Source organism: Amblyomma mixtum, chromosome 9, assembly GCF_055824585.1.
Source record: "Amblyomma mixtum isolate Tamu chromosome 9, ASM5582458v1, whole genome shotgun sequence".
NCBI lineage: Eukaryota > Metazoa > Arthropoda > Arachnida > Ixodida > Ixodidae > Amblyomma > Amblyomma mixtum.
The window spans coordinates 3,181,885-3,326,063 of record NC_143020.1 but is presented as its reverse complement, the minus strand read 5'-3'; the positions used below and the strand labels follow the sequence as shown (position 1 = coordinate 3,326,063).

The following is a 144,179-nucleotide window of genomic DNA, read 5'->3' as shown; positions in this document are numbered from 1 at the left end:
GTGGAGTACGCCTCCTTGACGCCTCATCCGTTCCAGACTATCTTGCCGCGCTCATACCGTGGGGGTGGTCATCGTTGGTTTTCCCTACCTCTTCAGCCATCGTTCACACTTGCCTCCGCGGCGGTAGCGCACAGTTTGTAGAAACTGCAGAATCCATTGGCGCGGAAGAAGCTGTATATCAGGAATATCGAGATAAGCGTCTAGAGAAAAATTGGTTGTGGTTTAGCTCTGGTTAACCCTAGTTGAATTGCGAAAGCAATTGAGCGCGTTCTCCCTTCCTCGCTTCGTTCTTTCGTTGTTGCCTCTCTTTCCTGCTCCCCATAACGATTAGAATCCAGTACGGCGAACAGCATATATATATGTATATATATATATATATATATATATATACCAACCGCGAGGCGACACCTCCTCTCCCTCTACCCGAGCCGAGCACATCTGGTGGATCGAGCGGCGACGGCAGCAGCGTCGACGGCGGCGCCATCTCTTGGAGCGCGGCTGCGGCGTTGCTAGGCAACGGCGGCTCAAGGTCGTTCATGGGCCACGGCATACGGCTGAAGTGCGACCACGCGACGAGCCCAGCTGGCTGGCGAAGTGTTGCTTTCGCAACAATAGAAAAAGCGAAATATTTACAACCCGTACATAAGTAACGTCCTTTCATATTGTTACTTGACATCAGGCAGATGAAAACAGAACATGACCGATGGTAATAGCATTGTTTAAGGTTGCAGGCCTAGCGCAGGTGCAAATGCCCACGGTATTGCCCGCTGCGCCAGTTATAAAGCGCGTAACATGACCCCTGGCCGTCCTCCATCGAGCGATTGCCCTTACTGCGAACTATAAGGGCGTTGATGATGTGAAGCACGACATAACAATTAGACTGAAGTAATGCTTGACCGGAGAAAGAAAGAACGTAAAGAGCTTGCCGCTGTGGTGGATTACAAGATGACTAGAAGACGTCAGGGACTAGAAGATGAAGCGGGCAAGGCTCGCGCCAATTAAATCACGCTATCAGCATCCGTCAAATTATTCTGTTTTCATTGGCTTGCTTTGTCGTAGCATTTGGTGTGAGGTACGGGTATCCTCACCATCCTGGTCCTGGAGCTTCGGCGTCCTTCGTCCACCGTGTCTGTCGGCCGTGTGCTTCTGCCCACGCCTGCACCCATTTCGTCTTCGAGTCCATGACAGTATTCTTTGTTATGAAGGAACTTGAAGTTTGTGTCATCTACTGGCCATAAGCGATATGTCGGATAATCCTTTTTCTTCCTAGAAACTCGTAGGGCTGTGTGAAACTGACACCGAGCTTTTCAAAACGTCGGAATTGCTTTCAGATGCCCACGCAGGGGGCATAGGCTAAACAATTGGCTTAGACGTGAAAGTGTTTTAATTGTATTTTATTGCCTTAAATTTAGTATTGATGCGGACGGATGGACGGACCAAAAATCAGGGAGACACTAGAACCGAAATATAGGCCATCGAATTATTTCTTGAACAAAATGCGACATAATTTATGAATGATCACGCCCAACTGCATGTCCGCCATGCCAATACTTGATTGTCTTGGCCAGTGCCGACGTCAATTTATTAGTTTATGAAAGATATTACGTGAATACTAAAATCTTAAGCGCAAAACGTTTGACACTGAGGGCACTGTTTTCTCGGGCTAAATGAAAACAAAGTAATATTGCGCGTGTAAGGTGCTCCATTTTCTATGAGTGTCGACGTTTCAGTGAGATTGCAGCAATAATTTCGAGAAAAATGCATAACGCGTACACTGAGCCGCATATAGACGCATTGGTCACACTTTCCTTCAGTTAACACTACATGGAACAAATATGTTCAGAGCCTAGATGAAATAACCCGGCGGAGGAGAGAACAAAGACAGGAACTCTTTGATAGACTTAAACGGAGCTAGGTACAAATTGGGTGGCCAGGACCCGCCAAATGCAGCGGTGATTGTTGAGAGCAATTTCCCCTGCATTTTGCATTATGAATCTAAGAATAAGTTAACTGATGTTGAAACCAGGATCTAAATCGTAGCCTTTTTCAATGTCGCACATCCCTATAGCGGATTGCCTGACACACATTACGGCTGAGGCATGATCTTAAGGAGCAAAATAACTTTCACTTCCTTTGGTAGTACAATCCACAGTCCCACATTGCTAATAGAGCGCTAAGGACTCCGTGTCGCTGAAAAGTCGGCGCCATTAGCATTGAGCGAAAAATCGACCAAAAGTCCCCTTAGGAGAAACCTAGAAGACAGGCGTACCACATATGTTCTGTAACGTTGTGACTTCATCAAAACGTGCCCATCAAATTGTCAGAAAACTGCCCACCACGGCAGGGGGGAGTTAAACAACTGTTCGACGCGGGAGATTGGTCGGAAAGAGCAACCTGAGTCTCGTAAGCTGCAGTGATGGCAGCACCTGCTATAGCAGGGCTGGGATGCATTACTTAACCTCCGCATCAGTTCGCCAGGAGTAGTATGAGGTTTTCCATGGATTTTTGAATCAAAGCAGAAAATGACCACTGCCGCATATGTGGGCATTTATCCATTAACCCTCTCTCGCCATGACCTGAAGGCGCAGCTTATGCGTGCCCTCCAGCTTTCGCGTTTCCGGCATGATTGCGGACGAAGGGACGCGCTAAAAGGGTGGTAGGATTTTAACGTAGTTATACCGAGTAGACGTACGAAAGCAGAATTTAGCCTCGTTGGATGAACTACTGCTTGGAACTGCTTGAAAGTTGTTGAAGACAACGATGTACAATGCACAGCGCGAGTGTGTGTTGCGGTTTAACACAAAGCGTAATCGCCTGCGTCCATGGTAAAGTGCTCTCATGCAGTGACCAGCAAAGCTCATCTGCTAGCCACGCCAGGGCTTGGCCAATGTCATTCTCACGTCACCTAGGCTTAGCCAACCTCACCCTCAAGGTCACTATCCCGTTTGCTACAGCGGGTGCAACATTCCTCCGAACTAACACTACCCGAGCTTCACACAAGGTTCTTAGTTTTCATCGTTAGTTGGAATGTCTAACTATTATTCTGGAAATCACAAAATGAACAAGGGAGGGGAAAACCTCAGGTTGCTAGAGCCAACGTTTCGACAAGGGGACTTGTCTTCGTCTGGGCAAAGCGTTCATCATCGGCAGGGATTATATAGGGCCTTCGCTCCGAGGAGGAAGGCCCCGGGGGTGGGGAAAGAAAAAGGTGTGAGAGGGAATGCATGTCAGGAAGGGGAGGGAGGTGAATCATCATTCGCTAGGCTGCAATAGTGGAACAATCTATATCCGGGGGGTGTGCAATGAACAAAAGGCTTTGAAGGGGCTGCGACGGGGGGGGGGGGGGGGGAGACGCGGGGTGAACCTGCAAAACTCAGATAAAAGGATTAGTCAGCGTGGTACAGGGAAATGAGAACAAGGGGAAAAAAAAGGGGGGGGCGGGCACTGGAAGGAGAAAGGAAGGGGGGCATTTCCAAGGAAGGGCAAGGCAGGGGGGGGGGGGAAATGGCTCGTGTTCAGAGAAAGCCAAAAAGTGGGGGCGGAGGGGGTAACAGGAGTGTCATGGTTTCCGAGAACTGGTAGCAGGGGATTAGGAGAAAAAAAAAGGTGAACAAAGGGAGAGGGTGACAAGGCCGGAAATGGGGTGGAAGATATGACGTGGGAAGGGTGCAAGGAGCGACAATATACTTATGTGAGGTTCTAGGAAATAGTCTGACCACGTGCAAGACATTTGTTAATTTAAAATTATGCTGACCCTGGAATGTACCTGAGAGATTCCAGGTTTCCTCTGGACATGTTGATCCCTGTTGGTTGCAGTGTTTTAAATTTGTGGATTAGGAAGTTACAGCAAAGTAATCCAGTGCGTGGACAGGATATGACTAGAGAAATTCAGCAGACGAACAGCCGCTTCGTTCAAGATGATGCAATCAAGTTCAACTGCGGCACATTTATGGTTGCAAACATTCCTAAAGTTAACAACTTTCCACTACGCATAAGCGCGCAGTAAGTGCACATGCAAATTAGTCGGGCCATAAGTTTATAGCTCAGGTTCATAGTCAACCTATGACCTGATTTAGAAAGAGAAAATTTCCGCACCATACCTGTTGCCACATGTACAGTTCTGCAAGATTGCAAGCTGTAACCAACATTATCACTTCGCGATGCGTTGTTGAAAACGGAAATGCGTGTTCTTTCCACAGCTGCGAAAGCCACTAAAATTTGACCCCTTCGTCAAACCGATATGCCTTCCTACTGACGAGATTCCAATGGAGGGCAAGAAGCTGACGGCCGCTGGCTGGGGAATCACATATGCCGGTAAGAGACTGCTAACCTAAAAAGCAAATCATTGACGTACAGATGCGGCCAAAAGTAAACGGAGCGGGCTTTTACATTCTAAGTGCAATTTCGCCTTCCCTGCCGGAGATAAAGAAACATGGTTTGCCCATGACGGAACACACTAGCGTCCACTACTAGCATGCACACACCACAGCTTGCATTTTAAATTAGGCAACGCGTGAAATATATTAGAAGCCAATAGCGAGCTCCGTTTACTTTTGTCCGCGCCTGTACATGCAGTGTACTTCGTTGTGAAACTAAGTATCATTTTTTTCTGTGTGTCTTTTACATTTTGCATTAAATGTGTTTCCATCCTGTTCGTTAAAAGGACCGTCTGAATTTTTTTCTTTTGTTTCTGTACTCTTTTTATGCTTCCGTTTTCTGCTATGCTTTTTGTTATCTTTGTTTGGAATCAACTCCCCTACGATAATACCCAGTTGGTGCTGTAGGTAACTGTAATACATAAATAAATAAATAAATAAATAAATAAATAAATAAATAAACAAATAAATAAATAAATAAATAAACACTGCTTAAGTTTATAACAGCCTTACCGTGCGTAGAAATTCTCGAAGATGGCTTTTGTAATTAAGAATTTTTTACCGTTTAGTTGCATAAAACTGCTGTCAATGCGTTTAACTTGCCTTTCTACGTGTAGAATTACACTTGAATGGTACTGTTCAGCAATACTCTGAAAATGAAAACTCATTTAAAGATAGGTTATTCCCCTTAGCATATTGGGGTATTCCTGCTTTCAATCATAGTGTTAGCAATCACAAGAACTGCGGTTAACGCTATAATGTCTCGAGGGAACACAAACTGTCTGCGTTTCACGCGTCGGTGGGGAACATAAAAAAATGGCTGGGGTTCAACTTGGCTTGAGCCTAGTTACACGAGCGAAAGCTCTCTTGCGTACGGTCTCTACTGTGTCAAATCTATTGTGAAGGTAAAGGTCAAGGGTCAATGTCAAAGTCAGGTACCGAGTGGTCATAGTGGTCATATTACCATAGCTTGGGCCATACCAACACGCAGTTTGGTTCGACCTTGCGAGGCACTCAAGGTCATTGTCTCATCAATATCGAAATCAGAAATTACACCGCCAGGAGTAGACCTTACGCTCCAAAAGACGAACGAACACGGCACGTCAGCCGCTGGGTAATGGCCACCTCAGACCCCCGATCTTTCCGTAAGACACCTCCTGCAATCTCGACATGTCACAAGGGAGGAGAAGCCAGAGTGGGAATTCAGGGGAAGCGGAGCGAAGATCAAAAGGGAGGCCGATTGGCGTCACATTTCTATTTGGGTTTGGCGTCACTGGGCGTCTGCTCTCTCCTGCTAAAGATTCTGAACACCGTATAGTAACCATTGATTTTAGATGCATTTCGTTATTTTCTGAGTTTTCCGCATCTTCTGAGCTGTGCATAGGGGCTTTGTAGCTGTTTTGTTGATCTTTTGAATTGTTTAATCTCCCTAAGAAATCCGTGTAAATAAAAGCTTTCCTTATACACAAATTTTTATTTGTACCTGTCATGCCGTCACATATAGCATAAAGCTCCATCACAAGCGGGTTCGGGGGTTCTACGTGGTGTGCATAAACCAATATGTGCAGCAGACCTAGTTGCCATTCCTCCAATATTATCAATTGCCAACGTGTCCATATAAGCTACATATGTCCATTTATTTACATAAACCACAGTTGCAGTTTTAAGCTTGCCTTTGCGGCAAACTTCTGTAGTCTTGTTTATAGCCGTCCTCCTGCATTGTCATTAAAGGGGGGGGTCTGTTCTTTTTCAGTGTTGTGCTCTCACCTCGCCGCATACGGCTGCAAGCGCCACAACGTACAATTCCTTTAGATCTGCCTTCGCAACGAACATTTTTTTGCTTAGTATGGCTCGTCTCGAAACTCAGGCGACTCAGAACGAGCGCAAAGTGCCTGCTGAAATTCATTTGCTGTCTGCTGCAGTCATAAGTCGGCTGTCTACTAATGAAACACATGTGTTCAAGTATTGGCCCTCCCTGAAGCTTATTTGCAGGCTTGTTCTTTTCATGCATATGTAGCCTATCAAACTTGGAGCGTAAATTCTTTCTCCGACGAAAGTGCAGCGCTATACATGCGGCGGGTAATACTGCATGTGCTGTTGAACATCACCTATCTTTGCTCGTAGGTAAAAGAAATAGCCGCTGCGACGAGACAGAACTCGTTCACGAACTCCTTCTGTTTATTTTGCGTACGTGTTTCTGCGGATGAAGTTAGCACTGCATTATTTTCTACAGACGCATTGTGACCGCGCTCAGCTCCTAGAATCATATGCGGTGATTTCAACGACTAACAGTCTGTCTTAGAAGACAGGAATGCGGATTCCCGCGGACGAGAACTTGTAGCCATCATTGGCAATTTTTGTCTGTGTGCTAAAAATGATGAAAGCTACGCATTCTTTTCGCTACTATCCTAAGCCACCGCTGTAGACTTTAGATTGCATTCAACTGACATGTGGATGAAGTGGACAGCGTCGCCTGAATAGTGGAGATCATTCAATTTGTGTGTTTTCTGCCAACTTCCACCTGCGTGGATCGAAATTCAGCCACGTGTCAACTGGGACAAGTGCAGAGAGCACCTAATATACGCGGCTGGAGTTATTATCGGCAAAATGCTCTCAAGGAAGGTGGCCGCAACTACAGTGGTCAAGTTATCCGACATTCTGTTGGCCCCAGACATGTGCAGGAACATTTGCGTATCGCCGATGAGGCCAGGTGGAAATTGATGAGGTAGAAGAACGACTGAGCCCAAAGACTGCATCAAACTCTGCAGGTCGCAATTTGCTTGCTAACACACCAGATTAACTGCATTCTTTCCAGTGGCGAAAATGTGGCCATTCATTAGGACTCTTGGTGGTGAATATTGTCCATCGAAGCCTCGTATAAGCAGGTTCCTTTACCGAGATAGTATTTAGGCTGTCGCGACGCAATTTTCACCATCTCCGTACGAAGATTTTCTGATAGGTCCGTTTATAATGACGTCACCAGAGTCACGTGATTCCAACTGGCCAGTCAGAGACAGCAGCGGAATTTGAAGTTTCCCACGAAATCACCAGACTGGTCCAGAGAGGTTTGTGACCTTATAACGTCTTCACAACGCGCCCAGGTTGCAACGTGCCCACCGAACAGTGACAAAACTTCCCACCGTTGTCAAATTCAATGTAGTTGCCACCTGCTCACCGCGGCGCAGCGCTTGATCCTTACGGGAGCACGGGAAAAGCAACCTCGGTATCGCAAGGCCCACCGTTGGCTGTGTTTTAAACGGTCACCTACAAGGGCAGTGGCGAATCGCTTGGTCGGTGTACAACTGCGCATGTAGCAGTATGCGGACTCCCCGTCATCTATGAATGCGATTGAGAGGATCGTGACGTCATTAACACCGCGCGACTGCCGGTGTACCATTCATAACGCACAGCCAAAGTATAATATTTGAGGACCCTCAGATTTTGAAGTGGCCCACTGCCAAACATTTCTTAAGGCCCCCACTATTTTAGGAGCAGGCCTACTCCAGAAAATGGACAAAAGTGGTTTAGTGCGTCGGAATACATCAATCCGATATCATAACCTAAAGGAAGGTACTCCAATACTGTAATGGGTTTGGTTTATTGGTTTACTAGGGTTTAACGTCCCAAAGCAACGCAGGCTATGAGGCACGCCGTAGTGAATGGCTCCGGAAATTTCGATCACCTGGGGTTCTTTAACGTGCACTGACATCGCACAGTACACGGGCCTCCAGAATTTCGCCTCCATCGAAATTCGGATGCCGCGGCCGGGATCGAACCAGCGTCTTCCGGGTCAGCAGCCGAGTGCCGTAACCGCTGAGCCACCGCGGTGGGTCGCCAATATTGTAATAGGTGATGACTCTCGCACACACCTTATAGGAAACAACGGAACGTGGTCAGGCAGGAGTTCTGGCGCAAAAATTTCAGAGAACATCAGACACTCATTCTGCATCGCAAACCATTAAAATAAATTGTATCGCTGTTTTTTATTGATGAGGTAAAGAAGGCACCAAGTTTTTACTTGTTTAAATTTGATTCACTTTTCAGGGTCTCGTTTAAGTCACGACCTTCTCTACGTTGAACTCGTTGCCATGGCGGACGCGCGTTGCGGAAAAATAATCGAGGCAAGCACAATGCACGGAGGGCAACGCGAGTTTGGTCCAGCAATTTGTACTCTTCATCGAGCGAAGGGCACTTGCGAGGTGAGCAAGATGTGAAGAAAACGATTGCATATTGTTTTCAAAGACGTGGCTGGCAGCGCTTTGATAAGACACACAATAGGTTATCAATTCATAATAAGTCTGAAAAAAGCTTCGATGTCTTGAAGACGGAACTCTCCGAGCACCGCTAAAAGTTCGATTTCAAAACATTTCACAGACGATACTTTCTAGTCTTGAGGATTCCTGCAGTGATCACTTGCAGGGATGAGAATAGCAATAACGATGCAAGACCCGTCATAACGCGTCTATTAGAGTGTAGTATGAAGAGTAACTTTCATTTCCACCCGCTAGACTGCAAGAATTGTAAACACACCTAACAAATAGTCTTTCATAACCTTTTACCAGTAATAAGGACAGTGATAAGTGTCAGGAATGCCATGCATACGTAATAAATTGGTGCAATATCTATCGCTAAGAGCGAAAAAGGTAAAGATATCTTTGCCTGTAGTGGCGCACGCTCAGGTGATGGAGGAGATTTTAATTTTTGCTCTGATCTTTTGTACGTGCCTGTGTATTCACTTATTCACTTCATTGTATGAGCTTAAAGACAAGATACTACCAACAGACATTACCTTAAAGATAAGTCACCACCAAAAGACACTTCTTTTTTTTACACTGCTGTTCTAATGCTACGCATTAAAAGCGACGGTGAATACAAATTAGACTCGGGGTGTAGAGGGCGAGTGTTCTGCCCTTCAGAAGTACTGTCCACTAGCCACAACACCCCCCCCCCCCTCCCCTTCGAGCTGAGGCATTGCCCACCCTCCCACCATCAATGTCTACCAACCTCTCGAGCTCAACTCCACACTACTAAAACTTCAGTCACGTGAGTGAAGCCTCTGCTTAGAGTGAAAGCATCAGTCATCATCGAGCGCAAATCAAGCTCCTTTCTGAGATTAAACCTAATGGCGCAAACCAAAACACATAAAGGTTGTCTGCATACCTTTATTTGCCGTGTGTCGGTTCCACTGTGTCGGGCTCTGAAGTCGAGACAACTAGGGCCAAAGAAAGCGTTGCTTACAAAAGAACTGTCGAGTCAGATGTCTGACCGTTCCCTTTTTTTTCGTGAAGTTCCTCAGCTTTGCTAATATTTTTTCATTTGTGTATCTTCCGCTTTTTTATTGTAATAACCATTTTCTTGTCTTGAAGCGCTTAACTTCCTTTGTGAAAAAGAGATTGAATTTTCGACTTGCTGATAATCAAACAACTAACCTTTTTCCTATCTTTTGTGCTTCTTTAAAGGGTGACTCTGGTGGACCGGTGTCATTCCTGAGTCGCAGAGGAAAGGCATTGCAAGTCGGTGTGGTGGGAGCTGGTACTAACTGCACAAAAGGCGAAATGTCATTCAAAGTATTTGCTCGGGTGTCGGCGTATACGTCTTGGATCAAGGAAGCACTCACTGATGCAAAAGGATGGAAGAAGCTTCCTAAAGGTCACCACATATACTTGAGCTAAACTCTTGTGCGAATACTAATGCGCTACACAGGAGTATTTCTTCGGAGAAGTAGCCCTGGTTCACAGAACTACAACCTACCAATTCCCAAACTGCTGCATTATGATTATGACAAATAAACTAGCGTTGGAACAACAAACATCAACGACTGCTGCAAAAATAAAAGGGTCATGTAACTTGAGAGTATGCCACACGTGACATCAATAAAACCGTTTTAACAATGCTTTGCAATGTTTATTGGAAAATATGAAAGAAGCATGTGGGGTTCGATGTCTTGCAGCTTTACAACATGTCGTAGTACGGACCTGCGGGCTAATTTACCAGTCTGAAGTTCAATAAAAACTATGAGTGGTGAAGTCACATCCGCTTTCCGTTCAGTAAGCATCAAGACGCAGCTGCTGGGGCAAAAACTTTCACACCATGCCTCAAAGTTACAAAATACGGTACAAAAAAGACTAATACAAAAAGTTTCGTGTAATTTTGCCAATAAAGGAAGTTATTAATAACGTGAAAAATTGCACTTGGCTGCACCTAGGGCGAATAAGACGAAAGCACCCCCTGCCTTAGGCATTTATTGTACAATAATAGCAAATAGAGGTCGAAAGGCCTTGCTCATGTTTGAAAGATCGCTTTCGATTGTTCACATCACAAATTTTGATTAAGGCACATTGAGTCTGTTTCATATTACATCTCGAATTAGCCTGCCGGTATGCCGGCTTCGCGAGACGCACGAAAGTCTGCGGTCTGTCGGGAGTCATTTTCTTGTTCTCATGCTCTGAAGTAACAATATATGTGCAGCCTTCTATTCATTGTGAGACTATTTTGCTCCCAGTGTTTACAGCCGTATTTAATGGAGGAAGCTTTTCATTTGTGTATGCTCGCAGCTGCGCTGCGCTTTAAGCGTGAAGTGACAGTTAGGCAGATCGGCTACGGAGGTAAATCATGTTTAAAACAGGGCAGAGTGCACATTTATCTTATGTTTTGCTCTAAAGTGAGCACTTTTTGCTTTGATCGTTATTTTTTCTGGAGTCTTTTTCGTTAACTGGCCCACTGGTGTCATCTAATAAAGTCATCAGGCGTTTAAGGTGTTTGACGAAGGTTTTAGGAAACACGGCTACGTGATCGAAACAGGCTTGACATTTAAGGCCAGTGAGGACAGTATACATCATTCGCTGGAACATCATCGGCACTGAATAGAGACCGAAGGACAACACCTTAAACTCATATCTCGTGCAGGCCGCCAGGTGTGATGAAGTAAATAGGTAAATTGGTAAAGTAGTTTTGGAAGAAAGGAAATGGCGCAGAATCTGTCTCACATATCTCGACGGACACCTGAACCGCGCCGTAAGGGAAGGGAGGAAGGTTGGAGTGAAAGGAGAAAGAGAGAAAGAAGTGTCGTAGTGGAGGTCTCGGGAATAATTTCGACCACCTGGTGATATTTAACGTGCACTGACATCGCACAGTACGCGGGTACATTTCCTCGAGTGATTTAAAGAGTGGATACTGGCAGATTGAGGATGATAAATGGGACCAGATAAAAAAAAATCTGCCTTCATCACATGAGCTGGCATGTGAAGAAGGCAGATTTTTTTTTCTGGCGAGTTGGTATATTTTGCTGACGGGAATGAATGGAGCACGAGAGAACAGACGACGAACAGATGAGCGAAACAAGCGATACTCTCAACCGGTCAACACAGCTGATTGCAAGAAAACTTGTTTGAAAATCTTTTTACTGCTGAGACACGCAAACAAGATCTGCCTTTCCGAAGTACTGTGATCGAGCGAGACACCTGGCGACAAATGCTGTGCCGGTATAACTTAACAAACCAGAATACCGTTTGCGTCAAAGACCCGTTCGAGACTCGGCATTCGGACGACATAGTAAGGCTTTTACGAAATAACAGTTTCAATGGACATATATTTTCAATTCACATTGAAGACCTGTACTATTCTATCTACCACAAAGAACTTTTCGGTCTGTTCTTCAGTGCATTGAAAAGAATAGGGTCGTATCTTTTAAAAATGTGGCATTATTGCAGAAAGCTTCCTCACTCTTCTTGAACTTTATTTTATCGCCAGGGTTGTTACTTTTAAGGCAGATTATTTGTGTGAAACAGTCGCATATGTATTCGATCTTCTGTGGGGCCGATTTTCCGCGAAAGTTTTCCTTCTTTCACTGACCGAAATGTAGACTATGTTATATATAAGGACAAATTAAGCTTGTTTTCAGGTACCATGTTGACTTTTTTAGTAATTAAAAAAAAAAAACCTCTGACCTAACACTACAATGTCGTGGAAGTGTTAACAATATTTAAAGAGTTTGCAAGGGGGGTAAACTTCGCGTATGAGGTTCCAGACGATAACAAGTTGCAGCTTTTGAACATTCAAATTTCCGGTTTAGAGGAGCATGTTTTCTAAGCCTACAAGCCTCGTGCCTAGAAAGAAATAATGCCGTATGATTCAGCCCCGTCTAGCACGGTAGAAATGGCTGTTGAAACCATGTGCATGGAAGCTGTAAAAAATCATAATGTCATGGCCTTAAGCAAAATTTTCACTATAAAATTTCTAGACTGCTATAGGCTGGTTTCCCCTTATCGCTTATAGATGTTGCTGCAGAAACGTTGCTGCAAAAAAAATAAGCAATAAAGGTTTGGCAAATGAGTGTGGTAAGAAAAGAAGGACAGAGAGAAATCAACAGAAGACCGCGAGTACTACCCTACCCCGGATCATGTGGCTCACAACATGACAAATGTCCTCAATAAGTACACGCCGCCAGATGTCTTTTCGACAGCCTGCATGCTTAAACCCCTTCGTCCGAATGTAAATAAGGTAAAACAAAGAACAAATATGAAACAAAGCATGAGCACAGATGTATTGCGCTCAAAGTAAGTAATACCGCTCCCATGTTGGAAAGCCTACATTGGTCTGTTCGGACGCTGCCACAATCAGCGCTTTCGTGCGCATGAAAGATGCTTTGAAAATGTGACCGGAATGACCTTCGTAGTTCATTGCAAGCTTTGCGAGTGGCCCAAAAATACTCTCTAGTATTTCTAAAAATACGCAGGTAATTCGAAGGAGCAACAATGGTGCTGTGTCGCGTGAGTTGATACAGGCGTTTCACATTCGAAGAAAGGAGTCGGATTGACTGAGTACTCCCCTGGTTAAGCTTTACTATAATGAGTACCATTCTTGGACTTTTTGAGGCGGATGCCTGGTGTCTATTTATTTTCCCGAGTGGCTGCCGTGTTTTGTTGACGAAAAAAACTCTATAATGTTTCGCCTTCATCCACCACTAAAACCAGTTGAGAGTAGCGCTTGGCCTGCTCATCTGCTTTTGCTTGTGTGTTCTGTCTTGCTACATATATTGCCAATATCAATTACCGGTATAACAAAACAGAACAAAGCAATATAGAAATAGGTGTTTCCCCTAAAAGCTGCATGCTTAGAAGCATGTGTAGTTGATATAGCCTTTCAATGAAGCACAATTCCCCTGAAATGGCATATAAGAAGCCTCAAACAAACAATAAAATATAGATCTACCGGAATAACACAGGACAGGAGACATAGAAATAAAGAGGGCACTACGGGCACAGACATCGAACTATTTTTTCATATCCAGTGAAAACGCTTCCCATATATATGCGCGGAATCGGAGCGCGCAACCATCTTTCTCATTCGCACAAGAAGTGATAAAAGATAGCACAAAGTGATTATATTTTCCCTTTCTCGGGTAAACAAAAAAACACGTGAAAACAAAGTCGCATCATTGCTGGTGGCTAAAATAAACTCGTCAACAATCAGGTAGCAACACGATAGGAGCTACATCCCAAAAGCAAAAAGAAGCACAAGGATAAAAGCAATTAGCCAGGTTAAGCGCAAGGAAAGAAAATTAAACACGGAGCGACAACGTAAGTGGCAGAATGAACAGTGCAGATGGCAGGTCTTGTGCGATGCACAAAGGTGGTTTCGCGCTTCGGTTGCGCGCTTACAAATTAAGTGCTTTCACTCGTGAGTAAACAGAAGCCTGCGCCCACACTGCCATTTTAAAGTGAAAGCCTTACTATTTGCACTTTCAGCCTTTGCCGTGGCGCGGCGGTGCCACCATTGACCTTTAGTTGACCTCTGTGTGACGTCATGTGTGACATCGCGCCGAAGAGAAGGGCGACCGACTCGCGCCGTCGCAAGCCGCGGCGGTGCCACCACCGGCGCCTAATGCCTGCGCTCTCCGCTAGGAGCGCGATTGTGGCGTTACGCTGAAGAGATTAGGCTCGACTCACGTCGCTAGAAAGCAGTAGCTGTGCCAACCACCAGCGGCTTAACATTGCTTCGCGATCTCGCGCCGTCCGTGTGCGACGGCGGTGCACATGAACGGCGGTCTGACTGGACTGGATTGTACTGGACTGGATTGGATTGGATTGGATTAGAATAGATTAGATTAGATTACATTAGATTACATTGGATTGCATTGCATTGGATTTGATTGGACTGGATTGTATAACTGATGCATCGCCACAAGTCTAACGACAAGCACCACCGCCAGCTACACTACCAGCTGAACCATGGCGTAGGTGCGGATATTGCTTTCGCAATTACCGGGCTTAACCAAGCTAAGCCACAGCGAATTTTTTATTTCTGTTTTCTGCCCCATCTTATTCGCGCAGACCTATCATTTTAAGGCGAAAGTTTTAAATGGCTCATACTCGCGGCCATGACTCCGTCCGTGCGTTACACCTGAAGCGAAAGTCATAAGTAGTCATTACTGGTCACAAGCCACGACTAACTAGTCATTAACCAGAAAACAAATCCTGAAATCTAATGTACGGCGAGAATCTAACCACCATCCGTCCGTTCCATAGCCGAGCGTGCGAACCACAATGCTACGCCGACTTCCTTCCAGCGCACATGCAGTTCTTGACTAGCGTAAGGACGCTGGAGAGCGTTGCTGGAAAGGAGTTCGCTTCATCGCGCATTAGATAACCAAAGTCCCCATCGAAATATTTTACTGAAATGAACCAACTAGCGCCAAAGGAGCGTTCGACCACCTCAGATACACACCACGGGTCAATTCAGGCTCGGCATGTCGATTTGTAACAGCGCTGAACACTTCGTAGTCGTCCGGATCAAAAGCAGAAATTGGCGCGCACGACCAGCTCTGTAGAGCACAGCACTAAACATGAGGGAAACGTTTCTTTCCTCAAGCGGGACGAATTGGAACCGTTGTTCTACCATTCGTCACCGTCGGCGCTTTCATCTTGATGTGAAATGGGATGCGCAGCCAGCTGAAGATATTGAGCTGCTCGCTGTCCACAGTGCGCTCGCTGTGCTATGCAGCGCTAAGGTTTTCGTGCGCAATAGTGTGCCTTGTTCGAACGGTCATTAGAGTTCTTTACATTTTTCATCCCGCTCATCGCGTAGTGCTTACCATGACTGCACCCGTGTGCCATGTTCTGTTTTTTTTTCGTTTTCGCAGTTTGTTCGCATTGGTAAACCATTTTAATTTGTGCTTAGTGTGCTTGATAGTATCGATGTTATGTTGATTTCACAAGGCCTACTAGTGGAAAATACAACTGCAAGACGGTTACAAAAACGCGACCATAAACAAAGGTGTCATCGGTAGCGAGGAGTATCCTATGTTGTATCGCATTTCATGCGCTTCCGATAGCACGCAGGACGCACCTAAAACTTTAAGTCCACCTTGAGTGAGTTGGACGCCGTGCTGACCAAATCAAGCCAAGAGGACCAAAGACAGATGGTTCACCGGGTACAGCAAACAGCTACAGCCGTAGGAGCACTGGACTAAGAGCGCCAACCAGTTCCGGGGTCGCGAAACACTTTCCTGAATAAAATGTTTATTACCACAATTTCCACCATCAATATGGCATATGCAGTATCCGCAAAGTATATTGCCCTATTGGGCGGAGAGGTGTCACAGCCCACGTGCTTGTCGATTATGTGTGGACGTCAACAATGAAGAGACTTTGCTAAACATTCTTCCTCGCGCGCTAACGCTTATCGCGACAGATATCGTCTTTAGCGCTCAGAAAACGGAGCTAAATATTTATACTGAATCTTTGGACAAAATTTCTCTAATACACGTTTTCTAGGTGCTGACTCCTCTGCGGACCTGAAGAAAACAGGCAGCAGTTCACAAGCGTCATATACTCATTTGGTGACCACATACTACGCCATGGCGAGCGTTTTGGACTCCATGTAGCACAACCTAGTGGTTGATTAAGCACCAGATATGTATTCGGTAGTTTACAGACTGGAAGATGGCCCACTATCATGCGACAATTGCCGTCAAGATCGTGTACGGCGGCAATAAAGCAACGCCTGTTATGAAAAAATCTCAGCGCCCCTTCGATTTTGTTGTTACGATGTTAAGGAGTATATCGCGCTTTGCTGAACTGTTTCTACTTTCTACGCACGAAATTTCAATCTTTTTTGAAACATTCTACAGCTTTGTTCACGACAGCATTCGATTGTCATAATGGACAGACCGATAGGGTCATTTTGTTGCTGAAAAATATGATTACTTCTCTGAAACAAGAAGAAGCAAAGACTGATTGCCCAGAGATTCACAGTACGCTTAGAGATTCGCTGTCACGTCGTGCAGCTTTTTTGTTCTCTCAAGTGGTGGAAGGATTGACTAGAGGACACTGCAGCTGCATTTTCGTTGTGGAAACCGCTTCAGATAATAAAGAAAATAATGATTTTGGCAAAGGTGCGTTTTTTCCTTAAGAATCAGTCTCTAATTCCTTGAGCGGGGTAGTGTACGGTGTTCCTGAGTTCATAAAGCTTTTGAGCTTTATATTGTATACGATCCTCTTGGAATAGAGCTAACGAAACTAGTTCAACTTAGGTTAAGGACACGCAGCGAGCTATGGAAAGAAAAGTGTTAGGTGCAACGTTAAGAGACCGGAAGCGGGAAGAGTTGGTGATCGAACAAACGCGGGTTAATGATATCCTAGTCGAAATCAAAACAAAAAATTAGGTTTGTGCAAGGCATGTAACCATCGGAATAAGATAACTGCTCGTCCTTAAGGGTGACGCAGTGGATTCCAAGGGAAGGCAAGTCTAGCACGGCGCAGCAGAAAGTTAGGTGGGCGGATTAGATGAAGAAATTTGCGGGGACGCACTGGGCGCATCTGACCAAGGACAGGGTTAATTGGAGGGACCTGGGAGAGGCCTTTGCCCTGCATGCAGTGGGCGTAGTTCGGCTGATGATGACGATGATGATGCAAACACCGTTTACACTGGCACGCAAAAATGTGAAGTAAAGAACCTGACATATCTCATGTAATGTTCCTGAGAAGTACCGATGAGATTTGTTTCCAGAAGAACGCGTTACAGTGTATGAAAGAGTACCAGTAATCTGGCAAATGTGACTCTTTACTTTATTTTGACCCATACTGCCCTCTACTTTGGAAATGTAGAGACCGCTGATTCGGACTACGAGAGGGAAATAAATGGAAGAATAAGAATTAAATGGAGTGCATTCTGTAGAGGCACTCGTATCATGAATGGAACTTTACCAGTGTCCCTGACAAAAAAGTGTATAAGAGCTGCGTTTCACCCGCGTTCGCTTAACGAGAAACCTCGGCGCTAACGAAACTCCTTCCATTTAAATTGAGGACAAAGCTATTGAAAATAACATGAGAGCTGTGATCATAACACCCAAGAAGAAAGCGGATAGGGTCAGGTAATAAACCGAGTTACTGAATGCTATTGGAAATCAAGGAGATATGGGCATGCGCAGACCATGCATTGCAAAGGCAAGATAACCCATGGTCTTTAAGGGCAACAGACTGGATTAGAACAGTGGGGAGGCATAGTAGTGGCTATCAGAAAGTTAGCTGTGCGCATGAGATTGGAAAGTTTGCTGGAATAAGCTGGACGCTGCTGGCACAAGAAAAGCTTAATTGGAGGAATATGGAATAACCCTTTGCTATGCAGTGGGCATATAGTTAGTCTAATCATAGTGATAATGATGAAGCTGCCCTGAGTGTTTGCTCTTTCATTTCGAGGGGGCTTCGGTGCTCTTGGAACACAAAGACTTGACGACCTGAAATAATAGTCACCAACCAAAGAAAGAGCCGTGAAAATCGCTCAGCTATGTTCTCGTCGCGCTACATCATAATCAGCTTTTAGATTAGTAAGACACCTTGTGGAAAGGTGCTATTTTCTACCTGGAGCACTATTGTTGTCTGAAAAAAAAAATAATTTATACATGCACGCTTTATTTATGCAGCCCTTAATTACGTTTTGGAAAAACTTTTGTTAAAACAGAACAGTCGTGTCGCCACTTTTATCTCCTTTACCCTGCGCTTACCGTATAGCAGTAATAATGACTTACACCCCACAATTCCTTTAGTGCACTGCACTCGATCCCGTAGGCTTCTACTGAGGCAGCCGCGTATGGTGCATATTAAAGGATTAAAACCTTCAAAGAATAAAACGAGCTTGCTAATATCACTGTGCATGAAAAATATTACACAAAAAGAGAGCGACATCTACAATTTTCAGAAAGCGATCAATGCAAAAGAATGAAGAGAGAACTAAGCATTTTTTTCTGACGTGAACCTTCAGGGTCACGCATTTATGTTACAAATATACACAAAATCCTCCGAAAATCAGAACTGGTTTTGAAAGAAAGAGGCTGCGGCATGCCAGCATACTGCTTGCACTTTCCTTTTTCTTTGAGCAGAGCGAGGGGGGGGGGGGGGGGGGGGGGGGGGGGGGGGGGGGGGGGGGGGCTTGAATAGTATTCAGATGTGTTGGACTACTACAATAGTGTAATGGTCTCAATGACTATTAGAACAGTTAGGAGCAGTTATTCGCATAGTACGTGGATAAAATATGCGTGGTAAAAGTTAGTACAAAGTTTTAGCGCAAGCAGACGCTGACAAAGAAGGGCGGCACACACATAAGCATTAACGGACAACCGGTTTTATTGGCGAAACATCGCACGTTATATAGGTGGAATTGTTTCTTGCAAAAGATGAAAACGATGTGACTTTTTGTGAATAAAATTAGTGTTCATTTAGTGCTTTTGTTTTTCGTCTTGCGGTCTGTTTGCGTTTGTGCTAAAACGTTTTACGAGCTCAGTATGCACAAACCCTTCGCAAAAAAAGTTTTGCGCAAAAAATATTCTTTGAAATCATTCTGCGAATACTCTGGCCTGAAAACGGCTATGTCATCGAAATATAGTGTCACGAGTTGTGCTTTCAGTGTCTGAAGCGATCGCATGAAACAAGGAGGTGAGATGTCGCCTCTACTCGTTGGATCTTTTTCTCGAAAGGGAAGGAATGCTGCTCTTATTTGTGTTTTTATATGTGGTCCAAAATAGCCGGAAATATTTTCCTGCGCAAAAATAGCCTCCCGAGGAACGTTTTCAAAAGGTGCTGCTTTATTTCATCTCCTTACAGGGAGACGCTTCAATTGTACCATTTTTTCTCACGTTCTTGTTAGAGAGAGCCTAAATTCCTTCAAGAGGCCATTACTTGGATGACATTATGGCTCTACTTGGAAATGCACTCGTCAACTATGTGTCATGGCGGACAAAAAGTGCTTTTTCCTCATTCAGGCACGCACGATGAAATTGCGGAAACGCGGTAACTGCGCTGATTGTCGGTAAAAAGTATACGGTTGTTCGAGGCAGAAGTACGGATGACTTACTTTCGTTATGCAGTCAAGCCCGCTTATAACGGCTGCAGACTTAACGATCCCATGCTTATTACAAACGAGTTTGGTGCTACCGCAAAATATGTATTAAGGCTATGGCAACTTGTCTCGTTAACTCGCTCCAGTAATTGAAAAACTCGCGCTTCAAGCTTAACGCAGAAGCTGAAAAGCTTCCCTCAGCTATCGCAAAACCGCCCAGAAAGAACATGTCTGCCCAGCAACAGAAGAAAAATGTGGTAGTGTTTTAACGTAGGTAAACAGAGTAGACGTGCAAAGGCATGTGATTAGCCTACTGTGCTCGTGGTTTTGCTTTGATTGTGTCATCGGCACGTCTGGGGACGATATTAGACTAAAGATAAACTCTGATCGAGGCTAAGCTGACCTCGGAGATCGGAAGAGGGCGGAATGGGTGAGGGAACAAACGCGGGTTAATGATATCCTAGTTGAAATCAAGAGGAAGAAATGGGCTTGGGCAGGGCATATAATGCCAAGGCAAGATAACCGCTGGTCCTTAGGGGTAACGCAGAGGATGCCAAGAGAAGGCAAGCGTAGCAGGGGGCGGCAGGACGTTAGGTGGGCGGAAGAGATTAAGAAGTTTGCGGGGATACAGTGGCCGCAACTGGCAAAGGGCAGGGTTAATTGGAGAGACATGGGAGAGGCCTTTGCCCTGCAGTGGGTGTAGTTAGACTGATGATGATGATGATGAAGTTCACCTAATCTGTTCATACCGCAGATGAAAGTTGACGAAAACGACGATGCGCAATGTACACAGCGAGAATGTGTTCCAGTTTAACACGAGGCGTGATCGCCTGCAACGATAGCAGAGTGCTCTCGTGCAGCGCCCAGTGAAGCTGGTCTGTTCGCGCCGCCGTAGGTTCGACACCCGCTTGCAGCATTCTTTATTTTAATTCCGCATGGGCTGTTCCTATGCTAGGTTTAGCCAAGGTCACCCTCAAGGTCACCTCCTATTGGCTACCGCTGGCCCGACGCTCCTCCGAACTTACCCGAGCTTCCTCCTAATAGCTGCAGCTTGCGTCATGCTCCTCCGAAGTGACCCGAAGTGACCAGAGGTTACCCGAGTTACTCCGAACCTTCACGCAAGATTCTTGCTTGGGACCGTATTAAGTAGTGCTTTTGCCCTAAAAGGCGTCAGTGAAACTGCAGGTAATAGCCAGCAAAGAGCGCGCCCATGGCCTGCCTTTAAGGACAATCATTGTCTGCATGTGCGCAGGCTGGGAACAACCCTTAATAGAAGTAGAAACGCTTCTGGCGGAACACAGTGGCAGCATCGAAAGTGAAGGTAACGCGCATGTTCGTGAACCAACTAGGGGCAGCGATTTTAAAAGTTTGAATGCCTTGCTGTTTATGCTGGTCACGTGGAGTGCGTTGCCTTCCCAGCCGACTTCACTTTTTATGCTGATACTTCGTCGAGTCAGAGAGCAGGTAGTGCAGCTGATGCATTCTATGCGCACGTGCGCTACGCTACTTTCACCGCTGCATTGGCCCAGAAACTATCGATGACTACGTCGAAGGCACAATCAACAGACGCATGTTGATTTGTGGCAACCCTACGTTGGTGCATAGTTGGCAGGATGTCGCCTCAGATGTTTACGTTGACGCGTGCAACATCGGTGAGCAGTGCTCAGACAAACCCGTCGCACCCAAGGGAAAAGCCCTGCCCCACCGTTAGGTATCTTTTTTATGTGGTCGACCTTCTACCAGCTGCCATGGACGCTTACACCACGATTATTTTTATCTCGTCCCTAAAGCACACTTTTGGCGCAAGGATTTTGGTTAGGAGATCATGACCACACGGGAAAAGCTGAAAAGCGCCGTGTAGGCTATCCTTTAAATAAATAGACGAGCTTCATGCAGTTCCTAGGAAGGGAACGCTGCTTTCTGGCGGACAGTTTTTAGTTCGAAAAAACTAATCCGGAGGTTCACAGCCTAACAAAATCGTTCCCTTCTTGTCCGGCCGGGAGCACGAGCCTACCACTTAGCCTGGCCTAGCACGAGCACTACGTCCCGCTGCACTCAACGTGACACTCAACATGACACAAATCGGCGATTATGACCCTAATGCGCCATTCTTCGGCACTATACAATAATGGTGTAACCATTCTCTGTAATTTTTTGGCTGTAATGTAAGGAGTCCACTTGCTGCGAACATCTTATACAATAAATGCTGCCCGAATGACTATCATGTTCGTTTTAAGTGTACTGGACTCTCGTGTACAGAAAGAATGCAATGGAAACCGCATTTTCAGCGGAGTGAACTGGCACGGGGACGCCATTGTCAGAGCTAATCATACTAGCCTCCGAAAACATGAACTGATTTTTAAAACCTAAGTCTGAGCCGCACGCCACGCCAGACAAAGAAGTGTGTGTTTCTTCCTAGTTCAGAGGACGCCCGTTGAAAAACTATGACGCGGAAACTCGTCGATGGTTTGTGATGAGTATTCAGCTTATTGAGGCAAGAGTAGCAACGACTGATTGTCGCGAAATTTCTTCGCTGGAAAATAGCTCCCAATTCTTTCCTTTCATGAGCGTATCTGTTGCGAGCTACTAAATATTTTCTCAGGTGACGCGATGGCATTTTATAGAACACGCCTTTAAAATTATGACTCTTTTCAGTAACAGGTCTTCTTTAGAAACAATGCTCTTTGTCCATTGACGAGCAGAACTTGTCCTTTCCTGAATCGATAGTGTGCATTAAACATTTCAAGTCTGACATTCTCCTTTCCGTAAATGCAGATAAAAGCTGTTCGATGGTACTTTCGCCGACGGCGTCTCTTACACCTGCACCGCTGGAAGAGCTTATGCAAGGAATATGCAAGGCATGCGTCGTATTCCGGGTGATTCCGAACAGCAGCACCGAACCACTTTTTGGCTAAGTCTCGCTCCTGGCGTATTTTTCGGGCTGCTCTGGCTTATTTTAATGGTGAGTCCTCCAAGCAAAATATAATACTTCTAGGAATGAATATTTCTCTAGTTCACAACGAGACGACATTAACGCAGAAAACAGCCAAATAGACAGTAATTCTCGGCTCCTATTCGCGAGATTTAATCACAATGTTTTACTTGCGGTCTTCAAGGGAAAAAAAAGGGGAACAATATTATCATTATATAGTTTATGATCATTTAGGAGCCGCATTAAGAGACATTTCAAGCGCAAATCAGTGATGCCTATAGAAATAATTAGACGTCTTTTACATCAATAAAATTGACCTTTTGTTTTTTGGGTTCGAAACTTTCATCAGTGTAGTTCTGTTATCACTTTAGAATTTTATTGTATCGCGTTGTAACGTGGCCACAGTTAGGAGGCCCCCAAGGCAGCTTTACTTTTGGGTCCTTCGAATACATTTTATTTAGCCCATGGCACCCTATGTATTGTGCTAAATAAATTTGAATCATGAAAAAGCGGTGTACTCTAGAGTTTTCGGCGATGGCGTTCAACATCTTAACCAGCATCTGCAGATATCCTCAATTAAAGGCATGTCTACAATATTGTCTCCACAGAAAGCCCCTGCACCCGTTGCCTCCCTTGAGGTAGTCATCAATTTGACACCGAACCCAAGCGACACAGCGCCAGACGCTCCTAACGGCCACAAAAAGGTGAGCACAATATAAGTTAGGTGTATTATTTCCTCGGTGACATATTTCCTTTTTGCTGAGGAAATACGCTCAGAAAAGTAAAACGAAATGAAAGAGTTCTCAATAATTCAGTTTAACTTCTTGGTCGTTCTTTGCAGGGACCGGATACTAAAATTAACCGAGCGGGTGAGTAAAGGCTGTAGTATATCACTACAACAGTCTGCTCCGAAATTCTATTTGTTTTGAAGACTGGGCAGGTAATAACTAGCTTAATGCGTTTGCGAATAGTGATCAGTAGGATATGAAGGCAACAAATCCAGGATTTGTATTCAATACTAGGTAAACATAGCTCCATCGTTGAACTAGCAACAGCGAGCCTAGATGTGGGGCTACTGAGAGAAACGGCAAGGAAAGAGAGACGCGGGCAAATATAGAAAGAATCGAAAGGACCAGCAATTACGCGAATATACGTGTTGGGTGAAAGTTCCTACAACCATATATCTTCTTTTGATCACTTTTAATTCAAAACATTGAAGCCTACGACGTCTGGGAATAGTAGGTGTTGCTTCTCAGATTATGAACTTCTGATGTCTTTAAAACCTCAAAATACAAGGCACAACACGCAATGCACTGGTGAATATACACAGAATATCTAGATATGGAATCTTTTTAAATGAGCGTCTTTTTTTTCTCTGCAAGTGAACACGGAAATCTTTGTGTCTGGCTCTGAGGACTAATGTTGAATTTGTATCAGGTGGAACGCACAGGTGCTTGAGCGGCGCTAAATACTGCGCAAATGATCTTAAATACAGGTACGAATGCATTCGCGCCAGTATACTGCAAAAATCTTATTAATGTCATAAACTGAGACTTTGAAAACCTTTACTTTTGATAACTCCCACAGTGGCTTAACTTCGGCAAAATTCGTTATGCCACAATGACTGTACTAAATTCAGCATTTTTACAAATGACCACCAGGTTCACGCTTGAGTTGATGTGCTAAAATTATGACATTTAACTACGGTAACTTTAAGGCTTCCGTTGCTGCCGTTAAGTTTTTGCCTCGGACGGAATGGCACATACATGCGGGAGGTTTGTCCAGAGTTTGGTGCAGGACCAAGCACGAGCGAAATTCCCCAGAATTAACTCAAACTGTGCACAAATAAATATTAGGAATCATGGAAGGTGAGTAATGAACTTGGAAGCATTTTGACATAATAACAATTAAATTGAGAAAACAAAGCTATGAGAAAACAAAACTAATTTTAAGAGCACAGTGAAGAAAAAATTAGTAGCCTAAGCGTAAAGGCCTCGCAGCTTAAACCGCGAAAGCTGAATGGCATTAGCGGCTGAAAGGTCTGCATCGGCAGCCAGACAATAAACTTGATTAGCAGAGTTGGGGAGGGGGGGGGGGGAAGCAGAGCCCCTCATAACGCAGGACTTCAAACATGCCGGATGGCCATTGGCGACCCATTCAGGCCGTTCAAGACGGGCCTAAGCCTCGGCTCTGAGGTGCACAGCGCGGTCTCCCCTGCCCTTCGGTGGGGCTAATAAGACGGGGGTGATAGGGCAGGCCCACATGAGGCGCGCTAGGGTATAGTGCCTACTGCAGAGCCCGCAGTTTTGAGACTAGGGGACAGGGTAGATATGGGAGAGTACGACAGTACTTGGAAAGACACCCGTTCGAAGCTGGAGCCTGGTGATTTGATGCGTGCGGGTAGGTACCTATCGTCCGGTGGGTAAAGCTGTTGGTCAAGTCAGTTATTTAAGGTGTTTTCCTGGTAAATGGTCAAGCAGTTCTTCATTTACCTCGCTTCTTGGCGGGGACAGGGGCCGGGCCCACCCGGATAGTAATGCATGGGCCACGTGAGTGCGCCGCCTCGTTCCCTGGAGGGAGGAGTGTACAGGGGTCCAGATTAGCTTGATGGTGCGGGTGGGGGTTTAGACTGTAGGAGGCGGAGGGTGATGGGAGAGACCCGGCGCTTAAAGAATTTATTGAGTGCAAAGGCGTTTTGGTGGCGATACTTTGGGTCTTTACGTTTTGACAGCCGAGCAGGTCCGCCTCCCAGTCCTTATTGGTGGGCCTGAGTGGGGCGGATAGATGGGTTTGATTGGCATGCCCAAAGCATGTGAAAGATGTCAGTTACCTGCCCACCGAACTCGCACGCGCCATCAAAGCATGTGTTTAAAAGCTTGAGCACTGCCGGCACGGTACCAAATTTGTGAGAACCTTGATGAGGAGGTGCTCGTTTGCGCGATCCAGTCCCTTACAAACGGCCGGGTAGCGACGGTGCTCCTCTTTGTAGTAATCGATGATGTGTTTAAATGTAAGGGTCAGATTCTCTGATTGGGAGTAGGCTTCCAAGGACAGTGAGATAGCCCGGGGAGAGAGTTCGCGGGCGGCCTGATGGGCCTATTCGTTTCCCTGGAGTCCCTGGTGAAGGGGGCCCCCAATAAGGTTACGTAGAGTCGCATCTTCGTATCAGGAGCTCAGATTGCAGTATGCGCTAGGCAAGCGGGGGAGCTCATCCCAGCAAATAGTTCCGACAGGCCCCTCGCGAGTCGGTGATGTGTTTCGACTTAGAATTAGTGAAAGCCAGAGCAATGGCAATCTCCTGCGCGTGTGTTGCGCTATAGGCTTTCAAAGTTAGCCCTTTAACTGTGTTTGTGTTAGTACAACTGCGGCCATGTACCACCACCCGAAGTGTGGGTCGGCAACGGCCACGTAATACACATGTTGTTGCTGACCATAGTACCGCGCCAATGCTTCCGCGCGCGCCTGCGGACGACCGCTATGGTCTTCTCCGGACATGTTGCGGGGAGGGGTCGGGCCAGGAGGGTGCGTCTCCATGGTTCTGGCATTCTATCCCTTTCCTCAATGTGGTAGTCGTGTTTCATGTGCAGCCGGCCCAAGAGGCGGCGACCGGACGTGGTCTGTGCGCGATGCGTGTATTGGTTAAGTGGGCTTCTCGAAGCTCCCGGAAGGTGTTCACCACGCCCAAGGCCACAAGTCTCTTGGCGGACGTGGCGACCGGGAGGTCGACAGCTCGCTTGATAGCATTCCGGTGGATGACCTCCAGCTGATCATCATCGTGTTTGCACAGGTGTAAGTAAAGGATTGAGTAGAGGATTTCACTCGTTACGAAAGCATGGGCAAGTCACAGTGGATCCTTACTTCGTTATTCGCCCCATTGTTGGAGACCCGGCGGACCATGTGGCCCACCTGGTCTCCCACCATGCGAAGTTTGGCCAGGGTGGTGTCGGCCCTGCATCGGTGGTGTATGAAGATACGAAGAACGCGGATCTTCTTGGCTTCCCGGATCGGTCCCGAGAGGACAGTACGGCGCAGCGTACTTGTGTCCCGGGGAAGGAGGGGGGGGGGGGATGTACGTGCACAAATTCTGATTTAGCCGGGGTGCATTAGAGTCCGCAATAGCCTCCGTAGTCGTCGACTAGGGTCGCCGCTGCTTGCAGGCAGGATTCCATCTGGCCCCGGTTACCTTGCGTGGCCCAGACTGTAATATCATCCACATAAAGACCACGATGCAAGCCGGGCAGAGAAGACAATTTGGAGGGAAGATGAAGCATTGCCAAATTGAAGAGGAGGAAAGACACGACCACGCCTTGACGAGTTCCCCGCGGGCCGATTGTGTATGGCCCGTGTTCCGCATCTTGTATGCGTATATAGGCTTGCCGGTCTGTAAGAAATTGTCTTAGGTAATAGAATGTTTCGGCATAAAAGCTGCAGCCAGCACCCGCCGAAGCAGGCGTACGACTGCCACTTGCCTGTGGCAAGGAGGGGATGTCCCACTTGCGAGAGGCACCGTGCATTGGTGATATTCGGTGCCAAGTCCTCTCGCTGTTCGAACGGAGTTGCTCCTCCAAACCAAGTGCAAGAGCAAAACCTTCTTGTCCGATGACTTGTAGCGCCAGCAGTCACTTTCTATTTTTGGTGGAAAGTCATTGATCTTGGGGGTTGTCATCAAGAAAATGAGATCCTTCATTTTTGCTGACGCCTAAATCCCGCTTTCAGCCATCAAAAAAAGTTTCTAGAAGGTCCGAGGTTCTACCGGCTCTTTTTTTAACCGTTTAAACTACGTCCACTCTCACAAGTCACCGACGCGGTTGTAGGTACAGCGCAAATGCGCATGACTGAACAGTGGCTCACAAGATGTGGCGGGTGATTCCTGGGGCGATGACGTGTTAAGAGCGTAGAATACAGCATGTGGAGGAATCTGGCGGGGGCTCTGCTGGGCGCGGTCACACAATCGGCGGCTAGCACGAGCCGTCGGGATATACACGGACGAAGGGACGCCACTTTACCAGGATGAAGGCTAAAGATGGAAGTGTAATCCCTAAAGATGGAATAGCTGTTTGGAGTCAGTCGCTGCTGCGCGAACGGTCTGGTCTCTTGTGCCACTTCGAGCCCTTTGCTGTGTCAGTTCGTCCCATTCGCGTCTGTGTGCTCTTGTTCTGCTCTTCTCTGGTGTTAGCACCCGTTCTGTAGTAGCCATAGCATTCCGCTCTGGCTGTTACAGAGAACCTTGACCGTATGCTCCGCCGATACCTTCCAATGCGCGCCCCTGCGAAACCGTTGGCTAGGTCCGGAATAAAGCGTTGTCTTTTATATTGCCTGTGTATATGTTGCTCGTCGTGTGGGGCCTTAGTTAGCAGACTCCGTTCTCTGAAAGGCGAGGACTTCTACTCTTAATGGAACCAACGTATTTTTGCTTCTGTTTCGTTCTGCTACCTGTACGGAATTAAAAAGTTTGACAAATGTTTGAATGAAAGTGAGACTTTTCGTCCTTTTGGAGAGAACTTGGACAGACACGTTGCTTGCTTTGCAGTGATTTTTGAAGGTCACACCAAATCTGATATATAACGGCACGAGAGCGCTGAGATAGCATGAGGCAGTTCCTGGGCAGAACCGGCCGCAGAGAGAGAAAAAAAAATTTATTCAGAACAAATTAATTCGGAAGAGCTCGGTGTACGGGGTCCCAAATCCAGGGCTCTGCTGGCGGCAGCTGTCTTCTGAACTTGCTCGACGATCCAGGCTTCCTGGTCCAGGTTTTCGCTAGTCAGGGCCTCTTGCCACTGCTTGTGTGTTGGGCGTGGCACTATTAACTTTTTGTCCGGTTTGTTCGGGCATTCCTAAGATGTATGGTAGAGCGTGGGGCTTGCTCCCCACCAAGGACTATAACTTGGGTATTGTGTACGTCTGATCTTGTGTAAAAGGTGAAGACTTGGATGTATGTTCGTTTGCATTCTCCTCCCATCAGTGGCACCAGAGGTGGACACCTGTTTGTGTGGCGATGAGAAATCTCTTCTGTCCAGCCTAAGGTGTTCTAGCTTGTTATCATGCTGTACTAGGAGCGGGTGGGGTAGGGATGATGATTCGCCTGGTTTTTGAGAGCTTTGGCACGATCATTCGCTACCTCGTTTCCGGCTAGGCCTTCATGACCAGGTGTCCATGTTATTCTGTCTGAGAGTGTACTTAATGTCTGCTCGCCCTTCCGTGAAGTTTTTCATGAAGGCAGTCTCAGCAGGCTTGTTGGGAGCCCGTCACTACCTGCGATGGCTTCCTCTGTAGGCCTTTAGTCTTGATGGTGATGGCTAGGGCCAATGATTCTGCTTCAGCAGGATCCTTGGCACAGATCGAAGCTCTAAAGAATGACTTCTTCTGGTTATCGACCACAGCAATTGCGAACCTGCCTGGCTGTGCATACGCCCCATCGTCAACGTACCCCGCTTCCGGTTCTTTTAATAGTTTTCTAGTGTTTTGTTTCTGGCTCTCCTACCCTTCTGCACCTGTGGTGGATGTGTCTGGGTATCGGGTTTATATAATCCTTCTCTCCCACAAGTGTAAGAGTTCGAGGCTCGCTATCACTAGTTCGCAGTGCCTGCCATGGCCCCACCCACTTGTGTTCTCTTTAGGCGTTTTATTTTTCCCTCCAGAACCACCTCCCTGAGCTCCTCAAAGCTCCTCCTCCGACTGCGCAAAGACGTTTCGTTGATGTTGTTGGTTCCGTGCTTAGGGCAGTTTTATATCCCTCTTATAATGTAATCAATGGCATTTCTATCAGTGATCCTATTCTCTTGATAGAGGAGCCTGTAGGTAATCCTGCTTAGGACTATGGCTTGGACTATGTGGAACGTGTCTTCCTCCCCTTCCCTTTCAGATTCAAGGTTACCCTTCTAATCATTCTTGATATTTGGTTGACCGTAGTCTTCATAGTTTTGATTGTATAATCCGCCCTCAGGTTGCTTCTTCACAGCACTCCCAAAAATCTAATCATCTCTTTTTCTTGAACTTTTTCGTATCCTATGTAGAGCTCAAGTTCTCCCAGGGACTTGTAAATTTTTCTGTGTAGCCTGATAAGTTCGAATTTCTTCGGGAGGGGATTGATAACCGCTCTGTGCGGCAAATTTTTTGACCGTACCTGTAGCTGCTTGCAGAGATTCTTCCTTCTGCACCAAGGATCACCGTGTAGCGCATATGGTGATGTCGTTCGCATAGAAGGTGACGCCGATACCTTGGTGGTTTAAGAGTTTTTTGGCTAAATTGAGCATTCCTATGCTGAACAGCATTGAAGAGACTAGAGAGCTCTGTGGCATGCCTTTGTTGGGCATGGGTGCCGTCAGTTACCGGATCTCTTCAATTCTCAAGGTGGCTGTGCGATCCGAGAGGACGTTCTTCACGTAGTAAAGATTTCCGCCTCGCATTTAAGATTAATTCTTCTCATATGATGTGGTGGGCGACATTGTCGAATGCTCTCTTCAAGCCTGGTGTGAGAAGGAGGTTTTCGCCGTGTTTGGGGATGGTATTTATGACTGCTCCTTTAATGTGGAGGAAGGCATCTTGCGGGCAGAGTCCCTTGCGGAAGCCCAGCATGCAGGAAGGAAATGGGCTGTATTCGTCTATGTAATTTTGAAGCCTCAGGTGGATTACTCGTTCATACAGCTTTCACAGGAAAGAAGGGAGAGAAACTAAAAGGAGACTTCTATAGCAGGTGGCTTTCCTGCCTTATGTATAGTGATGATGTGCGCGTGTTTTCAAGCCGGCGGGAGCTGGCCCTTCACCCACAGTTCTTCATTGATGTAGTTGGTTACGTCCGTCAGATGGCTAGTGCTGAGGTTTCAGATTATGCCTTTTCTAGCTCTGTCACGTCCCAGGGCAGTGCTTCTTGTGGACATGTGGGCTGTTGCGAAGACTTCTTCCAGCGTTATGGGGGAGTGAAGGGATGGGTGTGGCTGGACCTCATATGGAGTTTGGCAAGCCAGAGAGGAGCCCTTATGTATTTTTGAGCATGGCTGTTATTAAATCTCCGTTCATGCCTAGGTATTTAGAGGCTACGGAATGAGGTAATCTGCTTCGAGCCCGATTTGACTTTGGGTGGGCCTATTAGGCATCGTAAGATCGGCCATGTTTTGGCCGTACTTTGGATACCTTTCAGCTAGTCACAAAACTCTACGAAGTTTCCACCTAAACAAGCATCGGACTAGTGGACGCCACTCTAGTATATGAAGCTATCCGTGAAACTTTCCGCCGCTTCCTAAGTTGAATAGCCTATGCGAGATCGTCTTCGATTTCTCCAACAGACTGCCGGGCCACTGAGAACCATAAAGCAGGATACTAAGTGGATCCTTCGAACACTTCCCGTCTTTTCTCTTCTTCGACGCCTTCTATTTATGTATCGCCTCCGTAGTAGCAGGTATGCGCCTGCTATTACGCAGGCAAACTGTTTTTGAGAATTGTGTTTTTTCCAGTTGTGTCCCAGCGACTTCTTGGGTAACCAAGGTTCCATGTTGGGTCCATTTCTGTTCTCATTATATAGTAAGGACACTGCGTCTGTCATATGTTCGTCGTTTCGCGTGTTTTGCGCATGATTGCATTCTGTATGGAGTTATAACAAATGTAAATGGTCTCGATGCCAGGCAGAGTAACGTGCATTATAAAGCAGCTGGTGTAAAAAGTATAAAATGTAACTCAGCAGATAAAAGTCTATGCATTTCAGGTTTACTAGAAAAAGAGATCATCCGCATGAATACACAGAAAATTATGCGACAATGAACACAGCCCGGGAAATAAGGTGGTGGGCATATTTCTTAGCTCAGATTTGTGATGAAATACAGATGCTAATCATGTTCTAAATAAATCCTCGTCCGTTATAGGCTTCAACGGAAAATTTTTAACAGACAAGCAGTATCAAGCAGGAGTTACTATTAACACAGGTCCCCTCAGTTCTCCTACAGAGCTGCGTATCCTGGAGTATTCCAGTAGAGCTGCGTATTCTTGGACGCTTAAAAAAGCAAAATTAACGAAGAAATTTCGCGAATTGCAAATCAGGCCATTGTGATTAGTCTTTGCAAACTACGACGAACTATGAACTACGCGTGAGCAGCAGCAAACACAGCCTTCGGTGGACTGAATTGAAAAAGCGCTGGGAGAGCCTTCGCGTTCGGGACCACTGTCAAAAAAGAAAATTTCTTTCTGACAGCACCCTTTTCGCTAAGCCTTTTTAGCATTGACGGCCATCAAATAGAATTGTTTTCTGCCTAATGTTATATATGTGCAGTGCGTTGAATTCCTTTTTATGCTTTGTGCACCCCCATTGTTCAATACATTCAATAAATAAGTACATAAGATTACTGTGAGTGTCGCGCTCTTTCCTTTCTGCGGAAAGGGCAACGGGACAGGACAGCAGGGAAAACCCAACATCTTGGAATCGTTCTCAACAGGTTGCGGCACGGCGGAGCCGTTGGGGCGCATAGTCAACGGAGAGCCAGTAAAAAGGAAGCAGCAAATACCATGGATTGTAAGTGGATTGCCCTCGACCTTTGATATATACAGCAGAACAAATAATTTTCTTACTGAATTACATACTTATTTCAACTATGAATGGTAGCCAAATACTGATCTTATTTGCTTTCAGGACCCTTCATAATGACTGAGATTATTGTGAGCCTTCGAATAGGGTGTTTGTCATAGAAAATGTGCCACTTTGGGGGGTTAAGCCTCACTAAACACCACCACATAACCCATTCAAGACATCCTTCGATCATATTGTTCTCCATTGCTTGCAGAGGGGCTAGGGCGTAATATGTCTGCTGCCAATATCCGTTCTACCTTCTATGTGAAAAGTTTCCAATTTGCTATTACCCGTAAGGCTGCATCTGGGACTGCTATTTTCATGTCGTTCAGCGGCAAATAAACTGCACAATAAAACGGGGGCCAAAGAGATTCAAAATACAGGATTGCGAGATGAATAGTTTGTCTTACAGGCCCGCTTTTTTTGTTAATTTACCAATGAATAACATGAACTACTGGACCAGCCAGTTCTAAGTATAATCATAATCCGTTGAAGCATTTCACTTGCTTGTATTTTATTTTTATTTATTTGTACCTCAAAGGCCCCATTGAAGTTGTATTACATGAGGGGGTGGAATATTCAGCAGCACATTTCTTCGATGGACGATTTGAATGAAGATGAGTCGGTCTGATCGACGATGGCGTTTGGCAGGTCATTCCAGTCCTTTGCTGTATGAACGAAAACTGATGACAGATCCGCAGAATTGCGGACAGGGGGAGGATAGACGGCCTTCCCGTGGTTTGTGCGATTGGAGATGCGATGTGCGGGGCTGATAATGGAGTTAAGCAATGGATGATAATAGAACTTATGAAACAGACACAGTCTGAAAATTTTTCGGCGGTTCGCTAAGGTTGTGAGGTGAGCATTGCGTTTTAGTTCAGTTACACTTACATGTTAAGAAAAGGCTGAGAATAGAATTTGTCCCAAAGGACAAAAGAAGCCCTGCGTGATGCCAGCCCGCAGTCTAGCGTGCGATAGAAAGAGAAGCTCCGTTTCGATTAGAGATATTGTTGGGCGTTGGGGATTGACACTGATCTCACAGTCCACGCCCGGTAGGTTACCCGCGCGTCTGGCCGATATGGCCTCGAATTGCTGAATTAAAGCTTGATCGCTGAATTCGACCAGTATTTGATAGCCCTTGTGTCGTTTCAAATAAGTATCGCAAAGATTCCCGCATAGACAACAGTAATTTTATTGAGCGTTACTTAAACATTGTTGAAGATAAGTAAAACAACTGCAATATTGATTCTCTCGAATTCAAACTTGGGCGCTGAAAGCTAGTACTTAAAGCGCTCTAACTAATAAATTAGGCGAAATGAGAAGAACATCAACCGATATTTAAGGGCATATTCTAAATATTTATTTATTTTAGCGGGAATACTGTGTATAAAAACACAAATATCCGCTGGGCTTCGCAAAGAATAAGCTGCTACTTTAAGCTACTGCGCTATTGTTTGACTTGTAGTGTAGCAGCCGCGCTTGCTCACTGTGGTGAACTGTGGTAGTGAAACAAGACGACGATCCTGAGGTGTGACGCTCGCTCGCAGCCCGAACGCTTGGCCTGCACCTTGGCTGAACGTCGCAAAGCGACCTAGGTTCTACTCGGCCACAACCCCCTCCTACATTTGGTGGAGGCTGCTGTAAGTTCCCCCTCTCGTCCTCATCCTGGAGCTCCGTAGCCGCACCTTACCGTTGCCGCCCGTTATGCCTGAAGTCACCAGCCAGACAGCCCCCATCCAGTCGCCTACCATCCTCTGTTCTGGCGGGCTCCGGCAGCGAGATCCCAGTGTCTTCAGCGGTGCCGACGATCACGATGTCGACGACTGGTTGTCGTCGTACGAGCGCGTCAGCGCCTACAACAAGTGGGACGATGCCACCAAGCTCGGTAACGTGCTTTTCTACCTCAGCGATGTTGCAAACTTGTGGTTTCGCAATCATGAGGCCGACCTGCCTACCTGGTCGTCCTTTAAGACCAGTTTCTCGGAGGTGTTCGGCCGCCCAGCTGTGCACAAACTGCGCGCCGAACAACGCCTCCGCGCTCGCTCTCAGCACGCCACCGAAACCTTCACCAGTTATATCGAAGATGTTCTAGATTTATGCAAGCGCATCAATCCATCCATGCCGGAGGCCGATAAAATTAATAACATCCTGAAGGGCATCTCCGACGACGCGTTCCAAATGTTGCTCGCCAGGAATCCGCAAACAGTGGTCGATGTCATACAGCTTTGCCAGAGCTACGACGTCCTCAGGAAGCAGAGGAATTCTACTCGCCGTTCCGGAGTCCTCGACGAGTCCCTTCCTGCGCCGCCGGTCTGCAGTCTGGTCTCTGACCCGGCCTCACTACTTCCCGAGATCAAGGCCTTTATACGGGAAGAGGTGGCCCGCCAAATGTCCCTCCTGCCTGTCTCTGGCGACCCTGCGCCACCCCTAGATCCCACACTTCGACGCACCATTCAAGAGCAGGTCGCCGACGCTTTGCCCTTTAGCCCTCGGCCTCCGCCTGTGACGGCTCCTCTCACATAAGCTGAGGTTGTCGCCAGACCCCGACGCCCCGACGCGGCGTCATCCAGCCTTCTCAAAGCCCCTGGGCCTCTCCCGTTGTTCTCGTGCGGAAGAAGGACGGATCCATCCGCTTTTGCGTTGATTACCGTCGCCTCAACAAGATTACGCGCAAGGATGTGTATCCACTTACACGTATTGACGATGCCCTCGACTGCTTACAAGGCGCAGAATTCTTTTCCTCATTGAACCTCCGCTCCGGTTACTGGCAGGTGCCCATGGCTGCTGCTGATCGGTCCAAGACGGCCTTTATTACGCCCGACGGCCTCTACGAATTTAACGTCATGCCGTTCGGCTTGTGCAATGCGCCGGCCACATTCGAGCGCATGATGGACACAGTTCTCAGCGGACTCAAGTGGCACACGTGTCTCTGCTATCTCGACGATATTGTCGTCTTTTCTCGAGACTTTTCGTCCCACCTGGCCCGCCTTGAGCGTGTCCTGCAATGTTTTACCGACGCCGGCTTGCAACTGAATTTAAAGAAGTGCTGCAGCCCGGCGGCTTACCATCTTGGGCCACGTCGTCTCCAACGAAGGCGTCCTTCCCGATCCTGCAAAACTGCGCGCAGTCGCCGAGTTCCCCCGACCCACCTCCCTGAAAGAGCTGCGTAGCTTCATCGGGCTGTGCTCTTATTTTCGCCGCTTCGTACGCAATTTCGCTTCCATCCTGTCTCTCCTGACTGATCTGCTTGCCGGCGACACCAGCCTCTCGTCTTGGACACCAGACTGTGACGCGGCATTCACAACGCTTGGGCGCCTGCTTGTGTCTCCGCCGATCCTCCGCCATTTCGACCCCAGCCTGCACACTGAAATTCACACTGACGCCAGCGGCGTGGGCCTCGGCGCCGTGCTGGCTCAGCGCAAGCCCGGCAGCGCCGACCATGTTGTTGCGTATGCCAGCCGCACTTTGACAAAGGCCGAGCGCAATTATTCCGTGACAGAGAAGGAGTGCTTGGCAATAATTTGGGCTATTGGAAAGTTCCGACCTTACCTATATGGTCGCCCGTTCTCTGTCGTTACCGACCACCATGCCCTCTGCTGGCTGTCGTCCCTCAAAGACCCCTCAGGCCGTCTTGCTCGTTGCGCGTTGCGCTTACAAGAATACGACATTAAAGTAGTCTATCGATCTGGCCGTAAGCATTGTGATGCCGACGCACTATCGCGGTCCCCGCTACCTTGTGACTTAGACTCCACATCTTTCGCCACCACTGATGCCTCCTCCCTTGATATTGCCGATATGCCATTTGAACAACAACGGGACCCCTGGATCGCTTCCCTCCTCGCTCTCCTGTCTACACCATCTCAGCGACCTGCGACCCGCACTCTCCGTCGTCAAACCCGCCACTTCGCAATACGGGAGGGCCTCCTTTACCGCCGCAACTACCTTCCCGACGGCCGCCAATGGCTCCTTGTCATTCCTCGCCACCTGCGTTCCGACATATGCGCCTCTTTTCACGCCGACCCTCAGTGTGCACACGCCGGTGTGGTGAAGACCTACACGCGCCTTCGACTCCGCTTCTACTGGAGGGGAATGTACCGTTTCATCCGACAGTACGTTCGCTCCTGCCCGGAATGCCAACGCCACAAAACCCCTTCTCGCCGTTCCATTGCTCCGATGCAGCCCTTGCCTTGCCCCATGCGCCCATTCGACGCGTTGGCATCGATCTCTACGGACCCCTTCCCATAACTCCGGCTGGACACCGCTGGGTCATAGTGGCAGTCGACCACCTTACCCGCTACGTCGAAATGTCATCCTTGCCATCCGCGTCTGCGCCCGACGTTGCGTCTTTCATCCTGCATCATCTCGTTCTACGCCATGGTTTTCCTAAGGAGCTTCTGAGTGACCGCGACCGTGTCTTCCTCTCAGACACCGTCGAAGCTCTACTTCGCCAATGCCGCATTGTTAACCGCTCTACTACGGCCTACCACCCTCAAACTAACGGCATTACTGAACGTTTCAATCGCACATTGACCGACATGATCGCCAAGTATGTTGCCTCGGACCACTCAAACTGGGACCGCATTCTCCCATTTGTGACATATGCGTACAACACTGCCACACAGAGCACAACTGGCTTCTCTCCGTTCTTTCTTCTTTACGGCCGCGAGCCTTCCTGTACCATGGATACCGTGCTTCCGTATCGCCCTGATATCTCCGAGTCTCTTACCCTTTCTCAAGCAGACACCTATGCTGAAGAATGCCGCCAGCTTGCCCGCTCTTTTACAACGCAAGATCAGAATCGCCAGAAGCACCTTCGTGCCCCTACCAATCCGCTTCCGTCCTATACCCCAGACTCGCTCGTGTGGCTTTGGGTTCCCTCAACCAGTCCCGGTCTCTCCACAAAACTCATTTCAAAGTACCACGGCCCGTACCGTGTCATCTGCCAGACCTGTCCAGTCAACTACATTATTGAACCGCTTTCGCCGCCGCAAGATGCGCGCCGTCGTGGCCGTGAAACAGCGCACGTCGACCGTCTCAAGCCGTACTACGATCCGCCTACCATCTCTGCGCCCTAAGTCGGCAGGATGCCTCCTTTTTCGCCGGGGGGTAATTGTAGTGTAGCAGCCGCGCTTGCTCACTGTGGTGAACTGTGGTAGTGAAAGAAGACGACGATCCTGAGGTGTGACGCTCGCTCGCAGCCCGAACTCTTGGCCTGCACCTTGGCTAAACGTCGCAAAGCGACCTAGGTTCTACTCGGCCACAACCCCCTCCTACAGACTGGATTTTTAAGTGGGTTGCTTAGGTGCGTAACTGCCAAAAGAAATGAAAACAAATATGTCCGAAAGGTACATAAACATTGTAAAATATAGTATCTATTAAGTTCATTTTCATTATTGGCATTCGGAGATCGCTAGAAGGCATCGCTAGAGCCGCAAGGCCACACAACGACCCCTTGATGTAGGTACCGGTGCGTAGCTCTGACCTGGCTATCGGGAACCACAGGTTGCTGGAAACGGAGAGCGACATATGGCGTTTAAATGCAGGTTGTTCATTTCCCATGGCATGGGGATATTTATTTATTTATTTATTTATTTATTTATTTATTTATTTATTTATTTATTTATTTATTTAACAATACTGTCAACCGTCGTGCGAGGGTCCTTAGAGAGAGGGTATAAAAATTTCATAGAAAAACAGCACTGTTCACAAGCATTGAATACATCAGCACGAAACGGTACATCATTCAGCTAAGCATCAAATGGCACTTTCAAGCAGGTGGTGATCCAGAGATCGTTCGAATTCATGCAGGTCACTCTGTTCCACAACACTCATTGGCAAGCCATTCCACATTTCAACTGCATGGGGGAAGAAGAAATGTTTGAAAGTTTCACTACGGGAGTTGTAAGGCTGAATTATCCCACTATGAATTGCTCTAGAACTCCGTTTGCTTGGTGCTTGTATGTATGTTTCCCTCTGAATATTTATCTGTCCTTGGAGCATCTGGAATAATAGCTTCAGCCGATTTTTTTGTCTTCGTGTTTCTAATAAATCCAGGTTACAGGAACAGACCGTATCTGCAACTGAGTCTGTCCTTCGATATCGGCAGCAAATAAAGCGTACTGCGTACCTCTGAACTCTTTCTAATTGTTTCTTTAAATAATTCTGTTTAGGACTCTATACTACTGACGCATACTCAATGACTGGCCTCACAAAAGCTTTATATGCAATTAATCTTGCATCCCGTGTAGCATACTCCAATTTTTTTCTCAAAATCATAACCTCTGGTATGCTTTAGAACACACCTTTGAAGGTGTGTTATGAAGGCACTGTTAACTCACGATCTGTTTAAAAAATGACAGGTCATGCTCTGCAGAAGCAAGGTTGGAATGCCCTAGCAAGCTTCTGACCACACTGACGACTCTCTGGCTATTTTTCAAACCACTGCAAACACCTTTTGTTGGGCATGGCAAAAACCTTTTATTCACCCATGACTTCTGCTGAACCACTACCACCACTGCCATTGCCGTCTTGTTCGCACATCATCAGTCTTCGTTTCTAGCTTGTATTCGCAACAGTGGCGTGTTTAAGACACGCCAAGGCATTTCCCATTTTGCCTGTTTGGCGCCAGGGTGATGAAATTCGGCAATGCGCGGTGGTTTTATGACCTTCCATGACGTGAGCGGAGGCGGAATTTTTGTACGCTAACCCTCTACTGTTCGCTCGCGCCACCTAGAATAACGTGACGTAAAGTGTCGGCACTACTGCTGCTGCCTTGCCGTGCGCATTTTTTTTTTCACCATTAACAAACAATTAACACGGTACTCGCCGGGGCTATGAGCTTCCCCACTCGCTTCCCACGAAACGTTGTTGGGTTTGAATCCGACGCGTGGAACTTTTTTCTTTGGAAATTTCTTCTGTCTCTGTGACACAGAAGGACCACGCACAGATCGCTCAAATGGCTCACCGCGGCCTGTAATGCTTGCCGCAATAAAAGTAAAGAACGGAATATAAAGGAAAAGTTGGCCGAAAAGCGGTAGAAGTTTGTGTGCAAAATATTCTGTTTTATATAATATCAGCATCTTCACAGCATCACTTGCTGCCATTCAGAAAGGGCACTCAGTGAATGTAAAAAGGACGGCGCAGCCGCAACACAGAAAAACTATGTAAAGAAACTTTCGCACGAAAGTTCGCACGAAAACCGAAGTTTTCGTAATAAAGTATTAAAGTCTTAGCGTCAAATGTCTTGCTCACCAGAAAACCTGGTGTCGTCGTTGACGGCGTTCTGAGTGAAAAATCACGGGCATAGTTTTGGCGGGTGGTCCCCAGAGAGCAATCAACGAGGCAGGTAACCCACCTAGGTGACCTGACCTTGTGGCGTCATCACAACTTGCGCATTCACAACCTGCATCATACAACCTGCGTCATCGCAACCTGCTCATTAATATAACCACGGCAGGTTAAATTAATGATTGGTCGTTCAGGAAGAGCAACCTGGATAGCACAAGGCCCACCGCACGGACCGACTACCATCGCAGGGCAGTGGCGCATCGCTTAACCGCTCCACCGTTCCGCCAGAAAGGGTATGAGGACTCCCAGGGATCTATGAATGTAAAATAGAGATTGACTTTCTCCATATATGACCGCTATCACGTCATATCCTTATGGCGAAGCCTAAATGTCCCTTCCAATTTTTCTCTTGGTTACAGGTCCAGCTCACGGTAATCACGAGAACGCTCCAAGGGACTCTCTGCGGCGGAAGCATCATATCAAGCAATGTAATACTGACTGCCGCTCATTGCCTAATTGGTCTGTAAGTATTAAAATGCCTATTTACGCAACCCTTTTTGTTGTTTTCTCCCAAATAACCGCTTCGTACAGAATACGCGGCTTCTAGCCCACCTGCCCGGACTTCATAAAAAGTAACCAGCGCAATTATCCGAGAAAAAGCAAGAAAATGAATAAAAACCACCCACAATGTCAACTACAAACAACTATTTATGTGTAATTAAAGAAGTAAAAAATAGTAGGCTCAAGAACGAATACTAATGTAAGAGGCAGTACTGAAACCTCCTGTACACATTAGCTGCAAACTCTGCGTGCATATTTTCCATCGGGAGCCCATGCAGTACATACTTAATTCTGGAAGAACGCATCATCTTAATTCATAATAACGGAGACGTCAAGGACTCGCAAATTATAAATCTATCAGCTTACTTTCCATTGGCTATATGCTATTTACTAAGGTAATCGTTAATAGAGACGGTGCAAACTTTGACTTCAATCGACTATATGATCAGACAGGCTTTCGTAAAGGGTACTCGACAGTACAACGTGGTCACGCTATCAGTGAATTGAGAGAAATGCGCAGAATGTAACCAGCCCCTATAGCTAGGCTTCATATATTAAAAGAAAACATTTGACTCGGTCTAAAAGCCAGCACTAATTGTGGACTCAGGATGTACAAGAGTCTTTTGTAAAAGTACTGGAAGATACCTACAACGGCTCAGCAATAAAATTCGAAAAAGGAAGGGTGTCATGTCAAGCAGGGAGAGCCAATCTGTCCAATGTTCGTCCCATGTTTACAGGAGGCAATTAGATGCATAGATAGGAAAAAGTTGGGGATAAGAGTTAATAGAGAATAACGACTTATTTTTCTGTGCATCGCGGATTACGATTCATTCCTAGGTCCCTCAGGAGATGCACTGCAAAGCATGATCAGTGATTTAGAAAGACAGGGCAGACCTGGTTCGTGTAAAACTTAATAAGCAAAAAGCTAATTTATTGCTCAACTAGCGAGATGCTAGAAGTAATAAGTGAATACGTCTCATTAGGGCACTCAGTGACCGCAGATCCGGATCATGAGTGAAATTACTAGAACAATAAGATAGGGTGGAGCGCATACAGCAGGTTTTTTCACATTACCAATGGCAGTTTTCTACTATCCCTCATGAGAGAAGTGTATAACAACTTATCCCACCGGTACTTATCTATTGGGCAGAAACGTGGCGGCTAACGAAAAGCATTCAACTTAAGGACAGCGCAGCGAGCTATGGAAAGGAAAATCATTCCTGTAACGTAAAGAGACAGCAAGAGGGCAGAGTGGGTCAGGGAACAAACGTGGGTTAATGACATTCAAGTCGCGATCAAGAAGAAATGGGCATTGCGCAGGGCAGGCAATTCCTAGGAAAGATAACCGATGGTCCTTAAGGGTAACGGACTAGATTACAAGAGAAGGCAAGCTCAGTAAGTGGCAGCAAAAAGTTATGTGCGCGGATAAGATTAAGAAGTCTGCGGGCACAGGCTGGGCTAAGCTGAAGCATGGCAGCGCAAACTGAAGAGATGTCGGAAAGGCTGTGACCTTGCAGTGAATGTAATATGAGCATGAACTAGCCACGGCAATCGCTGCATCTCTTTAGAAATTGAGGGCGGTGTTCCGTACGGTATGATTATGCTCTTGAGCAACCACAGCTTGTGGAGTACAAGAAGAATGACCTTCAATCATTCAGGTGATTCGTGAATTATTAACCTTTTAACCGCCGCAATATGAAGGAATGTCTGCACGACGAAATTTGGTATTGATAATTCACAAAATCATATTATAGTATACGAAAAGATAAGTCACATTTTAATGAGTAAGCATGTTTTTATTTACATGGTGTGGAACATTAGCTGCCCCCATATAAATAATGCTTAAGGCGTCTGAAACAGCTTTTACGGTCTGTGCAAAGCGGATTTCTTCTTCCTATCTAAAAACAATGTTATGAGTTGCCTCAATGTCATCGCGCCGCCGCGGTGGCTCAGTGGCTATGGTGCTCGGCTGCTGTCCCGAAAGACGCGGGTTCGACCCCGGCCGTGGCGGTTGAATTTCTTTGGAGGAGAAATTCGAGGCCCGTATACTGTGCGATGTCAGTGCACGTTAAAGAACCCCAGGTGGTCGAAATTTCCGGAGCCCTCCACTCCGGCGTCTCTCATAGCCTTAGTCGTTTTGGGACGTTAAACCCCATAAACTAACTAACAATGTCATCGCAATTTATCAAGAACAAATTAGTACGAAAGCCATTATCCTTAAATATTGTTCTCTTTTACCGTGCGAGCTGCATAACATGAAGCGCCGGGAGAGTGAGAGACCTATTTCATACTGGACGCTAAGTGTGTGCGCGCGCTTCCCTTAGAGCCAAGAAACAAACTGACGCGGCGCACTCAATATATGGAGCATGTTTAGCGCCGCCGGTCAACCCCGTGCCGGAGTTCCAGATTATGCGAAGCCCTACCGCATGACCCCCAGATCAACGCCACTGACACCCAGCCACAGGCCACTGACTGGCGAGGGATCGCGCGTCTTCTGGACGGCCACATCGTGATCCTCAGTCCATCGCACTAACGCAGAGCGTGCTGAACAAATGGCGTTTATGTGTGTGCCTCTCTCGTGGCAAGTGTACTTTGTTACAAGATTTGTCGTTGTACTGCAGCCTCTTTTGTGATACTTTGCGTGTGTTGCATTGTTTTGCCGAACACTGTGCACGTGTTCCCATTAGTACTGCATAAATCCTCTCTATCGTCTCTTTTCTACATAAATTTCCCTCGTTCATGAACCTTAAACGCCACCGAATTCCCTGGCTCGCGGCCGGCGAAATCTCGGCACCAAACGACCAACTCTCTTTCTCACTTGGTGGCTGGTACGTGGCTGAGCTTGTCATATTGAGTAGAAGACATCTCCTCAGATACCAGAAAAGCTGCCCCCAAGCGCTCTAAGGGTGTCCTGGAGAGCACAGAACAAGTGCGCAGTGGTGACATCCGATTTCGAGCTTACTTACATGTCTGGAGCATGGTTTGTAGCAGCGGTCCACCTGCTCACCAGACTGTGGACAATCTACTAGATATGTATGTGGCAGGTCTTCGCCTGTGTGAAGCTCTGCAAGGTGAATGCTGTTATGGCAAACGTCTTTAGGTCAAAGGCATTTGCAATAAATGCCTTTAGCACAACTTCATTCAGATCAAAGGCCTGGTTACAAGAATTGTCCTTATGGTTGAATATAAATAAACTAGAATTAAATGTTAATAAACAAAGTTTATTTTATTTAAGGCACGTAACAAGCCTGATAACAGTGAAATTAAGCTTACATTCAAAAATAGCGTAATTGAGCGTGTTTCTTCCTACAAATTTTTAGGCATAATCTTTGAAGAACACTTGAGTTGGACCCTGCATATTAATAAGATTCATGCCAGCATATCAAGGTCATTATGTGTATTATATAAACTTCGAGACCTTGTTCCGAAATGGCTGAAGTGGCAATTATAATGCCACGTATCATTGCAGTGTTCGTTCGTTCACGCTCAAGACAGCAGGAAAGGGTCGTTATCACTTTTGTTCGTGGCGCGAGAGGCGACCAGACTAATCTCGATTGTTCGCAGCCTTGAAAGGCTGCATCTAGGTTTTTCCAGATTACCGTAGATGATCTTGACCTGTTATCTGGAAGTTTCCTTGCCGGCTTTAAATTGAGCGATGCCGCGAGCGGCGGACATTCGTAGATCGACGATTGACGAGCACGCTTGTTGCTTACGCCGCCACCGAGTGATTCAGTTCTTTTGCGGGCGCAAGTCAGCCCAAATAAAGAGCTTCGTTTGCAAGTATTTCTGGTGTCTTCCTGACCGCTGGACTGCCGTCACTACAACGTGACATCTGGTGGAGGTGCGGGGTAGCCTTTCATGTTCCGGACACCCCCTACAAGCCGTGACGCCAGCCCTCTGAGTCATCAACCGCAGGACCTGAGTCCAGTCCACCGCGCTAGCCGACGCCTGCAAGGGGACGCACCAGAGTTCGGGAATCTGCCGGACCCTACCCGGAAGCGAAAGCCAGCAGCAACGTCCACCATGAGCTTGCCCCAGACGACGACTCCAATCATTCTGCAGCAGCCCCGGGTGCCACCAACCTTCGACGCTTCGCCTGGCGCCGACCCCGAAGAATGGCTGGAGCAGTTCGACCGAGTGGCTGTCTTTAACAACTGGGACGATGCCATGAAATTTAGGTACGTCTTCTTTGCCCTGGAGGGACCAGCAAGAGTCTGGTTTGAGAATGAGGAAGCCAGCCTCGCGAATTGGGCAACCTTCAAAGAGCAGCTTCTCAAGACTTTCACAAACGTCGTGAGAAAGGAGAGAGCCCAGCAGCTGCTACAGTCTCGCATACAACACCCAAACGAGACCGTTGCAGTGTACACTGAGGAGATGAAGCGTGCCGACTCGAACATGAAGGAAGAAGAAAAGGTCAAGCTGCTTATGCGAGGAGTTAAAGAACAACTCTTTGCCGGCCTCGTACGGAACCCACCGAAAACCGTGGCGGAATTCATAGAAGAGGCCTTCACGATGGAAAAAACACTTGACGCCCGAGCCCGCCAATATGAGCGCCAGCAGCGCGTTTTTTCAGCAAACTGCCTGGACGCCGCTAACAACGATAACCTGCGGGAGGTTATACGCCAAGTAGTACGAGAAGAGCTCCGACGATTGCTGCCAAATGGAACGCAGCCGCAGGATTCACCACTTACTGACGTAATCTGGGACGAAGTTCAACAGGCCTTGGGTGTGACGCCGACACCCACGCAGCCTCTGCAGCCCCCAGCCATGACTTACGCCGCAGCTGTGCGCCGTCCTGCACCTCGACGACGGGACCCAAGCCCCTATCGCCCTCAACCAGCTGCGTTGGACCGCCGCCCACTCGCCCCAACCCGCCCATCCTACGAGCGACGCGCGCAGCCGAGGAAATGCGACGAGTGGAGAACTCCCGACCAGCGCCGCCCACTATGCTTCCACTGTGGCGAAGCCGGTCACGTCCTCCGGCACTGCCCATACAGGAGACTGGGCATCCGAGGGTTCTCTTACGACGCTCCACGACCCCGACCCGGCCAGCGACCAGCCGAAATCGAGGAGTTTTTGCGTCGGGAAGAATACTCATCGCCGAGCCGCCTATCACGTTCCCCGTCGCCATCGTCCCCGCGCTTTGTTTCTCCTAGCCGAGGCTACGCCGTGCGTGGACGCTCCCCCAGCCCCCGAAGGTTAAACTAAATAAAGCAGCCTCTGGAGGTGAGGTTGCTTCTAAGCGCAATGACAAAGATCCTCCATCGACGAGTACTCAAGACCATGCCGCCACTACGACGACAACACCGACGACGACAACACCGACGACGACAACACCGACGACGACAACACCGACGACGACAACACCGACGACGACGACACCGACGACGACGCGGCCAGACTTGAAGCTTTTACCGCTGCCCAGTGAAGTAACGTCGCAGTACGCCCACCGCAGCCTCACTACTCGACGAAGCCGAGATCGGACACCGAAGACAACGTACAATACCAGAACGCGAACAAGTGACCTTGAAGTTACGGTCGACGGTCACGCGGTTACTGCCTTGGTGGACACGGGAGCTGACTACTCTGTCATGAGTGGCCCACTCGCTGTCCGACTCAGGAAGGTAACAACAACCTGGGATGGCCCTTTGATCCGCACTGCAGGTGGCAACCTGATTACGCCGTCAGGACGCTGCACCGCAAGAGTTACTGTAAACGGGAGAACCTATGCGACAACCTTCCTGATCCTACAGCAATGCTCGAGAGATGTGATTTTGGGAATGGACTTCCTGAACGAACATCGCGCGATCATCGACCTTCGATCTAAGTCGATCAAGCTTTCCACGGAAAAAGCCATACCTGCTGCGACGAGCGCGACTCATCACGTTGCCTTAAACGTCCTCGATGAAGCATTGAGCGTGCCGCCCCGATCGAGTGTTCTCGTCGGCATAGGTACTGGAGACATCGAAAATGCCGAAGGCGTTATCGAGGGGAACACCCAGTTACTCCTGGATCGAGGATTGGGCGTCGCGAGGGGAGTCGCCGAAATCCGAAATGGCCAAGCCCAGGTGTTGCTAACCAACTTCACGGAAGAATACCGGCATCTAAACAAAGGTACGACGATCGCTTTCCTCGACGAGCTGGCAGACATCAGAGGCGTATTTGCCCTACCCGACCAACCCGCAGAACCATCTCACCAAGGCCATCAACCCACGTTCGACATCAACCCGGCATTACCCCGAAGCAGACAAGACCAAATACGCAGTCTTCTTCAAAGGTACACCGATTGCTTCTCATCAGCATCGAATGTGCGACGAACCCGGCTTGCCAAGCACCGCATTGTCACAGACGAACACGCACGACCACTGCGACAGAGCCCCTACCGCGTATCGCCGCTAGAACGCCAAGCTATCCGCAAGCAAGTTGAGGAAATGCTTCGTGACGACGTCATACAGCCATCGAGGAGCCCCTGGGCAGCACCGGTCGTTCTAGTGAAAAAGAAAGACGGCACCCTTCGCTTTTGCGTCGATTACCGCCGCCTGAACAACATTACGAAGAAGGATGTCTACCCCCTCCCCCGCATCGACGATACACTGGACCGGCTGTGCCACGCTAAGTACTTCTCATCGATGGACCTGAAGAGCGGCTACTGGCAAATTGAAGTCGACGAAAGAGATCGCGAGAAGACTGCGTTCATCACGCCAGACGGACTCTTCGAGTTCAAGGTGATGCCATTCGGCCTCTGCTCTGCCCCAGCGACGTTCCAGCGAGTAATGGATACGGTGCTCGCAGGCTTGAAGTGGCAGATTTGCCTAGTCTACTTAGATGACGTTGTTGTCTTCTCCTCAAGCTTTGAAGACCACCTCAGAAGGCTTCGGATAGTGCTGGAAACTATCAAGTCTTCAGGCCTGACACTGAAACCAGAGAAGTGCCACTTCGCCTACGAGGAACTGCTGTTCCTTGGTCACGTCGTAAGCAAGGATGGAGTTCGCCCAGACCCCCAGAAGACGGCTGCGATCGCAGAGTTTCCACAGCCTAATGACAAGAAGGCTATACGCAGATTCCTTGGATTGTGCGCTTATTACCGACGATTCGTCAAGAACTTTTCGCGCATCGCTGAACCTTTGACTCAACTTACCAAGGCTGACGTGCCTTTTAAATGGGAAAGGCCACAAGAGGAAGCTTTCAACGAGCTGAAGCGCCGCTTACAGTCCCCTCCTGTGCTCGGGCACTTTGATGAAAACGCCGAAACCGAAGTTCATACCGATGCAAGCGGGGTGGGCTTAGGAGCGGTCCTCGTTCAGAAAAATGGCAGACAGGAGAAAGTTATCGCGTACGCTAGCCGTTCACTGTCGAGAGCCGAAGCCAACTATTCGACGACAGAGAAAGAATGTCTCGCCATTGTTTGGGCCACGTCCAAATTTCGCCCCTACCTATACGGACGACCATTCAAGGTTGTGAGCGATCACCATGCTCTGTGCTGGCTGGCGAATTTGAAAGATCCCTCCGGCCGCCTTGCTCGTTGGAGCCTGCGTCTTCAAGAATTCGACATAACTGTAGTCTACAAATCTGGCCGCAAGCATTCCGATGCAGACTGCTTGTCACGAACTCCTGTCGACGCAGCACCCGAAGAGGAAGACGACGACGCTTTCTTAGGACCGGTAAGCGCCAGCAGTTTCGCGCAGCAGCAGCACTCGGATCCTGACTTGCAAAGCCTAGTTGATTATCTGAAAGGCAAGACCGCATCGCCTCCCCGAGGGTTCAAGCGGCAACTGTCGTCCTTCGTCCTTCACAATAATGTCCTCCTGAAGAAGAACTTCGCGCCGAACAGGACAGTGCATCTTCTTGTCGTGCCCAAAAATCTCAGGCAAGAAATTATACAGGCATGCCATGATGAGCCGACTGCAGGACATCTCGGGATTGCTCGCACGTTGCACCGCATCCAGGAGAAGTACTATTGGCCACGGCTAGCTACCGACGTTTCCCATTACGTGAAAACGTGCCGTGAGTGTCAGCGGCGCAAAACGCCTCCGACTAGACCAGCCGGACTCCTGAACCCCATACCACCGCCAACTAAGCCCTTTCAGCAAATAGGGATGGACCTCCTCGGCCCCTTTCCGACCTCTTCATCAGGAAACAAGTGGATCATCGTGGCCACCGACTACATGACCCGCTACGCAGAAGCAAAAGCGTTGCCTAGTGGTACCGCAACAGAAGTCGCAAAATTTTTTGTCGAACAAATTCTCCTGCGACACGGCGCCCCGGAAGTGCTCATCACAGACAGAGGAACGGCGTTTACAGCGGAGCTGACGCAAGCCATTTTAAACTACAGCCAGACAAGCCATCGGAGAACCACTGCCTATCATCCACAAACCAACGGACTCACAGAGCGTCTGAACAAGACCATCGCAGACATGCTCTCCATGTACATCGACGCCGAACACAAGACGTGGGACTCCATTCTGCCCTACTTGATCTTCGCTTATAATACTGCCGGCCAGGAGACAACCAGGTTTACCCCATTCCAGCTGGTATACGGCAGGAAGCCCACGACAACACTCGACGCAATGCTCCCGCACGTTTCCGACGAAGACAACCTCGACGTCGCCGCCTACCTTCATCGCGCCGAGGAAGCCCGAAGACTTGCGCGGCTTCGCATTCAAGACCAGCAGCACACCGACGCCCGACGCTACAATCTGCGCCGACGAGACACGCATTACAAGCCAGGTGATCGTGTTTGGATATGGACGCCAGTTCGCCGCCGTGGATTGAGTGAAAAGTTGCTGCAACGCTACTTTGGCCCGTACAAGGTTCTCCGTCGCATCGGCGACCTCGACTACGAAGTCATCCCCGACGGCACGACAGCATCTCAGCGACGCCGCACACGCCCGGAAGTCGTACATGTCGTACGCCTGAAGCCATATTATGAACGCTAAAGGACTGGAAGTTTTCATTGTCCGTGTTTATTTTCATTTTAAAGCATCGAGACGATGCTTCTTTGGAAGGGGGGTAATGCCACGTATCATTGCAGTGTTCGTTCGTTCACGCTCAAGACAGCAGGAAAGGGCCGTTATCACTTTTGTTCGTGGCGCGAGAGGCGACCAGACTAATCTCGATTGTTCGCAGCCTTGAAAGGCTGCATCTAGGTTTTTCCAGATTACCGTAGATGATCTTGACCTGTTATCTGGAAGTTTCCTTGCCGGCTTTAAATTGAGCGATGCCGCGAGCGGCGGACATTCGTAGATCGACGATTGACGAGCACGCTTGTTGCTTACGCCGCCACCGAGTGATTCAGTTCTTTTGCGGGCGCAAGTCAGCCCAAATAAAGAGCTTCGTTTGCAAGTATTTCTGGTGTCTTCCTGACCGCTGGACTGCCGTCACTACAACGTGACAATATTATACCCTAATTCAATCACATCTTCATTATTGTTTACTTGTTTGGGGATCTACAACGAAAACTAACCTCACGAGGCTGATAACATTACAGAAAGAAGCAATACGATATGTCGAAAACCTTGCATACAATGATCATACAGGTGTGTACTTCTCTAAGCATTCTATTCTAAAAGTCAATGAATTATTTGAGTTGAAACTTTCTTATGTGTTTAACGATTTCAAACGTCATCCCACTAAATATGTGCAATTAAACTCTAGTAGTGGCGCGCCTTATAAATTAAGACACGTCAGTTACAGAATACCATTCGTAAGGACTAACTATGGAACCGAAATGCTTTCATATTTAATTCCCAGTCTTCTAAATAAACATACACAGGCCATAGAAATTATTCAGAAATCTGTTTCCCGAAAGTCTTTCAATAGAAATGCTAAAGCTTACCTCCTTTCTCGCCCGAATGATTAAAGGGTTGCTCACGCAGAAATTCTTGATGTCCCTGTTTTTCCGTCAACTCTGTGAATTCTCGTGTTTTTCTTGATGTGATGTGCCTTGTAAATATTTACTTTAATTATGTCATTGCAAAAGTATGCACCTTCCTCCTACTTTTACCTTGTATAATTATGTGTTGTTTTTTGTAATGAGAATGTATGAAGTTCTTGGTTCTTTTGCCGCTTGTCCTCAGCATTGTGTCGGGTGCTTGGGCCCCGTCAGGCAGAGTGCATCTGCCTTTTGCCCCTGTATCCGAGACCTTGTTGTCTGAAATAAAGATTTATCTATCTAAAAAAAACTTTAAGAGGCCTTCAGGGTAAATGCTCTACAGGTAAAGGCCTTTGTGGCACAGGCCATTATATCAAATGCCTTTAGCAGCTCTGTCTCCAGGTAAACGCCTTTGTGGCACAGGCCGTTATATAAAATGCCTTTAGCACGTAAAGATTTTAACTGACCAGCATATGTACTGCAACTGCACGGTATTGCGAGCACAGCCACGCTACACCGTCTGCTATTTTTTTCTTTTACTCTGCCTGGAAGGTATTTGTTATGTTACCCAAGCTTGGGAGGTGGCTTGGGAGAGAGAGAGAAATAACTTTAATGACCAAAGGATTTGTGACTCGTAGGTCCCTGGCTCCCCGCACGACCCCACTGCACTATACGTTCATGAGTTCATGGGGTTCCATGGTGTGGGCGGCCCGGTCCGTCTTCTGTAGAAGGATCTCATATTCCTCTTAAGTTGTCAGGAGCTCCCGGCCCAGTGGGGCCTCAAGGGTCCGCAGGGCAATCAAGGAAAATGTTGGTAAGAGTAGCGTGGGGGTGGCTGCACTGGGTACAGCCGGGGGCGTTTTCTCCCGTGAAGATGCGGGAGAGCAAATAGGGGGAAGGAGGGGTGTGGGTCTCAAGGTGGCGTCTTCGAATATGTGTCAGCAATACGATAACATTAGAAACGGTTGACAGCTTGACATGAAGTGGCGTCACCTCCAGTGCATTGATGTCACTTGTCTGTAGCTAATGGTAGTCTCTGTTGTGGTAATGTAATTTCCTGCCAGTCAATCAGCGAAAAATGTGACCGACAAAACAAATTTTTCTGCCGAGGCTGGTACTGCAATCACCTTATATACAATGCAGTCATCAATATATCTAGAGTAGACGTTTCAGAGGACGGCTAATTTTTTATAATTGAGTTCTGTACTGAGAATGTTCAAGTTTTCGTTTCCTTCCAGGAAAGGAGGAGATGCAGACAGAGTGTTGGTCTACTACAATACGACGATAGTAGATAGAGGCGTGCACACTTATGCAGAGAGCATGATACCCTATCCTCAATATACCGAGGTTCACTTGTACGACGTGGCATTGCTTAAGGTAAGAGCATGCTGCTTTTAATCTTCATCATCTATGTGTTCCTAAAATAACTTTTATTTGGCTGTGCACCCATGGTCAGCTAGAATATATGCCGACATATTGTGTGCAACTGTTTCCTGTGCAGCTCACTGCTGATCGAACGGCAGAGCAAGAAAATGCACGACAGTAGCCCTTGTATTGCTGCAGTAATGACCTTTTTCAGTGTACCTCCAGTCGTCATTAATGTGTGCTCTGTCATTACACAATGTGAGCTCACTATGTCTAATGTACGTCATGAGTAGAAGCATATGAAGCATAGAATATTTAAGGGTTCTTTGTCTTAAACTACATAAACAACACATCTTTTTCTGAATGGGGAAACGTGCACAATAACATTTAAAACAACTATAACGGGGGCTTTATGTGCACTTTGAAAGGAATTCTCTGGCCTTGCACGTGTACGCATTACATGTCTATGCAATCAAAGGTTGGTATATAGGTACTTGTACCGGTGAAGCGCCCTGCGCGAGAACTTATATTGTTACGTGCCGGCCAGCCGAAGAATGAGGCGTGATGAACCATGAAGAATAGATGATTTAATGGCCGCTGGCCTAGCGCGAGCGCTCCGTCCCGCGCCACTGCCAGCTTCGTCGTCTTCGTCACACTACCCGGGGCCACCGAGCGGTTATCCTGATCGGTGACAAAGAGACGCGCGAAATGGTAATGAGCTTCAGAGGATGGTGGGACGGAAAGGAGAAAGCGGTGAGGTGCTCCGGGCAGGAGCATCCGGGCCGGAGCACCTCACCGGGCCGGAGACCACGAAGCATCCGGGCCGGAGGGTGCCAGGAGCTGACGGCCGAGGCCCTTGGACGCACCGGACGGCAGGTCAGGGGGGCGGTGTCTTCACGTGTGGGTCTTGGCTCGGTCTTGGCTCGGTAGGGTCATTAAGGTCGCTGTCGTCAGTGCATCGTGTCCTGTGGTCCGGGCGGGGGACGGTGCTGGGGTGAGCGGCGAGGTCGGTTCTCGTCGGGCGGGCTGGGGCACGGCCGGGCGGCGCAGACCAGGTGCACACGGCCGACGTCCACGGCAGGCGCAGGACACCGAAGCTCCGGGACCAGGATGGCGGTGAAGGGACCCCAGCACCTCGCACCAAATGTAATGTGGCGGCGTGGGAGCTGGTCACATCTCCCGACGCTGCCGTAGCTGTCCGTCATCTACCTACCGCCGCTATCCTGAGTCTGTCTATTCCCGCCGCTCGGCGTCGCCCATTGACCCACAGTTCGCAAGCTCCCACGCTCAGGCCCCTCCCACCAACCGCTCGTCGCCGCCTTACCGTCGTCGATCTCCGTCGCCCGAATCTCGCCGCCCATCATCTCCTGGCCCGTATGCTCGATCCCGTTCAGAAAACTGATGGCTGCAGCGTCTGGAGGTGATGCTGCTCCGACGACCGAGCTTGAAAATCCTCCTTTGACTTTCCATGCCCGACGGAGCATACTTAGCGTCTACGTGGACGGGATCCCTTTTACCGCCCTCATCGACACGGGAGCGCACGTCTCCGTTATGAACGCCCGTCTCCGCCGTCGCCTAAGAAAAATGCTCACTCCTGCCCACTCCGCTGTTGTTCGTGTCGCCGATGGCGGTACTTCCGCTGTCGTTGGAATGTGCACAGCCCGCGCGTCAATCGCCGGCCGCCATACTTCGGTTCTCTTCACTGTCCTCGAACACTGCCGTCATGACCTCATCCTTGGCCTTGACTTCCTTTCCGAACATTCTGCCCTCATTGATTGCGCCACAAGCGTCGTTCAGCTCGCCCTACCTTTTACCGACGAGCCACCGGCTCCAGTTGTCCACCGCCTATGTACCGTAGATTTTGTCCGCCTGAACCCCGAAGCCATCACTTACGTATCATTCTCTTCAGTCCCACCAGTTCCCGATGGCCAATACATCGTTACTCGAGCCCTTGATGTGCCTCTCACACGGAACGTTGCCCTCGCGCATACAGTGGTCACTATGTTTGCCAATCGAGCGTCTCTTCTAATCCTCGACTTTTCATCGCACGTTCAGCCGCTTCCCCAAGGCATGTCGCTCGTCACACTGTGCCCTGCTTCCGACTGCGTTGTTTCGGCTGTTACCAGCTGTGTACCCCTCTCGGCGAACTGCCCTGAGTCACAAGTCCCATCGTCTGACGAATACGCAAAAATAATTGCCCCTGTCCTCTTACCCAGCACGTCCACCAAATATTACGTGGCGGCCAGCCGAAGAATGGAGCGTGAGGAACCATGAAAAAGAGATGATTTAATGGCCGCTGGCATAGCGCGAGCGCTCCGTCCCGCGCCGCTGCCATCTTCGTCGTCTTCGTCACAATATGGTAGGACTCGCACAGTGCCAAGTAAGTCAAGTAAACTTTATTCCAGACATGTAAAGAAAATCACATGGCTGAGGAGGAGGGAAAAAAAGCCGCAATATTGCTGCTTGACAAAGTTCCCTTCCCCTAAACTACATCGGCGGCAGGGATAATGAAAGCATATAAAGCATACTCACAAAGGAAGTAACCCCTTCTTTCCAAACTAACCCAAATACGGTCAGAAAACATTACTATGTTGGTAATAGTATGGCAGAAATCAAGCCGTCAAATAACAACGACGTCGATTTGGCATCATTTTGTACTACTTCAACACACAAGGTTGCCTACAGTTCAGTTTTTTTGCTGTTTTAATACTTTATCGATCCCATTAATACTGTTTTTGTCATAATGACGTAAATGTGAAGAATGTGAAATGCGAAGCAAACTTTGCTTGAGAGTACACGAGAGTGCCTGGTCAGACGCAACACTTGAATAGCACCTTAATGACGTACAAGTTTTAGAACCCATGGATCCCTTAAGTAGATAGATGTGGCCATATTCTGAATTCATCGCTGTACATCCTTACACTTTTCGAATATCAAAGAAAGCCTTAACTCTGCCGCTGAGGTCACCAGGTTCTGTGTCAAATTCCAAGCCTTGAAACTCCTACTATCAACACGCACTTTGGCCGATTGGCAACATCATCTTCGTCCCGAGTGTTCGCATACAAATGTTCATTTTGTTGCAACTAAGCATGAAAACACGTATGCCCAGCCAAGAGCGCTTGTGTGCGGACCACGGCAATCATACGAAGTGCGCATTCAGCAGTGACAAAATAACATGGCTTGTAACTAATCAGGACATCAAAATTATATAAAAACAAAGCTCAGTTCAATATAACACAAAGGAACAAACTTCAGTATGAACAGCTACCACACTTGCACACGCTGCAAAATTAAATTCGCTCATTCCTCTGCCGCAAAGATGAGAACAAAATACAATCGCGCTTCACTGGTCATGTCAGCAAAACTCTTGGAATGTTTTTCAGCTCTTGTTTGAATGGAGTACTTAAAAATCCCAGACATATTTAGACAGTACTTTAGGTTTTACCTCCTGTAATGATGGTATTCACAGCGTTTCAGTGTAAAACTGGTTAATACATGAGAGGATCAGAACATTCGGCACCTTTCTGCGCACTTTCTTTATATCTTAAAGAAGTTTGAACGTCTCTGTGTTCTTGGCACTCTAGGGTTGTTTTACGGCTACCTAAATTTATTGAGAATGAGTTTTGCTATTTATTACCGGTATAAACAAATCTTGAAGGAAGTGCACACCAGCTTCATGCATCTTCTTGATGCTATGTAGTTTCTCCAAAGATGTACCATACGAAAAGTTTGCGGCGGTTCTTCGTAGAAACCTCTCGATCTAACTCATTCTTAACAATGCACACGAGCCATAAACAGTGACGCACACGAGCCATAAACAGTGAAGCCATACCTTAAAACAGAGGCTCTTATAGCCTTAAACACCAGCTTACTCAACCTAAATTAAGTATTGAATTTCGCCTCACACATATACATAGCAGTCACCCAAACATATTTCTCGAGATGCTCAATATGAGCTGCCCAGGAGAAGTACGGGATAAAATGTATGCCCAGGTGTTTTACTGCTTCATACAAGGGTACAGGAATATCTTCGCATATAATGCAGAACGTGCGGTGCAGAATAAACGATTCGGTTAAAATAAACTTTTTGTAGAGATTTCGAAAACCAAACCAGAGCCGTCTTCTGCTTGTGCAAGGAAATTCGATTGCTTAAAAATATGACATATTTTAGTGCCCGCTGCGAGTTCTACAGGCTTATTTTGCGACTCACGCGAGACAAGCAACACCGTGTCACCAGAACGCTGTTAAAGCACAAAATTCAGTCTAATATTCGCTAAATGTTATGCATAAATAATGAAAACAGAGGTTCTAAAGCAAAACCTCGCGGCACACCACATAGAAGAGCCTTCAAATCGCTGATGTCATTTTAAAGCGCAGCTCTTAGGCGCCCGTTTCTGCGTTTCACGGCATTGCCGTCGCCGTTGTCCGTTGTAACCAGGAGACGGTAAAAGCGCAACCTCCTCCCCTCCTTAGCAAGAAACAAAAAAAATTGCCCACGACTACGTTATTTCCTAATGCGAAATTTCACCGCAGCTCGTCAGCTGTTCAGCTTTTCGATAGATTGAGGCAAAGAATGCGACCAAGACATATATGTACAATTACAGACAGCTTTTTGTATTTCAGACATATTCCTTCTTCAAGAAACACTCCACTAACACTAAAGCTACACTTGAGAGAGATTACTATGCAAAAGAATTGTTGCACTTAAAATGCAGTACCACAAGAGAGAGAGGCAAAGAAACAGAACACAATTTGTTCACTGAAGCTTAAACGGCGGCTCGGGCGGTCAGCTCCCTTCTTTTATAGGCTCGCTCCACGTCTGTCTGTTCTTCGCGCCAAGGCAGGCGTCCACATACACTCAGTTTCGTCTGTGCAGTCTCCTTCTTCTCGGGCTGGGCGCGCGTCCTTATTGGTCGAAGGCCGGGAGTGGCTTCGAGGAGCGCCTGGAACTTCTGTCGTGGCGCCACCGCCGTCGCGCGAGTGAAGAGGTGGAAGGAATCTGTTAGCGCACGCAAGGCTACGCCCTCTCCGTCAATTTCGCGTAGAAACGACTCGGACAGTCTAGAAAAATCGACGGAAATCCCCCCTCGCTGCCTCGGTGGACGGTGGGAGAGGGGGCAGCCACACACACAAGCCTAGGCTCTCTAAAGGGGTTCTTTCTCCCCTTTCTACGGCGCGCACCGGCAAGAGCTATCCGCGCGGCGCTTTTTTATTTGTTTCTTGCTAAGGAGGGGAGGAGGTTGCGCTTCTACCCTCTCCTGGTTACAACGGACAAAGGCGACAGCGATGCCGCGAAACGCATCAACAGTCGCCTAAGAGCCGGGTTCTAAAACAGTGCCACGCGGACGGCTCTCGTCAACGTGCGTTGTAAAAAGGGAGAGAAGAAACCCCTGTAGAGCGACTAGCCTTGTGTGTGGGGCTGCCCCCTCTCCCATCGCCCGCCGACGCAGCGCGCGGGGGGATTGCAGTTGATTGTTCTAGACTGTCCGAGCCGTTTCTACGCGATGTTCACGGAGAGGGCGCCGCTTGCATGTGGTAAGATATTCCCTTCACCTCTTTACTCGCGCGACGGCGGCGGTGTCACGGCAGAAAGTTCCACATGCTCCTCGAAGCCACTCCTGGCCTTTGACCCATGAGGACGCGCGCCCAGCACGAGAAGGAGAAGACTGCACAGCCGACACTGTGTGTATGTGCACGCCTGCCTTGGCGCGAAGGACAGACGTTAAGCGAGCCTATATAAGAAGGGCGTTGACCGCCCGAGCCGCCGTTTAAGCCACAGTGAACAAATTGTCTTTTGTTTGTTTGCCTCTCTCTCTTGTGGTAGTGCACTTTAAGTGCAATAATTCTTTTGTATTGTAATTTCTCTGAAGTTTAACTTTACTGTTAGTGGAGTGTTTCTTGAGAAGTAATATGTCTGAAAAATAAAAAGCTGTCTGTAATTGTACATACATGCCTTGCTCGCACTCTGCCTCAATCTATCGAATAGCTTGAACAGCTGATGAGCTGCCCGCAAATTTTGCATTAAAAAATAACGTAATCGTCGGCAATTTTTTTTTCTCTTTGACACCCTGAACCTGCCGCTGTTATTGCGTTCATGCGTGGTATGATTTGCCAAATTGCGATTGAAATAGTGCTCCTGCGTCAGGACACAGCGCTCCGTGATGAATATCGCATGGCGTGGCGTTAACCACGAATCTTCAATTGCTTGGGCGACTGCAGTTATCCTTGTTAAAAGAAAGATACCAGGTGGATATTATGCATAGATCAACGGCGGCTGAACTCCATCAAGAAGGTGCCCACCCGCTTCCTCGCATATAGTGGCAGCGACTGCTCATGCACCTTTACTCATTTCCTCTATTAAAGCGTAAGCCTTTAATGGCTCATTCTCCTGTCCGACTGGCGTTACATCCAGCGCCTGGGGTGACCCATCGGCGAGCGCAGCTGCCAAAAGGTGACGTCATCTTCAACGACAGGTGGAGCTGTCCGCGCGGCTGCGTCGAGCGCTGCTCCGTCGTCAGCTGGTGTGCGGCAGCTAGTGCCGGAGGATGGCTCCCAAGCGGTGTAGCCGTAACAAACATAGGCAGTCATCATCTACGTCGACAGGTGGAGCTGTCCGCGCGGCGGCGTCGAGCGCTGCTCCGTCGTCAGTCGGTGTGCGGCAGCTAGTGCCGGAGGATGGCTCCCAAGCGGTGTAGCCGTAACAAACTTAGGCAGTCGTCATCTTCAACGACAGGTGGAGCTGTCCGCCCGGCGGCGTCCAGCGCTGCTCCGTCGTCAGTCGGTGTGCGGCAGCTAGTGCCGGAGGATGGCTCCCAAGCGGTGTAGCTGTAACAAACATAGGCAGTCGTCATCTCCGTCGACAGGTGGAGCTGTCCGCGCGGCGGCTTCGAGCGCTGCTCCGTCGTCAGTCGGTGTGCGGCAGCTAGTGGAGGAGGATGGCTCCCAAGCGGTGTAGCCGTAACAAACTTAGGCAGTCGTCATCTTCAACGACAGGTGGAGCTGTCAGCGCGGCTGCGTCGAGCGCTGCTCCGTCGTCAGCCGGTGTGCGGCAGCTAGTGCCGGAGGATGGCTCCCAAGCGGTGTAGCCGTAACAAACATGGGCAGTCGTCATCTCCGTCGACAGGTGGAGCTGTCTGCGCGGTGGCGTCGAGCGCTGCTCCGTCGACAAAGCGCGACAAAGACATTCGCCTAGCACACTTTAGGCTGCCAAAGTGTCCGCATAGTTTACTATTCGAGATAAATTTACAATTTAATACCGATCCACTCGACGAAGAATGAAAAGGATACTTTATTTACATGAGACATAATTCGCGATCTTAGCAACCTGTTCTACAGAATATGCAATGCACCTATTTTGTTTCGAAGATTTATTAAACTTTTTTTGGGTGGACTCGATGGGCAAACTTGTTTCCGCTATTTAGGCACTCTTGTGATCTTTGGCAATAGATTTAGGGAGCAGAGAAGCAGTCTCGCAATCGTCATTGCCTGCGTTGGAGGCGGAGATTCATTGCCTAATTATATAATGCCACTTTGACGAACATGTCTATACTCCGTTTCATACATAGCTGTCAACGCAGCCAAGGCTGCGGCGCCTGTTCGCGCTCCTCGTCCGCATCGTAATGTAGCGTCGAAAGTGAAAAGAGTAATGAACTCAAAATTAAAGTAAATGTTGGTTGATATTGCAGTATAATGATAATGATGTTTTATTTTGCAAAAAGATTGATTTTTCTTTACTGTTCTTCAAAACAGAGTGCCTTAGTTTTCTGGGTTTTTTTCGGCTCCTCCTGTATCAGGTTTTCGCAGCTAGGCCGGCCGGCGATGTCGTCTGCTTTCGTCTTTCGGTTTCCGAGTGTGCGAAAATGGCACCGCTTTCTCCTACTCGCTTGTTTTCTTCGCCCACTGCGGCTTCAAAAACATCTCCTGCTCGCCTGTTCTCCAAGCTGAAGTCTCCGAAAATTTCGAAAGACCCCAAGCAGGTTATTGTCAACGTTTACTCTAGCGTAAGGAAGCGCTTCCCGGAGAAGAATGCGCGTGAAATTCTCGAAACTGTGGGCGAGATGACCGGGGTGAGCCCTTGGACAGTTGCGAGGTTCAAGAAGGAAGGTCTCGCTACTGGAATAAGATCACCGCAAAAACGACCTAGCAAGGTGACCATATCTATCTCTCGCAGTGTTAAATATGACAGCTTTGCAGTCAACGCCATCCGACTCAAGTTACATCGTATGTATGCCGTACACTACACTGCATTTTCCCTTCGAGACAAGTAAACAGCGCTGTGTTTTTCAAAGTAGGTATTAGAGTTTGACAGTTTCGAGTTTCTACCTAATGAATCTTTTAAGAAAAATAAAAAAATAATAAAAAAAACACCCGAGCCGAACCTAGGCCCTTTGTTAAATGAACACACAGGCGCGCGCTTCGTACCACTCAGCCACGACGCGAGGCGGACGGATACATTTTGCTTGTTTTTTGCAGCGGACTACTTCCGTACCTTTGGCAGCGTTGACAGCTATGTATGAAACGGAGTATAGGTCGATAAAGTTGGTGTTCAGCTGGAACCTGAAAATATTGATGATGCCACGAAACTCACAATGCCGCTGTCAGTGAACAAAATTTGGACGTTTTCTGAGCTTTTGCAAGAATCCAGGGCCTGCTGGAGAAGAAAAGAGAGGAGGAGAAGACGCAACCATATCGCCCCATTTTCAGCCAGTGCGAGGTTTTTACATATAGCCGCATCAAAATCACAAGCGAGATTACTCCAGCCTACGAAATTCATAGACGCCAGGACCAACGTGTAAGATCCGCTTCAATAGCACTTTAACATAAAGAACTACGCTTTTTTAAGCATCGTTCGGAAAATGAGCACTGCTGGTCATGTGTCACTGTTGCCACGCGCAGTGCTCTTGCGTCATACTTGTCATCTGTGTGCGTGTATTTTCATCAAGTTTGTTTTCCACAGTAATTCCGCAGTGGCAAACCATCAATAAGGATCAGTTGGAGGTTGTGCGCCGTCTCTCCGAACTCGTCTCGCCACTGTCTTTGTAACGATAATGACACACCAATATGCCCAAGCTTCCACCTTGACTGACGCTAATGCCGCCAGGTTTCGTTCGTATGGGCAATATAAGGCATTCACCCTAAAACTAGTCACCGATAAATCTTCCTCCACACTAGATATCTACAACCTTTTTCTGTCGTCGCCGGCCACTTTCACTATCCAATAAATTTCAAGACTTTTGCATTACGGATAATCAAAAGGTATAGAAACCTTCCCTGAATTCCCTCGAGTCTCTACGTTTAGCAGTATAGGCGCACAAAATTCAATGCATCCCAAACACAGAGGCATTCAGTTACCTTTCCATTGCAATTATCCATTCTCACTGGGCACAATAAACCTAGGCAACATGATCAGAAGGTCACGTCACACAACTGCCGCGCGACCGAGGTTCTGAGCACCACAGTAGTAGTAGTAATAGTAGTAGTAGTAGTAATAGTAGTAGTAGTAATAGTAGTAGTAGTAGTAATAATAGTAATAATAGTAATAATAGTAATAATAGTAATAATAGTAATAGTAGTAATAGTAGTAATAGTAGTCATAGTAGTAGTAATAGTAGTAGTAATAGTAGTAGTAGTAACAGTAGTAGTATTAACAGTAGTAGCAGTAACAGTAGTAGTAGTAACAGTAGTAGTAGTAACAGTAGTAGTAGTAACAGTAGTAGTAGTAACAGTAGTAGTAGTAACAGTAGTAACAGTAGTAACAGTAGTAGTAGTAGTAGTAGTAGTAGTAGTAGTAGTAGTAGTAGTAGTAGTAGTGGTGGTGGTGGTGGTGGTGGTGGGGGTGGTGGTGGTGGTAGTAGTAGTAGTAGTAGTAGTAGTAGTAGTAGTAGTAGTAGTAGTAGTAGTAGTAGTAGTAGTAGTAGTGGTAGTGGTAGTAGTAGTGGTAGTAGTAGTGGTAGTAGAGGTGTTACTGGAAAGATTGAAAGAACAGATGTGCGTCGCAACAACCGCGTCTGCCGAAGCAACGACACCAGCTGCAACAGATACCCCAGTGCCCCCCTCCCCCTGCAGACTGCAGCACTCCACCCTGTGGAGAGCCTAGACACATCTACTGTGTCGCCCACTCTTTCCTCCTGATCACTGGAGTTTTACCCCTCAATCCTGCTAAGTCGTGCCCTTTAAACCCTGGACCTGCGTCTATGTAGCCGCCCATTCATCCGCGCTCACCGAAACCTGTGTGCCTCCTGCGGCCGCCGTCGGGCAGTCCGCAGCACTCCACTCTGCTGAGAGCCTCGACACTTCGACTGTGTCGCCTGTGCTCTCACCCTGATCAGTGGTGTTTTAAGGCGAATGCCTTTAAGCGCCTATACTGGCGGCCATGACTCTGTCCATTGGATGCATCTGAAATAAAAGTCGTAACTAGCTGTTACTAGTTGCATGTCATGACTAACTAGTCCTTAACCAGTCATGACTATTTAGTCATGACTGGTTAATGACTAACTAGTGAAGATTAACCAGTCATGAGTAGTCATGACTGCTTAATCTTCACTAGTTAGTCATTAACCAGTCATGACTAGTAAGACATCAGTTACTTAATCATGACTAACAAGTCATTAAAAAGTAATTACTAGTTAGTCATTAACCAGTCACGACAAGTTAGTCAATAAGCAATCATGACTAATTAGTCATGACCCATTGGCTAGTCATGATAGCCATTGGATTGGCTATGGGGTGACTTGGACATGACCCATTGGTTAGTCATGATAGCCATTGGATTGGCTAGCAATGACTAATTAGTCATGACTAGCCAGTCCAAGTCGCCCCATAGCCACCTCGTGCGTGCCTACAGCCATGCAGCCAAAGTTGCGTGGATACCCTTTCGCCTCGCGCACTTTAGGTCGTCAGAGTGCCCCTGAATCTTCCCCCTCAATCCTGCTAAGTCGCCCGTTTGAACCCTGGACCTGCGTCTCTGTATGCGCCCATTCATCCTGGGGCGGCGAAAGTGGTTCAGTAACGTAGTTCACCGGAGAGGTCTGTCAGATAACACGGTACGGGTTTGGTACTTCGACAGGAGTTTTGTGGAGAGGCCGGGACCGCGTGCGGAACCCAGAGCCACACGAGTGAGACTGGAGTAGTCGACGGAGAACGACGAGTGGGGCCTCGGATGTGCTTCCGGGGATTCTGGTCCTCTGTAGTAAGAGATGGGGCAAGCTGGCTGCATTCTTGAGCTGTTGTAGGTACGAATTGCGCACAAAAGACACACACAGGAAAAACACGAGGGAGACTGAAAGAGCGCAAACTATCAACTGGTGTTTATTCGATTCAGTGCCGCTTTATAGGCAGTGTGCACACGTGCCTACAAAGAGTGGAAGGAAAGGATAAGGAGGCAAATCAACCCTGCGCGAAAATCCATCAAAACCGCTCCAAAAAAATTCTTTTCCGCGTTGTACAATGAAAGGAAGGTGTCACTCACACATTTATCACCTCTTGCCTTGATGTGGTATGCCTCTAGAAGTTCACGGGAAACTTTGCCATTACTCCTGCCCAGAATTCTGATATTATTCAGCAGTGGCTCACAACCGGTGCATGCAATGCAATGAGCAGGCAAATTTGCTCCTTCTCTATTCCTAATTGAACGCTGATGCTCCCCTGCGCGTTCATTCACGCAGCGTCCTGTCTGGCCCACATACACGCGACCACACTTGAGCGGGATGAGATACACAACGCCCGTGGCGCATTTTACGAATTGTGCCGCATGCTTTATCACGCATGCTCTTCGTCGAGCGCCTTCCGCGCTGATCCTTGGGCACAACCCGGCGAGCTTGCGTGGCGCCGAAAACACCACAGGGACGCCATGCCTATTTGCCACTTTTTTCCTGTTGTGGGCCACCTTGTGCATATACGGGATGACCGTAGTCTTTCTTCGCGGCAATCGCTCCTCGTTGTTGGCGCGGTTTCCTTTTTTTACCTTCCGAAGAAGGTTCTCGGCCACAGCGGAGATGACCTCGCAGGGGAAACCGGCTGAAAGCAGCCTGTTTATCTGATTGTGAAAGCTGGTGTGCATTGCATGCGGGCATGATTTCGTCAAAGAAGATTCCAGGTACGAGCTAACTATGGCTCTCTTAACTATCTTCGAGTGGGCAGAATCATAGGGAAGAAGCCCTTTCTGCGCTCTCGGTGCTTAGTGCCAGCAGATGTGATGCAAACCAATCTCTAGGTTCAGATCTAAAAATTGCAACGAACCATGGTTCGGAAGTTCGTGCGTAAAATTAAAATTTAAACCCTTCCCATAACGTTTAAAAAGAGTTAAAATGCTATCCACTGAATGAGTGGGGGTCAAGGTTTTTTATTTAGATAAAACAATTAGAAAATCGTCAACGTATCTAAATGCCTTAAGTACACCCTGGTTACTAAACACCTGATTCAGGGATTGGTCAATAGCGGCTAAAAAAATATTGCAAGGGGTCGGTGCGACGCAGGATCCAATGCGAATGCCTTGTCGTTGAATGTAAAAGTCATCATTAAAAGAAATAAAAGTGGCTTGCAAATAAAATTCTAGCAAGGAAATGAAGCTGTCTGCTGGCACACCGGCTGAGTTTCGAAAACTTGAGCTTCCTGAAAAAGTGTCAAGGACTCGGACACATCAGGGCGATACGGGAGCACGGTATCCATTGTGAAGGTGGGTTCGAGGCCATAAAGAAGGAAAAACGGAGAGAAGCCAGTTGTGCTCTGTGTGGCAGTGTTCCAAGCGTATGTGACAAAGGGAAGAAAGCGGTCCCAATCGAAGTGGTCGGATGCAACATGCACGGCCAGCATATTACTTAATGTGCGGTTGAAATGTTCAGTCATGCCATCGGTTTGAGGACTGTAGGCCGTTGTAGACCGGTGAACGAGGCGGCATTGCTCTAGGAGTGCTTCCATGGTGTCAGAAGGGAAGGCATGGCTCCTGTCGCTGATAATTTCCTCAGGGGAACCGTGGCGAAGAAAGATATTATGCAGGATGAAGGATGCGACGTCTTGCGCAGACGCGAATGGCAAGGAGGAGGTTTATACACAGCTGGTATGGGGATCTACCGCCACGATGGCCCAGTGGTGGCCAGCCGTATTGGTGGGAAGGGGCCCGTAGAGATCAATGCTTACGCAGTCGAGGGAGGGCGGGGGGCAGTACAAGGGCTGCAGAGAGGCGGGGGAACGGCGAAGAGGAGTTTTGTGGCGTTGTTATTCTGGGAAGTAGTGAACATATTGGCGGATGAAGCGCTACATTCCCCGCCAGTAGAAGCGAAATCGAAGGCGTGTGTAAGTCTTGACCACAACGGCGCGGGCGGGCGCACTGGAGGTCATCGTGGAAAGAAGCGCTTATGTCGGAACGAAGATGCGGAGGAATGGCAAGGAGCCATTTCTGTCCGTTTGGAAAGTAGTTGCGGTGGTAAAGCAGGCCGTCCTGTATGAAAAGTGGCGGGCTTGACGGCGGAGATGTCGGGCCGCCGGGCGTGCAGATGGTGCAGATAGAAAAGCAAGGAGGGAAGCCATCCAGGGGTCCTGGCTTTGTTAAAAAAGCATGTCGGCAATGTCGACAGAAGAGGAGTCACTGGTGCCCAGAGATGTGGAGGCGGAGTCAGAGGAAAGAGGTGAGTGGGATAGTGCGTCGGCTGGAGAATGCTTACGGCCAGAACGATAGACGACTTCAATGTCATATTCTGGTAAACGCAGCGCCCAGCGAGCAAGACGACCAGATGACTTTTTGAGGGAAGACAACCAGTAAAGGGCAACGTGATCAGTCTGGGCGACCATATATGTAAGGTCGGAACTTTCGAATAGTCCAGACGGTCGCCAAGCGCTCTCTTTCCGTCAGGGAATAATTCCTGTGGCTGGGATGCGCAAAGAGCGGCTGGGATGCGCAACAACTTGTTCAGGGAAGCCGGGTTGCCGTTGGGCAAGAAAAGCGCCGAGGCCCACGCACATGGCGTGAACTTCCATGCGTTGACTGGGGTCATAATGGCGAAGGATCGGTGGGGACACCAAAAGGCGCCGAAGCTTGGAGAAGGTGGCGTCACAAGCAGGTGTCCAAGAACACAGTTTTAGGCCTTTGGCAAGCAGCTAAGTCAGAGGAGACAGCATGAAAGCGAAATTCTGGACGAAGCGGCGCAAATAAGAGCATAGGCCTGTGAGGTTACACAGCTCTTTAAGGGAAGTGGGTCGTGGAAACTCGGCGACTGCACGCAGTTCGACAGGATCGGGAAGAACGCCTTCTTTAGAGACAACGTGGCCCAAGATGGCAAGCCGCCGGGCAGCGAAGCAGCACTTTTTAGGTTCAGTTGCAGGCCGGCGTCGCTCAGATACTGCAGGACAGCTCGAGCTGAACCAGGTGAGACGAAAAGACTTTAGGTAATCGTCGAAGTAACACTGACATGTGTGCCACTTGAGTGCGCAGAGAACTGCGTCGATCATGCGGTCGAATGTGGCCGGTGCATTGCACAAGCCGAACGGCATGTCGTTAAATTCTTCGAGGCCGTTGGGCGTAATAAAAGCTCTTTTCTGCCGGTCAGCAGCTGCCATGGGCACCTTCCAGTATCCGGAGCGCAGGTCCAGCGAGGAAAAGAATTCCGCACCTTGCAGGCAGTCGAGGGCATCGTCAATGCGGGGGAGGAGATACACATCCTTGCGAGTCATCTTGTTCAGGCGACGGTAATCAACACAAAAGCGAATGGATACGTCCTTCATTCTCACGAAAAAAACGGGGGAGACCCATGGGCGGTGGGAAGGATGGATAACGCAGCGCTCGAGCGTGTCATCCACTTGTTTGGTAATGGCGCCACGTTAAGTGGGCGACACGCTATACGGGCGCTGGCGCAAAGGGGCATGCGTGTCGGTGTCGATGCAATGACTGACAAAGAACGTGCGGCTCAGTCATATGAGTGGGAAGTAGAAGGACTGACGGAAACGCCGAAGTAATTCCACGAGCTTAATGCGTTGATCTTGTGAAAGGCTGGCATCAACAGAGAGCGAAAGAAAAAAAAACAGAAAAGTAGTATTGGCTAGGGGCAGCAGGAGGCGAATCGAGGGCAGTTATCTGGAGAGACAGGGAATGTAACAGGGTGATCATGTGATTTGACATGCCCCAGCAATTCACCACGGAGAAGAGCTGACGGGCAAGAAACAAGGTTCATGAAGTAAATTGCGTTGTGGCCATCACAGATAGTCAGAAGGGCGAAAAGAAGGAGCTGCGACGGGCAGCAGCACGAGTGGTATTGAAGGGACTGTGTCGGCCGTTCTCTCCCCCTGATCACTGGTGTTTTATACCTCAATCCTGCTGTCACCTCTATTAACCCAGGACCTGCGTCTTTGTATGCGCCCATTCATCTACGTCTCTCCGAACCCTGTGTGCCTCCTGCGGCCGGCGTCGGGCAGTCTGCGGCTCTTCACTCTGCTTAGAGCCTCGACACTTCGACTGTGTCACCCGTGCTCTCCTTTCGTCACAGATGTTTTACCCCTCAATCCTGCTAAGTCGCACACTTTTAATACTGGACACTTGGGTCGGACTCACGACTACAGTGAGTCTTCCAAATTCCTCAGCAACCCAACTTCTTCGCCGGCAACCGCGAACCCCTTCGGCGAGGGTGCTCCTTTCCATGCGAGCAATGTAATTTTTTATTTTTTTTATTTTTGTTTGAAAACAGAAATGAACCTTTGGTCTCTGCATTCTCTCACTCTAGACTACTCAGTTATTAGCCTTACTTCCACGTGGTAATAGCTCTGTCACCGCACTTCAGCCTTTGCCGCTTACCCGAGATCTGACTTACCCGAGTTCTCTACACATGAGTTTTTCCTGTTAGTTCTTGTCTCCCGACTCCACTATGACGACCTCGTGTCTTTTACTTACTGTAGTCAACAAGAAGATATATTTTAATTTTTTCGCATATATTTAGAACATCACGGGTATGACTATTTTTTTGCTATTTCCGAATTTATTATGATGCAACAATCCCCTCTTGCAGCTGGCGTTTTTAGGGTGTAATTCTTTGCTTTCAGTTTGTCATTGTTGTCCCTTCATGGGCGCTTCGCACCATCTTCATTTTCGGCTCTTCTAAGTCATCAACTTTCTCTTGCTTTCACGTAGTAATTTCTGTGGTTACAACTATGCGCATAATATTAGAAGCAATGGGAGGCGTGTGAGATTAACATAGCGTCATCAAAACTCCTCAAATAGCAGCTTTTTGCGGTAGCAAGTGTGTGATGAAATTCCAACAGATTTCACTGTATTCCAGAGTAGTGCAGTCTACATCTTCACAAGTTTTCAAGAGACAGGCGTTCAGATGAGGCTTTTTTCTCGATCTTAGCAGGAGGCAGTCGAGAACGAACAGCTTTCTTAGAAAGACACTCTTCGCCCGAGCCTAAAGAACTCTAGGCTTACTGTTATCGACATTTCATATGGTTGGACCACTTTATCAGTCTCTACAGTAGTTCTCTAGACTTTAGATCTTATGTGCAGACTGCTGAACTAACAGACAGAAGCCCATTTAAAACCAGGATATTTGCGAAAAGAATTGGGTCTCCAGAATGGTGTAGATAAAGAAACACTCGGTATGGATTGGCCAGGAAAGGAAGAGAGTAAATTAGTTAGATGAATAAAAGTTCTTGTCGTGCGGGAATTATGGGATACTGTTCTATACGTCGCCCCAAATGCAATTTAAGTGGCCCTCGCAATCGTCTTACCACGTTAAACCAAGAGATCGGAACGTAATGGCACAAAGCTATACCTCCGCTGCTCGAATTCGTGTCCTTGATTGTATTCAAGGTACCATGAGCGCAAAGACTGATAAGGGCATTCTTGAACAGGTTATGCCTCCACAGGCACGCAACAGTCTTAAAGTTCAATGTGTGTTCCAACGCTTGTGAACAATTAGCCGATGAAGAAGGCGGTGGACCTCATGGATGGTGCAGCCATTCTGCCGAGATTATTTCAATTGAATATATTTGGATGAGTGTTGCACTTCACCCTGCGCAATGGCGAGCGCGATCGTCGAAGACTTAGCTCTGGCGAGTCTGAGCATCGAATGTTGGAGAGCTCTCAAAGACGGTGAACAGCTCGGGTGTTTTGCGCCTTAAGTGGCTAGCTAGGCCTGTGCCGTGGAGTGCACTTGGTAGAGCTCAACAGACGTGGCCGCCGCCACACCCACATGCCTTTGCACTTCCTTGGTGGAAACAATTACGGTCTATTATATCAGTCAATTTGATTTCGTATTCCTAAACCGCAGAGTGAGAGAGGGGGGTACTGTTCAAGCATGGTTCCATTATAGTAAGTTCCTTTACAATTTTGACGTCACTGTGTAGCTAGTGGATAGTAGCATAGGATTAAGCAACCTGATGCGCGGATTCGTGCTGTGAATTGTGATGTTAGAACAGAAATGTGGATAGCCTTAAAGTTCGTTCACTGACAGCAATGGTTATCACCTGTATTGTAGACTTAGATTGCTATGTAGTGAATGTAAACACTTGGCATATGTGCCCATGGAGAATAGTGAAGCTACACATTGGTGAAGTGAAATAAGGTTCGAAAAGCATAAATATTGTATGGAGTAGATGGACTGAAATGCTCCTTGTTTTAGGTAGGAATATATAAGCCTGATATGCAGATTTCGAGACTAACGCATTTTTATTCGCAGCTGCAAGAACCACTGAAGTTTGACGCCCTCGTGAAACCTGTATGCCTTCCCACGCGCAAGCTTCATGTTGAGGGAAAGCCTCTGCTCGCGGCTGGCTGGGGAAAAACAGGCATAGGTAAGAAACCATTCTTTCCGGTCGAAGCATCATGAATCCTTACCCGCAGCGTGCGCTGCTCGCCCAAGAAATAATTACCCGCGAATTATTTTTCTCGTGTTTTTCTCACGTTCGTGCGGCTACGCTTGGTTGGTTGATATCGAGCGATTACTTCTTTATATGGGAAGGTATCCATGTATTTTAAAACTTACAATACCTTTGTGAAGCAAGTGATCATACTTTACGGTTCAGTTTTAATGACAGTTTTTATCAGCCTTGAGTACAATAATAAATGTCGTTATGACACTACTGAGTCAGTTTTTTTTTCTGGAAGGGGGGGGGGGGGGCGTTGGTGAAAGCGAATCTAAAGCGCACAAATTGATATGGGAATTGATGACATCCAGGGCAATATTTTGTTTCATGTAAATTTTCTTAATTCGTGTCAAATTGTGCCAATAAAAAGGAAAGTACATTTGCCGCGCAGGAAACGCCAGATTTCTGGGAAAATATTAATTACCACACGAATTCAACAATATTGCCTTTCGTCACTGTGGTGGCTCAGTGGTTATTGTGCTCGGCTGCTGACCCGAAAGACGTGGGTTCGATCCCAGCTGTGGTGGTCGAATTTCTATGGAAGCGAAATTCTAGACATTCGTGTACAATGCGATGTCAATGCACGTTAAAAAAACCCAGTTGGTCGAAATTTCCGGAGCCCTTCACTACGGCATCTCTAATAGCGTGAGTCGCTTTGGGAAGTTAAACGCCAAAAACCCATACACCTAATACTGCCTTTCATTAATCAGAATATAGCTGGCAACATCGAGGAGTTTTACAGTATTAACGAGAGAGTGGCAGCTATCGTAATCAGGCTTAATAAGAGGTATAAACTGAAGGTGGTGCAGGCCTATGCGCCTACATCAAGCCATGATGACCAGATAGTTTAAAGCTTCTATGAGGATGTGGAATCGGCAATGGCCAAAATAAAATCACAGTACACTGTACTGATGGGCGACTTTAATGCAAAGGTAGGTAAAAAGCAGGCTGGAGACAAGGCGGTAGGTGACTATGGCATAGGTTTTAGGAACAGTAGGGGAGAGTTATTAGTAGAGTTCGCAGATAGAAATAATTTACGGATTATGAATACCTTCTTCCGCAAGCGAGCAAACAGGAAGTGGACGTGGAAGAGCCCAAATGGTGAGACTAAAAATGAAATAGACTTCATACTGTGTGCACACCCTGGCATCGTAGAGGATGTGGAGGTCCTCGGTAAGGTCTGTTGTAGCGACCACAGAATGGTAAGGTCTCGTGTTAGCTTAGATTTGAAGAGGGAACGGAGGAAACTGGTGGAGCGAAAGGTATTAACGAGTTAGCATTAAGAGGGAAGGTAGATGAATTCAGAATGTCGCTGAAAAACAGATTTTCCGCTTTAACTGAAGAAGACGACCGTAGTGTTGAAACAATGAATGATAATCTTACAGCTATCGTTACAGAGTGCGCCGCAGAAGTAGGTGGTAGGATGGTTCGACAGGATACCAGCAAGCCATCTCAGGAGACTAAAGATCTGATTAAGAAACGCCAAAGCATGAGGACGTCTAACTCAACAGACAGGATAGAACTAGCAGAGCTATTGAAGTTAATAAATAAGCGCAAGGTAGCCGACATAAGAAAGTTTAACATGGAGAAAATCGAGCATGCTCTAAGGAACGGAGGTAGCCTAAAATCAGTGAGGAGAAAACTGGTCATAGGTAAACACCAGATGTATGCGCTAAAAGGCAAACAGGGCAATGTCATCAGGAATATGGATAAGATAGTTGAATTAGCAGAAGAGTTCTACACAAATCTATACAGTAGCGAATGTAATCATCAAGTTACTGAGGGAGGCAGTCGAGCACAGCAATGGGACATCCTGCCAGTAACGAAAGAGGAAGTAAAGAAAGCCTTAGGAGCAATGCAAAGAGGAAAAGCAGCTGGTGAGGATCGGGTAACAGCAGATTTGTTGAAGGACGGAGGAGAGATTGTGCTACAAAAACTAGCCACCCTGTATACGCAATGCCTTGTGACCTCGACAGTACCAGAAGCTTGGAAGAACGCTAACATTATCTTAATTCATAAGAAAGGAGACGTCAAGGACTTGAAGAATTACAGACCAATCAGCTTATTGTCCATTGCCTACAAGGTATTTACTAAGGTAATCGCTAATAGAATCAGGACAACCTTGGACTTTAGTCAACCAAATGATCAGGCAGGCTTTCGTAAAGGATACTCGACAATAGACCACATTCACTCTATCAATCAGGTGATAGAGAAATGCGCAGAATATAACCAACCCCTATATACAGCCTTCATTGATTATGAGAAAGCATTTGACTCAGTGGAAACCTCAGCTGTCATGCAGGCATTGCGGAATCAGGGTGTAGAAGAGTGTTATGTGAAAATATTGGAAGATATTTATAACGATTGCACAGCTACTATAGTTCTCCATAAAGTGAGCAATAAAATTCCAATACGGAAAGGTGTCAGGCAGGGAGACACGATCTCGCCAATGCTCTTCACTGCCTGCTTACAGGAGGTATTCCGGGGACTGGAATGGGAACAGTTGGGGATAAGAGTTAATGGAGAATACCTGAGTAATTTGCGATTCGCTGATGACATTGCCTTGCTAAGCCACTCAGGACAAGAACTGCAAAACATGATCAATCAGTTAGACAGGCAGAGCAGAACGGTGGGGCTAAGAATTAACATGCAGAAAACCAAAGTAATGTTCAACAGCCTAGCAAGGGAACAGCAGTTCGCAAATGGTAGCGAGGTGCTGGAAGTAGTAAGAGAATATGTCTACTTAGGGCAGGTAGTGACCGCAGATCCGGATCATGAGAGGGAAATAACTAGAAGAATAAGAATGGGGTGGAGCGCATATGGCAGGTTCTCTCAGATCATGAATGGTAGGTTACCAATATCCCTGAAGAGAAAAGTATGCAACAGCTGTATCCTACCGTACTCACCTATAGGGCAGAAACGTGGAGGCTAACAAAGAGGGTTCAGCTTAAGTTAAGAACAACGCAGCGAGCTATGGAAAGGAAAATGATAGGTGTAACGTTAAGAGATCGGAAGAGGGCGGAGTGGGTGAGGGAACAAACGCGGGTTAATGACATCTTAGTTGAAATCAAGAGGAAAAAATGGGCTTGGGCAGCGCATGTAATGCGAAGGCAAGATAACCGCTGGTCTTTAAGGGTAACGGAGTGGATTCCAAGAGAAAGCAAACGTAGCAGGGGACGGCAGAAAGTTAGGTGGGCGGACGAGATTAAGAAGTTTGCGGGGATACAGTGGCGGCAACTGACAAAGGACAGGGTTAATTGGAGAGACATGGGAGAGGCCTTTGCCCTGCAGTGGGTGTAGTCAGGCTGATGATGATGATGATGATATACCGCACAACTGCAAATTTGTAGCTTTCCTCAATACAGCCCGATTATTCCTGCTATTTCACTCTTATAACTACGTGCTGCCGGTTTGCTTGACTCAGTAACAAATATTTTCGTGGTAGGATTGTTTCTTTCCTTGCATATACTGGATATAGTCCGGGAAAGAAAGTAGTGGCGGGGTAAGAGGGGTCACTCGAAGATTATGTTTGCAGTTTAGTTAGCACAATGACTAAGTCTGAGAACTTACTTTGGCAGCCAATTCGTGCGTGTTGGCTTCGGTTTTTCCTTTATCTTGCACAGACTTGGCTAATGCGCGGCAGCCTATGGCTGAGCTTAATCGCTGTTTGAAAGCAGTTTGCCTGGAGAAGCGTTTTAACAAACATTTTCATCAAAGTTTAACTATCTCTTGATGAAAGCTAACTACTTTCATGAGTCTTGATTCTAAGGTGGGGAAATTTTCTCTTGCGCATAAGGGCACTACGCAGAACACGCCCGGTTAGTGCCTTAATCCTGCAGAAGTGTGGATTTTCTGCAAATTTATTCTGCTTACAGTGACTGATGGAGAAAACATGTAGCACTTGCTACACCAACCTTTCAAAGTAGCAGCTGGGATTGAACAGCAACAGCAATGGCAGAGGGAATAAGTATGTAAAAATCTATAACCTGCAAAAACTACGGCCCAGAACAATACAGGATCTGTACAAGCACAATCTAAACAGAAAGCAGAGCGGACAAGTGAAAAAAAGCCTTCCCTTGTACTCTCACTTCACCCAGTTTTCAACGCGTCAGTTTCGAGGGGAAATCTAGCGTACCGTTAGAAAAAAAAAAGAGGCCTTTTCAGACGTTTTAGCACCTCCAAGACAACTTGTAGATCTCCGTCATAGCTGCTGTTGAAATGCCTGAAAACTGAAATGAGGGCATAAGTATTTCTGTTCAGAGCTATAAGGCAATGAAGGCACTCTTTCACGACTGCATTGAAACTTTCGGCGTCTTCGCTGGTGCACTCGGAGCAAAACTAAACAATTAAAGACCTGCACGAGTTCTAAAAAAAAAAGTTACAGTTGGCAAATACAGCGGGTCGCATTCAGATGGTCCCCAGGTGGTAAAGAGGAAAATGATATGTAGTGAATGCTTTCAACGCAACCTGCTCAAGAAATGCAAGTGGAAGCAACTGGGAACTAGCTTACTGCCGTGGGTGTAGATTTATGTTAATTAAAGTAATGCTCAGCAGTCTCGGAATGGAACAGGAACGTGCTTTACAAGCGAGGTACACTGACATCGACCTAAGGCAGGCAGTGACCGCACATCCAGAACTTGAGACTGAAAGTACTAAAATAGTAAGAATGGGGCGGACCGCATTTCGCAGGTACTCTCAGAATATGGACAGCAGTTTACCACTCTTCCTCTAGGGAGTAGTGTAGAAGAGCGGCATTTTACCGGTACATACGTATGCGGCAGGAACTTGGAGGCCGAAGAAATTGATTCAGCTTAAATTCATGGCAATGCAACGAGCTATGGAAAGGAAAATTATAGTTGCAAGGTTCAAAAACAGGTATATAGCACATGAGGTCCGGGAATTAAAGTAAAGCATTTATTTAGTAGCTTTCTCGGCCGCTTGGTTGAAGCCTCCAGTTCTGGGCCCTTATGGAGTCTCCAGAAGATCTCTCGCGGTCCTCCAGGCATTGGTGGTCTTCCAGGTTTGGGCTGGACAAAGCGACTGCCCATGTGATGAGATTTGTGCATTTGGGTCTGACGTGTGACGAGAGACGTTTTCCCTGCAGTGGACCTATTCATATGGTGACGATAATGAACGTCGTGTACCGCACAGAGTAAAACTTCTTTTAGCTACTCATGACGCCAGCGAAGCAGGTGCTGGAAGTAGTAAGAGAATATGTCTACTTAGGGCAGGTAGTGACCGCAGATCCGGATCACGAGAGGGAAATAACTAGAAGAGTAAGAATGGGGTGGAGCGCATATGGCAGGTTCTCTGAGATCATGAATGGTAGCTTACCAATATCCCTGAAGAGAAAAGTACACCACAGCTGTATCTTACCGCTACTCACCTATGGGGCTAACACGTCGGGGCTAACAAAGAGGGTTCAGCTTAAGTTAAGGACAACGCAGCGAGCTATGGAAAGAAAAATGATAGGTGTAACGTTAAGAGGTCGGAAGCGGGCGGAGTGGGTGAGGGAACAAACGCGGGTTAATGACATTCTAGTTGAAATCATGATGAAGAAGTGGGCTTGGGCAGGGCGTGTATTGCGAAGGCAATATAACCGCTGGTCCTTAAGGGTAACGGAGTGGATTCCAAGAGAAGGCAAGCGTAGCAGAGGGAGGCAGAAAGTTAGGTGGGCGGATGAGATTAAGAAGTTTGCAGGGATACGGTGGCCGCAACTGGCAAAGGACAGGGTTAATTGGAGAAACATGGGAGAGGCCTTTGCCCTGCAGTGGGCGTAGTCAGTCTGATGATGATGATGATGATGACACCAGCGAACACGCTAGCTCGGAATCACTGTGGATGGGAGAGACGAGTGTCTTATCCCAGCCTTCGATATCGGCCATGAAGGCAGGGATTCCTAATTCTGCCTGAACCCTGTCGCGTCGCCCGATATGGAACCTAGTATGTGTGAGCATTATGGACTACACCCGTCGAATGGACCGCGTCGCTTTCCTGCCTTGAAAACCCCTTTGGGGGAGTATGCTGTGTAGCCTGGAGGGCCTGCTTTTGAACCAGTGGTCAAAAAAAAAAGCTTTCACGTGCCTTATTAGAACTTCGTGGTGCTTCTCACAAACTTTTCGAAAATCTGAGATTAAATTCTATTCGTTTTTAATGATTCTTAACATGCACCTAGTGATTCGTTCAGCGAATCGAATTGAAGGATGTTATTAATAGTTACTGCGTCACGAGATAGTAGTATAAAGTAAGTCCCAAGCTCACGCACACATGGCTAGCTCTCAAACCGCTTGCACACTTTTGAGACCGGTGGGACGACTCCCTAATCTTCCAGTTCTTACAAATACGCCGAGTTATAGAGAAAGCACACCTCCATGCCACTCAGGCCGAGAACCTCACTTGCGCCCTACCGCAAATAGTACAGTTCTGCAATTCTTCCGAATTGATTTCCTCGCCTGCTCCTCTCCCCTATCGTATTTTCTTCATCTTCAAATTTTGGAGCACTAAACAATGACAGTTTCGTTTCGCATTCCTGCTCGGTAGAAAACAATGTCGCCGTCTTTGAGTGTCCCCTAATATTTCTTCTGTTGCTTTGAGAAAACCTATGGATGAGGGCTAGAATGGCACTTCTTAGAACGAAAACATGAACTCGACCTCAACTTTTGCGCTTACTTCAGTATGAACATGCTAATAGCAACGGCTAAGGCTTGGCGATCAACATATTGTTTGTTATCAGCAGTATATATTAAGTAACGTTTTCCTCCGCATGGACCACCGTTTAATGATTTATAACGCAGCTTTTATGGCAGTCAGCTGAAGCGCGAGCCTTTTGAGTGTGCTTGCATTTCATTTTCTCCCTACCGAGAATCGCCAAGCGTCTGTGGAAACAAAACGACATGACCAATGAACTAATCTAACACCACAGAACTCGGGCCTTATACATTTCGCAATATTTTGATTTGGGGCGATTTTCATCTCAAAGCTGACAGTATCTTTCAGTGTTTGCGACGTCGGTAGAAAGCAGTCGTATGCCATCCTTTAAAGGGGTGGAGACACCAAATTTTGTCGTTCGCGCGTTCTTAGTTTCAAACGTCTCTTATGGCTCCAGGAAGCATGATACACACCCAAAGATTCATATATTCACAGTGAATAATTTATTATAGCATTTTTAGGTGTACGATTTTCGGTTTCGGTTTCGGAACGCCGAGTTGTACAGTGACGTCACAGAGGGGGAAGATCAACTGCTTCGCTTGGTCACGTGGGCCCACAAAAGTTGTGACGCACCTACTGCTGCATCGTCTGCTTTCCCACACATGTGCTGACCAGCGCATGAAAACAAACTACTGCACGTCTAGTCCCAGCAGCTCGGATTCTGACAGATCTTATTCCAATGAGTGAGGACATCGACTTTTTTTTTTGTTCGCACGCTAATATCGCCTTCGCGGATTCGCGTGAGGATGCGAAACACTTTGCAAAATGCCTGTAAGCATCGCTGCGCCGCTCTACCGAAGCTGCGCCCACAACCGGTGTCACACTTCGCTGCCGTGCAGCAGTACCTGAGTGCTGCTTGGGATGGTGTACAAATATCACAATAAAAGACGAGATCGCCTTGTTATCAGAACTGCCAGCTATACTCGAGCAGCGACAAAGCATGTCTGCTTATGTTGGGAGCTTTCGGCAACGGCACCGCTCGCGGGCGCTCCGGGCGACGAGCTCTGCTGCTGCCTAGCTGCCGTGGTCGTCGCTAGGCCTATAGCCTGTTTAGCAAGCGGCCGGCGCTTCGGAAGTCGTCTGCGCTATAATAAAATGGCTACTTTTCACAAATAGCTGTAGTGTTAACAGAATCATCTCACAATAAAATAATAGTATGGTCAATCTCCTCGACGCCTTCGGCAGCGGAGCTAGCGGGCGCCAGGCGAGCCGGACCCCAACGTCGCGCCAGCGGCAGCTGCTAGGCGCGGTTGTGAGAAAATTGCTCATATCACAGTTGTTACCTCTACCAGGAGCTCAGTATTGGTCAGCGATCCTCAAAAATGACACTTTTTTCACATTTCTTGTCCCATGGTTTATTATTTACGTCAAGAACACTCTTTAGCTCGCTTTTATGACGTCGGCAGACGGTATCCAGGCTGACCTACCGGCCGGCAGACTCGGCGTACTTCACATCCGCACAAGAAAATACAAAACAGCCATGCTACCAGAAAGGATGCTTTCTAGATTCGAGATACGACAGCATGACTGTGCTAAAAGTGGATCTTTCGGCAGCGAAACTGCCTGCGGCAACGCCGGCCGACGACCTGCGCGCTGGTCCCAGACTGCCCTAGTCGTCGCTATGCCTAGCTGCTTTCGCATATCGACTCCGCAGCTGAGGGCGCTTCGGGACTGGCCAGCGCTCAGAAACGTGCTCCGCTCGGCACCCCTTTACTGTGAACTCATCCCATAATAAAAGATATGTTCGATTTCCAGGACGTCTTCAGCAACAGAGCTAGCAGACGGCAGGCGATCCGCACCAGGTAGCAGCAGCACAAAACCGCTGATGAAATTTGCTTGCATCGCAGTCATCACTTCTACCAGGAACTCGGTATTTGCCAACGATCGTCAGAAACGATGCATTTTTGATATTCATATATCCCAGGGTTTGCTATGAACGTGAACAAACAATACTATCGCGTTCTTCAGATGCCGGCGTTCGGCACGAAGACTGGCGCAGACCGCCCGGCTCCAAGGAGTGCGCCCTATGTCATCATGACGCTACCGCTTCCCGTCGTTGTTGCCGCGAGCGGCCCGCCGTTGACATCTAGCAGGCCGGACGCAGGCAACGAGCTGCAATCGGACGTTGCGACGCTGTTCGCAACGGCGCGTCGCAAACCGAGCGAGTGGCGGTTAGCAGCAAACGCGGCTAGCTGGTGCGTCGACTGCGCTCACGCGGCTGTGCCCCGCTCATCGTACGTCACTGTATTTTGGTATGACGTCACTAAAACTTTAATTTTTCTGCACCCCTTGTGACGTCATGGTTGATGGCGCTAGCGATGGGTCTAGATTGTGAGAGTGAGCATTTAGGTAATCTTTGGAACCGAATTAAAATGTTTTTTAAACGTTTGTTGCGTCCAACACCTGGCCTTGAGTGCCCTTGCATACATAGGAATCCCATAGCAGGCTTTTTATAGCTTCAAAATTTGGTGTCTCCACCCCTTTAATAAATTCTTGGCGCTGCTGAGCCGCGCAGCTCAGGGATCAGCCACAATCGCTTCTCTGAAAATCTCGGAGAAAAGCTATAGAAAACAAATTCATTAAATTATTTATACGTTTTAACGTCCCAAAGCAACTCAATCTATAAGGGACGCAGATATGTGAGGCTTCGAATTATTTCGACCAAACAGAAATTTTGAACAATCAAAGAAGTCACACAGTACACAGGGCTCTGGCATTCCGCCTCCATCGAAATGCCAGACACCTGTGTATTGTGCCGTATCCTCTTACGGCGTCATGAACGCAAAATTCCGAATTAGAAAAGCTGGAGTGTTATGAGCGGCGTGAGGAAAAGCGTGATGAGTTGCAAGGAATCCCAATTACGAGTTCTGTTGGAGACTCACAAGAAACTTGCACATGCCTTCCTCACCAAGAAATGCTTACAGTCTTTCGACCTCTGGCTGGGAAAGTACTTCTTGTCATTCTCGTTCAGATGCTGGCGACACACTTTCAAGAAACATGTAAACATCATCTCCAACCCACGACATTGTACTCCGCGTCTAAGGGGGCGGTACGCCCTTGTCTCCAGTTCAGGTACTGCGGGCCTTATAGTTCGACCATATTAAACGTGTCGTGTCCAATCCACAACGCGAAACAGGCGCGAAACAGGCGCGCATGTTATTCCAAGGCGGCGTAAACTTTAGCAACGTCGTCTTCCTCACGGGGCACATGCGACATCGTCATCGAATAATTATTCTAAGTGAAAACTGATGTGGTCGCTCTTTCTGAGTTTTCTAGGGCTGCAAAATACGCATTTAGTCTGAAAAGATTCCACTGTAAAATTTCCCTTCTACTCCATTAGATCTCATTCCCTCTGTGGCCTGCTTCATATGCTGCGATTTTCGCCCCCAACACTTTGGTTTTTTGGTTTCGCTCCCATCACTTTGGAGGTGCTGGAAGTAGTAAGAGAATATGTCTACTTAGGGCAGGTAGTGACCGCAGATCCGGATCATGAGAGGGAAATAACTAGAAGAATAAGAATGGGGTGGAGCGCATATGGCAGGTTCTCTCAGATCATGAATGGTAGCTTGCCAATATCCCTGAAGAGAAAAGTATACAACAGCTGTATCCTACCGGTACTCACCTATGGGGCAGAAACGTGGAGGCTAACAAAGAAGGTTCAGCTTAAGTTAAGAACAACGCAGCGAGCTATGGAAAGGAAAATGATAGGTGTAACGTTAAGAGATCGGAAGAGGGCGGAGTGGGTGAGAGAACAAACGCGGGTTAATGACATCTTAGTTGAAATCAAGAGGAAGAAATGGGCTTCGGCAGGACATGTAATGCGAAGGCAAGATAACCGCTGATCCTTAAGGGTAACGGAGTGGATTCCAAGAGAAAGCAAACGTAGTAGGGGACGGCACAAAGTTAGGTGGGCGGATGAGATTAAGAAGTTTGCGGGGATACAGTGGCGGCAACTGACAAAGGACAGGGTTAATTGGAGAGACATGGGAGAGGCCTTTGCCCTTCAGTGGGTGTAATCAGGCTGATGATGATGATGATGATGATGACTTTGGTTTTAGGTCTGGGGCAGGATATAACGCCGGTCTAGCGGCAGGCGGTTTGTGACGTGTTTACGTCACGTTTCGTATTGAAAACGTTTATTTCGCCAAAATGCAGGCGGCCGCGCTAGATGGCCTCCAGTCCGTGGCTAGCGGCCACCTTAGTGGCCCACTCGTTGGCGCGGGCTTTAATCTCCGGGTCCGAGTTGACCAGAACGGCCCCTCATTGCTCAAGGGAAGAAATTTGTACGAGATTCTCCGGTGGAGGTTCTTAATTACATTGCCCTAATTTTCCATAATTTTTTATATTGCGTTATAAAACACAGATAATCGTCAGGTTCGAATTTAATCGCTATGTCGGTGTAACAGCTTCGGTCGCAACAGTTTGGAGCATTGTGGTGCCCAGCGATGCAGAAACTTGGGAGCTGCCTCGGGAGGGGTGACCGAGAAACAAGATGAGGCACTGAATCGTTTACTCCTCCCACCAAATTTGCTAGGCAGACTTTGCAAATGCTAAACCACTAACTTGCGCCGCTATTTACTGGCTGCCACCATTTTCAAGTGAATGGTGGTGCAGCGTAGAAATAAGGATCCGCATAGAAAGTTTTGTGACGGCACACCAAGTTTTGTTGAGCAATCGGTCGGTAATTGCAACACCTGTATTTTGTTTTTTATTCTGTCAATGAAAGCTGCTGATACTGTCTCACCTCTTTTTACTATACGTGCTTAAATTTCTTCTCAGTGTTTTCAGACTGCTGCCTAGTGAAACCTGCTTGAATCAGTGACGGTCACGAAATGCGTCCACAGACTCTTGCCGCACAAAGCATTAAATTTTTCCTTAATGGCATTGCTGTATAATAACTACCATTTTTAGCTTTTTTACTAATCATTTTATATGTGCTATCTGCAGGAAATAAATTCATTACAAGGTGCCTATACACGATCGCTGTGTATCTTCTCGTTTTTTTTACCACGTTAAAGTTAACGAGCTCGTGGCGCCGAAAATTGGGAGTCGGCATAGTTGTCATCGATGGCCATGAGCGATAATTCAACGAAAAAAACCCCCAGACAAGGAACTTTATCAGCAGGTGGGCCACCCATGCCACGTGACCTTCCGGCGTCGTCACATCCTGAACACCGGCATGTGATCAAACTGCCCACCGTGGCAGGTGGCAGTTAATGATTTTTTGCTCGGGAAGAGCACCCTGGGTCGCACAAGGCGCACCGGTAGCAGCACCTGTCATCGCGGGGGGGGGGGGGGAGTGGCGCATTGTTCCATCGCTCCATCACTGCACCTGGAGTTGCATGGCGACTCCTAGAGATCTCGGAATGTAGAGAATAGCCAATACTGCATTGCATATAAGAGGATTAACCCAGTACACTATCACGTCGTACCCTTAAGGAGGAACTTAGGCGTCCTCTCCAATTGTTTTGAGTTCCTTTAGCAAGTATTTTAAATGATGTGCCATTTTCAGGAGATAAAAGCAGTGCGAATCTCCTGTACGCCGAACTTCATGCCTTGGCAGACGATACATGTTTCCGAATCACGAGCGGAGGAATCAAGGACCTAGTTACGGGCAAGAAGATGTTTCCGGGTCCATCAATTTGTACTAACGAATCGAAATCGACCTGCCGGGTGAGTGCGAGCCGCGGCCATGTTTCAGGCACAGAAACTCAGCACGTTTCAATCTATAGAGAGATGTACAGTCTTTGTCAAAAGTTTAGAGCCCAGGGAGTTTGCTTCTAAGCCTCGCAGTGGGACTCCTGAAACTATCATGGTAGTCCTACCCACTGGAGGAGGCAGGACCAGAAATCTTCTTACCTTCAGCAAATTTGGAGCGCTAGTGATGCATTACGAACCAAGCAGTGTGCTTCAGAAGCAAACCCCCCGGGGCTCCAAACTTTTGACAAAGGCTGTACCTGCATGCGCGACTGGAAAGAATAAAAGCTGAGTTGTGAGAGTGGGTCGTAAAATGTGGAGAAATTTGAGATCTCGAGTGCGACATTTATCGAGTGTCTTTAGTAACATAATATTGTGACCTTCTACAGACAACAGTTCCCAGGTGCAATTTTATACAGTTTCCACGACCAAACGGTTGGAATTTATTTATTATTTATTTATTTATTGTAAAGAGGAAGACGCTTAGCAGACGGAGCAACAGAACCGATGCGCGGCGCGAGGCGAGAAGACGACGATCGGCAGCTGAATCAGCAGAACCGACGCGCGGCAAAAACATCAACTGTTCTGGGACCGGACCTGCCCTTGCTCGCTCTAACCGGCCTTAACAACCAGTCATCTCTTGCCAATAAAGGCCGCTACATCTTGGTGGAGGTGCGGGATAGTGATGGTACGGTTACGTAGCTCCAGGACGGAATCCCGACGGAAGATGTAGCGGCCTTTATTGGCAAGAGATGACTGGTTGTTAAGGCCGGTTAGAGCGGGCAAGGGCAGGTCCGGTCCCAGAACAGTTGATGTTTTTGCCGCGCGTCGGTTCTGCTGCTTCAGCTGCCGTTCGTCTTCTTCTCGCCTCGCGCCGCGCATCGGTTCTGTTGCTCCGTCTGCTAAGCGTCTTCCTCTTTACATTATTAGTACCTAAAAGGCCCACTACGAGCATTATATGAGGGATGGGAATACATATCATTGAAATAAATCAGTGACGAATAATTTGAAGTATTCCAGGCGAGGATGGATCAAAGCTTCAGCGGAGAGGTCGCTCTAATGTATTCCAGTCTGGGCGAAGAATGATTTTGGGTGCGCAGAAGTGGATGCTCGAGGTGTATGAACCGCTTTCGGATGACTGATGCGAAGTGAAAGGCGGTGTGCAGGGGTGATAACGGATTGACTCAAATGCAAATGATAAAACCGGTGGAAAAGGCAGGGTCTGGCTATTTTTCGATGGGATTCAAGGCTGGGGAGGTTAGCTTTTGTTTTCAATGTTATTACGCTCGTATGATATGAATAATCAGAATACACGAATCTTATCGCGTGGCTCTCGATGTTCTCAAGGGTTGTGGCTAGGTTAATTTGTTGGGGGTCCCAGATTGAGCATGAATATTCAAGTTTAGGACGGACAAGAGTTAAATAGGCGGACAGTTTTACGGAAGCAGGTTCCTAACGCAAGTTATGCTTTAGATAACCTTGAACACGGTTAGCATCATTGGTTATGTTCATTATATGGGTAGTCCAAGAGAAATCCTTTGTCAGGCTAATACCTAAATATTTATATGAAGATGCGTGTGATATCATGGAACCGCGAAGAGTATAATTAGGAGTAGGATACGATTGACGACGATGAATTGATACTAGCGTTATGTTATTAACGTTTAAAGACATTAGCCAGTTTTCGCACCACTCTTCCACAAGTTTTATGTCGCAGTGCAGATGATAAGTGTTTCTGTTACAAGTGATGCTCTGGTGATGCTCCGATGATACAAGTGATGCTCTGGAATCACTAAGTGTGCATTCCATATGGCTTCTTCAGTCTTAGTTCTCGGAACAACACTCTATTTCAGCAAGTGCGGTTCTGGTATGTCACCCCATTAACGTAGTGCTGCTACCTTTAAAGCACCCCTTTCCTCTGGTTATTTCCTTGTTTTCGAACCAACTAAAAGTTGCATACTTCGAAGCGCAAGCATCCTATTATAGTAAATTGGTAAAAAATTAAGAACATTTCTTCGCTCAAAAAACTGCACGAATTTTTGCACCACCTCTTTCAAGTATTTCGTCTTGGTTGGCACCAAGACAAATGTATATCAGGCATCAGGTAAATGTATGTGTCTGCTCTTGTTTGTACTTTGTATTTATGGGTGTTTTTTAAATCGCTTGCATAAACTTGCATTGTTTCTCACTTAAGCCTGTATCGTATATGAATTTGCGTTTTTTGTATATTTTGCACTTTGTGCATGTACCGGTTGTCGCTGCTATGTAGAACGTCTGCGGGACAGAGTTTATACTCACTCGGACATTCCAGATCATAACTCATAAAAACGATCGTAAAAAGTTCCAGAGCATAACTCTAGAAATTCATGGCATTGAATTCAAAAATTAAAATGCATTCGTGAACAAAGCTTAAATTCTACGTATGCTGCCTACAAGTCAGCTAACCTGCTCTTCATCGTCTCTTTCCGTTTTAAGGGTGACTCCGGCGGACCGTTGTCGCACCTAGGTGCTGATGGAAAAGCAGTGCAGGTCGGAGTGACTTCTGTGGGCGGCGGTTGCGCAATTGGAAGCGTTACTTATGGCATTTATGCCAGGGTGTCTTCCTATATGACATGGATAAAAAGTGCACTTGCTGATCCAAAAGAATGGAGGCCGCTTCGCACAGATCCCATAATCTTGTCGATCTAATGCTTTTACCTCACTGTAATCTCCTGCGTGATAATAAATCCTCTCTTCCTTGGAGCCGGCATGCATTTGAGCACTTTTTTGCACTCGGCAGTGCCGTTAGTAAAATCTCTATAACCTGTTCCTACACTGCAGACATCTACAACTGCTCCGACAACAAATGGCCTTACCCGATGATGGGCGAGTTACAAAAGTGATATTTTCTTACCTCGTCTTTCCTCTGCTTGTTTTCGGTCGCCGATGATGTACCATGTGGGGTATAACGCTCCTAAGCTTCACTATGCCTCCTAGTGACATCATACCGCAGGCTTTCTGCTAGCCTTCAGCAGCTGCGAATCTTCCATGTGTATTTAAATTGCATAGCACAGGAGTTCTGTATTACTGCAGCATCGAAATGCATCCGGCCCTGCCGGCATTCCTTTTTACGACCTCGGTGTCCACGACCCACACGCGCAAAGCGGTTGATTGTATGCGCCTACTCAAAATAACATGAATAAAGGGATAAAAATTTCAAAATTGTGGCACTGAAATTATAAACCAGGTTCAACAACCTCTCTTTTGGGAGGATTAGTAATGCAATCTATTGTGGCCAGAAAAATACGAATGCAGAATACGACGGTTCAGTAATCGAAAAGTAGACCAGATTGCAGCTGCTCTTTTAGTATGAAATCACGCTGGTAATTTTCGGTTCAACATGCGTCAAAAATTTCTGGCACGCATTTTGTTTTAGTGTGCGCTTACCGCTTATGAGAAAATAACCAGCGGTATTTGCCGCGCCCCTTGCCCACGACAGCTGTGAGACTTAATTCCCAGCTGCTGTTCTCCTTTGTAACTCTGAAATAAAAGCAATGAAGGTGGATCCCTCCATCAATTCATGACCACTGATCGGTGCCACTAACATTTTGAACCCATATGTATGAATACAATTTGGCGATCTGAGTCTCACCAAGCCAGATTTCCCTGAAAACCAAAAAAAATGCCAGAGATCTGCAGTGACTGCTTGCTCAGAAAAAAAAAAGTGAATGGGGAATTTCTTCCATAGGTACCGTTACCGGGACGTCAAGAAGCCTCCCTGAACACAGCGTGGTCTTTTTTTCATTCTTTTTCTTCCGTTTCCTTGCGTTCGAGCATCGCCTCATGTGGCACTGGTTCCGCGAATGGAGTTGAAAAGACGCGCGCATAGTATCGATTTTACCCAATGGACATCGAAACTCCTTTGGACGCCCTGCAGACATCCTCGACATCTGCTGTAAGGATATCAGGATGTCAGGATGCAGACATCCTGAACGTCTGCTGTGAGGATGTCAGGATGCAGGATGTCAGGATTGAGACATCCTGAACGTCTGCTGTGACAATGTCAGGATGCAGGATGTCAGGATGCAGACATCCTGAACGTGCTGTGAGGATGTCAGGAGGCAGGATGTCAGGATGCAGACATCCTGAACGTCTGCTGTGAGGATGTCAGGATGTAGGATGTCAGGATGCAGACATCCTGAACGTCTGCTGTGAGGATGTCAGGATGCAGGATGTCAGGATGCAGACATCCTGAACGTCTGCTGTGAGGATGTCAGGAGGCAGGATGTCAGGATGCTGACATCCTGAACGTCTGCTATGAGGATGTCAGGAGGCAGAATGTCAGGATGCAGACATCCTGAACGTCTGCTGTGAGGATGTCAGGATGTAGGATGTCAGGATGCAGACATCCTGAACGTTCTGTGAGGATGTCAGGAGGCAGGATGTCAGGATGCAGACATCCTGAACGTCTGCTGTGAGGATGTCAGGATGTAGGATGTCAGGATGCAGACATCCTGAACGTCTGCTGTGAGGATGTCAGGAGGCAGGATGTCAGGATGCAGACATCCTGAACGTCTGCTGTGAGGATGTCAGGAGGCGGGTTGTCAGGATGCAGGCATCCTGAACGTCTGCTGTGACGATGTCAGGATGCAGGATGTCAGGATGCAGACATCCTGAACGTGCTGTGAAGATGTCAGGAGGCGGGATGTCAGGATGCAGACATCCTGAACGTTCTGTGAGGATGTCAGGATGCAGTCATCCTGAACGTCTGCTGTGAGGATGTCAGGATGCAGACATCCTGAACGTCTGCTGTGACGATGTCAGGATGCAGGCAACCTGACCGTCTGCTGTGAGGCTGTCAGGATGCAGGATGACAGGAGGCACACATCCTGAACTTCCGCTGTGAGGATGTCAGGATGCAGGCATCCTGAAAATCTGCTGTGACGATGTCAGGATGCAGACATCCTGAACATCTGCTGTGAGAATGTCAGGATGTAGACATCCTGAACGTCCACTGTGAGGATGTCAGGATGCAGGATGTCAGCATGCAGACATACAGAACATCCTGCGGGTGTTCAGGATATTTCCAGGACGTCCAAGCGAGGTTCAGTGCCTATCGCGTAGCGTGAACTATGTATAGAAAGGTGGAAAATGAGAGTAAGCTGCACTCCCTTTTATAAAAGGGAGTGCGTTAGAGGACGGCTTACGCCCTTTTTACTCCCATATGGGCGTATGCGTGTATAAAGGGTTCTTTGTGCTGACACCCGATGCATGCTGCGCTTAAGCCCACAGGTTCATAGTATGCTGCTGAAAAATTCTTTTTTTCCACAAACGTCGAGAGCTCTAAGGCGGCATCTTCTGTTCCAACTCCCTTCTGTTCAACCTCGGCAGTAGTCAAATTACACTTATGGAGGACAGCTGCGCTTACTACAGAGCTCTAATAAATCTCGGCCTTTCGAGACTTCCGCCACTGTTACAGAAAGCTTCATATGTGCTTCCAGCCGCCGGACACTTTCCAGTCGCTAGCTGTGCCTTCCTTCCCAAGGCTTCATTTCTTCTCTGCCAAAAGGCTACCGCTTACCAGTTCTCTCCTTTGGACATAACTGCGTCCTCCTTCCCACTACAACATTTCTGTTAAGTTAACGAGCAAACATCTGTTTCCCGCTTTGCATGTTGATGTACGTTCCTTCTCATCACATCTAGTCTCTTACACTAGCTAACTATGTTAGGACACAGTCAGAAATTGATGCGACAAAAACTTCTCAAGCCAATGTCACCACTTATCACAATGACATCACGGCTGCTTTAATTGCATCTACGAGTAGCGGTTTTCACAAAGGCAATTGACATTTTCATTTCAACAATAAGATAGCGTTAGCAAAGAAAACTCAATGCTACTGCGAATAAATACTTGTTGCTTCATCTGCCCAATAAACATCTCTCAGGGGAACGTTTAGAGCCGTAGAAAGTGTATTGTTGTCCTTTTCACGTTTTGATTATCATACTTCATGCGCATAGTTACTTTAATGTGTCGGCTTATACTATACTGGGACTAAAGAAAAATCTCTGAAAGACAAAAGTATCCCGCCCCGTGTCACTAAGTACAACGTAATTAATCTAATTCGAAATGGGAAATAACAAATAAAAACATTTTGATCGAAAAAGAAAAGAAAAATCGATCAAAACTGTTGAGTGCTAAAGGAGCAGCATCCACTGCAACGGCTGCTCAAGAAGGAGAGACAAGACATCCAAAAGACAAATATAATGGCTCAATATTTTCATGCTGGGAAGGCTTAGCTGAAAAGCTCGGAGTTAACATGTTCACTTCCGGTAGGTCCTATTCGGAACGGCGAAAGTGTGAGCACGCCTCAACCCTCTTTTTGAAGTCTCCGCACGTGTCGAACGCAACCGCGGCGAGAAGGCGGACGTTTATTCCCCATTTGCCGCGAACATATCGGGGAACAAAGGACCTCATTTCAGGTGGTTCCTCGGCGTGCCGAGCACTACCGCGGGCTGGAGAGCATCATCCCCGACCATTGCGAACATCTCTAAGGACAAAGAACCACTTTACGACCTTTTCCTGGCATCGCGTTACGACTTTGCGCGTCGGGTGTCATCTGAAGTACAGGAGTCGGCAGCACGCACTTCTGTTCTAGTCGGAACGGGGCGCCGCCTTGACCGTGTTTCTATCGAGCCGCGACCCCGAACCCCACCTTCAGGAGTGCACGAAAAAATTATCAGCGACATGGGGGGAAGAAAATCAAAGGCAGAAAATCTTGCGTGTTTATTCCGCCTATTGCGGCATTGAAGAGATGGTTGAAAGTTGATCTGAAAGAGAAAATCTAAAAAGATATTAAGTGCCCCCCCCCCGCTCCCCCGCATTTTTTGTACTGATGAGTGCTATGAAGAATATGTTTAAGTCCATTGGTTGATTGAAAAGACGAAGAAGACGGCAAGTGGCGTTCAGAAGCAACCTCCTGGGGTGTAGTCCCCATCGGCTTGAAAGCGTTGACTGCCACCTCGATCCATTTGGGCGAAAGCAGCCTCAGAATCCACCCTACGCGGATGAAAACACCTTTTACCCTGGCGCTCTTCGACTGAAGTTCGGTCAAAGACGAAACGAAAACCTATTTAGTGAAGAATAAGTGTGCACAATAAATTAACAATTGTATCTAATATGAACATATGTTATTTATATATAATGAGAAATGCGATATATTTGCATCTTATTCTTTTTTTTCGGGAGCTGAAGCAAATAACGGATCAGAGTGGTTGTCCTCTCCCATGGTGGCAGCCAACGCAAACGACTTGCACTATGAGCAAATTGCCGTACATGCAAGAAACAATTCGTGCACGATCGATTCTCTGTGCCCATTTGGAACCTGTGAGCAGTAAAATATTGAAAGGGCTAAGAAATGTTTAGGCGATAAGACTTCCACACCTGGATTCGTTGTGGCCGCAACAGCGATTATAGGTAGGCTGAAATAGACATACCCCACTTTTAAAAAAAACAGTTAAAATGATCGGTAAAACAGGAGCCTTAGTCCTGTTCGGGGGCCCTTTCTGGCTAAATAACGCGAACAATATGGCGCAATGACGCACACGGAAAAAAGTGTTAAAGAATGAGAAGGTTGGGACTCTAAATATTCCAGGACTAGAGATTAGCAGTGCTTAATATTTTATATAATTTTACTGGTTAATTATCCGTTAAACGTGAGCAAAAAAATTCAAGGGGGCACTTTGTTGACCTAAAGTGCGGTGAGGCGAAAACCTTTAGCGCGGTGTTGCTGCTTGTGTCACTGATGTGTGGTTAAGATGTTAATTAAGTACACAATCGTTTGCGAATCTCAAATGCTGGAGACACTGGAGGGTGTTTTGGAGACATCCGTCTGATTCGACGCCCTTCTGCAAACACTCTCCAGCCACCTAGACAAGGAGACCAATCTTTGTTCCCACTGTGGAATACGGTCCCTTCTTGTACTTTCAAGTGCATTCTGAATGAGGGCTCTCACCTACCGGCACGGGATCTTGCAAGGGACGAAACCTCATCCTGCCACGCAGTCAAGCCACGCACAAACGCAGCAGCAAGAATCAATCGCACCCAGGGATCAGTTGTCCACTTACCCAGCCCAGCCAATACAAGCAAGCCTGGACAGTGCCATTGACACAAGCCAGAGGCACCCTCCCCCTTCCCTAATAAACAAGCACACGCCATCCATGACAGCCAATCCCTATCTACAACACGCCCTGGCGAAATCCCAAGAAACACACGTCTTTACATTCCTACCCCTCCAACAGAAGGAGAGAAACCGGGTAAACACCTTCGGAGTTGCACGAAAGGGGCTTTACGCCTCCCCCGCACCCCTCCGAGCACATCCAACTACCGACTCCTCAACCTCACTTTCCTCAACACCTGTGTAGAATTCACAAAAGCTAAATTTACGGCACAAATGTCCCGTCTATCGAACTTAGAGGCTGGACGTACTTTCTTATCCCGATTACGCCTAACCTCAAAAACACCCTACGGATATTAAGGCGGAAACTTGGAAAGCATTTGGAATAATATTTGCTAGCGCTTAGTGAACACACGGCACAAGAACACAAATACACAGGACAGACGCTAGGACAGGACGCTCACTCCCTACATAGGACAGGACGCTCATTCCCTCCGGAGTGAGTCCCTTTTTTTCCAAGGACATGCACCCTGACCGAGGCGGGGACCGCATAGTAGCAAGGGCTCCGGCCGTCCAAAACAGTATAGCTAGGACGCACCGGAGTATACCCCAGGCTCCCGTGTGGCACTGGCGATAGCGAACAATCAGCAAAGCTACTAATCTACAGCTCAATCATCACCAATTCCACCACAGAAGCAGAAAAGGCAGTCATCGCACTTGCTCTCGTGTCTACATCTGCCACAAAAATTATCTCTGACCCCAAATCTGCCATTCTCACATTCTCAGCTATACCAATGGTACATATCCCGCACCGCTGCTCGTTTACCACGCTTCTGGCAACCCTGGCGCCCCATAACCCTATTCTAGACGCCAGCACATGCCGGCCTCCCTGGCAACGAGGAGGCTCATTCCTTAGCCGAGGTCTCAATTTGCAGGCAGGAGCAGTCGAGCCCGATATACGGTCCGGGGAGCGGTTGCACTGTTTCCGGGATATTCTCTCGTGCTACCGGAACGAATGAAGAGAATACAGACCACCGGCCTCATCCCTCACCATAGCGCAGGCCCCACCCTGAGGACGACTACAAACTCGCACTGCGCCATACCCCATACGACTACATGCCCGATAACCAGACCAATTACTCTCCACGTGCAAACCTTGCGGCAAAACAGGAGCCTTCCGACACACCCTCCTCTCGTGCTCCATCTGCCTTCATCTCCCACCACCGACATTGGAGAAGAATTACTGGTAGACACTTCTGACCAGCACCTATGCTGAAGACCAGTGCCGGATCATCTCCCGTTCATCTTTTCACGACATTACAAGTGATTACAAATTGAAAAGGCACAAATTTTTACAACGTGACAAAACATTGGATAATGCGCAAGAGACAGCCTAGAGGAGATCCTAAACGAGGTCCTTTCTTAGCCCCTATCTATTGTCAAAAAATATTGCCGACGATTAAGTTACTTCCTAATGCGAAATTTGAGCGCAGCTCACAGCTGTTATAGCTTTTCGATACATTGAGGCAAAGAATTCGACCAAGACATGTATCTACAATTAATTGGTTGGTTTATGGGGCTTAACGTCCCAAAACGACTCAGGCTATGACACACGCCGTAGTGGAGGGCTCCGGAAATTTCGACCACCTGGGGTTCTTTAACGGGCACTGACATAGCACAGTACCCGGGCCTCTAGAATTTCTCCTCCAAAGAAATTCAACATGCCGCGGCTGGGATCGAACCCGCGTCTTTCGGGTCAGCAGCTGAGCACCATAACCACTCAGCAACCGCAGCGTCGTATGTACAATTACCGAACACTTATTTTTCACACATTCTCCTGCACTGACATCGCACAGTGCATGAGCCTCAAGAATTTTGCCTCCGGCGGCTGAATTACGATGGAGGCGAAATTCTAGAGCCCTGTGTAGTGCGATGTGAATACACGTTAAAGAACCTCAGGTGGTCGAATTTCCGGAGCCCTTCACTACGGCGTCTCTCATAGCCTGAGTTGCTTTGGGACGTTAAACCCCAATAAACCTAAACCTTCTTCAAGAAACACTCCACTAACAGTTCTTGATTGTCATGAAGGAAGCTTTTCGGTCGGAGAAGTAGATGGGTATATGCTCGACTTCCTGCACTAATGTCTGGTTCTCTATCTATGCAATCTATGCAAGTATTTCGCGAGGTTGTCATAGCCGTGGGAGGCATTACGAGCGAGAGGAACGGGATCTTCACCTGCATACGCGGTAAGAAATTCCTGTTTGTCTTTTTGTCTACATCAAAGACCCCACCCACCCTGCCACCCTAACAGGTGGCAATTCACGGTTGATCGCGAGAGTTCACTCACCGTTGTCAGCGCTAACGCATACAGCCCACATCTCTCTCATCACCCCACATACCTATAAGTGGGATTCAGACGTCCGCTAACCCCGAGAGTCGGTTATGCGCACTCCCTTTTCTTAAAATGATCGGAGTGTAAAACGTTGTCAACGCCAACGCCAATGAAAACAATGAACGCCGGCGGCCTATGGCTTCAGCGCCGCGTTTGTGGCACAATGTTGCCAATGCCTGCAGGCCACATCTCTCTCTCATCACCCCACGTACCTATAGGCGCAAATTCAGGCGTCCACTCATAGAATTTCTTACTACTACCTAGAGGGAAAGCTGGCGGCGCTGCACTTCAGCCAACATGGACGCTCAAAGCATCATGGGGCGGTGAGCTACTTGTTGCGGCACAGTCGTATTTTTTCGGGAACACAGAGTGGCAGTACTAAGGCGTTTCATTCCGAAAACGTAGTTCGTGTCAACGGTTCGTGTGTGCGCAGACGACTTTCGCGCGAACGCAGTGTGCAAAAGCCATAGTAGTGAAGACGCGACGACACACGACGCCAATAAAAGGTTTCTGTTTTCTGAAATGCTGTTAAAAACCTCTTATAGTGTTTAAGCAACAACATTTTTTTTAAAAAACATATTTACTTTTAAACGTGCGCCTGTTAATTACGAAATATTAGTTTTTTTAGTGTTCATCACTTGGCCAATAGGAGAGCGAGTCGTCTCTTATTTTGGGCAAACTTTGCACTTAAATGCTTTTCTGCTCGTTTGTTGCAATCATTAGACAAGATATTGAATGTTAGGACGTTTGTAGCTATCAAACAGCTTTATTTTTTTATTATTTTTTGGCCAAAAGTTACAGTTCCGCAACAAGTAGCTCACCGCCCCATGATGCTTTGAGCGCCCATGGTGGCTGAGGTGGTCACGTGGGGTCTCCATGCAAACTCCCATAGACGGCTTGCCAGCTTTCCCTCTAGGTAATAGTAAGAAACTCTATGCGTCCACTGACCCAGGCAGCCAGTTATGAGCACTTACTTTCATTAAAATGATAGCGGTGTAAAACATTGTCAACACCAACGCCAATGTACACAATTAACACAGAAGGCCTATGGTTTCAGCGCCGCGTTTCTGGCACAACGTTGTCAATGCCTGCAGCCCGCATCTCAGCCCAGGACGTGTTACTGCAGCTGAAGATGGAGGTTATCGATCCCCCTCGCAAACGAAACAGTAGGGCCATACTAGCATTAGATCTGAAGGGGGCTTTCGACAACGTGAAGCATTCCAAGATTCTGGACAATCTACAGGGCACTCACTGCGGAAAGCGTACCTTTAATTACATCAAGGCTTTCTTGCAAGATAGGCAAGCGCACATCAGGATTGGCGACACGAGGTCCGAGGCGATACCCATGGGCACCAGGGGGACGCCTCAGGGAGCAGTCCTTTCTCCACTGCTCTTCAACGTTACCCTCATGCACCTGCCGGAACAACTTAATGCCATAAGGGGAATCCGCCACGCCCTATACGCGGATGACATAACCATATGGACAACGGAGGGAAACATGGGACAGATGGAGGAGGCCCTCCAAGAGGCTGCCAGTACGGTTGAAAAGTATGCTGAAGAATGCGGACTGCGCTGTTCCCCGGACAAGTCGGAGCTCCTCGTCCTGCGAGGGAAGGGGGATACTGCATCGCTGGAAATCTCGGTCCATGATACACCTATTCCCGAGGTGGAAACAATACGGATTTCGGGGCTGCTCATTAACAACAAGGGTGTGAACGCAGCAGCGATCACCAAGCTCCGAACGGTGTGCGAACAAGTCATCCATATGATATCTCGGATCACAAGCAAGAAAAACGGCATGCAAGAACAGGATACCCTTAGACTAATACAGGCCTTTGTCATCTGCAGGATAGTGTACGTGGCCCCGTACCTTCGTTTGAGGAAGACCGATCTAAACCACCTGGACGTTATCATTCGAACGGCTTACAAGAAGGCACTCGGCCTACCCATGAAAGCATCTACGGAGCGTCTACTAAAACTAGGGGTACACAACACGGCTGATGAATTGATTAGCGCCCATCTTACAAGCCAGGTAGTGCGACTGGCCACAACTACGACCGGCCGCAGGGTCTTAGAAGATTTAAACATTAGCTTTCCGCAGCAAGTGGCAGGGAGACAAGATATACCTAAAGAGTGGAAGAGCAAATTCCTTACGCTTCCGCTTCCCAATAACATGCACCCGGAGCATCCTCATGCTAGACGAGTGGCGAGGAGCAAGAAGATGAACGAGTGCTATTCAACAAAAGAAGGAGCCTTCTTCGTGAACGCTGCGGGTCCTGTACAAGGAATATCAACAATCTCAGTGGTGCACCAAATGCAAGTCGTTTATGGTTGGTTTATGGTTTATGGGGTTTAACGTCCCAAAGCGACTAAGGCTATGAGAGACGCCGTAGTGGAGGGCTCCGGAAATTTCGACCACCTGGGGTTCTTTAACGTGCACTGACATCGCACAGTACACGGGCCTCTAGAATTTCTCCTCCAAAGAAATTCCAGCCGCCGCGGCCGGGATCGAACCCGCGTCTTTCGGGTCAGCAGCCGAGCGCCATAACCGCTGAGCCACCGCGGCGGCCAAATGCAAGTCGTGGACGGGCTTTCAGTTCGTAACGGGGATACACAGGCTATAGAGGAAGTAGCGATAGCCCTAGCCGCAACGCACTCCGAATCTAAATACATAGTTACAGATTCCCAGGCGGCTTATAGAAACTATATGCGTGGCAGAATCACGCCGCTAGCCTGCAAAATTCTTAGTCAATGTAGGACTTCAGCTGAACGGAAGGAATTAATATGGGTACCAGGTCACCAGGGAGTTGAAGGAAACGAGCGCGCACACGCTTCGGCCCGAGCTTTTCTTCCCCGGCATCCTTCTACGTCCTCCCTTCCTGATTCTGGCTCCCCCTCTCCGCTAACGACATATTCAGAAATATTGCAACATTTGCGCCTTGAAAGGCAGACACTCCCGAGGCCCGCTAAGGGTCTCAGTAAATCAGAGGAATGTCACCTTCGCAGGCTACAATCTATGTCTTTCAATAACCCAGCTACGCTTCACGCCATTGAGCCCGAGTCCTTTTCGGCACAGTGCAAATTTTGCGGCCAGAAGGCAAACTTGTACCACATGGTATGGGCTTGTCAGAAAAATGACAGCATTGAGATCATAAATCAGCCAACGCGGGAGGGCTGGGAGGCGGCCCTGTCCAGCTCGGACCTCGAGGAACAACGAGCCCTCGTCGCCAGAGCACGGGCAGCGGCTTTCACCAACGGCGTCCCGGACTAGGCACCCGATCAGCCTTCCCTTCAACTAATGCTTTAATAAACGTTTTCATCATCATCATCATCTCTCATGAGCCCATTTGCTTGTAAGCGCGATTCAGGCTTCCACTAACCCATGGAGCTAGTTAGGCGCACTTCATTTCCTTAAGATGGTGTGTAAACTTAGAGACGCGCACAAATGACGACACCATTGTTTCGAGTTATAAGCAACGACTGGTGTTTATTGCCGTAAGGCTGCTCCTTGCCGAGCGAGTATATGCTATATAGGTTGCCAGATTACAAGTCAGAAAAAGCTAGAATGAACAGTTTCTTTATACTCCCCCCGGAATGAGCTTTAGATCATTCGTGGGTAGTCTCCATGGGGTACAGCAACTGGATCGGTCTTCTTAGGATGGTCCCACCAGGTAGGCGCACCATGCAGGCTCTAGTGTACCCATCCCGTCCGACGAGCACATCCACCACTTCTCCGGTTTTCCACAGCTGCCTTGGCAGATGAGGCTGGTCAACTAGCACAAGAGTGCCTTTCTTCAAGGCACTAGATGAGCTTGGCACAGCAAAATGAGCGGAGCGAAGACCTGTGAGGTACTCTTTCTGCCACCTGCGCCAGAAGTGATCAGCTGAACTTTGATGATATCGCCAGCGACGAGTTAGTTGACCCGGTGATGAAGTCGTTGACTCTGTGCTACAGCCCGGGGGCAAGGACGTTAAACGTTTTCCCACGAGAAAATGGGATGGAGTGAGTGGCTCCGGCTCGTGAGCTTCTGCGGATACGTAGGTGAGGGGTCTTGAATTGATCACGGCCTCGATTTCGGTCAAGACTGTAGCGAGCTCCTCGAATGTGCAGAAGCTGTTACCTAAAACCTTCTTCAGAGAAGTCTTCACAGAACGAACCATTCGTTCCCAGAATCCGCCCCACCAGGCGGCTCTCTCCACGATAAACTTCCATTTTATCTGGTGGTCTAAGAAATAACTTCGGATCTTTGTGCCACGCAGCGTTGTCCACAGCCGTTTCAGGTCTCTCGAAGCGCGCTGAAACGTCTTAGCATTGTCCGAAAATATTACTCGACAGACTCCTCTTCTCGAAATGAACCTCTTGAATGCCATCAGAAAATTGGGCGTAGACATGGCAGTCACGAGTTCTAGGTGCACTGCGCGGGTGACTGCACATGTGAATATGACGATGTATGATTTCTTGTTGTCTTGGTCTCTTGTGTTCAACGGCCCGGCGAAATCAATGCCTGTCACCTCGAATGGTGGAGCTTGGTTTACCCTGTCACGAGGTAAAGGGGCAACTGGCTCCGTGGCAGGGCGGCTGTTGAAACGTTTACAAATCAAGCATTTCTTCAAGATCCTTTTCACCATCTGTCTTCCCCGAACTATCCAAAACTGCTCTCTCAGCTCTGTGAGAGTCTCAAGTGCGCCTGCATGTAGAAGGCGGCGATGGTTGGCGACTATTAAAAGTTCGGTGAAATGATGACCGGCAGGCAGGATTATTGGATGCGTAATATTGTAGGAGAGGCCAGCATTACTCAAACGTCCCCCAACTCTTAGTACTCCGTCCTCATCGCAGTAAGGTTTCAGATCCCGCAACGGAGAGCTGCAGGGCAAGCGTGATGCGCGACGTACGCACTGCAGCTCTTCACCGAAGGCCTCTCGCTGCACCTGACTTATGAGACAAGTCTGTGCTTGGGCGACCTCTTCCGTAGTCAGATATCCACTACGTTTCTGGTGAGGGTTCCTTGAGTTGTGCAAGAATCGCTGCATCCATGCAACAACACGAACAAGTTTAGAGAGGGAGCTGTGCCGTTCCAGCGGCAAGACAGCTTCCTGTGTTGCTACGTTGTGTACTTGCACCGATCTTCTCTCCTCATCTGCTGCGGCCATATCAACGTCAATTTCGTGCCTTGGCCAGGCGATGGGCGTTTCTCTGAGCCAAGTAGGTCCATTCCACCAAACGGTGTTTGTCTTGAGGGCTTGTGGACTCACTCCTCGCGTCAGAAAGTCGGCAGGGTTGTCTGCTCCGGGACAGTGATTCCAGGTTTCTGGATCCATTCGCTGCTGAATTTCCAGCACCCGATTGGCCACAAAAGGCTTCCATTGTTGCGCTGACCCGCGAACCCAATGAAGCGCAATTGTAGAATCACTCCAGAGATGCCATTTGGCAACTGGTAGTTTCAGTGATTGCATCAAGTATACCTTCAGTCTTGCGCCTATCAGCATTCCCATCAATTCCAGTCTGGGAAGAGTGAGCTTCTTAATCGGTGCCACCCGCGACTTGGATAAGATCAGAGTCACGGCTGGGGCCTTGGTTCCCGAGGCACGCAAGTATGCAACTGCCCCGTAAGCCTTCGGACTAGCATCGGCGAAAATGTGAATATCGATGCTGCCGGCATTATGAAGTCCGTCGTATCTTCTGGGTACGGTTACTTCAGTCAAGTGGTGGAGTTGTGAATGCCACTCCTTCCAAGATGACTGTACTTCTTCAGGTAGGGGTGCGTCCCACTCAACTCCCAACTCCCAGAGCTTTTGAAACATCAACTTGGCTGTAACAGTGACTGGGGAGATGAGCCCAAGAGGATCGTATATTCGAGCCGACGCCTGAAGAATAAAGCGTTTTGTGTTGCTGTTTTGGTTCAGGAGGTCCAATACGGCCTCTAACGAAAATCCCAAACAGTCATCGTGCTTGTTCCAGACAAGTCCTAACACTCTCGACACACTTGCTGTCGGACATTCCACCTGGTCCAGGGCACCTCCTATCCCGTCGTCGTCAAACAGTTGGAGCAATTTCTTGGAATTCGAGTTCCATTTGCGGAGTGTCATGCTCGCTAGACTCATAATGTGCAATGCCTCGTGGTACAAGTCTTCTGCTTCTTGTTCAGAGTATGCTCCAGTGATTAGATCATCCACGTAGAGGTTTTCAGCAATTATTGCCGTTGTCTTGGGATGAACACCTGTTGTCGCCAAATGGTGACGCAAATAGCGGCTAGAAGAAACGGACTGCTCGTCGCTCCAAAGGGCACCCTTGTCATTCTCCAGGTCTCTACGAGCGGCCTTGGGTCCTCTTCTGTCGGCATCTGTTCATACCATAAGAATCTCATCGCATCGCGGTCCTCACGACGGACTGCTATCTGCAGGAAAGCCTTCTCGATGTCGGCAGTAATGACGATGCAATGAATTCTAAAATTTAACAAGATTTTCAGGAGATCAGGGTTCAAGTTAGGTCCAGCCTCTAGAACCTGATTCAGAGAGACACCTCCTGGCTCGCTGGATGATGCGTCAAAGACAACCCTGAGCTTGGTGGAAAGGCTGTCAGGCTTAAGAACTGCCCGATGCGGCATGTAATAAATTCTGTTTTCTGAACTGCTGCCTTCCTCTGCTGGGAGTCGTTCGGCAAAACCTTGATGGAGGTACTGACTTATCGCAGCATCATACTCGTGCATCATTTCCTTATCCCTCCTTAGCTTCTTGGTCAGGCTGTACAAACGCTTCTCTGCAACTGCCTTGTTATCGCCTAGGTTGAGTTTAACCTGCTTCCACGGTAAGGCGACTTCGTAGCGCCTGTCAACAAGCTTGACAGATGAGGCAAATTCTTTGATGATGTCGTTGTCTTCGTTTTGTTGGGCAACAGGCTCAACAATGCCCATGCTCTCGAGCTCCCAAAACGACTTAAGGTCAGCTGAAAGGCACTGGGCCTCGTCACTCATGCTGGCCCGCAGCACAGCCACGGATGAACAGCTAGCGGTCGAACTACTGAAAGGAATAGGACCTTGCAATGTCCAGCCGAATTCCGTCTTCAGTGCCATTAATGAACCTTGCAGTTTTCGCACGTGGCCAGATGCGAGAGTCCAATAATAATCAGAACCAATAAGAATGCCGATGCCTTTTCTCGTCAGACAACTTGGTGGTACGGTTACATCTGCAAGCTCATTTATCTCTGCTTGAACTCCTTCGATGACCTTTTCGGGAAGAGTCAGCTGGTCAGAGCAGATCTCGGGTATCTCTAAAGCTTCGATACAGTGTTGCTTTCGGTTGTACTGACTTCTCAGCCAAACGCGGACACGCTTCCGTTTATGCTTAATAACGTTTCCGGCTCCTCCAAAGGGGTAAATGGTGATGTCTTCTTCTCCCACAACCTCTAACTGGAGCTGGTGCGAGAGCTCTTCGGTCACAAAACTCCTCTGGCTACCCCCGTCAAACAGGAGACGAGTTAAAGTGCTTCGTTGCGGTCCCTCTGCCCATACTTGGGCCGTCTGGAGCAGCACAGTGGGAGCCCTGTCGCTCTTCTTCCCTGTAGCTGAATGCAGTTCGGTTGCTGAGCTGTTAACTGGTTTCCACGCAGGATCACACATTTGAGTTAAATGTCTTTTGCCACATATCTTGCACTTCACTCCTTTGTTGCGACATTGTTTCGACGTGTGCCCTTTGACAGAGCAGCGGAAGCATCGGCCTGCCTGACGCAATGCCTGTTTCTTTTCTTCGTGAGAAAGCGAGGTCTGGCACTCTTTGGTCACGTGATCTTTGGCGGCACAAAACGCACAGGACTCATTCCGCTTCAGATCACTGGCGGAAAAGAGCGATGCCGCTGAAATCTTTGAAACTCTGGACTTTTCATTATCGAATCGTGGTTTTGCATTAACGTTCTTGCTTTCCCGATGACCAACCTGCACCGCCTTCTCCCTGCTCTCAACTTCCTCTTTTAGAAATTCTTGCAGACTTGCAATGCAAAGGATATCCTTCTGCTTTTTCTGCTGAACAACGCTTGTGATAATTCATTACAAGGTCGCTTGTCAGCACTCTTAGCAACGCGGAGGCAAGCATTGCGCCGTAGCTGTCTGTTTTGACGCCAAGCGCCGTGAGAGCGGCTATGTTGCGCTGCATGTGGTCATAGAGTCGACGTAGGTCCCTTACCTCCTGCCCGCTTCGTACCGTCGGGAGGTCCAGCAGTTGGGTGAGGTGCTCCTGGATTGGCACATCTGTGCGTCCGAAGCGCTCCTTCAGTAGCTCGATGGCAGTGTTGTAATTGGCTCCTGTAGCTTGAATCCCGGCCACCGCTGATGCAGCCCTCCCAGTGAGCGCTGACTGCAAATATAAGAACTTCTCGCCGTTGGAAAGGGCATCGTTGCTGTGAATCGCTTGCTGGTACTGCTCCCAGAAGGGCTGCCACTCCGTGGAGGCGCCGCTGAATCGTTGCAGCTCGAGTTTCGGCAACCTGACCTTTGAGAAAAAAACAATAAAACTACAGTACAGAGAGCGGAGTCGAACGGCCGACCTTCCATACGCAAAACGAGCCTCTAATCCACTGCGCCATAGCAGCGATGTCAAGCTGTCGTTCTGAATGAATATTTATAACCAGCCTTAATGTGGCTGCTATCTGCCGGTGGGCGGCGCTGTCATCGCTGGCTGTACCGGCTGCATTTGGCGAACACGCGAGCCGGCACCGCTCCGGTTACCGTCGCGAGGCGCCCGTGTAGCATCCGGTCCTGGACTGGCGTTCGCTCGCTGAGCTTCGGCATGTTGGCTGAGTTTTGCAGCGTAGGTGACGATTCTGTCGTTGAACGCGATTGTACGCGTGAAGTTTTCCTCGGCTTCTTCATCAGGCACAAGTGGCTCGATAGCAGCGTCCACCTCGTTGAGCTGCATTTGAAGGGCGCTAAGCCTCGCTGACAGTATGTTCAGAGCCTTTTCGTCAGCATGCGCCTCTAAAGATGAATCCACTTCGGAAATCAGTTTTGTCACCTGCGATCTCAAAGCTCCTCGTTTCTTCTTCAGCCGTTCCATATCAGCCTCGTTGTAGTGTCAGTCGTCGTCGTAGCGCCAAGCTTGGCTTCAGGTGTGGCGTCTCCAGGCCTCGTTTTAGAGCGTCGGGCGTGGCTTCCCTAGGCCTCGTTCCTGGGACCTTCAGTCCAAGGTGGTTTCACCTCCAACAATCGTTGCGGTGATGGCCCAGAATTCGTTGTCCCGCCGCGACTTGATGGCCTTGCTGTTTACGGATCGTTGCAGCTTGTTTAGTCCCGGGTTTCGGCACCATAAATTTGTGTTAACTTAGAGACGCGCACAAATGACGACACCATTGTTTCGAGTTATAAGCAACGACTGGTGTTTATTGCCGTAAGGCTGCTCCTTGCCGAGCGAGTATATGCTATATAGGTTGCCAGATTACAAGTCAGAAAAAGCTTGAATGAACAGTTTCTTTAGATGGCACAACGTTGTAAATTACAATGTATGCAGCGCACATCTGTTACTACCGCGACGTAGCTTAAAGGACGATTGGGGTGTCCACTGTACCAAGAGGGCAGTTATGCGCCTTTTGTTTTTGCTTTCCAAGCTCCCGCTCCATTGGTTCCGCATCTTAAAGCCCGACTACGGTGTCCACTGCTGGCTATAACGGACAACGGTGACGTCGCCGCCGCGAAACGCAGGAGCGGGTGCTATAGTGCTGCGCTCTAAAATGTACCCGGATGACACTAACCCCACGTACAGTTTCTGTGCTGAAACAGGCACGTATGATAGCATACTATGGAACCTCCACCCGAGGACCTAGGACAAATTCCTTCTCTTGAGCAATAGGTAGCCGTTCTGGTCAGATTGGACCCGGGCATTGAAGCCTCGGCCACCGAGTGGGCCGCTAAGGTCGCCGCTGGCCATGGGCTGGAGGCCATCTACCCTGCACCACCTGCACCTGCATTTTGACGAAATAAACGCTTTCCAATGCAGTCTAGTGAACACGGTTGTGCTTCAAGGTATCTCCTTCCCCTAGTAACGGTGCCTCCATACAGTGATGGAGCCACAAGTGCCACATAGGGGACTTCGCACCCACCGTTTATATCAATTGAAATAAACGTTTTTGTAGCGAACGCTACACTACACACAGCCTTGTTGTATCGTCTGAGTTTCGGTTTCGCTTTCACTTTGTCCGTACCGTGTTTCGGTTTCGCTTTCACTTTGACCGTACCGTGGCGCCAGTGTCTTCTGTATAAAATGCTTTTGTGGATGTTAATAAAAGACAGTTCGTCTGAGACCACAGCAGCCTCCTGACTCTCTTCGGCGCTCTCCCGGGCCCGCCACACAAAGAAGCCCGAACACTACAATGGCGACGAGGTTTCATATTCGTTCCTGAGCCTTCCTTCGCTGCTTCAGCACCATGAGCGCCGCCATCCCTCCGCCGCCGCCGTTCCTTCCCGTCCCGGGCCGTCCCGCTGTTCCATGGCCCCAATGGCACCGCATGTTCGAAACGTTCCTCGTGGCCTCAAGATCGTCGAGCTTCTCACCCGAGCGTCGCAAGGCCCTTCTTCTGCACAGCATCGGTACAGAAGGTCAGCGTATTTTTTACACCCTGCCTATCCCTGTTTCCGAACCTTCACAAATCATCCAAGAGGTTTCTTCCGCGCATGCTGCCGCTGACGCAAGCACCGCCGAAGCCCCAGCCTCACCGTCCGTATATGACCAAGCCATTACAGCCTTATCGTTGCATTTCTCTGCTACCAGCAATGTAATTGTTGAGCGGCACCGTTTTCGTCGCAGAGTTCAACACCCAGGCGAGTCTATCCAGGAGTTTGTTGCCGCATTACGAGAGCTCGCAGCGCTTTGTTCTTTTGTTGATGTGGAGGATTCACTGCGTGATCAATTCTTGGAAGGCGTCACCTCTCAACACATCCGCGAACGCCATCTTCTTGAAATTTCCCCACTTTCTTTCTCTCGCGCTGTGCAGCTCGCGCTTCAGATTGAACAAGCCGCGCAACAGCTACACGAGTTCTCTTCTGCAAACGTTAGTAGAGTGACATTACGCGCAGCTCGGAACTCCGTAATGCAGACCCGTTCCAATATCCAGCCCGAACGACGCGGCCAGCTTTCCTCACGTGCCTCCCGTTCCGACGGTCAGGCCCCTCCGGATCGCCCCCCAAAAGGTTCTCAAGTTTCGCGTGGCTCCACGTCGTTTTGTTTTCGCTGTGGTTCTTTGCAGCATCTGGCTTCGTACCCGCGCTGCCCCGCAAAAGACCAGCGTTGTTTACATTGCGGCCGCCTGGGGCACTTTCGCTCTGTCTGTAATCGGCGAAAACGCAGCCACGTAGCTGTTCAGGAGGTCACTTGCAGTAATTCTTCCCAAGAGGCTGAAGTCTTGCACATTCTTTCGTGGGTAGTATTAAGATCGACGTCAACAAGTCTCGCCGGGTGGCCGCCAGCACGCCTGCTTCTGTGTATGGCTGCAAGCAGCTTGAGTGTGATTGCTTTCGGGCCTGCCGCCATGGACCGCACGCACTGAGAGGACCCAGGTGACAGCTGGCTTCAATTACGGAGTTTGCCCGGTTGGAGTGCAGGATCAAAACCAGACCCCCTTCACAAAGTGCCTGCACGTGTAGAACGCCGCCGCCGCCTCGGGGAGACGAACGTTATCTTCCCCCATTTGCCGTGGCCATGCCGGGGAACAAAGGGCCTCGTTTCGTGCGGCTCTGTGGCGTGCCAAGCATCGCGACAAGCTGGCGGGCATCATCTCCGACCCAAGCACGAGGAACCACTTTCGGCCTTTTCGTGACCTCGCGTCCGGCCTCTAGCGGCGGGTGTCTGATTATCAGCAGATGTCGGTGACCCGCAGAAACCTTCGAATGGCCGGAGGCCATCACCTACCGCAGTCAACACTACTTCGACAACCTTCTTTCCCTCAGACTCCACATGTGACGGGGGCGTGGCCCTAAGTGCAGTGGTGTTTGTGATCTGGGCCCCTCCCACCCCGGCGTGGGCGTCCTCAACCTAGGGAATTTAGGGAAGGCGAACAGTATAAATGTCGAGAACGAATGCGGCAGAGAGCTCTCTTCAAGCCTCTCACTTGAGCTCTCTTGAGTCTCACTTCTAACCACAATTGTAAAATGTAAATAAACCTATTCTCCTTTCGCCATCTACCTCTTCGCTCAGCGGCACTCCTGTCCTGAACCCTCAACTCCAACAGTAGCCCCCGTCGGGCCGGTGTTCTTGTTGATGTTTCTGTTGCTCAGACACCTTTGAAGCTGCTCGTTGACTCTGGCTCCTCTGTGTCTATCTTAGCCGACAGTATTTTTAAACAGCATTTCGAACTAACGTCAACGCTTTACTCTCCTAAGGTGAAGTTACTCGATTATTCGCAAAAGCCCATTCCAGTGCGTGGTTGCTTTTACTCAGAAGTCAAATACAAGGACCGCTCCGCCTCTATTCTTTTCTATGTTGTATTACAAGGCACGTCTCTCCTTGGTGTTGACGCCATAAAAGCTTTGGACCTGCACATTGGCGGTTCCTCTCTGAGTTGTCTTCAGACTTCAACAACTTCTGCCATCGGAAGAAATGAGCAAAATAAACACCTGCCGGAATGTCTGTCTGCCGAGTTCGGAACCATTTTGACAAAGGCCTTGGGATAGCCAAAGGGTTCATTCATCGCGTCAAAGTTAGATCCAACATTCCACCTGTACCATCGAAGCTCCGTCGACTTCCATTCACACTTAGACCTCAGGTAACGGAGGAACTGCACCGTTTGGAACAACTTGACGTTATCGAGCGTATCAACGCTTCTGAGTGGGTATCTCCCATTTCCGTGCTACGAAAAAAAAAGATGGTAGTATCCGATTGTAGGGTTCGGCACGCTGCCGCCTCTTTTTGTACATGTGTTACGAACATTCCGCGAGAGGAGAGTGGACTAGGCTGCGCGCCCCGTTTTGTTTCGTTTTTTTTTGTTTTGTTTTAGTGCGTGCCGTTGGAAGGGGAGGAGCGGCTCGAACGCCCATGCTCTTCGGTTGGTCTCCCCGTTCGTACTTGCGTTTTCCCTTGCCACTCCAGATGGCGGGGCTCTCTGCCGACATCGACCTTGGGCTCCTGTCCCCCATCTTCCCGGAATCCTGCCTCCCGGGGGGAGAAGCCGCCGGCCATAAACAAGCGAGAACGGTCTCGGTTTCGTCGCGTTACGCGACGGGCGGTATACTAGGCCAGCACGGTTACGAGCTGAAAGTGTCCGTTGGCCCCACACGTCTGGCGCGCCTCCGGTCCACTTGGCGGAGGATTGCGCAGCCACGTAGGGAGGAATTTCGGGGTGAGGGAAAAACCCTGACATCAGTTCTGAGCTTTCCTATTCGTTAAAACTGATGTCAGGCAGGAAGCTGTAATACAGTTCAAATTTGGCGTGTGGAAAGGGGCGCGGGATCGGGGTGAACTCGTGAAGAGACCCGCGCCCGGGGGCTTTTGGCGCTAGCTACTCGAAGCTGTCAGGCGCTCGGTCGGGCCGAGCGCGGAGTAGCGGCCGTTGAGAGCTGGTGCAAGGCGCGCCAGTTCGACTGTTGGGACGTGGCGTCCCTCGCCTCTGTGAAGGCGGTCGGCTAGGCCGGCCGCGGATAGTTCGACCGTACTGAATCTTGTACCCATCTGTAAATAGCCTGTATAAAAGTTCTTCGTTTGTCCGTGAATCGCTTCGCCTGGAAGTCACTTCATCGAGAAGCCCTTCAAGCGGCGCATCCAGTTGCTGGAAACCACCGGACCAACACCACCGGCACAACTTTACTGGCGCAGTCGGCAGGATGGTGCACTGCAGCGGCTCCCAGGAGAGGACGAAGTTCGGTATCCAAGGCGAGATACCGAGTGGACGACAGGCTAAGGGTACGAAGGTGCGAGGAGCATCGGGCGTGAAACGCCGAAGACAAGGCCTTCAGCGGCGGCAATTGGGAAATTGAAGCAGACACGACCTTCAGCGGACGCCAAGTGGCATCCCCGAGCAACGGCAGCAGCTAGCGGCTTCAATCGGCTCCTTAGGTGGTCGACTTCATTCTTGCCCGAAAAGAGGACACTGCGAGCAGCTCCGAGTGAGTTCCCTGGTTCCTTTTTCTTGGCGGTCACTGTTGGACTACGGCGGGCGTAGTTAATGATAACCCGATTTGGGCATCTTAACCCCGACAAGGCATCCACAATGAACAGCGATTGTGACAGTGGTGACAGTGGGGACGGTGGTGACAAGGGCAGCAGTGGGGGCTCGAGGTCACGGCGTAGCCAAAATATTGATAAAGAGCTGGAATTGCACGAAAAAAAGATAAAAGCCTTGGAGCTTGAGATGCAAATCATTCGTGCTCGAAGCCAGAATGCTGCGCCTTCCGAAGACGAGCGGTTGAGACAGTACGCTAAGCTACTCGCCGGCGCGTTTCCCAAATTGCCTGCAGACGGTGAAGTGCCCGTCTGGTTTGAATCAGTGGAATGCTCGCTCAGGGCTTACAACGTTCCGAAGGAACACTGGGCGCAGCTTGTGTTCCCAGTGCTGGCCGAGCGGGTGACTTACTTATCGACTCGGTTCACCGCAGAACAGCACAGGGACTACGATAAGTTGAAGACGGTGGTCCTAGACGAGTTAAAACTTTCAGCCGCAGAGTACCAAAGGCGGTTTTCAGGGGCCACCAAGCGGCGCGAAGAAACTTGGAAGGGTTTTGTCACACGCGTCCAGAGTTATTTAAATTTTTATTTAAAGTCTCGGGGCCTGTCGACTTTTGACGGACTTCTGAAACTCTTGGTTGCCGACCAGCTCAAGGAGGGGCTATCAGAAGAAGCTCTCAAATATGTCAAGCTGCGCGAGGGTGAGAAATGGCTGAACGCGGATGAGATAGCCGCATTGCTACAGACGTACGAGGAAGCCGCCTGGAAGGGAAGCGCACAGAGGAAAGCCGACAGCTTTAAGGGTTTTTACAACCGCCCAAAACCAAGGACTGGGTCCCCACCTGTGCAGAAGCCTGGGGCAGAACGAGGAGACATAAGGGCTGCAGTCAGGCCAGGAGGAGAAAAGAGAAAGGCATCGCGATCGGGTGGCTGTTTCCGATGCGGGAGCTGGCGGCACATTGTTGCGAACTGCCCATTTGATCGTGAGAACCCAGCTGACAAACGAGAGCATCCGCCGCACGATGATAGGTTAACGGCACGCGTGTCCACCCATGCCATGGAAACCACGCCTCCAACGCTCAGGGACGTTAAAATCAGCTGTCGGGAAGCAGTTATCAGCGCCATTGTGGACACCGGCGCAGATGTCACCGTAGTGCGTGAAAGCCTTGTACCTGAGGAGTTTGCATCCCCAAATGGGACAATCGATCTCATCTCCGCCTTCGGAGAAAAAGTAGAGGCGAAGCTGGCAGTTGTTCCGTTGAAGCTGTATCGAGGTGCTTCCTTAATTGAAAACGTGGACCATGCGACACCGGTTACGTGTGCGCTCACTGACAAGCTCACGCACGCCGATTGTCTAATCTCGGCAGACGCATGGGAACAGCTGCACGACACGCGCAAATCGGACAGCGAGGGTCTCGTGCAGGCGGTTGGAACTCTGTCGCCGCCAGGTGAAGACAGACCGGATGAATCAGGGCCAGACGAAGGCGCCGAGCCAGTCTTGGCGTTCGAATGCGAAACCCTACCCCAGCGGATGGCTGACAGTAATGAACTAGAGCGAACTCGGAGCCGATCATCCCCTTCAGATAGAGATGTCAGTAAGGCGCAGAGCAAGGCTGCAGATGAGCCGACAGGTCGCGACGGCATGAAGCCGGTTGAAATTGAGAGCGTGCGAGTGGAATGGCGCGTCCCGTCAAGTGCTTCAGAGAGTGTTGACGCAGAGTTGCCGGATGTAGCTGAGTCAGGCATCCAGGTTGAAAGAGAACAGCAATCCCGACCTGCCTGTACTGAGATGAGCCCCGAGAGCGTGCTGGGTGACATGCAAGATGTCGTTGAAAGTGGCCAGGTAGCCGACGCGCGTGAGGGCGTGGAAGACATTTGCGCTGAACCGCATGAGCATGAGGACACGGGCGACTGGACAGGCGCTGGTGTCCCGTGGGAGCTCTTGTCGCCCACCGACGTGGAAACAGTGCATCAGGTGTGTTGCAGCGATGACGTGGTTCAAACAGCGACCTCAGTAGCAGCGGTGGCGCACGAGGAACCCGTGTCGCAGCTGCTGAGAGCTGATTCTGAGACAGCTAATGCAGGTACAGACAATAAGGCAGCAGAGCGATTACCAGATGAAAGGAAGTGCAGTAGTGGTGACAGGGAATGCGTCAGTCACAGTGGCCAGAACAAAGGAACACCGGCACACTTTAAGCTGAGAATGCCGTGCGTGAGAGGGCCCTCAGCGCACAAAAGTGCGTCTAGAGTGACAACCCGCGGCCTGAGTGCGCTGACGGCCGGTGTCACAATTGAAGCAAAAACAGCGCTGCGAAAGGGGAATATCGTCACTGCGCGCACTGCCGGTGCCGCAGGGATGTTCGGTCGTAAACGGCAAGTGCGGGTGTTCGACCCCGGAGGACACCGCCGAAATCGTCGGTCGCGTTGGCCGGGGCCAGTTCACCCTTAACTGCGTTTGCCTGTTACGAAATGTTTGAATGCCGTAAGGAAAGCTCTGCGCGAGGCGATTTCACTGACCATTCTGGACCCGCGAAAGCCGTATCTGCTTTTTACAGACGCGTTGGCAGTAGCAGTGCGCACATGTTTAGTGCAGCTTTCTGGCCACGGCACTGAGGCGCCGAGAGCCTTCTCCAGCCACACCGTTGCAAATGCGGGGGCCTGCAATCGAGAGGGAGGAATTCGGGTTATTCTGGGCATTAAATAAAAGTTTGAGACGTAGGTTTTTGCCGCCACCGTGACAGCCATCACTGACTACAATCCGCTCTCATTTCTTAGAAGCAGCGTGCCCCAAAGTGCAAAGCTTACGCGCTGGGCTCTGGCGCTCCAACGCTACATTGTTAACATTGAGCATCGCAGGGGAGTCGACCACGGTGACGCGGATGCCTTGTCTAGGATCCCCAACGCTTGTTGGAATAGTACACTGGCTGACGTCCCGCAGTGACCGCTGGGAAGCTGGACCAGGGAACAGTGCACACTGACTCGTTGGACTTAAGAGACACACCCTGATCCAACCCAGCGAAAGTTTTCGGTGTGTGTTTGTTTAGTGGACTCTCTAGCATGTATCTGTGAAGTGTGTAACGAAAGGCCGCGGCATGCTGGCCCACAGGCTCCTGCAGCTTACTCGTGCCGAAGTACTGAACTGCTATCCTTGCCGAACCCTTTTTGTTGTTTGTTGCCTCGGCTTATCTCTTAATAGATTAGCCGAGTCTTGGGGGGAAGGTGTAGGGTTCGGCACGCTGCCGCCTCTTTTTGTACATGTGTTGCGAACATTCCGCGAGAGGAGAGTGGACTAGGCTGCGCGCCCCGTTTTGTTTCGTTTTGTTTGTTTTGTTTTAGTGCGTGCCGTTGGAAGGGGAGGAGCGGCTCGAACGCCCATGCTCTTCGGTTGGTCTCCCCGTTCGTACTTGCGTTTTCCCTTGCCACTCCAGATGCCGGGGCTCTCTGCCGACATCGACCTTGGGCTCCTGTCCCCCATCTTCCCGGAATCCTGCCTCCCGGGGGGAGAAGCCGCCGGCCATAAACAAGCGAGAACGGTCTCGGTTTCGTCGCGTTACGCGACGGGCGGTATACTAGGCCAGCACGGTTACGAGCTGAAAGTGTCCGTTGGCCCCACACGTCTGGCGCGCCTCCGGTCCACTTGGCGGAGGATTGCGCAGCCACGTAGGGAGGAATTTCGGGGTGAGGGAAAAACCCTGACATCAGTTCTGAGCTTTCCTATTCGTTAAAACTGATGTCAGGCAGGAAGCTGTAATACAGTTCAAATTCGGCGTGTGGAAAGGGGCGCGGGATCGGGGTGAACTCGTGAAGAGACCCGCGCCCGGGGGCTTTTGGCGCTAGCTACTCGTAGCTGTCAGGCGCTCGGTCGGGCCGAGCGCGGAGTAGCGGCCGTTGAGAGCTGGTGCAAGGCGCGCCAGTTCGACTGTTGGGACGTGGTGTCCCTCGCCTCTGTGAAGGCGGTCGGCTAGGCCGGCCGCGGATAGTTCGACCGTACTGAATCTTGTACCCATCTGTAAATAGCCTGTATAAAAGTTCTTCGTTTCTCCGTGAATCGCTTCGCCTGGAAGTCACTTCATCGAGAAGCCCTTCAAGCGGTGCATCCAGTTGCTGGAAACCACCGGACCAACACCACCGGCACAACTTTACTCCGATTATGTGTGGATCTGAGAGAACCCAACAAAGCCGTCGTCACGGACAGCTTTCCCCTTTCCCACACAGAAGAGCTCCTGCAGAGTCTCGTAGGAGCAACCCACTTCTCGAAGTTGGACTTGGCATCAGCCTACCATCAGGTACCGCTTCACCCCGACAGCCGTGACTTAACCTCCTTCATAACCCATGAAGGGCTTTTCCGCTTCAAACGAGTCTGCTTTGGATTGGCGTCGGTCCCTGCCGTTTTTCAGCAAATGATGTCGCGAATTCTTCAGGGGTGTTCAGGTGTCCTTTTCTATATCGATGACATCATCGTGTTCGGCAGGAATGAGCGGGAGCACCTGACCAACCTGACGGCTGTTCTTCAGCGCATCAAGAATGCAGGACTCAAACTAAATGACAAATGCACTTTTTGCGTACAAGAGCTGTCCTTCTTGGGTCACAAGGTCACCGCCCAGGGTATCTCAACAATGCCGGAAAAAGTGAACTCAATAATTAACACTCCTGCCCCCACTGACGCAACTACACTCCGCTCTTTCCTTGGCTTGGTCGAATACTATGCGAAGTTTCTCCCGAGTCTCGCGGACATTGTTGAACCAATGCGAGTCCTCCTTCGCAAGAACCAACCTTTCAGTTGGACTGCCGCTGCAGACGCTAGTTTCCGAAGTATCAAGTCCTTGCTTAAATCCAGCCGGGTACTTCAAATGTTTGATGAGACTCTTCCTGTAATTGTTTCCACTGACGCATCTGACTGCGGACTTGGCGCTGTTCTCCAGCAATTGGACGGGCACAAGCTACATACAATTGCATTTGCGTCTCGTACGCTGTCTCCGGCGGAAAGGAAGTATGCGGTTGGAGAGCGCGAGGCACTTGGATGCATTTGGGCCTGCGAGCACTGGCATGCGTACTTGTGGGGTCGTCCTTTCACACTCCGCACGGACCATCAAGCCTTAGTTTCCCTCCTGTCCTCTCAGGGAACGGGCAGGCGGACTCTTCGCATTGCACGGTGGTCCGAACGCCTTCTCCGCTACAATTACACAGTAGAGTACCGTAAGGGATCAGAGAACGCCGTTGCGGATGCCCTTTCTCATCTTCCTGCCTCTGTTTCACATGAAGATGTTTCCGTTGAGGAGCAGATTATATTAAATCTCATTACACCCCTTTGCCTCACAAAAGAGCAGTTCAAGAAGGCTCTTAGCGAGGACCCTATATTGAAAGACGTCAAGGCCTATGTTGAGTCGACTTGGCCTTTCCGTAAGTTCATTTCAAGCGAGCTGCAGCCCTACTTGACTGTGCGCGAAGAACTTTCCGTGGTCAGCGACTTGATAATGCGTGGACAACGAGTGGTTGTTCCCCTCTCGTTGACACCGCAGCTAATAGCCACGGCTCATGAGATGCACCCAGGAATAGTTCGTACCAAGGCGCGACTCCGGAACGCTTCTGGTGGCCAGGCATGGACAAGCAAGTCGAGCTTGCCGTCAATAACTGCAGCGTCTGTCAGGCAGCCGACAAAAGCGCCAAGACTGCGGTTTCTCCTCTTCAGCCGGTACCGCTGCCTGAGCGCCCATGGCAAAAGCTGGCCATCGACATCGTCGGCCCCATGGAAAGAGCCCCGCAAGACTGTAGGTTCGCTATTACATTAGTGGACTACTTCTCAAAATGGCCGGAAGTACACTTCTGTAGCGAAGTTTCAACAAGTACGGTGACTAATTTCTTAGTGTCCATTTTTGCCCGCGAAGGATACCCCGACGAAATTGTTAGCGACAATGGACCTCAGTTTTCGTCGCAAGAATTCACACAGTTCTTGAACGAGCGCGCCATTCGTCTCACGCACTCGTCTCTCTATTATCCACAGGCAAATGGGCCAGTCGAGCGGTTTAACCGCGTCTTCAAGAATTTCGTTCAGCTAGCTTTGCTCGAACATCGTCCCATTCGTCAAGCAGCCGTTGACTACCTCGGCATCTACTGGTGCACGCCTCATGCTACAACAGAGATAGCTCCCGCTCTGCTACTGCACGGAAGATTGCCTAGAACACGGCTTGACATTGTTGGACATCCATCACCGTCCTTCTTTACTGATCCGGCAACAGAACTTCGTCGGATGCGCCAACGCGTGGTGGAGATGCAACAAAACAGCAAGAAATATGCGGATGCTCGCCGGGCGGCAAGACAGACAACGGTGACAGTAGATGACTTCGCCCGTGTAAAGAAGCCCACAGTGGCATTCAAAGGTGACCCCTCCTACAGTCAACCGCGTAAAGTGATCGCGAGGAAGGGACCATCCTCATTTCTCCTCGACGACGGGAAAATCTGGAACGCATCGAGACTCACCAAGGTGCCCTCGTCATCGTCCACTTACGACAGTGTTAAACTGCCACCTACCTTGGCTAATCCACCATTGCCTACTACGCAGGAACAAGCATGCCACGGCGCAGCACTGACAAACATGCCCAATCCTCCAACTGTCGATGTTCAGCACCGGCGCATTCAGCCTACAAGAGCTAGACAGCCACCGGATCGCTACGGCTATCCTTCATAGAAGTCGTTCGGTGACTGAAAACACCAAGGCAACTCGGTGCTTCAGTGTTCCAGTGTGTGTGATGTGTGTGCGCTATTTCTCTGTTCACTTCATGTGACTTTAGACTACTCTTCATTTCACTTGTGGGACTGTCATACTGTGGTTGTGAACTATGCTTCTATTTCTCGTTTCCTTAAGTGTGCATTATATCAACTCCATGTTCAATTATCGTAAATAATCAGCTAACCACTGACTAACGCATGAAATGTTTTTCTAAGGGAGGGAATATGTTGTATCGTCTGAGTTTCGGTTTCGCTTTCACTTTGTCCGTAGCGTGTTTCGGTTTCGCTTTCACTTTGTCCGTACCGTGGCGCCAGTGTCTTCTGTATAAAATGATTTTGTGGATGTTAATAAAAGACATCTGATATCGCTTCGGCGAGCGCGGCTTCGGCCGCTTATCTGATTTTTTCAGCAGCGTCCGCTCCGGCGGACGCAGTTGTTGCTGCGACGCGCGTCTTTTCTTGCCTTTTTCTCTTTCCTCTGATCACTTACCTCTCCTCAATCTGCACGTTGGCAGCGGTGGTGGCTTGGCTAGAGCCAGTAGCAGGCCCGTGCAATTTCCTTTTCATCCTTCTCTCAGTCACAACAACAACAACAACAATAAAAGACAGTTCGTCTGAGACCACAGCAGCCTCCTGACTCTCTGCGGCGCTCTCCCGGGCCCGCCACACAAAGAAGCCCGAACACTACAAGCCTCGCCGCTCCGGCCGCGGCGGCTGGAATTTCTTTGGAGGAGTAATTCTAGAGGCCCGTGTACAGTGCGATGTCAGTGCACGTTAAAGAACCCCCGGTGGTCGAAATTTCCGGAGCCCTCCACTACGGCGTCTCTCATAGCCTTAGTTGCTTTGAGGCGTTAAACCCCATAAACCAACCAACCATTTCACAGTGCGTCTGAAAGGCCAGTTGTGTGCATGCGCGAGGAGCCGCGTGACGTCAGGGCACGAAGCCGTGCGTCCCCCGGAAGAGAAGCCCGAGCGGGGACCGTAAAATCGTAAGTTTCAGCAGCGCGGCCTCCCAGGCGAAAGATGAGAAAGATAGAGAAATAGAAAATTTAAAAAAGGAAGTCGATGAACTTAAGAAGATCATTAAAAAACTCACTCAGGACCTTCACCGACCTTAACCACAAACATGCGCGGGGTCCCTCCCGTCTCAGCAAGCGTTTCCTTCAGGACAAGTAGCTAAATCGGCTCCCCCACCTCCGGCGTCAAACGTACTCAAACCAAACGCGCCGCCGGCGACGGAGGAGGAAAAGATGGTCACTGAGCCGATTAGACCTCCCCCGCAGAAACGGAGGGGTGGGGAGACAGATCCGATGGTGGCATTAGAACAAAGGTTAGACGCGAAGTACCAGGCGAGATTCGAGAGGATCGAGACTGGCATGATCGAAATTATGGGTCTCCTAAATAAGATTCAGGAACAACTTACAGTTGCTGCCGGGAACGCAGCCTCTGGCGCTCTCACGGGGACGCAGCCAGTACTTGACCAATCCGAATATGGCCAGAACTCTATCAAAGAATGATTCGACTGTGTGGCAGTGGAACTGCCGAGGGTTCCCGCGTAAGCGAGCGCTCGTGCAACAGTACCTCGAGCAGAAAAATGAGAAACCTTTAGCCATAGCGCTGCGAGAAACGGGCAAGGGCGCGGTTAAACTTACGGGATATCAAGCGTTTGCTAGCGACCGCGGGGAAAAATCTCTGGTTACTACATTCGTCAAAAGGAACGTAGCGGCAATCGCACACGAAATCAGTTCTCGTGACATTGAGGCGGTTCTCGTTGAAATTCTCACGGGTAGGAAGGTGGAGCCCAGTATTTTCCTCTTAAACATTTACAGCACCCCCAAGCTGCGTAAAGTTAGGTTCAGGGCCCTCTTTCGCAAAGCCATCAAGGCGGCAGGAACAAACCCGCTAATAATTGTAGGGGACTTTAACGCGGCCCATCAAGAGTGGGGATACAATAGGAACGACCCGAAGGGAAGGCAGCTGTGGGAATACTTTCACGAATTGTGCCTCACACTGCAAACGGACCCGGGCTTTCCGACCAGGGTGGGAAACAGCGTGAGCGTCGACACTACCCCAGATCTAACCTTCACCAGAAACGTTGCAGAGATTACCTGGAGAAACACCGACATCAACTTTGGGAGCGATCACTACGTCCTCGCAGTAACCCTTAAACGGGGAGCCAAAGTAAGAAGCAGCAGAAAACCCAGTGTAACTCAATGGGATAAATTCAGACAACTCAGAGAAAGCTCCGACGTAGAGCAGAACATCCAGGGTATCGACGAATGGGTGGAAGCCCTCATGCGCCAAGTTAAGGCCGCTACCACTACCTACAGGAGGAAGACGCACCGACAACCGCCGACAGCAAACTCTTGCACATGTGGGAAGCTAAACGAGGCATGGAAAAGCGTCTCCGCACACAGAGATGGAACAGAAATTTGAGGCGCAGAATAGCCAGGCATAATAAGGAAATTGAGGAATACGCAATTAAACTTTCTGAGCAAAACTGGTGTAGTAGATGTGATGAAATGGAAGGCAATATGAGGCTTTCCAAGACGTGGGGCCTGCTGCGACATCTCCTAGACCCTGATAGCTCAAAAACACAATCGGGCACTAGATTGGCGAAGGCCAGGCATGCGTTCGAGGGGACGGACGCGGAGCTCGTGGCAAAATTAGTAAACACCTACATCGGCAACGCAGAATCCCTCCCCCTCCCGCAGTACAAGGGCCCTCCTAACGAGACTCTCGATGCGCCCATAACAGAGGCGGAGGTTAGGGCCGAAATTTTGACTTTAAAGACGCGATCGGCCCCCGGCCCAGACGGGGTTACGAACAAATTATTAAGGAATCTGGACGACATGTCCATAACGGCGCTCACGAAATACATGCAGGAGGTATGGAGTAGCGGCCGTCTCCCTCAGCAATGGAAAACTGCAAACGTGGTGCTAATCCCTAAGCCGGCTAAACCGCCCGGATTAGAAAATCTCAGACCAGTTTCCCTAACCTCGTGCGTAGGAAAGCTTATGGAACGCGTCATCCAGGCTAGACTGACACGCTTCATGGAGCAGAACGACCTGTGGCCGCACGAGAGGGTCGGGTTCCGGCCGGGCTTGTGTACGCAGGACGTGATGCTTCGCTTGCAACATGACATTATAAATTCGAGATCCAAAGACGCGAAGGTGATTTTAGGTTTATATCTAACCAAAGCCTTCGACAATGTTAAGCATGCGGCCGTCCTTGCGGGGCTTCAGGACATAGGTGTCGGCGAAAGGACGTATAATTACATCAAGGATTTCCTGTCGCACAGGACGATAAAACTAAAATTTCAGGACTTAGAATTCCCCAAGGTTTACCTGGGAAGTAAGCGAACGCCACAGGGATCGGTGCTCTCCCCCTTCCTTTTTAACGTGGCAATGAGGGGCCTTCCCGCCGCACTCAGGAATATAGACGGCATAAAATTTAGCTTGTACGCAGATGACATCAACATATGGTTGAACAGTGGTAGTGACGGTAGCATAGAAGAGCGGCTGCAGGCAGCGGCAGACACTGTAGTGTCCTACGCGGCCGAAAGGGGCCTTGTGTGTTCGCCGCAGAAATCGGAACTCTTTGTTTACAATCCGAAAGCGCTCCGGTGCAAGCGCGACTGGAATTTTGAAATTAAGGTAGAGGGCAAAGCTGTTCAGAAAGTTAATCACATCAGGATCCTCGGACTTTTTATCCAAGAGGACGGTTACAATGAAGGAACGATCAAGAAGCTCAGCAACTACGCTGCGCAAGTAACAGGGATCTTCAGGAGGGTCGCGCTGAAGGGCAGGGGCCTCAAAGAAAGTAGACTCTTGAAACTGACGCAGGCGTATATTATTAGCCGAATATGCTATGCCACGCCATTCCTCGATATCAGGGTAAACGAGAGAGAGAAGATCGACGCAATTATTCGGCGTTGCGTCAAGAGGACGCTGGGCGTACCTATCTCCACCTCTACAGACCGCCTGTTGGAAATGGGGGTGCATAATACTTGGATTGAACTAGCCGAGGCGGTGCGAATCGCCCAGCTCGAAAGACTGAGTACAACGAATACGGGCCGGACCATCTTAGAGTGGGTCGGCCGAAAAGTAGATAGGGGCATATGCGACAAGGTCGCCCTACCGCCACAATGTCGCGAGAATATCATCGTTCCCCCCCTCCCCCGCAACAAGCACCCAGAACATCACAGGGAAAGACGGGAGAAGAGGGCGGAGGCGCTGGTTAAAAGGGCCGGGAACGTCAGGGCAAATGAGGTTGCCTACGTGGACGCAGCGAGTGTCAGGTCGGGGGCGGCGGTCGCCTCAGTAGTCGACGGCCGAGGTGCACCAGTCGCCGCCGCCTCTATTAGTAGTAGAAACATAGATAGGGTCGAGGAGGTCAAGGTCGCAATAGCGCTTCCTTGCGCCGGAACCAAGGCTCGTTCGATTCTTAATGACAGCAAAACAGCAATCTGCAACATCGGAAAGGGCAGGGTCTCGCCAGAAACGGCTCGAATTCTGTCCGAAGCCGAAATTGATCGCAAGATCACCTTAATTTGGGTCCCAGCACACACATCCGTCCCCGGTAACGAGGCGGCCCACATGTTAGCCCGAGATCTCTACTTCCGGGTAACTGTAGAGCCACCCGACCCCCCGGGGATGGACGAACGTTTGCAAACATACGCGGAAATCGCCGTGCACTACAGGTTAGGCAGGCGTCTAATGCCACCACCCGATCCAAACTTAACCAATACAGAGGCCATCGCCTGGAGACGATTACAGGCCGGAAATTTCGTTAACCCTGTCTGGTTATTTCAAACCAAGTTAGACGATAAAAAAGGTGACAAATGTAAGACCTGCGGAGCGAGGGGGACCCTCGATCATATAATTTGGCAATGCCCTGGATCCCCGGGTGCTGAGGACAATATCAAGAGTAGAGAAGCCTGGGAGGCCCTTCTGCGAAGCGAGGTCCCCGCCGACCAGAAACGAGCTGTCCGCCTGGCGGATGAAGCCGCGAAGAGACAATGTATCTTCGCCAGTCTTTAGTCGCGGAGGTCCCGTCCCCTAGGCCTGCGTGCCAGGGACGGGGAGTAGGGGGCCTCCTAGATCGATGGAAATAAAAGTTGTTATCAATCAATCAATCCGCTTGACCTCGGAGCTGACGCCGCTCGCCTCACCAGTTGTGTGCATGTGCGAGCAGCCGGGTGACGTCAGAGCTGGTGCGCCTCACTGCTCATGCGCAAAGGGAGGGGATGGGAGAGTATAAGACGGGTATGATGCGGTAGTAGAAACTGGGGAAGACTTGGGCCTCAGCCGTGTGCTGTACACTACACCATACTTACACCTATCCAAACATGACATAAACGCTTTGGATGCTTTGATTCGCAAGGCATTCAAGGTAGCACTTCACCTTCCCCTCAACACACCCACAGACAGATTACTAGGCCTGGGCCTCCACAATACGATCGGGGAACTGGTGGAGGCCCACCGACAGGCCCAATACATCAGGCTCACACAAACCTCCACAGCTCGGTATATCCTGGACACCCTCGGAATCAAAATACCGGCCAACGACCCAACCCTCCTCGCCATCCCACGATCCCTTCACCGAGAGCTCCTCATCAGGCCGCTCCCGAGGAATATGCACCCGTCCCACAATGAGCAGCGCCGCAGAGCCCGTGCGAAGGCACTTCATCGAGCGTACGGCCCCCAGCCGGACGCCGTGTGGGTGGACGCTGCCTGCACGGGTGATGAAGCGACAGCAGCTCTGGTGGACTCCTCTTTATCCGCCCTCCTCACACTACCTCTCCCTCCAGACACGTCCCCAGAGGCTGCAGAGGAAGCCGCCATTGCCCTTGCTATAACCCGCACGGAAGCCCGGTACATTTTAAGCGATTCTAAAACTGCGATTCTAAATTTTGCTCGAGGCCGAGTCCATGTCCCTGCTTTTGGCATACTGGACTCGCCCGATGCCCCCCCGCCCCGCCAAGTGGAGCTGATATGGGTGCCCGCGCACTCCGGGAATCCCGGAAACGAGGCCGCCAACCTTTCAGCCCGAGGTTCTTTAAACCGGGCTCAGGTGGCCTCTGATCGGGGATTCACGAAGGAGCGCATGCACTCATTCAGTGAGCTGACCCAGGCGCACAGAGCCTTACGCCAGCTCTACCCCCCGCCCCACCCCTCCCTAGATAACAAACACGCAACACTCTGGCGCAGACTACAGACACACACACTCCCTTCACCCCTTACCCTAGCCCATTATCATCCCTCCTTCCCCACTCCGGCATGCACTCTATGCCCAGAACCCTTCGCTTCTTCCCTCCACATCCTTTCCCTCTGCCCGGCGGACCCTCCCCCGCGGGACCTAGAGAACCTCAAGACCTGGGAGGACTGGGAGACCCTGCTGCGCTCGGAGGACCCGGCCGTGCAGACCATCGCCACCGGCCGTGCTGCCAGTGTTATGGACCTTCGGAACATAAACACTTGAGTGCAGTGGGGTCGTGCGGGGACCCTGGGGCGTGCCCCGAATTCCTCTGTAAATAAAGTTTTCTCTCTCTCTTGGGGTATCTGTTGTTGCAGCTAGCGTCTTCGCTGCGGCAGACGCGGTTGTTGCGACGCGCGTCTCTTGTTTCCCTATGTCCTCTTACCTCTTACCTTTTAACTCTCCACTATCTGCACGAGGGGGTGGTGGTGAAAACATTTATTCAGAACAGGAGGTGTTTGGATCGGCCCGTAAGGGACCGATCCTTACAAACACTAGGTGGAGGTCCCTAGTTTGGGACCACAGCAGGGGTGGCTCGGCTCGAGCCAGTGGGCAGGCCCGTGCACTTTCCCTTTCATCCGTCCTACAGTCGCAAAAACATAACGGACAGCCATTGCCAAGGAGACAGCAGCCATTGAGCGGCTTCGCAAACATGATAAGCTCAACTCGTCCGACCCTGATGTTGTGGCCTGGCACCAAGCTGTCCGGAAAAGGAAGAACAATCGGTGCAAGGCCAAGAGAGCAGCGGAAACACTTGAGCGAGAAGAGCGCCTATCCAAGAGGCGACGTCAGGTCGCGGAGCAGTTGCAGCGTCGCGCTTTGGAGCAGCTGGATGAGCCGTCTTCCGAGGACGTGACAGCTGGCCACATGAACAACCACTTGATCAGACTGACTTAATGTAATCAAGGGGGGAACTACAGCTCTCGCTACGTACTATCGCGCTCAATATGAGTTGCAACGCGCGGTCATCGACCGGGGATCGTTCCGTGGTGTGCCTCCTCCAAACAGTCGCTCGGAATTCTGGAAGAAACTTTTTCCAGAGCGGGGGTGCTGTTGTTTCCTGGAACAGCAGTTTCTCCCAGAATTCCGAGCGACTGTTTGGAGGAGGCACACCACGGAACGAACCCCGGTCGATGACCGCGCGTTGCAACTCATATTGAGCGCGATAGTACATGCTGGCATACGTAACCTAAGCAACTGTCAGTTTTAGAGCGCAGCTCTTTGGCGCCCGTTTCTGCGTTTCGCGGCGACCCCGTCGCCGTTACTGTCATCGTCACCGTTGTCCGTTGTAAGCAGCAGTGGACACCTCAGACGCGATTTAAATTGCGAAATCAATCGAGCGGGAGCTTGAAAAGCTGAGGGTAAAATTGATAAATTGGTTTGTGAGGAAAGGAAACGGTGCAGTATCTGTCCCACACAGCTCGATGGACAACTGACCTAGAGGGAAGGCGCACAACTGCCGTCTTGGAACAGCAGATACGTCAATCGTGCTTTAAGTTACGCGGCGATAGACAGATGTGCGCTGCATGCGTTGGCATTGACAACGTTATGCCAGAAATGCGGCTCTGAAGCCTTAGGCCGTCGGCGTTCATTGTGTTAACTGGCGTTGGCGCGAAGAACGTTTCACACTCCGATCATTTTAAGGAAAGGAAGTGCGCATAACTGGCTCCCGGGATCAGCGGCCGCCTGAATCGCGCATATAGGTACGTGGCCTGATGAGACAGATGTGGGCTGCATGCGTTTGCATTAACAACGGTTAGCAAACTCGTGCGGAACCATTAAGTGCCACCTGCCAGGGTGGCAGGATGGGTGGAGTGGAGTCTTGAATGTATATATAGAGACAAACGAATTTCTTACCACTTACGTGGAGAACATCCCGTTCCTCTCACTCGCAACGCTACCCACGGCTGTGACAACGTCGCGAAATACATGCGCAGACCTCGCCAGACCTCGCCTTTAAGTACCGAGCACTCATCCATCCATCCATCCATCTACTTCTTTGACCACTAAGCTTCCGCCATGACAATCAAGAACTCTTAGTGGAGTGTTTCTTGAAGAAAAATGTGTGCAAAAATCTCTGCCTCTCCCGTAACCGAGAGTAGAGTAAGCATGAAATGCAGGACGATGCAGAAGCGTACGCGGACACGACGAGACGCAGGCCTGACAAGAATGTATATGCAGCGCGTTCTAAACTGTCTAAAGTGCGTAGAGGCGGAAGCGTTTTCCGCACCACTTTGCCGATGTGACACTGGATTACGTCACAGATAATTTATGACGAAGTAATGACAAATTACTAATTAGTGACTAATTACTGATTAATGACTAAACACTAACTGCTAATTAGTGACGCTTAAGCTTCGCCTTTAGGAGTGGAACGCGGCAGCGTGTTGAAGCGCTGCCAGGCAGTCCACAGAACGCCACCACCCGTTCGGCGCGATGCCTTGCCCTTCGAACGCGACGCTTTTTGGGGAAAGGAAATTGCGCAGTAATTCTCTGTCATCACGGTGGACACCCGAACCGCACCGTACAGGAAGTGGGGAACGCCACCACCCGTTCGGCGTGAAGCTACCGGCGCTTGTATGCCGGTCGAGGGCTTAGAGAGTCTCGTTAAATCTCGTTAAATCGCGTACGGTGCCCGGATGTTCTCGTTTCAGTGCCCGGATGTTCGCTCTCGGTCTCGGCGTGACGTCACCACATTTTCGACAACGGGCGCTAAAAGCATTTCATGCTTAAAAAATTCAGGGGGGCACTTTGTAGACCTAAAGTGCGGTGAGGCGAAAGCCTTAAGCATGGTGTTGCTGCTTGTGTCACTGATGTGTTGTTAACATGTTAAGCTTCGCCTCTAAGAGTGAAACGCGACAGCGTCTTGCAACACTCCCAGAGAGTCCATAGGACGCCATCGCCCGTTCGGTTGTACGCCTTGGTCGTTGGTAAATTGGTTTTTGAGGAAAGGAAATGTATCTGTCTCTCATATCTCAGTGGACACCTAAACCACGCCGCAATGGGAAGGGAGGAAGATGGGAGTGAACCAGGACACCTTATTCACAAGACGCGCCTTTGTTCATTCCAACCCATCGCCGCCGCGGTGGCTCAGTGGTTATGGTGCTCGGCTGCTGACCCGAAAGATGCGGGTTCGATCCCGGCCGCGGCGGTTGAATTTCTTTGGAGGAGAAATTTTAGAGGCCCGTGTACTGTGCGACGTCAGTGCACGTTAAAGAACCCCAGGTGGTCGAAATTTCCGGAGCCCTCCACTACGGCGTCTCTCATAGCCTTAGTCGCTTTGGGACGTTAAACCCCATAAACCAAACCCAACGTTACTAGATTACCTCTTAATCTAGTAACGTTGACCAAACCAAACCATCGAGCTGCCATGGCGGAGTGGTAGCGTGCTCCTCTCGCCCTCCGGAGACTGGGGTTTCATTCCTGAGGTCGGCCAATTTCCTATTCGGTTTTATTTATTTATCTGGTCTGACTAGAAAGGTTAATTAGGCTAATTGGTTAAATAAGCAATTAACTAAACTCAGTCCCATTTACTTGAAGCATCACTATTCGATTACTTTAATTGGTTGCGTGGTTACAAGCCAAACTACAATTGGCCCCGATTGAAATTCGCGCACTGTGACGTCACGACCGTTTGGACCAATTGAAAAGCGTGACATTTCTGTCGACAACCCCTACTTACAACGATGAGGCATTAAAGGCTTCCGCCTTAATACCAAGTTGTCTGTAATTGCACGTACATGTCTTTCGCAAATTCTTTGCCTCAATCTATTGAAAAGCTGAAACGGCTCATGAGCTGCGCTCAAATTTCGCATTAGGAAGTAACGTAATCGTCGGCAAATTTTTACGACACTCATTATCCACGACGCTTTGGGGCATTAAACCATATATGTAAAAAATTTAGTGGGGCACTTTGTTGACCTAAAGTGCGGTGAGGCGAAAGCCTTAAGCGCGGTGTTGCTGCTTGTGTCCCTGATGCGTTGTTAAGATGTCTCTAAGAGTGAAACGCGACAGCGTCTTGTAACGCTGCCAGGGAGTCCATAGAGAGAGACAAAAAAACTTTATTGCACCAGTAATTCGGCGCACGCCCCAGGGTCCCCGCACGACCCCACTGCACTCAAGTGTTTATGTTCCTAAGGTCCATAACACTGGCAGCCCGGCCGGTTGCGATGGTCTGCACGGCCGGGTCCTCCGAGCGCAGCAGGGTCTCCCAGTCCTCCCAGGTCTTGAGGTTCTCTAGGTCCCGCGGGGGAGGGTCCGCCGGGCAGAGGGAAAGTCCATAGAATGCCATCGCCCGTTCGGTTCTACGCCTTGCTCGGCGGTAAATTGGTTTTTGAGGGAAGCAAATGTATCTATCTCGCATATCTGGGTGGACGCGTAAACCTCGCCGTAAGGGAAGGGAAGAATATGGGAGTGAATGAAGACACCGTATTGACTAGAAGGCGCCTTTGTTCGTTCCAAACCATTGGGCTGGCATGGCGGAGTGGTTAGCATGCTCGTCTCGCACTCCGGAGACCGAGGTTCGATTCCCGAACTCGACCAATTTCCTTCTCGGTTTCATTTATTTATCTGGCCTGACTAATAGGGTTAATTCGGTTAATTGGGTAATTAAGCAATTAACTAAACTCAGTCCCACTTACTTGGAGCATCACTTTACGATATCTTTAATTGGTTGCATGGTTACCAGCCAAAGTACAATTGGCCCCGTTTGAAATTCGGGCAATGTGATGTCACGACCGTTTCGAACAACTGAAAACCGTGACATTTCTGTATACAACTCCTGCTTAATCGACATGATTGCGGAGGCATTTGTGCAACGAGAATTGACAAATTAAGACCATAAGAGTCACACTAATTCAGCGTCAATTCTTTTTCAAGCGTCACGCATGGCACATTTTTTGTGCACTTCAGACTGAACCATAGCCTTGAAGAGAAGTTTATTGGACTGATTATTCATACAAAGGGACCATAGTCCCTCACAAAGACAAAAACAACAAGGCAGCGACTAGTGTCGCTCGGTACAAACAAGCTATGAAACAAGAACACGACGGCGACTGCTGTCGCCGTTAACACAAAATCATTCACAGCACAGAATGTTCAAAGGGTCCATAATGTCCAGGCATCGCGGGGGGAAGCACGCTCACTAAATACGATGAACGCGCACCGACACCGCGCACCACACACTCAATACGGCAGGAGCCGCACCGTCACGCGGCCCCCGCTGGCGGCGATGAAGCGGGTGCTCCACCGCCGCAGGAACTCGTCTTCTGGGAGGGTCACATGATCTAAACACGCCTGTTGAAACAGGCGCGCCCGAACCCTCTGCAGCATGGGGAACATGGCGCGTTGAGGCCGGCCCTGCAAGGAAGCGACGCCTCTCTGGCGCCACAAAACAAAGGCTTCGACACACAGCAAGAGCCTCACAAATGCGTCGCGCGGCCTGGTGTGCGAGTCGAGGCTAACAAAAAACATGCGCGACATGAGCCTCCAAAAAGTGCGCGCTACGACGCACTCAAAAATCGCGTGTTCGAGGGTCTCTGTCGCACCGCACTGCGGACACCGAGAAGAAGGAGCGATGCCCCACGCGGCGATGCGGACCCCCGTTGGGAGGACTCTCCAGCCTCGCAGCCAGCCGAAGTCGCGGACGTCTGGTGGTATCGAGTGCGACGTCAAGTCTCGCCACCGTACCCGCCTGCTCCGCTCTAGCTGTTCAGGTGTAGCCTCCTTGATGGCAAGGAGCTCGCAAACGCGGGAGGCCTGCGTCTGAGAGACGTCGACCTCGGGCAGGGTGGCGGTGAGAGACTCGGCCGTCCGACAGACATACCGGAAGAACGCCGGCTGCCGTTCGGCTGAAGGACCTACGAGTTCACCAAAAAAGAGGCGCCGCGAAGTCCCGAGAAGGTAGGCGAGGAGCCCTCTTCCCGGGTAGTCGGTGGCGTCGACCAGGTCGCGGACGCCTCTAACAGCAAGCACGCTGCACATTGTGCGCAGGTTAGGCAGGCTGAACCCGCCCATGCGCGTGGGAAGACGGAGGAGCGCGCGAGCGACGGTCTCAGTTTTTCCCGCCCAGCGGAGGTTCCGCACACCCAGACCTAACAGAGCCACTTAGAGTTACCTTGAGTGCTGCATGCTATTGGTTTCAGGCAGAAATAATTGCATGGGGCAACCGCTATTTGATCTGTTGATAGTCAAAATCTATTAAGGATAAGGTTTCGCACTTCTATCAATTCGCTCCCTTTCAAGTACGTTCGCGAAACCTTAATGTAAAGAAATAGAGCGTAAGGAAAATAATCTATTTTTTGGGCTTCACACACTTCAAGCTTTTGACAACTGCACCTTACCTTCGGTTGAAAATCCTTTAATAGGAAGGAAGGCTCATCGCGGTGTGAGGAGGTAACAAGGAATCAACTATTCAATATTAAAGGGTCCCTGAAAAGGTGGCCATGTAGGCAAAAAGAAGTCAAAATACTGTTAGACATTGAACGATCCATCATCCTACCGCAAAATTGTTTGATCTACCTTGTGTGGAACCGTTGTTGTTGTGACTGAGAGAAGTATGAAAAGGAAATTGCACGGTCCTGCTACTGGCTCAAGCCAAGCCACCACCGCTGCCACGTGCAGATAGAGGAGAGTTAAAAGAACAGAGGAAAGAGAAAAGGGAAAGAAAAGACGCGCGTCGCAGCAACACCTGCGTCCGCCGGAGCGGACGCTGCTCAAAAAACAGATAAGCGGCCGAAGCCGCGCTCGCCGAAGCGAGGACAGATGTGGAACCAGAGATAATGGCTTTTAAATATGACCACCAGCCTTTTCCCTCTCAACTCGTACACCGGAGCGAACCATAAAAAATAAAGATTACAGGCCGGGACCATGCTCCGCCCACAAATACGTCATCGACGAGATCGGCTTGTTTACTTCCGGTTGACGCGCTCTTTCGCTCGCTCGCTTTCCCACTATCTGCTGTGTTCACCTTTGTCTCGCAACCGTCGCTGCGGCTTCTCTCGAACTATGGACCCCGAGCTCAAGGAACGACTTTTGCGGATGAGTGCCGAAATGGGATTTCAGCCTTAAAGTGGGGACACGTGCGAAAAATGAGCGATTCGCTGCGGCGCGCCGTAGCGAACGGCGTCGCAACGACCGATCGCAGCTCGTCGCTTGCGTCCAACCTGCTGGATGTCAGCGACGAGCAGCGCGCGTCAAACGCAACGAAGGGAAGCGGGAGCGTGGAACGCAGCAGCGTCATGATGGCGTACGGCGCTCCTCAGGGCGCTCGGGGCCGAGCCACGCCGGGCCGGCCTGCCAGCCTTGATGCCGGCTGCCGGCTACTGAACGACGCGCTAGTATTGTTTTTCTCGTCCATAGCAAGCCCTGGGATAGATGCATGTCAAAAATGCATCATTTAGAACGATCGTTGGCCAATACCGATTGCTGGTAGAAGTGATGTCTGCGATGCAAGCAAATTTCATCCCACAGCCGCTTTGGTGCTGCTGCTACTTGGTGCGGTTCGCCTGCAGTCTGCTAGCCCCGTTGCTGAAGGCGTCGTGGAAATCGAACATATATTTTATTATGAGACGAGTTCGCAGTAAAACGATGTGAATAGTAGGACTTTTATTATAGCGCAGGCGACTTCCGAAGCGCCGTCAGCTGCGGCATCGATTTGCTTCGATGCGAAACCAGCTAGGCCTAGCGACGACTAAGGCAGCCTGGGACCAGCGCACAGTTCGTCGCGCGGCGTTTCCGCAGGCGGTGTCGTTACCGAAAGATTCACTTTTGCACAGGCATATTCTCGTTGCGCGAATCTAGGAAGCATCCTCTCTGGTATCATGGCTGTTTTGTATTTTCTTGTGCGAACATGAGGTACGCCGAGCATGCCGGCCCGCCGGCCAGCCTCTATCCCGTCTTCCGGCGTCATAAAAACGAGCTAAAGTGTGTTCGAACACACTTTAGCTCGGAAAGTAACCATACAATTATTTTATTGTGAGATGATGTTGTTGACTGTAAAGAGGTGTGTAGAGTAAGCCTTTTATTATAGCTCATGCGACTTCCGAAGCGCCGGCCGCTGCGGCTTCGATGCGAAAGAGGCTATAGGCCTAGCGACGACGACGGCAGCCGGGCAGCAGCAGAGCTCGTCGCCCGGAGCGCCCGCGAGCGGTGCCGTTGCCGAAAGCTCGCAACATAAGCAGGCATGCTTTATCGCTGACCGAGCAGTCTTTCTGATAACAAGGCGATCTTGTCTTTTCTTGTGAGGTTTGTACACCAAGCCAAGCAGCGCTCAGGCACTGCTCCACGGCGGCGAAGTGCGACACCGGTTGTGGGCGCAGCATGGGTAGAGCGGCGCAGCGATGCTCACTGCTCCGTGTGTCCCTGCTTGCAGTGGGGCGGCAGTTCGCAAGCGACGATCGGTGCGGCGCGTCGGCCAAGTTTATAAGGACGCGGCGTTCAAACATCCGGCGCTGAATCCTGACGACGACGACAGCTCGCTCACTTCCATCTTTCGGCAGACAGTGCGGAAGGGCAACATCTTGCCGAACCCTGGCTTTGCAACCAACGACACAGCACGGCCGATCCATTTTGATTGCGCATGCGAAGGAGGTCACGGCAGAAATCAGTAGTGCGGTGACTCCAAATCGCACCTCGATTCTCGGTTCGATTCGACGGCGACGCCGGCGGAGTGACACACGCGGTACGAGCAGACGACAACATTGGAAACCGGAAGTTCAGTACTAATTTCTGACACCCAACACACAATAACCGCATAAACATGCATATAAATCATAACTCTCCTTGCTGAAATGCGAAATGTTTCCGAAAAGAGTAAGAATGTGAAGTATCTAGAGCTTTTAGTTTGCTAAATGCTTGATTTCACGTTGGCACCGCGAACCAATCACAGCCCTTCTCTGGTGGCGTAAAGAGTACGGATTCGTACGGAAGTGCACCGCCGCTGGTCGCCGCGAGGCTCGGGAGCGGTAGGTTTTGAAAATGTATTGTAATTATCTACTCGCTTTTGATGTATTGTACGCGGCATGAACGTTCAGTGGCCTACGCTCTACATAATGCAAGTATTTTTTTGCCAAGCTCAGACACCCCTTTCTGGGACCCTTCAAGGCGAAAGCCTTTTATGGCTCATACTCGCGGTGTCCGTCCGTGCGCTGGAATCGTGCCAACTGTGGCCTGTGGACTGCAATCTGCAAGTTCTTCTACAGTTTATTTCTTGTAAAGTTCAGCGCGTTGTGTGTGTCTCGTCTCCTTCTTGGTCTGTGTGTGTTTGCGCTGTTGAACCATCACTATGAATCTACACCAACTAGCCCAATCTGCAGTTCTTCTGCAGTTTATTTCTTGTACAGTTCAACGCTTTGTGTGTGTCTGGTCTTCTTCTTGGCTCTGTGTGTTTGCGCTGTTGAACCATCATCATGAATCTACACCAACTAGCCCAATCTGCAGTTCTTCTGCTCTTTATTTCTTGTACAGTTCAGCGCTTTGTGTGTGTCTGGTCTCCTTCTTGGTCTGTGTGTGTTTGCGCTGTTGAACCATCATTATGAATCTACACCAACTAGCCCAATCTGCAGTTCTTCTGCAGTTTATTTCTTGTACAGTTCAGCGCTTTGTGTGTGTCTGGTCTCCTTCTTGGTCTGTGTGTGTTTGCGCTCTTGAACCATCATTATGAATCTACACCGACTAGCCCAATCTGCAGTTCTTCTGCAGTTTATTTCTTGTACAGTTCAGTGCTTTGTGTGCGTCACGTCTCCTTCTCGGTCTGTGTGTGTTTGCGCTGTTGAACCATCATTATGAATCTACACCAACTAGCCCAATCTGCAGTTCTGCAGTTTATTTCTTGTACAGTTCAGTGCTTTGTGTGCGTCACGTCTCCTTCTTGGTCTGTGTGTGTGCACTGTTCAACCATCTTTGTGGCCACTCCTCCGCGCAGCGGCGCAACCTCCGCACCTCCTTAGCAACCGGCGCGCCAGTGGGGGGCGCAGCTGTGCATAGCAACCGTGGCGTCACACAGTAGCGGTAGAGCGAGCGCGCGCGCGTTGGCGGTTGCAGCTGCACCGCCCCTCCTTCGCGAGACGTCTCCTTGCAGTCGAGTGAGTGAGACGCATGGCTCCGGAGCGGCCCAGTGATTCCGCGCTAAGCGGTTCGGGGAAGTGCCAGTGGGTTGACAAGGCTTTCGCTTAGCGCACTTTAGAATTTGCAAATTTTTCCGGTATTTTTTTCTTCACCATTATCAGTCATCTCGCATCGCCTGATTAGGCTACTGGAGTAACGATAATTTGAGCTTAAAATTAGTTTTTGAAGAAAGGGAATAGAACAGTAATTTGTACATCTCGGTGGACACCCGAGTCACACCGTAAGAGAATGATGGTAGGTCGGAGGGAAAGAAGCAAGAGGAAAGTGGTGGTGTAGTGGAGCTTAAAAATAGGTTTTGAAGAAAAAAATGACGCAGTAACAGTAACAGACCGCGCCATAAGGGGCGGGCAAAGGAAGGAGAGAAAGAAGAAAGGTTTGGTTTGGTTTATGGGGTTTAACGTCCCAAAGCGACTAAGGCTATGAGAGACGCCGTAGTGGAGGGCTCCGGAAATTTCGTGCACTGACGTGCACTGACATCGCACAGCACACGGGCCTCCAGAATTTCTCCTCCAAAGAAATTCTAGCCGCCGCGGCCGGGATCGAACCCGCGTCTTTTGGGTCAGCAGCCGAGCACCATAACCGCTGAGCCACCGCGGCAGCAGAAAGAAGAAAGGAAGAAAGGTGCGGTAGTGGAGGGCACCAGAATATGGAAGAACTTCAAACATCTGGGGATCTTTAACGTGCACTGACATCGCACAGGCCATGGGCGCCTATTAAAGCGAAAGCATTTAATGCCTCATCGTGGTCCACACAAGGTTGTCAGCAGTGGTGTCACGCTTTTCTAGTAAGAGCAGAAAAAAAATTGTGTGCACAATGGGATTGGAACCGCCACCTTTCCGTTCCACAGCCGAGCGTGCTAATGGTATTTATTTACATGGTTTTGTACATAAAGGGTATGTATATACATAAGTGTGTGTGTATACACACACAAAAAAACTATTTACATAGAAGCTAGGTAGGCGCTACATGGCACAAACATGATAGTAAACATATTAGAACTAAAAGACCGGTAAGGATAGCGTTGAACCGGTCGTTTCGCCCTGCAGGTAACGGACATTTACAAAGAATTGGACTTTTTACCGGATTGGTTTCCTCTCCTGATGCGCTGTATATCCTTAATGGCTATGCTACTTCCTGCCAACGCATATGTAGTTCTCCTTGTCTAGGACGCTGGCGAGTTTACAGAAAGGCGTCGAATCAGACGGATGCCTCCAAGACGCCCTCCAGCGTCTCCAGCATTTAATATTCACAAACAATTGTGTATTCAATTGACATATTAACCACACATCAGTGACACATCAGTGACAAGCACACTAACCACTCCTTCACGCCAGCTAGATAGCGAAATTCTAGAGGCCCGTCTGTGTGATGTCAGGGCACGTTAAAGAACCCCAGGGGGCCGAAATTTCCGGAGCCCTTCACTACGGCGTGCCTCATAACCTGAGTTGCTTTGGGACGTTATCTCCCTCCGTCTTGTGTCATTCTGCGCAAAGTTTTCTTGAATATGTCGGTACACCAACTGGCCCAACGTTCTGCTCTACAGAATATCTCATTTTGCTTTACAGGTATTTCACGCTATTTTTGTAAACAGCTATAAACCAAACCAATAAACCAAACATCAGTGAATCAAGCAGCAACACCGCGCTAAAGGCTTTCACCTCACCGCACTTTAGGTCAACAAAGTATCCCCCTGTCTACCGACATGAGAGCCAATTACAGCGCCATCTTCTCAAAAATCAGTAAAAAAATGCCGATGATTACATTATTTCCTAATGCGAAATTTGAACGCTGCTCACCAGCTGTTTCAGCTTTTCGATACATTGAGGCAAATAATTCGAGCAAGACATCTGTGTACAATCGCAAACAACTTGTTATTTTTCACACATTTTCCTTCAAGAAACACTCCACTAACAGTTCTTGATTGTCATGAAGGGAGCTTTGCGGTCGGAAAAATAGATGGCTATATGCCTGACTTGCTGCACCAACGCCTCGTTCTTAAAGGCGAGGTGTGTGCAAGTATTTCGCGAGGTTGTCACAGCCGTGGGAGGCGTTACCAGCGAGAGGAACGGGATGTTCTCGTCTATCGTCTCTGCCAATTGTCGGCTGGAGCCACGGATTTTTTCCACCCCGGGCCAACAAGACCTGCACCACCGTGCGCCGGAAGTCAGAGGGGATCACCGGAGATCTTTTTCCCAAGGTGGGATCACCCTTTTGCAAATTCTCAGAAGGCGAAGTTTTGACCACGCTGGGCGGCGCCGCTAGGCCTAACAGCGGCGCCAACGCCCGGCGCGGCGTAGCCCCTGCTCTGCAACAATATGTCCTTCCAGCAAGCCATCAGCCAAGGATATGACCCGGAGGCGATGACGTAGAGCACCGTTCATCCCCAGAACGTGGGTGAGAAGGCGGCAGCAAGCTTCAAGAGCGCCGCGCTCGCTGCTGCGGTAGCTCGCCGAGCGCAGGGCCATGCCCTAAAAGCGGCGTTCGTCGACGCCGCCTCCCCAACCGCTGGTGCCCGCTCCGACAACTCGCCGGCGTCCGCTCAACGCACAGCGGGCCGGCCTCTTACGACGTGGAGGCCGCAGCCATTACCCAAACCGGCACCCGAAGACTTCGTGGTAGTCATCAAGCCGCGAACTCAAGTATCCTTGCACGAGGTCTTTCAGGAGAATGGATATGGACGTGCGTTCATATCCTACCTCGGACGAGACTCCTCGCAATTCTTCACAGTTCTAACGGTAAGGGATCAGAACTTAATTCTCATTTACACTCCCAAAGCCGAAATTGCAGACAACATTATCGGGGAATTCCAGATCAATCTGCAGAATAGGAGAGCCCCACTTACGGGTCACCTGAGAATAGACGGCGGTAACGTCTGTTACGGCGTTGTGACCGTACGAAACACAGATACTGCGGAATCCCTCCACTGAAGTCTCCAGTGGCGCCAAGGCGAAATTCTGGAGGTGTGCAAGTTTGAGACGTCAAACAACGCGCGCATCACCCTCTCCGGAAAGCAGAAGCCGCGCTACGTCCACTACGAGCCTATGCTCATTCAAGTGCGTGAACCCCACTTGACCACAGTGACCACAGGCCCGGACGGTGCGTGAAGTGCGCACCATACCGGCCTGCGGTTGCTGCCGTGTTGTCGGTCACCGCATGGACGGCTGCCCTGGCCCCACACTGGACACAGGGGGAGTGTGCGGACAGCAAGCCCAGCTCGCTGAGGGGGTGCGGGTCCCTCACGAGTTTTTTTCCGAAATGCTCTCTGTGCGGCTGAACCCATACCACGGGGGCCCGCGCGTGCGTTGCACAGTATCGAACCCCCCCGCCCCTGCGCCCTGAGCAGGGATCGACGCCCAAGAAGGGCCGCCGCAAACGTCGAAAACGGCGGCCCCGCCAAACCAAGGACAAGGGAGCCAATCAGCCCCCGAGCGAGCCAGGTGGTCCGTCTACCGGCGAGCAAGGCAGTCCATCTACGGGCAAGCCAGGCTTTCCATCTACCGGCAAGCCGGATTTGCCTGACACCGCCACCCCAAGCCGACGTAGAGAAACGAACGGGTGCTCCCCCATCAGGTTCTTCGCGGACGTAGGCGCAAGCCGTCATCCAGGGATCTCAGGTGAGCAGCAAGAGCAGGGCAGCCCCTCGTCATCCCCCCTTCCAAACAGCCCGCAAAAACGGCCGAACGATCCGAAATTTCCGCCCACCAAGAAGAAATCTCTAACCTACAGAAGCGTCTTGCCCCGACTGAGGCGCACCAAAATTTTCCTGCCCAGAGGCCCACTCCCCCCGCGGTGGAGGAGATGGATAGCGACACACCGGCAAACGCGCAAACTGCAACCGCGCAGTCTACGCTTGAGGCAAGGGTTAGCGCACTGGAGGCCCAGATGAACTCCACATTCTCCGCCTTAGAAATGCAAATCACAGCCACCATCAAGGCGGCTCTAGGCAAAATTCCGACCTTTATAGCCGCACATATAACTACCAGGTGCTCCAGCGCACTCAAGCTTATAGGTGGGTAGACTAAAAGTCACACATCAGGAACAGGAGCCCGCCCTAAACATGCCCAGCGTGACTGAACCTGCTGTCGTTGGCGCACCCGGCTCAGAGGCGGGCCCATTCCTATTAAGCATAAATTCTAGTCATAATCATGGCGGACACTCATAAACCGCGATGGTACTCACGCAGCAATCGGCCCCTGTCTAAATTTTAGAGTGTAACTGCAGAGGTGCGGGCCGACCTCCGGCTTTTCCTAACAACGTTCCCCAGTCCTCCTGCTGTAGTGGCCCTCCAAGACCCGGGGGATGCAGCCACTCTTACAAATTACTCAGTGTATCAGCAGGATGCGCAGAGCTGCCTCTGCGTACATAAAAATTATGTGGCCTCCCCGGTGGACCTGGATTACAAAGCGATTTTCTCGTATGTGATGGTGACAATCCTTACGCTACGCAAACAGGACCTCCCATTACATGTACACAACATTTACAGCTCTCCCAAACTTCCAAACGTGACATTTTCAGACTTATTCAGTCGGGCGTCAAAGGTGGCGAACAAGGACTCCCTCATAATCGTTGGGGACTTCTATGCCCCCAGCACCTTAAGGGGTTACATACGTGAAGAAAAACGAGGACGCAAGCTGGCGAAACTTGCGTCAACGTTGGGCCTTACTCTTCACACAGGCCCTGCACAACCCACTCGGATTGGGAACTGCGTGGCACGCGACACGAGTCCAGATCTCACCTTTACCAAAAATATTAGATATGCAGAATGGCACAACACCGAGGAAGCCCTGGGTAGGGACCACTGCATTCTTTTTACCCCAATCCACTCCAAACCCCTTACAAGACCCCACACTAAAGCAACCCTTGCTGACTGGACCAAATTCAGATCCAACTACACAAACCCTACCCCTATAGCGGATCAAGGTTACATCACCTGGTCACAACACCTCATCTGCCAACTCAAAGATACCGAACAGCACGTTCAGCTCTCAGAGGCGAACCCGGCAGTGGACAACCACCTCCTTCACCTCTGGGAGGCCCGGCACAGCCTCGTACGCCGATGGCGCCGGCAAAGCATAATCGGCAACTCAAAATCCGCATCGCGAAACTCACCCAACAAGTGTCAGAATATGCGGCCCAACGCACCGACTCGAACTAGGTAGACCGATGCAACACCGCTGCTCGACAAATCTCGAACCGGAACACCTGGTTTCTTTTCCGCACCCTAACAGATCCGACCCAAACCCTCACCGAAACCCAAAAATATCTTCAACGAGCAATTCACACCTTCAGCGGAGACACAGCCAAACTGGCTGACGTGCTCTGAGATAAATAACTGTACACATACCCGGACTCGCGTGGTCCGGCGTACACGTATGCAGGTTCTGATAACGCAGAGCTGGATCGAACGTTCTAGCTTCACGACCTCGAAGCGGCCCTGGCCAAAATGAAACGAGGGACAGCCGCGGGCAGGGACAAGGTAACGGTGAAATTTCTCGGTAACCTCTCCGAACCGGTCTACGAGCGGCTGCTTGAATACTTAAATACCATCCGGACAGCAGATACGCCTCTCCCGGTGGATTGGAAGACGGCTCTCGTCACATTCATACCCAAACCAGGCAAACCTCTCAACACCGACAACCTCCGGCCCATATCTCTCACTTCCTCTGTGAGGAAGTCGATGGAGACCATGGTCCGTGACAGACTGTCCACCTACCTAAAAACGCACAACGCCTTTCTAGAACTTCATAGAGAGATTCTTGATCCTGTCGAGCACCCTAGCGACGACAAAGTCGTCCTCGCATTGGACTTGCGGGGTGCATTCGACAATATGATGCATGATATCATCCTCTCCCATTGTCCCAACTAGACTGTGGGTACAACACATTCCAATATATTAAGCAATTCCCACACAGATCACAATCATATATCTGACTCCAAGACAGTGAACATGGCCCGTATCAACTTGGTACGCGAGGGACTCCACAGGGAGTAGTCCTCTCGCCTCTTCTCTTCAATCTGGCCATGATGAAGCTCCCTGCCCTGCTGAAAGAGGTCCCCGGTGTACAGCATGCCCTGTACGCGGACGACATCACCCTCTGGGGAACAGACGGATCGGTTGGAGAAATCGAGGCCAACCTGCAGCAAGCGGCGGCTATTGTAGACGAATATCCACGCCGCTGCGGCCTTGAGTGATCCCTGGGCAAATGGGAACTCGTGCACATACGTCCCAATCCAAAGTGCACAACCGAAATTGCCTTCTCCCTGCTTACTGGCCTGATACCTCAACACGAAGAAATCAAAGTATTGGGAATCTACATACAAAAGAACCGCAAGATTGACACCACGCTGAAGAAGCTCCGCCAGGTGGGGGATGAGGTGGGCCGTATGGCCCGCCGGGTATCAAACAAACGGGATGGGGGAGGGGGGGGGGGGTTGCGATGCAAAGACGCCCTTCGGCTGGGCAATGCATTCGTAACCAGCCTAACTCTGTATTCGGCACCGTACCTCGACCTGCGCAAATGCGATGAGAACGCTCTGGAAGTTATTCTGCGCAAAATCTATAATAGAGCTCTCGACCTCCCAATTAAAACATCCAGCCAACGTCTCCTCGGCATGGGGATGACGAACACCTTTCGTGAGCTGCGCGAGGCTCATCTAAACAATCAATACTTGCGGCTAAGCAAAACACGTGCGGGTAGCCGCCTTCTGACCCGCCTCCACATCAATTACACAACCGAACAGGAAAAGCGGGTATCCCTGCCCGAGGCCTGGCGCTTCGCCCCCTCTCCAATAACATGACAAAAAATGCCCATGATGGCCGCCACCTCGCGCGAGCGCAGGCCATTTCCGAGCAGTATATTTCTCGACCAGGGGTCCACGCGGCCGGTCCACACCATGGGGGTTGGTACACGGCTGCCGTCGTCCACCAAAACAACCCAGTTCAGGGCCTCACCTTCTGTACCCCCAACGTTACATTCGCGGAGGAAGTTTCTATCGCACTTGCAGCCGCGGATCCAGCGTCCCGAGTCATTATCACCGACTCAAGATTAGCTTGCCACAGTTTTGAGCAGGGAGAAATTCTAGATCATGCCTTCAAACTTTTACACAGATGTGAGTACCGGCGTTTCCCAACACGGGGCACCATGATCTGGGCCACAGCACATACGGGGATAGAGGGAAATAAGGTCGCGGACGCTACCGCCCGTGCGCTCAACCACCGCGCATCGGTCTCTCGCTGCCTGATCGGGCTACTGATTTTAATCCGGCTATTAATTTTCGGGAGATCTCTCTCCTATATCAAACTGCTCAAGGCCGATACCCACCCCCCCTGTAAAGACCTCAACAAGGCGGAGGAGTGTTGGCTTCTTCGCCTCTACACCAACACGGTACTGTGCCCGGCAGTGCTTAAACATTTCAGAGCCCGAGGTGGGGCTACAATAAAGACGACAAGAAGGGACGTGGCATTTGCGCTGCAGCAGAACAGGCAGAGTGCGAATTGCTAACCGACGAACACCACCCAACTAGACAGGGGAACAGCGTCAGTCCAGACACGTGCCCTGACTTAACCTTCGTAAGGGGCGCCAGACAAGCAGAATGGGAGAACCTGCTCGAGAACCTTGGAAGCGACCACCACATAATAAGGCTCAGCACAACCGCAAACAATATCAAGCGGAAAATAGGCAAGGTCCGCCTAACGGACTGGGACGCCTTCAGAGCACACTGCAAGCAGATCAAGGGCGACATTGTATCTGCGGAGGAGTGGAGCCAGCAACTCAGACAGATCCAAGAACTCTATACTAAAGAGGTGGATAGAACCGAACAAACTCCGGAGGTGGACAAGCGGCTCCTCAAGCTATGGGAGGCGAGACGCGGGCTCACCAAGCATTGGAAAAGACAGAAGTTCAATAGGAAGCTAAAGATTAAAATAGCCGAAATAACTAAACAAGCGGAGGAGTATGCAACGCAGCTGACTAGGCAAGGATGGCAGCAATTCAGCAACGCGCTGAACGGCACCCTCAGCACGGCCAGGACGTGGCAGATCCTCAAGTCCCTCATGGACCCGAGCAAGAACAAATCATAAAGCGGCAAATCGATTCAGAGGCTGGTGCACCAGTACACGGGCACGGACGAACAGCTACTCGAGGAAGTCCGGGTGAAATGCTGCGGCAGAGACCAGGTCGAAAGCTACCAAGAAGAGCACCAGGGCGAAGAGAATCCAACCATGGATCGGCCCATAACGAGAGAGGAAGTCGTCGAGGCGATCAGGTCGGCAACAAAAAACACAGCAGCGGGGGCGGACAGAATCAAGAACTCGCTCATAAGAAACCTCAGCGATGGAGCCATAGATCAGCTCACAGCCTACTTCAACAAGCTCTGGCAAGAAGGAACAGTGCCGGCCGAGTGGAAACACGCGGTAGTGGTAATGATCCCGAAGCCAGGCAAGAAACTCCAGGTCGAGAACCTCAGGCCGATCTCCCTCACGTCGTGCCTGGGCAAGATGTACGAGAAAGTAATCACAAAAAGGATCCAGTCGCACCTAGAGAAGAACCAACTGTACCCAGACAGCATGTACGGGTTCAGAGCCCACCTGTCTACGCAGGACGTACTACTCCAACTCAAGGAGGAAGTACTCGAGAAAATGCCGAGAAGTGGCTGGCGAAAACGTTGTCATGGCCCTCGACATAAAGGGAGCCTTCGACAACGTGAGCCACGCCGCCATCATGGAAGGCATCAACAACACCAACTGCGGGGGAAGAACCCACGACTACATCAGGGCCTTCCTGAGCGACAGAACAGCCACCGTGGGACTAGGCGAGCTGAGAAGCGACATCTTCACCACGCCTTGCAAAGGAACACCCCAAGGCTCCGTGATATCGCCCGTCCTGTTCAATATGGCGATGATCGGGCTAGCAAGACGACTCAAGGAAATCCCGGGCATCCAACACGCGATGTATGCCGACGACATCACGGTGTGGGTCACCCAAGGATCGTTAGGGGAGAAGCAAGACAGACTACAAGAAGCTGCGACCTGCGTAGAGACCTACGTCAGGGAGAGAGGCCTGAGATGTTCGACGGAGAAGTCGGAAATCATCAGGATCGGAAGAAATCCTACCAAAGCCTCGCTGGAAGTAGTTCTAGAGGGGCAACTGATCCAAGAACAGAACATGGTACGAATCCTAGGCATGTGGCTGCAGAGCAGCCGAAAATGCAGCCATACCATCAGCCTGCTGAGAAGAGCCGCGGAGCAGGTTGGCAGAATGATCAGTAGTCTCTCAGAGAAGGTACTGGATGAAAAAAGAAGATACCCTCAAACTCGTCAACAGCCTAATCGTTAGCAGAGTTATGTACTCCTTGCCCTACCACGCAACAACAAAGGCGGAGCGAGAGCAAGCCGACTGTATTCTCAGGAAGGCATACAAGATTGCTCTACACCTGCCCAGAAACGCATCAAACGAGAAGCTACTCCAACTCGGAATCAGCAATACCTTCGATGAGCTTGCCGAGGCTCAATTGGGGGCACAACTCATCAGACTCAGAGGCTCCTCTACGGGAAGGGCGCTCCTGAGAAGGTTGGGTCGGAACACGTGCGGACTGGTAGACAGATACGCGGACGTACCGGACGACCTTAGAAAGACCTTTAATGTAGGACCCCTGCCTAAAAACATGGATCCTAACCTACACGAGGACAGACGCAAAGCAAGGGCCGAGCAGATAGAAAGGAGGCTAGGCCGATCAGAGAACACAGTCTATACGGACGCCTCCATGTACGTACATGCAGGGAAGCGCTTAGCCGCTACGGTGGTAGTTAATAGCACAGGAGACATGACCACATGCGCCTCAGTGGAGGTCGTGGGCATAACGGAGGCCGAGGAAATTGCCGTCGCGCTGGCGGTAGCAGAAGGCTATAGGAAAGGCCGATCCCTAAACATCTTAACAGACTCGAAAGACACGTGTAAAAACTATACGCAGGGCAGAATTAGCGGCATGGCCCTCAGGATAATCAGTGGGGCAGCAGCCTCTGCTGAGAAGACACCCATACAACACATAATATGGGTCCCAGGCCACGCAGGCGTAGCGGGGAACGAAAGAGCAGACAGCCTAGCTCGAGGGCTTACATACCGAGCAGGCATGTCAGATGTTCTGGAGCTTCAGCTACTAGCATGCGAGGGGGGATACACAGAGACATTACAACTATACAGGGGGACTAGATTCAAGTACCCACCACCACACAAAGCCCTCACGAGGGAGGAAGCAGTCGGCTGGCGTATGCTACAAACAAACTCCTTCCCCAACTTGTACATCTATAACAAGATGTCACCGACACAATACAGAGCAAACTGCCCCTGGTGCGGCGACACACCCACACTATACCACATCACATGGGAGTGCGAACGAAATAAAGCATTCCACCAACACGAATTCCCGAGTGCGGAGCAATGGGAGAGCCGGCTCACCAGCAGCGAGTCGCGGCCCAAAGGGCATTAGTGCGGCACGCTACTGATGCAGCGCGACTCAGTGGAGCCCTGGACTAGGGGCCCAACCTTGCTGAAGAGAAGCCTCAAGTCGCCGGCGCCACGAAAGACGACGGAGGCTTCGAATCCGCGAATCTCTTAAAAGATCTCAATAAAAGTTTTCTACTACTACTTAAACATTTCAATTCGACCTTTTCGGGCGAGTGTGCACATTGTGGGGAAGTGTTTGCGGACACGTATCACATGGTGTGGGCGTGCCCTGCCAATCCTGCTTTCCCACCCCACCCTCACCCCACCCGAGAGGACTGGGAGGCTTCCATACTCGGCTGCTCAACTCCCCAGGGCCAACGAGCCCTGGTGACAAGAGCCCTGGCAGCCACGGAGGCCACAGGGGTCCCGGACTGCGGATCCCTCCTAGTGATTGTGAGGACCGGGCGGGCCCGGTCCAAGCAGTACCTTTCTTTTAAATAATACAAATAAATGTTTTACACCACCACCGCCCACATAAACGCTAATAAATTCCTGTTTGTCTTTATACCCAACGTTTTTATACCTACATTCAAGACCCCACCCACCCTGCCACCCTGGCAGGTGGCTGTTAATAGTTGATCGCGAGAGTTTGGTCACCGTTGTCAGCGCAAACGCATGCAGCCCACATCAAACACTCTCATCATGCCACGTACCAATAAACGCGATTCAGGCATCCGCTGACCCCGGGAGCTAGTTATGCGCACTTCCTTTCCTTCAAATGATCGGAGCGTAAAACGTTGTCAACGCGAACGCCAATGAACACAATGAACGCTGATGGCTTGTGGCTTCAGTGCTGCGTTTCTGGCACAACGCTGTCAATGCCGGCAGCCCACATCTCTCTATTATCACCCCACGTACCTATAAGCTGGATTCAGGAGTCAACTGACCCAGAGAGTGTTATTCGTACTTCCTTTCCTTAAAAAGAGCCGCCGCGGTGGCTCAGTGGCTATGGTGCTCGGCTGCTGGCCCGAAAGACGCGGTTTCGATCCCGGCCGCGGCGGCTAGAATTTCTTTGGAGGAGAAATTCTAGAGGCCCGTGTACTGTGCGATGTCAGTGCACGTTAAAGAACCCCAGGAGGTCGAAATTTCCGGAGCCCTCCACTACGGCGTCTCTCATAGCTTTTAGTCGCTTTGGGACGTTAAACCCCATAAACCAACCAAACCATCCTTTCCTTAAAATGATAGGAGTTCAAAACGTTGTCATCGCCAACGCCAGTGAACAAAAATTCAGGGGGCACTTCGGCTCTCTAAAGTGCAGTGCAAGGCGAAAGCGTTTCCTGGCGCACTGTTTGTTTTTATTTACTTTTTTATTTTCATATTTTTTTCTTATTTTTGCTCCTTTTCTTATTTTTATTTTCACACCATATTTTTATTTTGTTTTGTTTATTTTCTTTTTTATTTTTTATTTTCCATTTCTTCACTTTATTCCTTTCGCTTTATTTATGAAACCCATGCATTCATTAGATGCGCGTTTATTCATGCTCGAACCTCGAGCCTTCGTGGCGAAGTGGTAGCGTCTCCGCTTCAAATGCCAAAGGCCCTGGTTTTATGCGAAGCATACTATTTTAGCTACCACTTCAGCCCTTCACCGTGGTTATGCGCCTCTAAATCACGTGATACATGACGTCACACCACGTGACACGATGACGTCACGACAGTATAGAAACGGGGGCCCACCTCGCAACCGTCGCTGTGGTTGTGCGCCTCCAAATCACGTGATACATGACGTCACACCACGTGACACGATGACGTCACGACAGTGGAGAAATGGGGGCCCACCTCGCGCCGTCGCTGTGGTTGTGCGCCTCCAAATCACGTGATACATGACGTCACACTACGTGACACGATGACGTCACGACAGTGGAGAAACGGGGGCCCACCTCGCGCCGTCGCTGCGGTTGTGCGCCTCCAAATCACGTGACACGATGATGCCACACCACGTGACACGATGACGTCACGGCAGTGGAGAAACGGGGGCTCACCTCGCGCCGTCGCTGTGGTTGTGCGCCTCCAAATTACGCGACACGATGATACTTCGCATTCTCCAGGCTTAACCAAGTTAAGCCTCAGCCATTCTTTTTCCCACCCTCGGCGCAGTTTCTTTTTAAGCAGTGACGCCGAAAGGCGGAAAAATCTGCCGACGCGTCTGTCGATACTCCTGCCGACGCGTCTGTCGACACGGCTGCCGACGCGTCTGTCGACACGGCTGCCGACGCGTCTGTCGACACGGCTTCCGACGCGTCTGCTAACGACACTATGAGGCATTAAAGGCTTTCGCCTTAAAACAGTATGACCGCCGAGGGCTTACGGCTTCAGCGCTGCGTTTCTGGCACAACGTTGTCAATGTCGGCAACCCATATCTCTCCCTCATCGCCCCACGTACCATAAGCTCGATTCAGGAGTCAACTGACCCAGAGAGCGTTATTCGTACTTCCCTTCGTTCAAATGATAGGAGTGCAAAACGTTGTCACCGCCAACGCCAGTGAACAAAATCACCACCGAGGGCTTATGGCTTCAGCGCTGCGTTTCCGGCACAACGCTGTGACAGCCCTCATCTCTCTCATTACCCCATGCACTACCGATAAGCGCAATTAAGCCGTCCACTGACCAAGGCAGCCAGTTATGCGCACATTCTTTCCCTAAAATAGGAGAGATTTGTGAATGCCAACGTATGCAGCACACATCTCTCACTATCGCCACGTAACTTAAAGCACGATTGAGGTGTCCACTGTTCTGAGGGGCCAGTTAAGCGCCTTTCCTCTGCTATCCAAGATCGTGGTTATTGGTTTCGCAGCTTAAAGCGCGACTAAGGTGTCCACTGCTGGTTACAACGGCGACGGCAACGGGGAGGGCGACGCCGCGAAACGCAGAAATGGGCGCTAAAGAGCTGCGCTTTAAAAAAGTTGACAGTGGCTTAGCTCTGCTGTTCCAGGATTACGTAGCGTGAGCAGTGTCGTCACATGGCTCTGCGCCGGCGGCAGCAGCGGCAGCGGCGAGTGCACGCGACAAGGCGACGGCGAACGCGCGCTGCGAGGCACGCCAGCTGGGCGCAGTGACGTCATTCGCTCCTCGCGCATGCGCAGTATGAGCGACGAAGAGAGCACGTGAAACGGATACTGTGGCTAATGTAGCTCACGCTTCAAACCTCTCCACGTAATATGGTTCTACCACCCTTCGGGAACTTCTCAAGGCGGCAACTTTCCAGCTGTCCATTACTCCACTCTCGCCGTGGCAGGTGGCGTTTCGCTCTGCTACTACCTGCCACCGGAAGTGCGTACTCCCCGTTGGTGGAATTCAGCATGAAAAGGGGTACCTTGAGGCCAGTGGTCGGAATAATTCTTGAACCACTTAAGTGTGATTACGCGGAATGCAAAAGCATGTGTTTCGTGGTAAGGAAAGTTTTTTCAAGGAAAGGAAAGGGCGCAGTAGCTCTCATCTTTTGGCACCTCTGTGGACACTTCAACCCCGCCTTAATGCATGCAACTGAAGGCACATGTGTCATCGCTCCGAATACCTGTGCCAAGGTGGCCTCCAACTTCATATCTCGACATCTCGGTGGACACCTCAACCGCTAAGTGATGATGTAGACTGAAAAGGCATGCAACTGAAGGTGCATAAGTTATTGGTCCAAACCACTGTCGCAAGCTAGCCTCCAACTTGATTAAACATGTAAGCTGTATGCAGAGATAAGTTCTGTGACACGCCAGGAATTCTGGGCGACGAATAGTTGCTCAAAAATTGGGTGAATACATTCGACATTACTGCCATCACATTAAGGTCAACCAGTGATGGCATCGCTGGGAGTTCTGCGATTCCGAGCGTTTGTGCTTTCAGTCTCATCACGCTGCCTTTTCAGCTCTGCGCTGTCTGAACCAACGTTACGTTGGTCTGAACGTGGCAGCTATTGCGGCTCAGCTCGAGCCAGTGGATAGGCCCATGCAATTTTTGTTTTCATCCTTAGTTCAGTCGCAGCAACGACCACGCCTGTGATTGATATCTGTTGTCGCTTCGCCGGGCGCGGTTGTGCGTCGCGCACGTCTTTCAGTCATTCCTGCCTTCTGTCTGCATGTGGTAGGAAATGTGACCCAGCATGGGTGTGTCTTCTTCATTCCTTGAATTTTGCGCCATTCTGTCGCGTCATCTCGCACGCTGGCGGCCCGGCTTCGATTCCCGCCTGGGTCCCAATTTTCCTATTTTTATTCAAACGTATCATGACGTCATAAGTCCGATGACATCACAGGAGACCAACTTCCGGATACACATTTTACGGGCACTTCCGGCGTACACATAGCGGTATAATGCTTTTCCATTCGACTTACATGATACAAGCAGCACGACACAGCAATGGGACATCCTCCTA

General features: G+C 49.4%; 3 protein-coding genes across 3 annotated transcripts in view; all 3 read left to right on the top strand.

The window, feature by feature from the left end:
* LOC149328090 (chymotrypsin-1-like) overlaps nt 1-10,131 on the top strand; it is a 24,940-nt gene extending 14,809 nt beyond the window's left edge. Inside the window, exons 6-8 of the mRNA XM_089561419.1 lie at nt 4,200-4,314; nt 8,421-8,575; nt 9,836-10,131. Coding sequence (XP_089417545.1) covers nt 4,200-4,314; nt 8,421-8,575; nt 9,836-10,048 — 483 coding nt within the window. The 3' untranslated portion in view covers nt 10,049-10,131. The remainder of the gene's footprint in view (nt 1-4,199; nt 4,315-8,420; nt 8,576-9,835) is intronic.
* Nucleotides 10,132-23,225: 13,094 nt separating this feature from the next.
* Nucleotides 23,226-84,215, top strand: LOC149328088 (chymotrypsin-1-like). Its single transcript, XM_089561418.1, has 8 exons — nt 23,226-23,345; nt 23,483-23,510; nt 32,064-32,140; nt 39,901-40,004; nt 51,152-51,290; nt 68,936-69,050; nt 81,343-81,503; nt 84,003-84,215. Exons 1-8 carry the CDS (start codon nt 23,226-23,228, stop codon nt 84,213-84,215), a joined length of 957 nt encoding a protein of 318 aa, XP_089417544.1.
* On the top strand, nt 33,791-34,717 carry LOC149328089 (uncharacterized). The gene has a single exon (XM_089561045.1). The coding sequence runs from the start codon at nt 33,899-33,901 to the stop codon at nt 34,715-34,717; it is 819 nt and encodes a 272-aa protein (XP_089417171.1). The 5' UTR covers nt 33,791-33,898.
* Nucleotides 84,216-144,179: the final 59,964 nt, after the last annotated feature.

Coding starts and splice junctions, on each gene's coding strand:
- LOC149328088 (XM_089561418.1), top strand. CDS start 23,226: ATGTCTACAATATTGTCTCCACAGAAAGCCCCTGCACCCGTTGCCTCC. Junction 23,346..23,482: donor CTCCTAACGGCCACAAAAAG/GTGAGCACAATA, acceptor CGTTCTTTGCAG/GGACCGGATACTAAAATTAA. Junction 81,504..84,002: donor AATCGAAATCGACCTGCCGG/GTGAGTGCGAGC, acceptor TTCCGTTTTAAG/GGTGACTCCGGCGGACCGTT.
- LOC149328089 (XM_089561045.1), top strand. CDS start 33,899: ATGCCTGAAGTCACCAGCCAGACAGCCCCCATCCAGTCGCCTACCATC.